The 144,179-nt window shown below is 35.7% G+C and overlaps 3 protein-coding genes across 3 annotated transcripts; all 3 read left to right on the top strand.

Annotated features, from left to right (window-relative positions):
* Nucleotides 1-251: 251 nt before the first annotated feature.
* Nucleotides 252-14,927, top strand: LOC145679554 (uncharacterized). The gene is made up of 2 exons (XM_081750130.1): nt 252-499; nt 14,700-14,927. Exons 1-2 carry the CDS (start codon nt 299-301, stop codon nt 14,925-14,927), a joined length of 429 nt encoding a protein of 142 aa, XP_081606256.1. The 5' UTR covers nt 252-298.
* A 16,984-nt stretch (nt 14,928-31,911) lies between these two features.
* Nucleotides 31,912-98,707, top strand: LOC145679555 (nose resistant to fluoxetine protein 6-like). The gene is made up of 10 exons (XM_081750131.1): nt 31,912-32,000; nt 35,345-35,541; nt 58,138-58,301; nt 59,806-59,977; nt 66,721-66,914; nt 68,723-68,855; nt 70,393-70,582; nt 85,128-85,270; nt 89,176-89,284; nt 98,325-98,707. The coding sequence occupies exons 1-10, from the start codon at nt 31,961-31,963 to the stop codon at nt 98,351-98,353; spliced, it is 1,371 nt and encodes a 456-aa protein (XP_081606257.1). The 5' UTR covers nt 31,912-31,960; the 3' UTR covers nt 98,354-98,707.
* Nucleotides 98,708-134,768: 36,061 nt separating this feature from the next.
* On the top strand, nt 134,769-135,290 carry LOC145679556 (protein GVQW3-like). The gene has a single exon (XM_081750132.1). It carries the CDS (start codon nt 134,769-134,771, stop codon nt 135,288-135,290), a length of 522 nt encoding a protein of 173 aa, XP_081606258.1.
* The last annotated feature ends 8,889 nt before the right edge of the window (nt 135,291-144,179 follow it).

Raw genomic sequence — 144,179 nt, forward strand, 5'->3', positions numbered from 1 at the left:
TTCAAATATTCCTGAAAGTAGCCACAACAAACCTATTAAATCCGTTGAACCTCACCCCTAAAATCTTCTTTCCGACAAATGCCATTACTGAAGTTGAAAGTGTTGATAAGTTCGCCATCTTCTTCAGGAAGTTGGCCTTCAATGTACTTTTTCCTGGAAAAATAAAAATGATCAGAAAGTTTTGTGATTAAACGTGTAGTGATAATTCTGATTCACCCTGTATATTGTTTTGATCACATTTCCAGTGCACCAGGCCTCAACACAAACTACACCAGTTCATTATAACTTTCGAGGATCTATGGACGGAGGAAACTTCGACCAATGCCTTAACCTGAAGGAACTAGTGAAAGAAGAACTTGGTTTTGATGGCAAATTTTGTACTGCATATATGAATTTTTCAGTTGTTCAAAATGCCACCGACTTTGTTAATGTAAATACATTCTTGGATAATGTACTGCATCGCCAAAGAATTCAGGATATTATTGATAAATATGACAAGGTATGTACTATGGTATTTTAATTTAGTAATGTTGTTTCTTAAATTTTTACTTATTTAAAATATTACGTTATCTTGAAATATTTCAAAAACAACTGTTCTTCATATTAACTTGAAATGTTTGGAAAAAAGTGCTTATTTACTTAAAATATGTTTCATTCAGGGGCGGATCCAGGACTGATTTCTGGGGGGGCGATGGGTTGTAATACTGCTATTTAGAACTTCTTTTAAGAGCTCCAAACTGTGGAATGAGTGGTATATATATATATATATATATATATATATATATATATATATATATATATATATAGCCTATATATAAGAAAGTGTCCTCTTCTGGGAGAAGAGGCGATCGCCTGGATCCGCCCCTGGTTTCATTAGGCTGGCAATGTTTCTAAAACAATGATTATTTATATAAGATACACTTCTTAGTATTATCTGGAAATGTCTCAAAAAGAATGCTTATTTATATATTTTAAAAATACGCTTCTTCAGATTAGCTTGAAATATTTCTAAATCAATGCTTGTTAATATACACATACATGCGTAGAATTCATCTTAAAAAGTGTCTAAAGAGCACTGATTTCCCATTTATTCAGTTATGATTTAGACACCTCAAATCGTTGGGTGCAGGAATTTGAAATTTCGTGCAAGTAGCGTCCATAAATCAAAAGTTTTGGATGAGTTGATGTTTTGAGTAATGTGACACCCTCAGAGGGGAGAGAGAAAATCGTTGAACGTTTTCTCGCCTTTCGTCGAATCTCCGAAATTGTTGAGCATAGAAAATTAAATTTTGTGCAAACATATTTTTGAACCCAAAGATACGAAGGCAAGAGTTTGTAAATCACCCTTCAGAGAGGAATGGGGGAAAAATTCTTTTATCATATACCCATAACCACTGGATATAGGAACTTGAAACTACAAATATTCTCTAAAGACAGTGGAGAGATGGAGTTGGCCCACGAAATGAGAACTTTATAAATGCTTCTTACACACATGTTAGATTTCAAACCTTATTTTAGTGTTGCATAATTAAAAACCATACGGATTTTTGTTACTATTAAAATTGTTGTTACTATTATTATTATTTATACTATTACACTATTACTAACTACTATCTAAAACTATTTATTCCGTAGTACAAAAACTATTAATATATCGATAATCTCATTGCAAATGGAGTGTAAGAGCATATCATTGTTTAAGGATACGCAAGTCATAGATTAAGGAACTTGAGTGATGTATCTTTTATCATTTCACTAATGCTGATTATACAACACTTATCTTATACAGCATTTACATTTCCTGTTACTAGTACTAAGTGCAATATTCTATCAATTACTACCAAAAGTCAATAACAAATTTATTAGACAAGACAAGAAAAGAAAAGCTTCTAGAAGAATCGAGACGAGACGAAACTTCCACGTAATTTACGTCTCGTCTCGTACGCAACACAAATTGGATGAGATAGTGTGAAACGCGATCTCTAAGGGGAAAAAAGGTACTATTTCGGTAAACAGTGGCGGATCCAGGATATGATCAAGAGATGGGCTAAACCATGGTTTGCCACTTTATCCAGTGTAAAGCAGGATGAAGGCCATTTTATCCAGTCTATACCTGAGCGTAAAGGGGGTTATAGCCTTGGATCTGCGCCTGTCGGTAAACCTCTTTTGGACTTCCATCATACTTACCAGGAAACATTCGGACACAGGAAATTAAAATTTTGTGCAAATACTACTCTAGATGGTATCTTGTGAAATTCAACACATGATGAAGATAACGTTAAGTTATTGAATTAACTACTATTAAATTGAACGTTTAATTTTAATAAATTAGTATATAATCTGGTCAGAAAAGTATTAATTTTTTAAATAATAGTTCCAGAGGTCAAAATGAATGAAGCTACAAGGTGCCACATATCAATTAATTTCTTATCTTTGCTTAAGCCGAACAAGAAATGCCGTTGTTAAAAGCACTTGCTGTTAAACTCTAAATACAATATTTTTGTTTTTTTCTTAGAGACCACTAAATTCAGGAAGGTTGTATTGATGCGAGTAGTTAGCTCATGACAACTATTATAAAAGATCCGGCAAAAAAAAAAAAAAAAAAAAAAAAAAATCACTGATAGAAAAGACTTTGAAATACATATACATTTACTACAGATTGATACATATGAGCATTCTGTCGACCATTGAGTTCAAGTCCTTTGAAGACACAACCTATCTTGCGGTATAGAGCCTAGAGCGTATCAATGTGGAAATTCTTTGTTGAAGCTCGTGTAGTTTCGCGATTTTGTTGCGTACACACGCAGTGCTGTGCCATGGAAAATCAGTGCCCGCGGCGAGAGTATACGGTGGCGCTCCCATACATATGAGTGAGGTTGACAGACTAGCCGCGAAGCGCCACCATGGTTGGCGCGAATCGTAAGAAAATTTTCAAAAATAAAATGCTTTTCCTTGATTTTGAGCACTTTTTATTAGTTTTCTTTTCTTTTTTCCTAACGAATTTTGCACCCTATTACTTCGGCGCCCAAGGTCGTCGTCGCCTCACTCGCCCTACCCATGACATAGCACTGTACACACGCTCTTTTAACCTATAACCCGAAATCGCACAGGCTGAGGCACCCTTGGTGTTGGACCACACTGGTCAATCCATCGTTGATTAAATGTTCTGTCCAGGTAACTATGAACATCTGCGTGATAGTTTGCGAGCGCACCGTCTTTTTGAAAGTAGTCTTGTTGCAAGAATGACTGTTAGAAGGTTGTTTTCCACGTAATAAGTTAACATATTCAAACAGCAGACTCCTGTTACCGTTGCAGTTTAAGAAAATTAAGAACCCATTAGAAACCCACACCATAGGTTTATCTTCGGGGAGTCCGGTACGTGTTTCCTCACTTCATGTGGATGTTCAGTAGCCCAAATCAGACAGTTATGTTTGTTAACACGACTACTGACATAAAACATTGCCTCATCGGAAAAGAAAAACAGTACAGATGGATCGATTTTTGTCATTTCCGCTAACACTTCTGCCATTTTTACGCTAGTTATTTTATCGACGTCAGTAAGTGCTTTTACAGTTTGGATGTGACAATGTTTTAAGCCCAAATCTTGGTGCATGATTCGTCGAAGAGATCGTTCAAGTATTCATGTTTCATATTTTAACCGAGAAAGTTGCTTTTTTTAGGCTATTAAGCATGGCTTCTTGTACCCATACGATGTTGTACTCAGTCCTGACATTTTTGAGTCGTCCATTGTTGCCTTTGTAACTATTGGCCGTAGGACCAGTTTGTTCAAATTTCACATATACTCACCGAATGGCTAACTTACTAGGAGGGAACTTTGTTATATGACATTGTAAACTTGTTTCTCACTACCGTAGGTGATAGGTACACCTTGTCTCAAAAAGGTTGAGCGCATTCTTTATTGGTGTTTTGAGGCAAAAATTTTCTAAGTCCAGCTTCGGGTATCTTCGGGAAAAAGTAAGCCAGGTTCGAACCTCCAAGCCAGCCTTTGCAATCGGGAAAAAGTTTGCAGATGTGTTTTTCTTCTTTTAAATATAATAAGACTTGTTACCAAGTGTTTAAAAAAGCAACATTGATTGAAATACTTAATGATACAATATTTCGAAACCTTTTATTAATGTGAGCACATGCTTGTTTGTCATTTAGCTTTCTATACGTAATGGAGCTTTTAAATACGTTAAAGAATCTTTCCATATGTAAAAGAATGTTCAAAGTTAAGAAATAGAACATAATTATCGCCTGAGTACTAAAATAAAAGTCAAAGTAGAACAAAAACAGCGTTTGTAATGGATATGAATGTCATAATTATCTTGAGATCCGTTATACATCGCTAGAAGCTTAGTTCTAGAAGTCCTTGTGTTAGCTCATTGGTAAGCTGTCGGATTTCAAATCATAAGGTTGTGAGTTCGAATCCCATCTGGGTCAGTACTTTTTTTGAAATTATATTTTCCGCAATGCATGAAAAATTATATAAAATAATTACATTAAAATACATAAGTTGTTTATATATAACATAATAATTGCAGAACATAGTAATTATTATGTTTAAAATATAACATCTGAGATAATTTTCACAGTAGGTCGTTATTATATATGAGAATGTTAAATACAAGTTAGGAAAATCGTTTAATAGCAATAAATAAGTTATGTAGTGTATTTATTTGCAGCTATTTGTCATACAGATTTAACTTCTCAATATTCTCATTACAGTATGTGATTTATATTCGTGAAATACAGTATATTCCTACGGATATAGAAAGTGTATAAACAGAGTATCCAAAGTCGTATCCTGCTTCAAGACACATAACTTTTCCCGATCCCCTTAACGTCACGGGAAGAAACACAAATTCTCTTTAGAACGGAATGTCGTTACTTAGAGTCTCATTCGAATACGTTGAATATGCTTTTGTGTATTCATCTCTCTCTCTCTCTCTTTCGCTTTGTTTATGTGTGTGTGTGTGTTGCGGGATATCCCAAGTTGAATACAACATTTGCAAAGTATATGAGCATCATTGTCATCGAATACCAGAAATTGAAAGTCGTGTTCTTCAGGTTAGGTTTGCGTGTTCATGTTAGCTCACTGGTAGAGTACGGACTTGCCACTGAAGAGGTCTTGAGTTCAAAGCCTACAGCTAATTATCATTCTTTTGTTAGTAGGATTGCACAGAAATCGGATACAAGGAGTGGTTTACTTCTAGAAATATTTTCAGAAGCGTTTAGGTAGCCCTGAAAAGGGCTGGTTTTCGGGAGTTAAGGCGGGGACATTAATATTGTGTCCAAGACCCTTCTGAATTTATTACACGCTCCATTCTTCTGGGCATGGAATCTATTACATGGGTGACAAATCTATCTCCTTCTCTACCTCCAGCCATGCTTCGGAAACAAGATGCCACAGGTCATCCTGAGTTCTTGGTGGATCTGCCTCAGGCCAACTTTCCCTTAGAGTACGCTTCACTTCTGCCCACATATTTTCCATGAGATTGAGGTCTGCTCCACGAGGCGGCCAGTCGATTAAATCAATCTCAGGGTGCCCTGCGAACCATTCCTGAACCACACGGGAATTATGTATTGGCGACTGGTATTGCTGGAACTGAATTACACCATCAGGCTGAAATACTCGCACAGATGGCACCATGATATTACTGATAATGTCTAAGTACTGAGCATTGTCCAGATGTCCTTCAATTCTATGAAGCTGTCCTGCTCCGCGTCTGGAAATCCAACCCCAACATAAAATAGATACATGGCCACTGCGATTGCAAGCAGCCACATATCCATGGTCATATTGGGTGCCTCTGGGACGATACACAAAACGGCGTCCCTCCTTTGATGTTGTGAATATGGATTCATCTGAGAAAACTACGTTTTCCCAATTGAGACCCACATTCGCCTGTGCAAACGCGAGACGGTAAATTTTGTGGTCGTCTGAGAGTTTTTCCTTCACGGCAGCAACACGGCCACGTAACCCAGCATGACGAAGCCTTCGCAAAGCTGTATGCTTACTACCAGGAAAGAGAGAAGCTTCCCTTAGCGGTCTAGACGTCCTTAGTGGGTCTAACCGGACTTCGTTTACTAATCTCGCATCTTGGGCTTCGGTTGACACATGCGGACGACCAGGAGATCGTAAATTACCAGTCTGATCTGTAGCACCATATTTCCGAATCCATTGCCTTCCTGTAGAGGCCGGGACACCTACTCGCCTGCTAGCTGCAGTTGCAGAATAACCTTCCAACTCCCATAAAGTAATTACTGCTGTACGTCTATCCATAGTTACCAATGTTCTGAGCTGTGAGAAGAAAGCAATAGGTAAAAGCTAGTACCTGACGTGTGATTGGTTACTTGCACAACACGCCTATTGTGGGGAACAGCGTTGCCAGATCTAGCATAATGATGCTAGATCTAGCATAATTTGCATGTCTCTAGAACCTAGCATCTTGCTTTTAGCATCCTGCCCAAATCTAGCACAATTTCAGCAAGTTATCAAAAAGCCGTAAAACCTGGAGAAGTTGGTCGTGGGAAGAAAAAGAACGGCAGAAATGTATCCTCTTCCATTGATTCATACACTCGGTAAACCATACAGGCAGTCTTATTTTCCTAAGCAAGTTCGGAACGGCTTTGGGCTTTTTTGTGTGTGTGTGGCTCCACTCAGGGTTTTCTAATCCTTTAACTCCGAGGCATGGGCGGAGCTATGGGGGCCATTCTCCCCCCAACTTTTTGATAACTTCATCATCTTTACTTCTGACTTCATGATCATATTTATTCCTGAAATGACAGCTCCGAGACCGACCAAAAATGTGCCCTTTCCCCCAGCAGACGATTCCCAACTCCGCTTATGCTGCGAAGTAATTTTCTTTCAAAATATGTAAACAAAAACTTTGCATTCATTTATACGATATATACGCCATTGAGTTTGGCAACGACTGCAGTAATTTAGTTGAGTTAAAATTTTGGTGCGTGAAGTATTGAGTTCTATCCATGCATTCTTGCTCTCTGTGTATTTTAAGTTACGTTATCGTATCTCAACTTTGTTTTTTTTTTTTTTTTAACTCCTGAATTAGTAATTATGAGGATCTAGCATAATTTGACCGAATCTAGCATAAGTTCCATCAGGTTTTGGAATAATTCCGAGCTGTGAGTCTGGCAACGCTGGTGGCGAACGACTTGGTCAACGACTCGCGAAAGAAATCTGAAAATGGTGCGCCGTAATAATAATAATAAAAACAGTTTTTATAAAGGAATATTAATACATACAAAAAGCTGTTTAAAGAATGAATTGTTATACTGACTTTACACGTATAAAAACATATACCATATACCAAACAGATTGAGCGATATGATTATAGCTGTTTTGAGACGAACACTTTCGAAGTCCAACTTCGGGTGTCTTCGGAAAACAGTAAACTAAAGCTGCTGGTTCGAACCTCCAAAGCCAACCTTAGTAATCGGGAAAAGATGTACAGATATGTTTTTCCTTCTGTTAAATATAATAAGACATGCTGAAATGGTATTAAGTGTAGAAAAAAGTAACATTGATTGAAATACTTAATGATACAATCAGTGGCGTAGCACACTTTTGCGCCCCCCCCCCGCAAAGTATAGAGAAGGGGCCCCACTTGTAAAGCCGACACAAGTAAGGTGGAAGTTCTACTTCTTTAAAACTTTATTCATCGCAAGACTTCGGGGCCCCTATACATCGGGCCCCCCCCGCACTGCGGGGGTTGCGGGGGCAGCTGCTACGCCACTGGATACAATATTTCGAGACTATGTATTCACACTCTCGTTTCGTCATTGTGATTTCCATACGGAAAAGAGCATTTACGTATGAGCTCAGTTATATTTCAGAAGCAGCTTCCGAAAAGCGGTCATGTTAGCTCAGTGGTACACCACCGAGTGTTTAAATCGTGAGTTCGATACCCGTTCAAGTGAGATTCCTTTATGATATTCTACTTTCCTCAATGCATGAAAATTATGTAAAATAGTTACATTACAATTCATCAGTTGTATATATATTTTCATATTCAGTTGTATATATGAGTTGAATATATATATTCATATCATCAGTTGTATATATCAGTTGAATATATATATTCATATCATTTCACGACATAAGTAATTCTTATCTTTAAAATATAACATCTGAGGTGTTCACAGAACGTCGGTGTGTTATGTGTGAATATTGAATACAAATTTAAAAAATCGTGTAATAGCTATAAATAAGTTATGTAATATATTTATTTGCAGCTACTTTCATCGCAGATAACTTCTCAATATTCGCATTACAGCATTTAGGTAGAGCATATCGAAAATCGGATCGTGGTCCAAGACAAAAAACTAGCTAGCCCCAAACTGTCACGTAAGAAATTCACGAATCGCAAAAGTAAAGTGAAGAGATTGAGAGCGGTAATTCCTTAATCGCTCTCTCTCAACTCTCTCTTATCTGCATTTATACATATAAAAGTGTATGTATGTATGTTCCATCATAACTCATGTATGCCTAGAGCAGGGTTTCTCAACCTGGGAGTCGCGGCCCCTAGGGGATCGCGAAGATAGGCGGGAGAGATAAATATAGTTAGAATATAATACCAGAAATTATTTTTAAATATTATTTTTGATTTTGTTCTGATAGGCATACTTTTATTTTTTATACACACTGTAAAGAATAATAAAAAATAAGTCTACTGAACATTTTCAAAGGGTGTAGAATTCGTGTTACTATTCGGTTCAAAGTCTCTTGTCGTCGCGAATTCTGTCGAGAAATTTGAAGCTTAAAATATACAAAACGATAATCATGCCTGTTGTTCTGTATGGTTGCGAAACATGGTCGCTTACTCTGAGGGAAGAACATAGACTGAAAGTATTTGAGAACAAGATCCTTAGACGAATATTCGGACCAAAGAGGAACGGGAATGGCGAATGGCGGAAACTTCATAACGAGGAACTACATAATTTATACGGTTACCCAACATTGTTAGGGTTTTAAGTCTAGGAGGCTTAGGTGGGCAGGTCAGGTAGCTAGAATGGAAGAAAGTAGAAACGCTTTGAAAGTCTTGACTGAAAGACCAAACGGAAAACGACCATTAGGAAGACCTAGGGGCAGATGGGAGGACAATATTAAGATGGATCTCGCTGAGATAAGAATACAAAGTAGAAACTGGATCCAATTGGCTAAGGATAGAAGTCAGTGTAGAGATTTTGTGAACGCGGCATTGAACCTCCGGGTTCCATAGGCCATAGAGTTAGTTAGTTAGTAGAGTTGTTTAAAAATGAATTTAAATCAAAGAGGTATGATATAAAACTAATGAGAACTGTATATAGAAATACTAGAAAAATACACATGAAACAAAACCTGCACATTGAAATACAATTAAAATTAAAACCTAATGAGATACCTAAGCATGGTGTAATGCCCGGTTCAATCTTCATGACGAATATTATCAAGCCATTTTCAACTGATAAGCGATTTCTTATCTTTGTTTTAATGTTTACCATAAAAAAACCACTTTCGCACAAGTACGATATAGCAAATGGAATTATTACTTTTAAAGCAGCAATCACCAGACCAGGATATTCTTCTCTCCTCATCAGGCAGAACTTGTCCAAGTCTTCGTTACAGAAAACCAGTTGCAAAGACTTGTCGCGTGATCATTCTATTATTTGGTCAAGAAGTTGTGGTCTTAGATCGGATACGTTAATGGCCTCTTCAATGAAGGAGTTTAACAACCATCTTGAACCAACACCTTCGTCGTTGGGAATATAGATAGTACAGTTACTGTATCCACTGTCAGTGCCGGGCGCCGAAAAGAGGGGCCACACATTTCGGAGGAAGTGTGTTACTCAAGTTAGGAAAGTGCATGTGCACATGTGTAAAATAGAAGGAAAAACGTAATAAAATGTGCTCAAAATTAAGGAAAGGTAGGGTTTATTTTGAAAATGTTATTGAGCTTCGTGCCAACCATGGTGGCGCTTCGTAGCTAGTCTGTCGACGTCACTCATATATACGGTGACATCGTAGTATACTCTCGCCCCGGGCAATGATTTTCCATGGCACTGTTCACTATAAACAAAAAAAAATGGATTCTACTATTATAGAAATAGGTATGTTAAAAATCCCACACAAGCTTATTATAAAACAAATTATAAAAGGGTCGCTGGCAAGAGCGTGTGATAACAGGGGATCGTATTGGAATTAGATTGAGAACCACTGGCCTAGAGTAATTTTAACCACATTTCTTATAGTTTCAAAAAGAGTGCTGTCGGGTTACCTATGGCGAATGGGAGGGGGATACATATAAAAGGTTGCTAGAAAATGATCGATATTAGATTCATAGTTTTCGGGGTCGCTTATATAAATAGTGAGACTTTCAATTTCGCTTAACTCCGATTAAGCTCTCATTAGTAGGGATGGGCACGAACGACTTTTCTTTGAAACTCGACTCGACTCGAAACAGACATCTTTGAGGTCTACTCTTAGACTCGGCGCGAAAAATATCTTCCAACTCGACTCGGATTAGTGTCAAGTCGAACCAAAACGAGCCAAATCCTGTGTGTAGTCCTACCTAGACAATACATAGACAATAATTATTCTATCATCAATTATACTACTGTTACTACAAATAATAATAATAATAATAATAATAATAATAATAATAATAATAATAATAATAATAATAATAATAATAATAATAATAATAATAATAATAATAATAATTATTATTATTATTATTATTATTATTATTATTATTATTATTATGACAACACCGTGTACAAACATGAACGATAGATGGTTAGTAAAGGAATACTAAAAGCTAGTTGACTGCCGACGTCGGTAGTCATGAAGTCTACAAGGCAAGGACATCGTTCATTACCCTAAGCTGTAAGCGTCGGTGGACTACAGATGGTCAACTATTAACCTCTCGCCAGAAATTGATGGCCCCGCAGCGACGATCCGTGATGGCCCAAGTTCCATTTTGAAAACTTTACTACCAGCGGCAGAGACGCGATGAAACGCCAACGAACCACAAAATTACTCTCCCAAAATATGTTAAAATGCCTATATGTGTGATTTGTTTATATTTAGGTGAAACAAAAAAACACAAAACAAATACCCCGGGGTGGACGCGAACTATCAATATTACGATTACTAGGCACGTGTTCTTCTGACTTCCCCACGGAAACGATCATAAAAAGCTTGGTTGTTAAAGGATAAATCATTGACGTCTTAATTTAGCCAATCAGACAAACCCCTACATCTCGAGTTCTAGGAGCTCATACCGTGAACCGTTTCAGATTTATTGCTTTCTGGTGGAGTACTATCCATGCGCAAAATTTGGGCATAATAGCCGACATGCATCTTCGGTGCCTCTTATCTTTAGTACAATTTTAACCAGAGATGGTGTGGGTCAATGAAAATTTGATCCACGACCCACCATGACCCACTATGACCCACCACCCAAATGACCCATTGGCCCACTCTGACCCATCAACCATCGTGATCCACTCTGACCCACCACCAACTATGAACCACTCTGAACCATTGCGACCAACTCCGACCCACCAAAACCCATCGACATCAACTCTGACCAATGACCCACGTCCTCCTTTCCATTGACTAAAGAGATTACACTTGTAATAAAACAAGACTGTGAAATTATCACTTACCGGAGTTTGAATTTCTACCGTCATTGGCTCAAGCACCGCTTTGTTACAATACTGGTGGGTCTGACCTTTACGATATATAATGGCAAAGTGTTTCTCATCTTCCGAATTAAAATGAATTTAAATTTATCATATGTAATTATTTCTTTGTTGCCTTACAGACACATTTCAATAGAAAATAGGGTGAAATTTAAAAGTTTCGAATCAAGGAAAAGTAGACCAACGTAAAAAAAAAAAAAAAAAAAAAGAGAGAGAGAGAGAAACTAATTTTCTATATAATTAAACATGCCGTACTAATTGAAAATGCCCATGTAATTAAGTTTAGAATACAAATTTTATGGCCATTTTTCTCTAACTTTATGGCTTGATTGCCTTATGCTCGGAACGCTACATATATTAAACACCAGCTTCAGCAATTATAAATAGAAAGCAGTGGGTAGAAAATTCAAAAAGAACTTTAGTTTGCATTACTCAATTTTTTTCTCAACTAATATCAATCGTTTTCGATTACTTTTACAAATCAACCCACTACCAATTTCCAATATATAGAAAATGCACCCCCGTCCCCCCGCTCATAAAAGACAATTTTAAAAAATGCCAGGGCATATTCTCTTTATTTTTAATAAAGAGTTATATGCTGAATTTCAGCTCTCAGTTGAACGGCTTGTGAGATACTAAATTTTTCGCAAAAAATCGGACTTCTACTCCCCCTCAGGATATGTATTATAATGAAAGTGACACGCGTATGATAACTTCCCAGTTGGGATTGGAGCCTGATTATATACCAAACGTCAATTCATTTGACTTTGCAATTTGACCGTGATGATTACGCAGACATAATTACTTTCAATTTTTTATGATACATATCCTTATTTCATATGTTACAGATGATTCAAAAATATTTTTTCAAGCAGTTAGCTCCTCTAGAATCTCACAGGCTGCATCCCAAAATCCAACTCCTACTATCCTATGACAATCCAAAAGTGACTGAACTTTTTTTATTAGGAACAAATGACAAAATAAAAATGGAGATCTTGAAAGTAAAATGTAGAAAAGCTCAGTGCCCCCAATAACTCCATATTTCTCCGCCTCTTCATTCCGAACTTAAAAATAAAACTTAATTCGAATATGGTTAATTAGTGAATTTATTACAGTTAAATTCCACTCACTACATGCTACAGCTACAACTATGTAAGAAAAAATAACAACTGTGAAACATGTTCTGAATTACTATTACATTTCTTACGCTATTATTAAACATATTAGAATAGTAAAAGAGGATTGTTCGTGAAATAGTATATTTGCTCATGATTTTTAACTTTTTCATACGAAAAAAAATTAAAATATTATTCAAGTTTTAAAATTTGCACTCTGCAAATATGTTACCATCTAGGCAATGGGACTAATGTGGACTAATGGGAAATGCTACACTGTTAGCGGCGCTGAAAACTTACGATTCGATTCTAATATCGGTTGATTTCGATATCTTTATGTCGCTACGTAACCACCCTGGGTGCTAATGGGAGCTTAATTGGACTTGAATTGAAAGTAGAGCTATTCACCTATGCGACCACGAAACTATGGATTCAATAATAATATCGACCCGTTTCTAGCAATTTTGATATGTATCCCGACAGTACTCTTTTTCCAGACTGTAAGAAATATAGTTAAAATTGCTCTGGATATATCAGAATTATGTTGAAACACACACATAAATCCACTTTTATATTCTGTATAAATAGAGAGTGAGCGAGCGAGCGAGCGAGAGAGGGCGACTCAAGGCATCACCAGTTCCACATTGCAAAAGCATATATCAGGAATTGAATTGAAAATCTATGTAAAGACTTTCTGTTGTGGCATGCTTCATAAGGACAATTCCAGTCTGCTCACGTGACCTTTGGGGTTCATGAATTTTTTTGCGAGCGTTCCGACTTTGGATTCTCTGTTTATACCCTCTGTTTATGCATCGAATAACTTTTCAAGAACATAAATGACATTCTATATTATGAATGTTGAGAATTACTATCTATATGACAAATAGCTGCAAATAAATACACTACATGATTTATTTATTGCTATTGAACGAGTTTCTTAACTTGTATTTACATCCTCATATATAATACCGACCTACTGTGAAAATTATCTCAGATGTTATATTTTAAACATAATAATTACTATGTTCTGCAATTATTATGTTATATATAAACAACTTATGTATTTTAATGTAATTATTTTATATAATTTTTCATGCATTGCGGAAAATATAATTTCAAAAAAAGTACTGACCCAGATGGGATTCGAACTCACAACCTTATGATTTGAAATCCGACAGCTTACCAATGAGCTAGTACAAGGACTTCTAGAACTAAGCTTCTAGCGATGTATAACGGATCTCAAGATAATTATGACATTCATATCCATTACAAACGCTGTTTCTGTTCTACTTTGACTTTTATTTTAGTACTCAGGCGATAATTATGTTCTATTTCTTAACTTTGAGCATTCTTTTACATATGGAAAGATTCTTTAACGTATTTAAAAGCTCCATTACGTATAGAAAGCTAAATGACAAACAAGCATGTGCTCACATTAATAAAAGGTTTCGAAATATTGTATCATTAAGTATTTCAATCAATGTTGCTTTTTTAAACACTTGGTAACAAGTCTTATTATATTTAAAAGAAGAAAAACACATCTGCAAACTTTTTCCCGATTGCAAAGGCTGGCTTGGAGGTTCGAACCTGGCTTACTTTTTCCCGAAGATACCCGAAGCTGGACTTAGAAAATTTTTGCCTCAAAACACCAATAAAGAATGCGCTCAACCTTTTTGAGACAAGGTGTACATTCCCATTCACGCCGCAATCTTCCTTCGTTCCTCAAAACATAGTCGCGTGACCGTCTTTTACATGAAAAGCAAAAAGCAAAAAGAAAAAAAAATCATATTAGTGGTAACATTTATTTGCTGGGCTCTGTAAATGTATTGGACAGATTTCAATAGCATTAACAAATTTTCTATTGCTTTGTAGCGAATCGAGAGAATGGATTTAACATATCTCTACCAAGATCGAGGTGTTTATTGGTCGTTTTGCATTCCATCCTCCTGCACTGCGAATAATTTACAGACAGCAGTAGGTCAAAAGTTACATTTAGCATTTAGACCACTACACATTGAAACAAATGTCCAAGTGAACGAAGTTTACTGTACGACGAAACATACGAAGGATTTAGACTCTGCTGGATGGATCACCATGTAAGTTATACTTTTTTTTTTGTTTCTACTGTGTTGTAAAAACTGGCTATGCTAATGTTTTCATTGCATGAAGAAGATGTATACTAATAAAAAGTCCAGTTTATTAAAAAGAAATACTAAAACAATTAGCCATATAAATTAATTGGCTAAGAAAGATGGTTAAGCTACCTTTTATATAAAAGTATTTTTCCTCTGCTAATTTTAAATATTTTTTTAATCTTTAAAACCCTTCTCCAAAGATTTATTAGTGCTAAGTTAGCCACTGAGAGACGGAAAAGAATGTTGACGCAACTGAATCAAATTACGTGATGTTAAAATATTTGTATTTTGTTGTACAATAAATTAAAACATACAGTGCAGTGAGACGATTGAGTTGAGTTGATTTTAGTTTAGCGTCCCTTTCAGCAGCGAGGCTATATGAGACGTGGACCTTCTGATTAACGTGGAATCCGAACCACATGAGCTCCAGCCGGGAATCGAACCCGTGCCTCCCACGCCAAAGGCGCATACGCTAACCACTTTTTTTTTGTTATTAATTCATGATGTTCTGAAATACAAAGTCCAGGTTACAACACTACATAAGAACCATGGGTGTTAAAACAGTACATAATTATGAAACTGGAATCTATACATGAGAAATATATATAAATACAAAGAGTCAAGACGTTGTACTCGTAAGTTCACACTACTAGGAAAAAAAAATCGACTAATCAAATATGACATGTAAAAAATTGGCGAAATATTTGTTTTCCTCCACCCGACGCCGTAGTTTCCACCGGGAACGTTGCAAATAATCAAAATATTCAATTGCTGTACAGTGAGGTCTATTGTGGAGCAAGTAATAAAGAGTAGTACCGAGGAGCCAGGTAACGGTTGTGTTCCGAGTTGGCGGAAACCAGTGATAGTCAGGGAAAAGAAAAATGTTCGCCATAAAATACTGTTTAGGTTTACGGCAGATGAGTGCCAGCCAAGTAATAAGTTGGTTCCAAATTGGTCTAGCATCTAAACATTCCGAAAGGCGATGGTGTAAGGTATCTCTGTCTTCACAAATAAGGCATAAGTCAGTATGACTGCGATGAATAGCGTACAAGCGTTCATTGGTGGGAATCAGATTATGAATTGCTTGGTACCACAGACTTTTCACTTCACTGGTGAGGAGATGATGATTCAAATTCTGCCAAATCGCGGACCAGTTGTGGTGTGGATGGTGCATGATTATAGAAGCAGTTTCAGAATTGTCGTGCTGTTGTTGAAGTATGGTGTATAAAATGCGTGTATTACCGGCCTGTTCTGGGGACAAGGTGGGTAGATATGCCCAGTTTAAGATGAGGTCACGTAGATAGGATGGACAAAGATTATCATGGCGTAAGTGAGGAGGGTTATTTCCATGAAGGCTGGCTGTCCAGCACGTTAACCACTGTGCAGTGTGTGAATGTGCATTTAAAGACTGTACATGTATGTTTTTTAACAGTAGTGCTTTAGCTTTCTGTCGAATATTAATCAAATTGAGACCACCGTGAGCATACGGGAGGGACAGAACCGACCGTCGTACTCGGAAAAGGCATCCTTTCCATAGAAACCACCCAATGAGGGAGTCTATTTTCTTGGCATACATTTCTGTTAAAGGAAAAATTTGTGCCACATACCAAAGTTTGGAGCAAAGGTAGGCGTTAGCATACCATACCCGTTGATACAAGGGAAGTGCGCGTGGTTTATCTGCTTGACTTTGTATACGCATTTGGGTTATGATCGGGTTCCATATATGCTGCTGTTGATTTTTGGCATCATTAGTGAATGTAATACCAAGAATTTTAAGAACGGAGACCGACTGCACGTTCCAAGGGTTCGGCGTGGAATCCGGACATTGCCAGTTATGAAACAATAATTGCTTCGATTTATGTGTATTGAGCATTTGTCCACTGAGCAAAGAATACCGCTCAATATGTTGCATTGCTTTCTGAAGATGAGAAAATTCAGTACAGAGTAGTGTAACATCATCTGCGTATGCTTGGATATTAAGCTTGTGAAAATCATGTAATAGTGGATCTTGGTCCCTCGCAATTTTTTTTTTTTTTGCAGTAGAGGGTCAAGTCCGAGACTGAATAAATATACCGAAAGTGCGCAGCCTTGTCTGATACCACGTTTAAGGTCTATAGCAGGTGACAAATGACCATTTAAATGAATTTTGGAGGATGCATTGTTATATAACGTAGTAATGAGGCTGATGAAGGATGGAGGAAATGCATATGCCTTAAGTACCGCGTAAATATATTGATGGGTCATACTGTCAAACGCTTTCCGGAAGTCAAGTGAGACTACACAGGCTGGGAGACGTTTAAACTGGTAATATGAAATAATATCTCGCAGTTTGGATAGTGCTGCTTGCATATTATACGTAGGATTGAGTGCAGCTTGATAGGGGCTGATGAGCTGGCTACAGATGGGTTTTAAGCGGCTAGCAATCATTTTGGTCAATATTTTAAGATCGGTATTCAGAAGCGTAATGGGACGAAAGTCGTCAAGAGAAAATCGTCCGGATTTTTTAGGAAGGAGTATTAAGATACCATCATTCTGTGGAATATTAGAGGCGTGCAATAATTCATTCATTATTTCAAGTACTGTCTGACCCACAATATCCCAATATTGCTTATAGAATAGGTACGGGAGTCCATCAGGCCCAGGGCTGGAGATATTATGAGATTTCTTCAAAACACTCATCATCGATCTCCTCGATCGAAAAAGGGTTCATGAGGGAATCCAAGGCGTCGGGAGGGGCATGCGGTAAAGGAAAATCTATAAAGTCTTGTATGTCCATCAACATATCCTGAGGTGTGTCATACATTTGCTGATAATAACGAACAAACTCATTTTGAATATCATCAAAATTGTAGAGGGTTTGTTCCCCACCTACATTAAGACAATCTATATATTTGGAGGTATTACGGTACACATTGCGCATATAATGATAGAAGGTGGTCTTTTCATTTTCCAGTTGTTCACCAAGATGTGTGCGGCTGTACAACTGAGAAAAAAGTTGATGTTCCACTTGACGTAATTTGGCTTTAATGTGGTTCATGAGAGTAAAATTTTCCGGTGTGCTCGGTTGTGACCATATGTCATGCAGAATTTTGTAATAATATTCCTGGGTATGGAGAAGATCGGTCTTTGTTTCGCGAGCTTGCCATTGAAAGAACGAACGAATTTTATGTTTTGCGTAAGCTACCCACCACTGATTAAGGCTGTGGTAATAGCGCTGTTGTTTACACCAATACTGCCACTTACGAAGGAACATGTTTTTAATATCAGCTCGGTTTAAAAGTCGAGATGGCAATTTCCAATATGAGCGACCAACAGATCGACTCACAGCTTGTTGGAACTTGCAGGTAATGTAGACGGCTACATGATCAGAAAAAGAGGGGATGCGCAAAGCCGCTTCTGTAATATGTAGCCGGCATACGTCTGATATATAGATCCTATCTAAACGTGATTGTACTCGGGCGGAGCGGTACGTCATTTGTCGTTCTGCATGACATAATAACCAAACGTCGCGTAGGTGAAGCTGTGAGATAAGAGTTTGCATAGCCTTACATGGTATATAATGTCCTGACGTGTCTAATGGTGATTCCACCGCATTCCAGTCTCCTGCCATGATAAGTTTGTCTGGTACTACTGGTAACAACGGCACTATGTCTTCATTATAAAACTGTTCCCTGCGTAAGCGGTTTTGCGTCCCCGATGGTGAATAAATGTTAATAATTGTGAACCCCTCTGAGCGGCAACGAATTGCCCGCCCGGAAGGTAAACATCTTACATCGTCCACTTGTATACCTTTCTTGTACAAAATAGCGGTTCCCCGTTGATGTTCACCTTGATTAATAATAGCAGTATATGCCGGTAAAAAGGAAAATGAGGAGAATGCCACTTCTTGAAACAGAAGAAAATCGGCATCAATTTGCGTTACAAATTGTTGCAGTAAGCATTGATTAGAGAAGTTTGATATAGCATTTAAATTGAGTGTACAAAATGACCGCGCATTAGGCAGAGGCATATTACTGTTGGAAACAATAATACTACAACTGCAGAAAAAAAAGATAAAGGCAGACAAATGTCTGAGGGAAAGAAAGTACAAGGCCAATCAACATATCGATGCACAATACGTAGAAATATGCTATGGAACTGACTCTGGACCCAGACTATTTTGTCGAGTAGATAGATTCAACAGACAACTGATTAGCATGTTTTTCTACTTTTTCCACTGATGATACTGTTTCTACTTGGTCATTAGATGTTATGAAGGAAGTATCTAAATCATAACTAAAAGTTTCGGTTAAAGTTTCACACACATCACTCGATTGGGGGGAATCAGCAAGATTTGGCTTTCGTTTCTTACCTAAAGGCAGCGAATCAGCTTCCTCGTCCAATATATACGTGGCACTTAATTGCTGTTCGGGGGTTTTACTATTTACTATGTTTACTCTCAGGGAAGACGACTCACACATTTCACTTGTTTCAGAAGCGCGCACTGGCGAAGGTAGTTCTTGAGTAGGCCCAGAGATGGCAGAAGGCGTCACTTCACTCGCTATCGCTGGAGAAGTTAGAGACGAATGAGATGCATCAACGGGTTTGAATAAAGCCGGAAATGCAACTTCATCATTAAGAGGAGGCACACTATTATCACTTTTCGGCAGTTCATTTGGCGGGGTTCTCATTGGCGTTAGAGTCTCAGCAACTTGCGCATTCGCATATCGCCTGGTAGATGGAAGTGTTCCTTTAAATATTTCCGTCATCCGGAGTTCCTCAGCATGTTGCGATGCGGGTGGTTTTACATTTCTCTTCTTTGGGCAAAAGGACTGGACGTGTCCGGGGGAGGCACATATCCAACACGTTGTTTGTTGCCCCTGGTACATCACCGAGGCTTTCTGGTTGGCAAAAAACACTTTGGATGGAATGGGTTTTTTCAGTTCCATGGAAATAATACGTACTCCATTATAAATAGGGTATGGGAGATATGCAGGCCATTTTTCATGAGTAACGTTATGTACAGTTCCATATTCATTTAATACATTCACTACCATCTCATCCGGCAATTCCATAGGCAAATCCAAAACGCGTACGCGAGTCAAAGCAGAGGCGGCGTCAGTAATTCGTACTTCACTTATCAGTCCATCACTGTGGCGGAAATTCACTGTTCCTGGGTTATTCGACATAAATACATTAAACTTATGCACATCACCTATTTTCACATATATACAATATTCCTCATTATGCAGTTGTATGGCCGTTGCCTCAGTTAATAAGGGTGCGAAGTTCTCACTTAGCCATTTATGTATCTCAAGTGCTAATGGCCGCCTGGATCTTGTACTCTTATCGAATTCGAATTTCACAGTATTCGTACGAATATTCTGGGACATACTGATATCAATGCAGTATATGCAGTATCAACACAGAAACAAATTTATATATATCACTTCTATTTGTCTATCTATATATATATACAGATAATGAAAGGCACTAATAGTATATCAATAACCAGTACTGCGTAGTTCAAACACTCACGCCACAAAAACCGCACCAGCGACAAAGCACGTCCTCGCGGTATGAAGACTCGTAGCTCTCTCACTCAGCTACGACATCCGACAGCATTTTTGACCACTTAGCCACGAAGGAGCTCAGTGTGACACGATTGAAAGAACCAATCTAATATCCACTTTACAATACCTAGAAATCAAGTATGTCCTAAAATCCCCATTTTACAGGAAACAAAATTCTCGCAAGGGAGATGGTCTTTGGCTGGAAACAAAAACAAAAAGACAAAAGAGGTGTTGGCTGTAAGGAAAGATATACAGGGTGGCCCAAAAGTACGTATACACCCCTCCATTGATCAAGTATAATATTCTAGCTTATAGGTTTCTTTGCTTCGGCTGTTCCGAGCTTAAAATATAAGTAAAAAGTCATTAAGAACAAATAATAAAGAAACCGTGGATAACAATTATAACGAAATACTTTAGTTTGTATAATATTTACCTGTACCGTGGGCAAAAAGTGCTCATAAATATGTAATATACTTAGTAGAATGTTCATTTTAAATTAACAGAAAAGAAGAATGTTTTTAATATATGTAAGAGATTATTATGGGATAGTTGTGACTATGTACATGTTATGTGTAGACCTAGTCAAGTGAATTTATGTATTTCACGGTTTTAAAAAGGAATATTTAAGACATATCAAGCAATAAAGGTGAGACTAATGATCTTTGAATATCTGAGTTGATTCTTGCATAAAGAAAAGTAGTTATCGCTTCGTAACTTATATTTTACAAGACGAACCAGGTTAACGACGCTTTTCTATAGAGTCGTTATAAAAATTTGTTTACCAAACCCGGGATTTTTGAAAATTCAGTTCCCGAAGAAGGAAAGTAGGGCTGAATTTACTTGGATATTACCATTTATGAATACGAACTTAACCGTATTACGAAGCGGTAAGGTCATCAAAAGAAAAATGGATAGTGAAATAGTGCAACAGGAATCTAATACCATTAATCCAGGTGAAATTAGTGCAACACCAAGTTTGTCATCTGAGGATCGACTTTTGTTAGCTGTGCAGCGACAAATTATGCAAATGACGACTGAGATAAAACAAACCATGGAACAGAAGCTCAATGAATCTAACACAAACATGGAACAGAAGTTCTATGAAGCTAACCAGACCATGGAACAGAAGATAGAATTGAAATTCAACGAAGCTAACAAGACCATGGAACAGAAGTTCTATGAAGCTAACCAGACCATGGAACAGAAGATAGAACTGAAGTTCTATGAAGCTAACCAGACCATGGAAAAGAAGATAGAACTGAAATTTAACGAAGCTAGCAAGCAGTATGAAGAATTAAGTAAACGAATAGAACGGATAGAACTGAAATCAGACGATACGAAACAAACAATCGTCCAGGTGATGAACGACATATCCTCGCAGTTTGAAGAGAAGTTAAAAAGGATAGCCGATGAGTGTCAAGAAAAGCACGATCATCAAAATCATGAAATCTGTGCTGTAAAAAAGGATTTAACGTTAATAGAATCTTCCGTTAAACATCAAAAGATCCAGTTGGCTACTATGCAGGAAGAAATTAAAACGTTACAGGCTAGAGATAACATTTATCGCAATAATCTGGGCAGTGATCGCTTCGAGTTTCCCCAATCACCGGATATAAATACGCCTTCGCCGGAATCTGAGGAGGATATTATATTAGAGGAAAATTGTCCGAAGATCACTGATGAACGAAATATAAATGATATCATGACACAGCACGCTACGGACCGGAACAATCACACCACAAGAACAAGGAGTGAGAAAAGAAAGGTAAAGTTAAGTGTCAAGATGAGCGAAATCAAAGCCATGAGTAAATTTAGTGGTAAGTGTAATGAAAATGCTAGTTCCTTCTTAGAGAAATTCCAAGATGAATGCAATATAATGTCTATCGACCGATCACAATACATGAAATTAATACCCCATGTATTACTCCCACCTTGTTCCTTATGGTTTAAGGCAATACGTGATCACATTAGTACATATGAGGAATTTAAAGCGGCATTGATCGCGAATTACGAAAATGACTTTTTGCTGGCAAACAGAGATGCCACTCTTAGAAATCAACATTTCAATCCTCGATTGCACAAATCTATTGTAGAGTTTGTTGTAAATGTCTATAATGAATTAAAGGTTGTTAATCCCTTGCAATCGGAATCAAGAATAATTGCATCGATTCGCAATTTGCTTCCATTTAAATTACAGCAGATCTTATTTTCCACTCAGTGTATGAGTTTCAGTCATTTATTAATGCTTGTACAATGCTACGAAACTCAATACCATGCTATGAATCTAACACAATCAGGAATGGGTAAAAATAAGAATAATTCAGATCATTTGGTCCCTGTTCGGAATTTGAATATCCGAAGTGTGAATAATAATGAACCGAACATAAGACGAGTATACTCTAGCAATCAAAATGAACAAAATAGACAAGGTTATGTAGGGAATCCGCCTAACCTAATCAACCGAAGTAGACACAAAAACAATAGAAATACATGTCGAAATCCTAGAGATGCTACCAATCCTATGTATAGACATAATCAGTGTTCACGAGATGGTACTTCGTATCAAAATTCAAATCACGATGAAAGACATGTACAACCTAATGTAGAACATAATCACGATTGTGCGGTACAGTGCACTTTATTAGATTCATATGCCAGTGCGAATGTAACATGATTACCGTTAACGAAATTAGGTTAAACCCATGTTGGTTATAGATTCTTGTGAATTTTCGTTTTAAAGTTTGTGTTAATATTAATAATGAAAACGATGGTTATAAATATTTGAAATGCATCTAGTTAAAGAGTTAGTAGCACCCAACATTCTTGATCAAATAAATAAGAATGAAAAATAACAATAATAATGAAAAATGTGTTTATTTAATAACAAAAAGGTGTCTTTTGTTTCTGTAAAATAAATTTATTTACTTCCATTTGATTATTCAAACGTAGGTTATGTTTAATTTTTATTCTTTCTTATTAATGTGAAGAATCATAATTCAATTTATAATTAGTTAAAGGCAAAAATTATTTTATATCAGATTGATTTGTGTTTAATTATCAAAGATTATGTTAAGAATAAGATCCATTCTATAAAATCAATTATTCAATGACTACCTTGAGTGAAATTCTTCTTTATTTTGGACATCTTAGTGCTACTATGTATACATTACAATTGCAACATCTAACTTATTTGTTATACAATGCGCCCGAAAAGAACAAATATTATTTGTCATATCACCGTTTGTAATAATGATCGAAACTAGTAATCTTGATAATTTGTGTTTCACCCTCGTTAATTATATTTATAAGCGACGATGTTTTTAATAATAAAGAATAAATAATAATGTGATAAAAGATAAATATTAATGAAATCAAAGATTTATTGTGAATGTATTTATGTGAATGATAATAAATATTTTATATATATATGAGGGTTAACCAAAAAGTAATGAAGATATATACGAGGTGTGATCAAAATATAAAGAACATATGTAATGTACGAACATTAATCTAATCAGACCAGTGGTTCTTGAATATAAAAGCCAAGCCTACTCATGACTTTTATATTCAGTCCCTTTGTCGGGCGACATTTTCTATAACGAAATACTTTAGTTTGTATAATATTTACCTGTACCGTGGGCAAAAAGTGCTCATAAATATGTAATATACTTAGTAGAATGTTCATTTTAAATTAACAGAAAAGAAGAATGTTTTTAATATATGTCAGAGATTATTATGGGATAGTTGTGACTATGTACATGTTATGTGTAGACCTAGTCAAGTGAATTTATGTATTTCACGGTTTTAAAAAGGAATATTTAAGACATATCAAGCAATAAAGGTGAGACTAATGATCTTTGAATATCTGAGTTGATTCTTGCATAAAGAAAAGTAGTTATCGCTTCGTAACTTATATTTTACAAGACGAACCAGGTTAACGACGCTTTTCTATAGAGTCGTTATACAATAAGAATTATATAAAATTTAGTGAGCTGATCAGTACGGGACTGTACTTTTGGGCTGCCCTATAGCAGCGTTAAGATAATTGGGGAGTTCAGAGCACAAGGGAATCAAGTCCAATTACAAAGTTCTCAGAGAAAGAGACATAAAGTTTGAACAGTATGCCTAGGTTCATGTGCTGTAAAAGTTATAACTTTTTTTTTTTTTAAAAAAAAGTTATGAGTTATTTACAATGTCTAGACAATCAAAGAAATTCAGATACAGATCTTAAAGATGGAATTTGTCTCCCATGGTCTAAGAGGCATAATCGTGAGACATTAAACTCAAAGATTTCATTTTTAAAAAATGAAATATGTCCAAAATGACAAAAAATGGACTTAATTTTCTTGTGCACTGAGCGGCCAATTGTAAAGAATATTTAGAAAAAGTGAGACAGTGTGAGTGCTTAACCAGGATATAGTGTCAACTTTTGTTAAATGTTTTACGAAAATTAAATACTGTGGTGCGTATAACTAATATTTATAAATCAAAATTTAAATAACGTTAAATTGATACATAAGAGAGAATGTGGGGGGGATGCCGTCCCCCCAATTCTAGATAATTATCTGTGGCGTTCCCCAATTTCTAAAAGAAAATACAATGGACAAAGATAGGTAGGGGGGACGGCTTGACGTTATGCGTCCCCTACCTTTTCAGATCCACTTTTACATCTGGATACATAGATAGCAAAGAATATTTAACTAGATTTGAAAAAGATTCGTAAATCAGTAAAATCCTACCATTAAAATCCATGATCATTAAAAAAAAAAAAAAAACTTCTTCATATAAATCAATGACCTAAAGAAACAAAGATGTCGCAAGTAATCAACCTTCTATATAAGAATGGCTCAATTATGTAGAACATGTGGATAAGAAAATATACTCCCAAGGAGGATTGATTTGATTGTTTTAGTTTAGCGTCCCTTTCAGCAGCGAGGCTATATGAGACGTGGACCTACAGTTTTAACGTGGAATCCGAACCACATGAGCTCCCGCCGGGAATCAACCCGGGTTTCCCACGGCAAAGGCTCATACGCTAACCGCTTAGCCACGAAGGAGCTCACTCCCAAGGAGGAGTAACGACAAGAGATAGATATAAGACAATAATGAAGTCTTGATAATGGTTTCGTAGTGTTTCGTCCCAGTAGCGTTTCGTCCCAAGGCAAAATCCGTAGCATTTCGTCCCGATGTAGCAATGTTTCGTCCCAGTAGAGTTACGTCTCAATGCGAATCCGTGGCAGTTCGTTTCGAGCTATTTTTATAGATTAGTGAACAGGCTAATCAGTAGAGTTTCGTCCCAGTAACACACACGTGACGACTCACACGTCGATCAATCGATAAGTCGCGAAACTTAAAACTAGGTGGCAGCACAGCCGGATAGGTCTACTAGCTAACGAACACTTGCTAACGTTATTTGTATCAGCGTTCTTCACTGGAGTTTTCTGAAACTAAGAGAGATCAACTCAGTTGATATTTAATGGATATCGATATACAAAGAAGACGGAGAGGAAGTGTGGTGAAGTTATTTGGCGTCGTGTTGCACGGCCATGTAAAGGAAAAGAGAATTTGTTACGGAGAATTTGTTAAAGAAGAGAGCCACGATTGTGTTCCTAGTGTTGTTAATATTTGCTAGTTCCAGAAATTTTAGAAGGAAGAAATATTTTCTGAGATGGAACTTTTAGGAGTGTTAGCAAGCAGTTTTCTCAGTTATATATAGTTCATGTGGATTTTAGAAGCACTAGAGAAGAGATCAATCTTACATCTGCAATGTTTGCTTTGCTTCCTGATAAGAAAAAGTTTACATACGTTCGACTATTTCCATGAAAAAAAAAATAATCCATTAAGTAACTGCGTTGGTCCATGGTGTCAATGAGTCAGTTACTATCATCTTTCGTATATGCTGAGTGCGAAGCCTATACTAGAGGCCCACCTCTGTCAGAGAGGTGCCAATAAAAGAGGACACGAAGTTCTGGCTGGGTTAACAATGGACTTATTGCACTATAACCATAATCAATGCATGTATGTGTGTGAGAGAGTGTATAACTATTGGACGAAACGCTACAAATAATGCTACAAACCTAAGCTTCGTGTCCATGGAATTGGGATGAAACACTACTGAGACGAAATACTGCTTGGGACGAAACGATACGACACGTGGTGGGATTGGGACGAAATGCTACAGGAACGAAACGCTACTTGGGAAGAAACGACACGACACGTTTATAACATCTAAAATGAGAAGAAAAACAAAGAAAATTATGTGTAAAGAAGACTGGAAGGCAGCACACAAGGTCAATGGTAGATAAGTAGTAACATGTGTCCCTAAGGGCTCCCTAGTTTGACTCCAGGTCATGTGAGTTTGTGGTCGACAATATTATGTTCGTGGTGTTTTCTTGGGGTTTTCCCATTTCCTCCCACATCATTATTCCATCAATTCTTTCAATATCTATGGGGGCGTTAAATTAAAGATATCATTTTAAAAAAATTGAAAGGGTAACGAAGGATCTTATTAAGTTAGACACCAAAGTTCATCTTGGTAGGTTGGTAAAGAGATGATCCAAATGGTACGGCATTCTCCTCAAACTTTCCATTATCCTTGTTAAAGTTTGCTGCCTACTACACAGACTTGAACATGACACTACTTGTTTATAAATGGTTACTGGAAGTAACTCTCATCTGGTAAGAATAGGGATAACGTTTCCAAGTATTTTATATGAACTTAATAATGTTATGAGAACATTTGACATTAAATTCTCACGGGGGGCGCGGTGGCTCAGTGGTAGAGCGTTCACCTCTGGTGCTTGGGGTCCCGGGTTCGATCCCAGCCTCCGCCAAGTGAACTTTGTGGTGGACAAACACCGTGCTCGTGGGTTTTCTCGGGGTTCTCCCGTTTCCTCCCACTTTCTTCATTCCACCATTTCACTCATCTCTCATCATCACCGTCTCCTTTAGCCTAACCGGCACAACCGTGGGACGTAAAACTTAAAGATTTCATTTTTTTTTAAAATTCTCACATGTTACGTAATCAATTTTACTGCTATGTCCGGAAACAATCTTACAAACTAGATTTTGTTGTTATTGTAAATTTTATATTTATTTATCTACCCTTGAAACATGTTTGAGTTCGTAATTCACTTGCATGTTTCTTTCACGTAAAAGACTTTTCAAACATATTATTTACGAAAATATATTTATTGTTAATGAACTAAAGCTTCTTCTCTTACTAGACAAAAAATTTCCTCATGACTATTATTAATTGAAAGATATAGCCTAAATTAGTGGTGGACACACGAATCTCTTTTCTGAAAATTTTCATGTAACAGATTTTTGAAAACCGATGTTCGTTTTATATATTAAAAAAAAAAAAAAAAATAGATTCCAATTTTCTATCAAAACAAGTTTCAGTTTACTATCAAATCAGTTTGGTGCTCTACCAAAACCAGTTTCGGTGGAAACCCAATCTGGTTTTGGAGAAAACCAAAATATCGGTTTTGTCTACAAACCGGTTTACGGTTTTGATAAAAAGAAAACCACTTTTTCTCATTCCTAATATAAGTCAAGCATTTCCACTTGAATGCTCTGAGACTTTATTCGTTGGTTTTCTCATTCTCAGTCGCGCAGGGAAGAAAAGGAGCAGAAAGTAATAAAGCTGGTGTTAATAAACACAATGGTAATAATGAAACAAGAACATCGGCTGCGTAGCTGATGGTTTTGCAGATACTTATATTCGTGTGCTACTAAACACTTGTTTCATTTCATTCGCATATCTCGTCATTTCTCCTCCATTGGCTTCATCTGATATCTTAAGGGAAAAAAGCGTGCCCCTACGTCATACAATGGCCACTTGAAAACGATTGGTGTAAACCCACATATTGGAAACATTCTTCTACATCAAAAGTATGACGTTTTGAAGAGACAAGTGAAAAGTGTTGATTTATTTATGCACTGTTATTATTATTATTATTATTATTATTATTATTATTATTATTATTATTATTATTATTATTATTATTATTATTATTATTATTAAATATTATGACTTTTGGCAGATCCTGGGATTAATGAGTTTTCTGTATTTTAGTTTTGGGCTTGGAAATGTTTTTTTTTTTTCATATTTCTGCATCTTTAGCCTCCTCTTTTAACCCCCAACATTTTTTGTATTTTTCAAACCGTGGATGAATTGTGTTCTTCTTCTTCCTATTCCTCGCTTTCCTTCCAGCATTCCTTCTATGGAGGCAGGAAGAAGACCATTTCTTCGCAAGATATGTATCCAAATCCAATTGGCCTTTGACTTCTGGCTAAAAGCATCTTCCTCTCTCCTATCCGTTTGGAAACAACTTTGTTTGTAACTCTGTCTCTCTCTCTCTTTATCTATTTTATTATCTTCTTCATTTTCCTCCAACACAACATTTCGAAGCTCGCTAAATATGTCTTCTCTAACTTTCTTAATATCTAAATCTCTGAACCATACAATGCAATACTCCATATATAGCACTTGATCAACCTTATATGTAATAATAATAATAATAATAATAATAATAATAATAATAATAATAATAATAATAATAATAATAATAATAATAATAATAATAATAATAATAATAATAATAATGTCACTGTTGCTAGAAGATTGTCTATGTTGTTTGTGTCCTCCTAACGAAGACGCATTTACTGCTTTAATCCTTTTCTGCTATAAGTAATCATTGTGTTATAATTAATATTTATTAGACAGGAATAATTATTTACTCCTGTTTTAGTAGACTTCCAAACTATGTTACGCATAAGTAACGGAAGTATTAATAGAGCAGTTATGTCCATCTGTCTGTCTGCCTGTCCGTCGATAGCTCAGAGCAAAAACGGTAAAGAAAGGATTTTTTTTTTTTGGAATCAATTCAACATCCCCAACTCCTTCGTTAACCTCTTATTCAAACCAGAAGTGGTTGAAATTAGCCATTTCTACACACAGAGCCCGAAGACATTAATATGGCATAAAAATATATGTCAAACCTGTCCGTAATAGGGCACACACATATGTCGTAATGATACTAAACAGTGTTAGTATCACACTGCCAACAACGTGAATAATGTCACTAAACACACTATAAGAAGACGCTAGAAATATTAATTTTAGTGGAAATAATGCTAGTTTAGTTACTAGACAACATTTAAAAGGTGCTAAATTTTTATTCTAACAATATAAATGAACCAATTGTTTTTGATAAAAATATCCTTAAATATTTCTAGATCAAGCGACAAAGTGCTACATTGGTAACACTGATAACAAGAGGCAAAAGACAACCGCCTCACGTTTCCGCGCATGTGTACAAATGTTTGACGTACAATTATATCATCTCAAACGATGATATAATTGCCCTAATGATCAAAACATAACATACTAATCCGTCAAAACTAATGAAAACAGGGCAATAGGTCATTTTACATCCTATAGTTGCTCACATTTTTTATGTTATGGCGGACATATCCGTAATGTCAAAACTCAACATATTTCCTTATGTTTACCATTAGACGGCAATTCATTTGTACACATTAAAGTATGCCCAAATTTGAACACATGCATTTTGGTGTCGTTTTGAATCGTTTCGGGCTCTGTGTGTAGTTTCAAAGTTTTTCGCCGCAGAACAAAAAATGGTAGTAGATAGCGACAAGTGTGTGTGTGTTTTTTTTTGTGCAATCTACTCAGCGTTTTAAGGCAACATCCGCCAGTAGCATACGCAAAAATTTATTTCGAGGGGTCCAAACTCAATATGAGGGTATTTTATATTAAAATTTCTAAAATTACCCTTAAAGTTAGGCTAAATTTACACAAAATCGAAATTTTGGGGGAAGGGGTCCGGACCCTCAGCGCCCATCCCCTGCTTGCATCCCTGTCATCCACAATAATCTACCAAAGCTGAAGTTGAAATTTACTATTACTTCGGTTTCAATACTGATTTCCATAGGGCAAAAACGACAAAAATATCAAGAGGTTGTTTGGAATGGATTCAGCGTCTCAAGAATAGGTTCCAAACCGGAAGTGGTAGAGATCAAACATTTCCGGTTTCAATGTTTACCTTTATACAACAAAAACGGGAACGGATTATGACAAATAATGTTTTGCAAGCAATCGGTTTAGCGTCTCAAGAGAACATATCATCACCACCTGCAATAAATCCTCTACCTAAACTGGAAATGGTTGAAATTTACTAGTACTTCCGGTTTCAATAGTGATTTCCATAGACCAAAAACAGTAAATTATATCGAAAAGCGTTTTCCTGCAATCGATTTAGCGTCCGAAGAATAGATTCCAGCTCCCCATTAAACCTCTATTCAAACCGAAAATGGTACAAATTAAATATTTTCGGTTTCAAAATTTATTGCTATAGAACAGAAACTGTAACATATAGAGTAACAACCGGTCTTTTAGCAATCGATTCAGAGTCTGAAGGGAACACTGCAACATTCTACGGACACCCGAAATGGTTGAAATTTACTAGCACTTTCGCTTTCAACGTTGATTTCTACACTGTAAAAAAAATGCTGTATTTAAATTGCTAAATATCAATGTAAAATCATTTACCCCTCATTTTGTAAGTTTTATATTTACTTAGATTAAATTACAAAATTTGTTGCTTTTTCTTTTTACAAAAAATTACAGTAAATTTATAAGAAAATACGATATTTTTATTGATAAAAACGTAATTTTACACCATTTCGTACTAGTAATTTTACAGTATAGGAGGTAAACTGATTTACATAGAGGATTGGCAAACAGATTGCCATCTTTTTGTAAATTTACCTATGAAATTTTTTTTCAGTGAAAAACTGTAAGAGATATCGAGAAACTGTTCCTTGGAATCAACTCATGTGTCCAGGAAACTCATGCGGTTCGGATTCCAAATTAAGCTGTAGTTCTCTCACGTCTCATATATCCTCGCTGCTGAAAGGAACAAATCAAAAACAAAATTATCTATCTGTTGAAACCGTAAGTGATGAAAATTCACATTTTTTTTTGGTATCAATAATGATCACATAATGGATAAAACGGAATTAGTTACAATCAGTTTTTTTTTTTTAAATATGAATTCAGTATTAATAATATATTTCAATTCTGATTTTGTTCCTTTTATTGCAACCAGAAGTGAGACATCAATTACCGCTTCCGGTTTTAATCCACATAGAAGAAAACCAGTAGGAGACATCAAATGATGGTCTTTTGATATGGATTCAGAGCCCGAGGAATAGGTTGAACTTTTAATTTTGTTCCGTTATTGCAACCATAGTTATAAATGTACTACTTCAACTTTGAATATGGAAATAACATAGTTTGGAAGTACACCAAAATTTCAAACTGTGAAATGAAACTCACTTATTTTCTTTTGTGTTTATTTCATGCAGATATTGCCTAATAGTGTATTGTTTTCTGCTCATTGTTGCAACATCGTACGAAATGCTGTTGGATCAAGGAATTGTTATGAGGAAAGAACAAGGTGAAGTTTTGTCTTGATATTTTATTTATAATACGCGTAATTTTAAAATTAGTATGATATTTACATATTTTAGATTGAATATATTGTATTATAGTCAACCAGTGTGAAGCTGTAACGCCATTTCAAGTTTTCACAGACGATGGGCAAGGACATAAGACTTTCACGTTTTTTTTATTAGTATACCATTCATATATAGGGTGTTTCAAAATTAACGTGAGAGTGTTAAATTTTATAATATTTATTACATTTAACGTACAGTTATATATATATAAAAAGTACATCAAATGAAGCAGTAATATCAAACACTTTTTGCTACAAGTGTTCAATGAGAGCATCATTTGTCACACGACACACATCGAGTCGATAGTCGAGTTGTTCCCAAACTTTGATTAATGAGTTTTGAACAATTGTTGCAACAACTGCTTCTATTCTCTTTCTTAAGTCTGGTAGGTCAGCTGGTAGAGGAGTCACACACACACGATCCTTTATGAATCCCAAAAATAAAATTTGCATTTCGTATGACCTGGTAAACGTGGAGGCCATGCGAAACAAGCTCTGTCATTCGGCCCCTTACAGGCGAGTTCAGCGGTCGGATAGAAAGTCTTTTTAACCAATCGCATACATTTTTATGCCAGTAAGGCTGCGCGCCACTTACAGCTAATGAAAGTTCTCTGTTTACTTTCTTCCAATTGAGGAAAGAGACTTAGTTGTGGCGCATCAAGATAAGAAGTACCATTTACAGTTACTTCACCTAAAAAGACAGGTCCATAAACTTTCCACCGGGATATGGCACAAAAACATTCAATTTAGGGAGTCTCGTTGCAACTGTACTATCTCGTGGAGATTTACTGACCTCCAGATGCGAACATTATGAGTATTCACATCATTACTTAGGTGAGATGTCAATTCATCACTGAAGACGACACGATCCAGAAAATCTTTATCGTCATGCAGCAACTAGTCGCCATCTTTGCTCCTAGCGCTTTCTAACGGCAGACAGAGAAAACAGTGCATATGCATGCGTGTGTACAAAACTGTTTGAGTTATTTTTCCATTTGATGTATGCCTGTTATTTATAATTCAGGGTATAGAGACAGAACCTGCTAAATCCATTTTTCAATTTTGTCAGGAGACGAAACGAAAGTGACTCCCTTATGTTTCAGAATTGTTGAACATTTTTTTTGTTTAGTGATCACTACTTAATGAAGATGAATGAAATCTATCAGTAAAGAAAAACAATTGTTCAACAATCCTGAAACATAAGGGAGTCACTTTCGTTTCGTTTCCTGACAAAATTGAAAAGTGGATTTAGCAGGTTTTGTTTCTATACCCTGAATTATAAGTATGTAGTAATAAATACTACCAAAAAAAAAAAAAAAAAAAAAAAAAAAAAACACTGATTCATTTTGAAAGACACTATATAAAGAAAAACACATGGTTCGTATATTGAGGGGAATTCTCCCCTGCCCTTCCCAAATGGTGTGAAGTCATGCAAGATAGCTTCAAAAATAATTCAAAATTTGAGAAATCCCTTGTGACTTAATATCCAACAGGAGACATGACAAGCAGCAATTTTATGGACTCAATATCGTCAAAATCACATTCAAGGAATTTTGTTAATGAATTAAGAACAGTTAAGAACAGTTTCAAACTAACAGTATCTCGTTTCTTAAAGTTTGGAGACATACACCTCCTAAATCATCTGCAATTGGACGAACACTTTTCCTAGAATCTGCTCCCATGCTGTTAGTGAAGAGCTTATCACAGATTAGTAGATGAACAGGTGGGTTATTTTTTAATGTTGTGTCTCCGGCAAGAAATATCACAAACCAACGGCGTATAGTGCGCTCATTCACCACTTCTGACCCTAATACACTCTTAATGTTTCTCACGGTTTGATGCACGGAACACCCTAGTTTGAACCGTAAAATAATATCACCTGCAACTGTTTGTTCTTCATGATGTCCTTTCACACAATCATGTCAAACAACACACTGCCTTTGAGCCCCCCAATCTGTTTTCTGAACATGTACAGGACTTACGACGTCATATGAGAACTTTGTTCTATCTATTGATTGCGTTACAGAGGGTAGTTAGCTCCTCATCAAACGTACGACGGACATTTCCACCGTACCCAATACATTAATTAGAAATGTCTTCTTTGCTCAATGAAAGCCATATACATTAAAAGTAATTTTAAATTCAACAATAATAGTAATACAGTTTATTAATGACGACTGAATGTTTTGTAAAACATTACAAACTTTAAAAATGTTAACGAGGCTAATTTTGTTGTATAACAAAGAATGTAGTGATTATAAAGTATAGCAAACATACGACATTTAACGAAGCAGGACTGACCTTACAATTAATTACTATACTTTGCTACTAATAATAACACTAGTTCATGAAAATAGTTCTAAAATCTCTATTTATTAACATGGTTATTAAAAAGTAATAGTTGTACGTTAAATTTTGCTTCATCAACTGACATCAATATGTTATGTGGTATTTCTTTAGCTGCTAAAATATACTTTCAATGTAATACAGTTTTACTAAAATTAAGAAGGGAAGAAGTAATGAGAACTGATTGCACCTGGCCAGAGATGGAGTGGGTCAGTGAGTCGTGGGTCAACAGTACGTGACCCATTGCAACTCACCACCCACCGTGACCTACTCTGACCCATCAACCCACCATGATCCACTATGACCCACCGAATCACTCTGCTCAGTGCATAGTAGACAGTATCTTCTGAACACTGATGAATTTATCTGCGGTTTACTTTCAAGGCCTCCATTTTTCTTCCGTTTTCATTTGTTTTTATTTACTTACCTGAGATGAGTATATCTAAGCGGAAAAAAAAATTCAGGCTCTTTTGGATTTGATATTTGTAATTGTAGTAATAAAAATGGGACTTACTACTTGACTTTCGAGACAGCCTGTGCATTTTTTTTTTTGTGGAAAAAATATTTTTGAATCACCTCTAATATATGATTTATTATCATCATCATGGTCAAACGTCATAGCCAAATGAAATGACTTTTGGTATATAGTTAGGCCTCAGTACCAACTGGGATGTTAATGTATCGCTTTCATTATAATACATATCCTAAGGGAGAAGTGGGGGTCTGAATTTTTGCGAAAAATTGAGGATCACGATCGGTGGTAGATCATGGTGGGTCGTGGGTCACGGTGGGTGGTGGGCCAGTGGATCATGAGACAAGTTTTTCATTGACCCACGCCATCTCTCTTTGGCAAGTTCTTAGAAATCGGATAAATATGTTCGTATATTTATTATTTGTAAATAAGTGCATGAAAATAACTACAAATCTTTATTCCTCAGGAAAGTTAGAGCAGATATTTCTCTGTTTTTCCCTTTTGAGTCACTGGAAATCATTGATAAGACCAAAGAAATCCTATGGCAATATGGAGTGTCTGAATGGAGTAAAAACTATATTTATGTGCCTCGTTTTTATAACTCATGAAGTTGCTTTTATCCTTTACTTTGTGCCAATGCTCAACCACATTCAGGTGTTGGAGGTAAGTTAAAATATTTGAATTTCGCTTATTGCATCTAGCTTAATGTTATCACGCGTCTGTGCATTTACAAAATTCAAATAAAAATTTAAAATTTAGAACAAGACAAACACAAAAATTACTAATTTCATTCCTGTTTCGGTGTTATACTCAGGGACTGGGGAATTTAACTGAACTGAAACCAGGGGCGGATCTAGGGGGTGCGATCGCCCCTCCGAAGAGGAAACGTTCTTATTTTACTATATAAATAAAACTTATCCCAAAGTTTGGACCCTTAAAAGTAACAGTATGACAATCCACCGGCTCCCCAGAAGTCGGTCCTGGATCCGCTCCTGACTGAAACATAACACGTGATTGATACAATTAAATGGCGAGGTAGTAGTGATACTGTGGTAATTAAGAAGATTCTGCATCCACAGAATCTCTTGAACCACTGACATATGTTGTGAAGTTCTGCGCTGTTGTTATTCCATACCTCTTAGCTTCTTACTAACAGAGGATTTCTGGAACTTCAACCTTCTGGGAAAGTTAACAGAAAGTTCAACTAAATAATAATAATAATAATAATAATAATAATAATAATAATAATAATAATAATAATAATAATAATAATAATAATAATAATAATAATCTCTAATTTAATATCTCAATTCAGATCTTTATGTGGTAGTTAAATGTTTCCGAACATGTTCCAAACTACATATGCGGTAGTGACATCTCATGCTTCTGACTTATATCTACATGGTACTGATCTTTTCACATGCTTCAAACCTACATCGTAGTGATCTCCCCTTCTTCGTATGCTTCCGACGTCACTACATCGTAGTGGCTTTTGCAGTGCAAAATTTGAAATGGCATGACTTCTAAATTACTTAACATATGCAAGTTGGAAGTATTTCATCTTAAAGAGGATGCCTATGGTATGCGAATTAAGGGTACAAAATTATTGTCAAGCGGTGATTTATATCCCCGTGTCTCTGAAGAATTAATTCTTACTAGGATGCATATACTCAGCATATTTATTCCGCAGGAGTTAATAGGCAGGAAACATTTCGCATAAAAATTCCTGACAACATTGAAAACACAACTCAATTCTGTAAGTAAAATGTTGATTATTCTACTTCCTGGCATTTGTTTAGTGACGAATGACAGAAAGCTGTTTCATCCATTGTGGCCATAACGTAGTGATATGGGTTGACTTGGAGGAGATTTTTATTATTAGAAACCCCAAAAGGTTCTCTCAGATTCCTACGGGGTATCACTGCATTCTGGACAAAACCAAAAGAAGATAAAAACGTATTCTTGAATATATCCTCTTGTAGCCTGATAGTTATGGTCGCCACAGCTAAAAAAGGACACCAACGAGATGAAGTAGAAAAATGAGAACCCTAAATAACTTTAAAAAGTTAAACCGGGTTTGGTATGCTTTACGGGTTTAAACTGGGAAGTAATACGTGAGAAACGAAATGAGTAATATGACAGGCATTTGGTAGGCGCATGGGAAACAAACTTTGGTACACAGTAAAAAGGATCATGCAATAGAAGTTCGGTAAATGTTAACTACGGGAGGACTTTTACTGCCATCTACCGGCGAGATGTGTAACTTCTACTACCATTTTTCCGTAGTAAGAAATAGAATATGAGTAGATACCGTTAAAGTTACCGTTACCCGTGCAGGTTGACTCCATTAACGAGCTCGGCTGAGATAATCGTTCTCCGTTCGAGATATATCATGTAGAGTGACATATGTACTAACATTACAATGTTATTCGTCCAAGTTGCGTGATACTAGTAGGCAAAACCGTAGCTTAACAAAGTTGAGATTCTCGAGAACACACTACAAATGAATCGTCTACATACCATGGACAAGGGGGCACTTAGGGCAGCTTCTGAGCTCGATAGTTGCAAAATATATGAGATATTGGAAGAGGCATTCAATTGCAATGGATAAGCTATTCGCCAACACCTTCAGTAACTTCAGAAATGGTGTAAAATGGGATGATTTTGCCCTGTTTGAGTTGATTGGAGTTCAAACCTATACTCGCAGCGACCTTATCCTGATAGCCGAGAAACGCAGCTTCAATTCGGGCGACTCCGCGCACATTACATAGTTCCTCACGTTACACACGTAAAACATTACTTAGGAGATCAATTCAAAGAGCTAATTGAGTTCAAGTATATAAAAATATCAGTACAGAAACAATATTTAAAATAAAAGATACTACATTTATTAGTAACGGGTTATGAAAATGACGTCACGACTCAGAATCGGGAAGAGAGAAGGAAAGAAAGGAGTGAAAAGCCGGCAGCTAAGATGCGAGTCTCTTGGAAGTGTTGCAAGATTACAAACTTGAAAAATCTTATATCAAAAACAGAAGACCAGTAAAATTAGTTAATTGATCAATGTTAGAAACCGTCCACAATGGATAGGAAATGGCTTAATATTTTTATATGATATATAAATTAAATAGAGTAGCTACCCCGTAAGAAACTTCTTTGCCTGCTGACAAATGAAACAAAAGAAAGAACGGAACTCACATGTAACTTCTGCAATTTTTGTGCAGAGGGTAACACTGCTCTGCCAAATATCGCCTTCGCGCGTGCGTTAGAGTGGGTACGTGCATGTACAGAAACTGAAACAATGAAGAGTGTTAAGCGCGAAGTTGAAATTATGAATGAATCCGAATTATCATCTTCTCAGTATTATCGCAAACACGAGGAAGGGAAACCTCTTTAAAGTCAAGCAAAGAAAATTGTCATCAATTTCTACGCTCGACTAAGAGTAAAATATGCAGACAAAACTATTGAAGAAATTGTTGATATGATTGTTGCCGGTTCGCTGTGGTTTACTCAGTGCGTGCTTTGAGAAAAAAAAAATGTATTTTTAATTTTTTGTGTGGGAGGGTGGCTGCTCGTATGTTTCTGTTTATGATTGACCTTTTCCAGGTAGATATATGAGAATAACTTCATTTCTTATCCTTTCTTACCTTAATCAATTGAAATGAAAAAGCAAAATAGTTTTCATGCTCTCGGGTTTTAATTGTGAGGATTGCAAATGCATGAGGTGCGAATTTCCAATACATTTATTACTATTGTCGTGTCTTCATGAATTATTAAAACAAATAAACCAAGAAACATACTTTTCGTAAGCGGCAGGGAAAGGACGAGAAATCACCGCTCCGCTTATATCAGCTGAAACCCAGAGCAGCGCCATGAAACCCTGGCGATTGAGAGCCAAACCAAAACACACACACACACACATACAAAGGCTTCCCTGTGAAAAGGTTCGCGTGCCGACATGTATTAATGCGCTTGTGATGCGGCTCTCAAGTTAACATTGCGTTTAGTATAGACAAGGTAATGCGTACCTTTCTTTGTTGCCTCTTCAGAGGAAGGATCCTTTCCTGGACAGAGTGAGGATGAGAAATAGATTCTTTGCGGTGAGTAACGGAACTATCATGTTTGGGCGTATATGAACCAAATCCATGAAGAACCAAACCACCATGCACAAACAGGTGAGCTACTTGCGGTATCGTGAATCGCGAATTGGCCACACAATATTAAGGTAACTGTGTTCTCGTAGCAATTGGAATACATCAGAACAACTTGGAAACAGTGAAATCAGTACTCATGTGAATTACAGAGATTATTCTAAGCAAAGCAACACATGCTTAGTTGGAGCTCCTTCGTGGCTAAGCGGTTAGCATATGCTCTTTGGCATGGAAGACCCGGGTTCGATTCTCGGCGAAAGCTCACGTGGTTTTGATTCTACGTTAATCAGGTGTCATCCCGTCTCATATAGCGTCGCTGCTAAAAGGGTCGTTAAATTCAAAATCAACTCAACTCAACGTTGCTTAGTATCATTATTCAATTAGGTTGGGAAATGGTAACGCATCACCACATTCCTCAGACTTAAAACTGCCAGATTAATATTAGTTCCACTCGTTAGACAACCATCTGCGAGGACGATAACCATTCCGAACCCTCGACGAGGTGATCTACGCACTTTACGACTTATTTTTGGTGTTGTTGTTGTTGTTGTTGTTGTTGTCATTCATCCGAGCACTTTCATTAAGTTACAATCAGTGTGACACACAGACTGAGACGGTTTATTAGGATAAAACGAATATGTTATTAATTTGCGGGCATTATGTATTGCTGGGAAGTACTTAGCACAGGATATTAGAGTAAAGTAAAATGCAAGGGATTTTGCTACTAGTATAGCCTTTTCGTCTGGAATTAAATACTTTTAAGATTCATAGAAATATATTATGCATGTAGCACAATCATACTTGCTACTACTAATTTTTAATTATTTCTCCCCATTCCTATTCCCGTCCTAGTTACATATCAGATACAACAGATTTTCTCAACCTATTTCATATCACGACCTTTTTTTATCATATTTTCTTGCCAGCGACTCGTATAAGTAATTTCCGGCTCGTAATAAGTTTTATAATTATTGCTAGTAGGTGTGGGATGGGGATTCTGCGCCACTTCATCATTTCCAATAACAATCTAGCACACCATCAATAATAATAGCGCACCCCTAATAACAATAGCGCATCCCCTACCTCCAAATAACTTCTAAACTACCCCTAATAATTTCTACCGCACTCTCTACTTCCCAAATAACTTCTATCACCATATCAAATAACTTCTATCTTACTCATAATAACTTCTAATACATTCTATCACTAAATCTAGTTACAAAAACAAAAAAATCACTAAATCTAGTTATAAAAATCACTAAATTTAGTAAAATAAAATTACAAAACACTTTTATGATTTTACCATAAAAGTTAACTAAATTCTACATAATTACATAATACTTACAAATTAGTATATTGATTGTTACAAGTTCGGATATTGATAATGGAATCTTCTGCTAACCTCGTTCTCAATAGGAAACAATGACTTCTTAAACTCTGTCCACTGATCATAATTCAAACTGAATAGACAGCCGTTAATATCAAAAACAACTTGAACTTCGGTTTGCACATTTTTTACAATTACATTGAAATTATTAGTAAGTATAAATTTCTTTTGAGGATCCATTCTATTCACTCCATTTTTTACTTCTGACAACATATTTTTGATCATTTTTATTATTTTTTGGATTTACATACAGAACTCAACAGTTGGATAATTATCTTTTAAACCAGTGTATTTGATTTTTATTCCATCTTTAACGATCTCATCAATCATTTTATCTGTTAAGTGTTTTGTAAATCTAGGTGGAAGAAATACCTTAAACTCCTCACATTCAACTAAAATGCTCTTTCCAAACTTAGTTTTAATCTTTTCCATTTTCACAATCTTATATTCTGTATTTAATTCTAATTCTCTTAATCCAATAACCTGTTTTTGTTCAAGACTTCCAAGTTTATTTAAAAGTTCAATATGACTCGCCATCGTATTTATTATATTAAAACTTTTTAAAAATCAGATTCTAATAGCCTCGAATTTCGTTAAGTATGTCATTGATTCTGTTAACAATATCTCTTACATTTTCATCTGTTAATTCACCATTCATGAGCTTAATTACATTAAGCTCATCTTTAAACATCCCAATTCGATTCACCATATTTTTATAATATTCTTTCTTTGAAGCTATATTAAACCGTGTTGATAGACCAGTGATAACAGCAGAAGCCGAAGCAAATGCAGTTGTAATAATTGAATACACTGTAACAGGAATAAATACATTGATGAACCCTGTAGAAGCTGATAATAGAATTGATAACGTAATAAGAGTAATATAAACACATTTTATTCTCTTAAACTTCCTTTTGTTTTTCATTAATAACTTCTCAAGATTTAATATAGTATCTTCAATTAACACAATTAAATTCTCACGTGGAATGTTATCTGGAATAGTCATTTTATTAAATAAGTTTTTATGATATTATCATAAAAACACTTACAAACTAAACTAATCTAATAAACATATAATTGATTTATATCTTCTCAATTATTTTTTCTTTCTCAACATCATACTCTAAATTTTTCTTACCAATCATAACAACATAGCAAATTGTTTTATCTGGTACATCACTTTCAAAATTAACAGTCAGTTTCAAATTAGTTCTATCACTTACAGTTACTGATTTATGCTTGCTTGTGTTAATTACGAACATCGGCCTATTTTCTAAATATTCCTTAGGATAATAAAACATCTCAGTATTTCCAATTGTAGCTCGCTTATATACCGTATACATTTCATAAACTTTCAAATATTTATGTTTTGCAAAATCTAAGTTTAAAGATTCTAATGGAAAAGATTCATTTTTAGAATTACGAAAATGGATATTCTGAACTTTACAATGATCAAAATAGCTTGAATCTCTTTCTTGATTATCATTTCTATCAGTTTGGAAAAAGGCAATCACAAAATTAGGCATATCAAATTCACTTGAGTTAAATTGTGTGGTTAAATCGAATTCTAAATATTTACCACTAACTGATTTCTGTAAACATTGATACGTGTTAAATGAAATAGGAATCTTACCTTCTTTTAACATATTTGATCTTAACAAGGTGGCATAGTTAGGTTCATAATTAACAATAGGCATTCTTAACTCCATATTTGTAATCTTAATTTTACCTGGATGTGGTTGATCATTCTCATATGTTCCATCCTGCTTTTTTGTTTTCCAAATAGCAAATGCGTTATCATCAGAACCACTTCTTTTAAATGTATATTTCAAACCTCCTTTCCACATAATATCTTTAAAATCTGAACAAAATCCTGGCAAAAGTCTTAGCAAAAACACTATTTCTTCATCTGTTCTTGCCCACGTAATTCCTTCCCATCCACATTCATCATAGTGATTTGCCTCTGGTTTTGAAATCGTACATGTATTTACAGCTGTTGAAGTTAAACCAGGATAATCTATAATATCTAATATCTGACCATGCTTACTAATTTGAATTTGAGAAAACAAATGTGAGAAGAAATTATTAATAAGTCTAATATTTTGACCAGTAGTATATTCTCCATCACCATCTCTACCTCTAATTTCAAAAGTTACATACATATCAGCATAATAAGGATGTATGAAGCCATCACCCACGTCAATATCAAATTCAATAGACCTGTTTGGCTTATTTAAATTCTCGATTGTTTTTTGATTAGGTTTAAAGGATTGTAATTCATATGATTCTATCTTATCCATATTTATTATTAAAAAAATATTTGTAATCGTTATATGAATTAAACCCATAAAAACTTAAATATAACTTCTCCAAATATCCTTATTCCTATTCAACTGACTAATAATTTCTAAAAAACTATACCCATCTGTAAACATTTTTAACACTGTAATGCATAAATGTCCACAAATTACCTCGTTAAAATGTTGTATACGGCTGCTATTGTACTCTATATTATGACCAAGATATTTTACGAGTGCTTTTGGCGGATTACCTCCAAATGAATCAAACACATACTTTATATTTCCTTTTTTCCAATAACAAATCCAATGCGTTCCTATATTTTTAGACGTATCAAAATTAACAATACCACACTCATTCTTCCTTGGTTGTTTAGGCAATTCATCACTCATAAATACACCTCTAAAGTTTCTTTTCTTAAGTTTTTTAACAAGTTGTATTAGATCTAAATTACTTAAAGGTTTAATTTCTTCTTTTTCTTTACTGTTTTGGAGTTTACGTTTTTTGAAAGCTTACCACCTTGTTTTTCTTCCATTGCTAAGTTATGTCGTTTTTGTTCTTCTAATTCCATTTTATTCTTTTTTGCATCATCTACAGTCTTAGCAATAGCAGCCGCACCTCCAGCAACAGAACCTAGAGCACCTATTAAAGCTAAAATCGTTGGAATAGTAAATATAAAACCACCATAATGAACTTTATTATCATTTGCCTTCATTTCTTTGTTTATTTTCTTAAGTTGTGGTATAGAAAGAGATAGAGACATACATTGTCCTTTACTTAGTTTTGCTTCCTTTTGTTTAAGTTGTTTGTTAGTTAAAATGTGATCTATGTTTAATTGTTTAAGTTCCTGATTAGGAATCGTAAATGTAAAACCTTTTAACTGCATATTTATTATATAAATTAAAAGCTTTTTATGAAAAAATTCCATAAAAAGTACATATAAACCTAAATCTAAAAAATACTTATAAACCTAATCTTACTTTCATTACTTATAAACCTAAACCAAATCTTACTTTTGTATTCATCATTAAAGCAGTTCCAAGAGCAGGTAGTTTTTCAGTTATTAAATTAGCATCTTTATCAAAAACTCTTTCCCAAGCTTTATTTTCTAATTCCTTATCTGCAATATGTCTTGATTCTGTATCTTTATTATCCCTATAGTATATATATCATGTTCTTTACAAGCCTCATCTAATTTGTTAATACCTTCATCACCTCTTTCTAATCTTTCTTCTAACTTAGTCCCAGGCCCGCAAAATCTAAATCCTGGAATATGCAACTCAAATGGAAGTTTATTAATCAAATCATTTACTAATCATTTTCCATACTTTTCACTATTCCAAAATGTTGGTGGCAGCGTATTCAATATCTTAATCAAATAACCTATACCTTTTGGATCATTAGGTATAAATTGTGCAAGTTTAGAATTAATCATATCCATAATACCTACTTTTTCATTATAAAAGTTATCATTTCCAGATTTTTCTTCCCCATCAATAACAATCAAACGATCAATCAGTTTTCTCACATCATCCATCCATATGTATTCTTTTGATAATTCGTTATATACCTTTATTCCTTCTCCAGATTTTGGTGTATTTTTTGAAGGTGTTGGTTTTATATATTCATCCCAAATAGGTTTGATAATTTCTTTATATTTTTTACCTTTACTTGATTTTTGTTTTCTTGTACTTGGATCATTATTATGAAATGCAACACTAGAATCAATTACTATTTGTTTATATTTTTCTAGATCATCATCATTATAATTTGTTGGATTATGTTTTGTCAATAATTCCCATAAACCTTCTGTTCCTGTATAATGTCGATTATTAATAACTAAATCATCACCATGAATTTTAACTTCCGCATTTCCTATCATATGTATAATTTTCCCATCTTCATCATATGGTTGTATTCCAAAACTTTTATCATCTCTAGTTGCATAATATCTTGAGGCAATATTACCAAAATGAGTTGTTGCTAAAGATTCTATTCCTTCTACTTTATATTTAATTTGTTTTTTCATGTGTTTTATTTCTTCTGTTATAGGCGTATCACTTTCATTTATAGAACTATCATACATAGGCGGTGTTTCTAATAAGCTTGAATCCACTCTAGCACTTTTATGTACAACTGGAACTAACTCTTGAATTAGATTTTTATTTTCTTCTGCTACTTTTGATATATCTTGCCCTAAATCTTTAATTGCATCAATAACAGGCTGATCTTGTTCTTTAAATTTTTCATTCTTACTTCGATTACTTTGTTTAATTTCCTTAAATCTTTTAATAAGTTCTTCTTTTAACTTAATATACTTCTTAGCTTTATTAACATCCATTTATTATATAAAGGAAAAAAATAAAAACATAACATAACATAACATAACATAACATAACATATACGTTCACCTACATTCATATACGTTTAGTTTACACTTTTAGAAATTCTTTAATTTTATTTCTATATTTACCATTATTCACCTTCCTAGTCATATCAATTGTTAAGAAACCATGTTCTTCACTCCAACACTTGCTACATAATAATTGTAATTTTTCAAACGACATATCAGATGCAACAAATTCATCATATATATGTTTTAAATTTACATTGTCCTGTCTAAATATACAAATAAAGTTTAAGTTGTCCCTAATTAATTGTTTTGGCACTTTAGAATATGTTTGTCCAAGATAGAAACAGTTCAAACCCTTATGACGACCTCGAGTAAAATATTCTCTAACGTGGTTTTGTTCTTCTAATATGAAATCATCAAATACTACCACAGAATAATCCTCACATTCATCTAATGGAATAATCTCTTCATTGTTTCCTTTTATTATTGCAATTGTGTTTTTAATATTACGTTCTATATCTCGAAAAAGTTGTATTAAGTGTTGGTATTTAGGTTGATTTAAACTTTTAGAATATATATAAACATTTGCATATTTTAACCATTTAGGTGCCAACAAAAAATTATCAATCATTAACGTTGTTTTACCACATCCACTAGGCCCAACTATTAAACATCTTATATCATCAGGTAACAACTCTCCATTCCTCTTACTCTTCGCCGTTTCTTCTGTTAACCTTACTTTAATATCCCAATTATCCATTTTAATTATTTATTATATAATAAATGAAAGTATTTAATTTAAATGGTTATTCATCTGTATTAAACATGTCTTTGCACTACCTATTTGAAAACGATTTAGAAGTAGCTGTTGCAGGATTTTATACAACATACTTAACACCAAACATTACAGAAAAGAACAATAAATTAACGTTTTGCACTGAAGAACCTGAAGTTACAAGACAAGCCATAGTTCAACCTGGTCAATATAGTTTAAAAGAATTAGAAGAATATATTAAATAAAACCTTCCATTCTACACTGATGAATTCAAAGATACTTTTGAAATTACAGAAGACAGGAAAAGAAATAGAGTTAAAATATTTAGTGAGGTTTGTGATATAACCTTAGATACCATTAACACTGTATTAGGTTTTAGTGATAAAAACTTGGCTAATAACATAGAACATATTGGAGATAAACCACCAAGGTTTCATCCATTTGATACTATAAATATTCATTGTGATTTAGCAGAAGGTATGATTTTAAAACACAATGACACAACACACAACGAAACAGACTTAATTGCAACATTTAGAACAAATGCAGAGTTTAGAGAACCAATTATATATGAACCTAATGAAAAGATATTTTTCCCAATACATCACAATAAATTTAATAATTTGAAAGTTTCAATTAAAGATGAAAATGGTGATTTGATTGATTTTGGTGGAGCTCGTATAACTGTTTTACTTGCTGTTAAATAATTTGAATTGTTATATAATAAATATGGATATATTTGGTAATACTAAAACGAGGACTACAAACCTCAATCATGTAAGTGAAGTTTTTACATCAAATATAACATGGGTTGATTTCAAAAACAAAAGACTTGTTAATGTAAGTGATGCAATTGACCAACAAGATGTAGTAACTTTACAACAGCTAGATTTAATAAATAGTAATGTTAATAGTCAATTGGAAGGTGATAGAAACAAATTTGAAGATGTATTAAAAACATTACAAGACACATATATAAAGAAAGATGATTTTCAAAAGATTAGGATGGATACTACTAAATTGATTATGCAGAAAGAAACTATATCCCTAATATGTCGATTGAGAGTTAAAAATGTTAAGGAACCAATCTTTAGAATATTTAATCTCTCTAATGGTTACAAATTTCTATATAATGGGAAAATAATGCACATGGAATTAAGTTTGGATAAATACTTTCTAGAGATATATTTAGGTGATACTTTGATTGAAAATTTACCTGTAAACATTAAAAAGGGTGATATAATAATGTTTCAAGCAAATAAGAATTCAGCTATGGAAGAAGGGCAACCATTGCAAGTTATTATGTATATAGAAAGAGAACTTTCATAAAACCATTTGCTATATTCAATCTATATAACAACATTCTAATTCAATCCATATATATATATAACATTTTAATTCAATCTATATAACAACATTCTAAATTGAATTATACAGATCAATTATAAATTTTTATATAGATTGAATTATTGTTTGAATTATAGACTAAGTTATAGAATGTTATATTGATTAAATTATATAGATGAACAGTGTTTGAATTGTAGAAGTTATTATATAGATTGATTATAGATTGAATTATAGATTGAAGTTCATGATCAATTATAGTATTAATCAACAAATACCAACAACAGCATTAATTATAGTATTAATCAACAACAGCATTAATTATAGTATTAATCAACAACAGCATTAATTATAGTATTAAACATCAAATATCGACACCCGTTAATTATAGTATTAATCATCAAATATCGGCAACAGCATCAAACAAACATATGCTTGAATTATAGTTTGAATTATAATTTGAATTAGGCCGATCTTTAGAATTATGTTGTTAGTTGATATAGTGTTTGAATTATAGATTGAGGTTAATAATTTTCCATATAATAAATAGTATGATGTATTGTGTTAAGTGTAAGAAATCAACAGATACAAAAATAGATAACATTAGAATAGAACAAACAAATAATAGAAGATATATTAAGAAAGGTATATGTGTTGTATGTGGTACTAATAAATCCCAATTCATTAAAAAGCCCGATTGACTATATGAAGGTGAAGGTATTAGAGAAGACATTATAGAAGAAATTCATAAACCATCTAGAAAGAATTATGCTAGGTTAAGTGTTATTGTTAAAGGTATAGATGATTTATGGCAAGCTGATCTTGTGGAAATGGATAGTGGTGTGTTAAAAGGTGTTTCAAAATTAAATAAAGGGTATAAGTATTTGCTAACGATTATAGATGTGTTTTCAAAATATGCGTTTACTGTTCCTGTTAAAGATAAGAGTGGGAAAAATGTTACAGAAGCATTTGAATCAGTGTTAAAAGTAAGAAAATCTAATAATTTACAAACTGATCAAGGTAAAGAGTTTTATAATAAAGAATTTGAAGATTTGATGGGAAAAAACAATATCAATCATTACTCAACATATAGTGGTAAAAAAGCTTCTGTTGTTGAAAGGTTTAACAAAACACTTAAACAAAATATGTGGAAAAAATTTACTGTTCAAGGTAATTATAAGTGGTTAAAAATATTGCAAGGTTTGGTTGATGAATATAATAACAAAGTACATAGAACAATTGGCATGAAACCTGTAGAAGTGAATAAGAAAAATGAGCATGTGATATTGAAAAAAGTATATAAGAAAGAATATAAGTCTGTTAAGTTAAAGTATAAGATTGGTGATTATGTTCGTATAAGTAAAATTAAAGGTTTGTTTGAAAAAGGTTATACACCAAATTGGTCAACAGAAGTGTTTGTTATTAATGAGGTTATACCATCTAATCCACCAACATATAAAATTAAAGATTTAAACAATGAAGAAGTTAAAGGAAGATTTTATGAACCAGAATTATTGAAAACTAAATATAAGGATGAGTATTTGGTTGAAAAAATATTGAGAAAGAAAGGTAATAAAGTGTTTGTTAAATGGTTAGGGTTTAATAATTTGTATAATAGTTGGATAGATAAGAGTAACGTAATATTATAAATGTTATATTTTATGATTATTTCATAAAAGGTATAAATTTTTTATTAAATGGTTAGGGTTTAATAATTTGCATAATAATTAAATAAATAAAAGTAATATAATATTATAAATTTTATCTTTTATGGTTATTTCATAAAAGGTAATAAAGTGTTTATTAAATGGTTAGGATTTAATAATTTGTATAATAATTAAATAAATAAAAGTAATATAATATTATAAATGTTATTTCATAAAATGTAATAAAGTGTTTATTAAATAATTAGGGTTTATTAAATGGTTAGGATTTAATAATTTGTATAATAATTAAATAAATAAAAGTAATATAATATTATAAATGTTATTTCATAAAATGTAATAAAGTGTTTATTAAATAATTAGGGTTTATTAAATGGTTAGGGTTTAATAATTTACATAATAATTAAATAATTAGGGTTTATTAAATGGTTAGGGTTTAATAATTTACATAATAATTAAATAATTAGGGTTTATTAAATGGTTAGGGTTTAATAATTTGCATAATATAATATTATAAATGTTGCAGTGTAATTTAATGTGTTTAACTTTTATAAATATTTTCATAAAAGGTAATAAAGTGTTTATTAAATGGTTAGGGTTTAATAATTTGCATAATAATTAAATAAATAATTTGCATTAATAATTAAATAAATAATTTGCATAATAATTAAATAAATAATTTGCATAATAATTAAATAATTAGAGTTTATTAAATGGTTAGGGTTTAATAATTTGCATAATAATTAAATAAATAATTTGCATAATAATTGAATAATTAGTTTATTAAATGGTTAGAGTTTAATAATTTGCATAATAATTAAATAAATAAAAATAATATAATATTATAAATGTTGTAATGTAATTTAATTTGTTTAAACATGAAAAATATTATGAAAATGAATTAAAAAATCTGGTGAATATAAAAAACGATACAGTGTTTTTTCATATAAGGTGTGTTATTATATGGAAAAACACTGTATCATTTTTTTATTTTTTTTATGTCGACATTAACAGCTGTATTAGAAAAATAAGTATGCTAATGTTGGTATAAAAATATTATGAAAATGAATTAAAAAATTTAGTGAATATAAAATTATGATACAGTGTTTTTCCATATAAAATGAGTATGAATAATGTTAATTTTACTGGTGAGGAGATGAAGGAGATGTCAATTACAAAACTAAAACAAATATGTAAAGTCAAGAAAATCCGCGGCTATAGTTATTTAAATAAGAGTGAATTAATCAAAAAAATCGAACAATACCAAAATGAACCAGATGAATTGAAAGTTATATACACAATGAAAGTTGATGAACTAAAAAACCATTGTAAAAGGAAGGGGATAAAAGGTTATTCTAAATTAAGAAAGGCTGAACTTATTGACCGTATTATAAAATATGAAGATGAACAAAACAGATCACAAATTAGAAACATATTTCCATTTAAACAAGATGTTTTTGAAGAATCCAAACCACAACGAATACCAACTAAAGTACAAACAAAGGAAACAGCAATACAGAAACGATTACAAACTATCACAATTGAAAACATAGGAGGATATAAAGATTCAGTGAAGTTTTTAAATATAAGTGGGAAAGTAGTTATTAATAAAATCAAGGAAGAATTAAAGCACCACCCATTAAAAGTCAACCTTGTATTCATTTGTGATTATATTAAAGATAAAGAAGTACAAGAACGCAATTTTAAAACTATGAATGAAAGAATATTACAATCAACTGACTTAGATGAATATATAACCAATGCTAAACAAAAACTATGTAGAGAGATGGAGGAATTTCAAGGAAGAGGTTCAGGTTGGTCATTACATCAAATTAAATATTTAGAAATCAGATTAAATAAATATGTACCATTACGAGCTTCTTTCTATATTGACCTTCCTAAACCAATTAAAGATAAGAAAGCAGTGATTAATGTTCAAAATAAAGATAATAAATGTTTCTTATATTCTATTGCATGTTATTTAAAACCTATAGATCATCAATCACATCCTCAACGGCCTTCAAACTATACAGAAATTGTGGATGAATTACAAGAGAAATATTGTAAGGGTATTGAATTTCCTGTACAATTAAAAGATATAGTAAAGTTTGAAAAAAGAAGTAACATATCCATTAACGTGTATACATATGATGATGAATATAATATATACCCATTTCAAATCACAAAAAATAAGCAGGATAAACACATCAATTTATTATATGTAAAAGATGAAAATAATGATCACTTTTGTTGGATAAAGGATTTATCAAGATTAATAAGAAGTCAAGTAACAAAGCATAAGGAAAAAATATACTTTTGTGATAGGTGTTTAACAAGACATTTTAGAAATGAGATACAATTACAAGAACATGAACTATATTGTAAGGAGCATGAATCTGTTAGAATAGAACTTCCAAAACCACATAACAATCAAATACAATTTCAAAATTATAATAGATCATTGAGGGTACCATTTGCGATATATGCCGATTTTGAATGCTTGTTATGTAAAATGGATGTAGACCATAATTGTTCTAAAACTGTGAAGTATCAAAAGCATTTACCAATGAGTTTCTGTTATTACATCAAATACTTAAATGGTGTGTATAAAAGGCCTGTTAGTTATATTGGTTTAGATGCTGCAAAGGTGTTTGTGGAGAAGTTAAAACAAGAAGCAATAGAAATAAAGAAAATATATAACAAAACAGTTAAAATGAATGGTCTAACTAAAGATGAAGAAAATAGATATCATAATTCCAATAGTTGTCATATATGTGAGAGAAACTTGAATGATTTACCACCAGCAATTGAAAAACAAATAAATATGTTAAATAAGAAAATAAAATTCGCTAAAAATAATGATAGCATGGTTGAAAAATTAGAAGAATGGAAACATGAATTAGGTAAATGTTTGAAAAATATAAATATAAATAAAGCAAAAGTAAGAGATCATGATCATTTAACTGGAAAGTTTAGAGGTGCAGCTCACAGTTATTGTAACTTAAGCTATCGAAATCCTAATTTTATTCCAGTATTTATTCACAATTTAAGTGGTTATGATACTCACCTGTTTGTTAAAGAACTTGCTTATGATAAGAATGAAATAAAACTAATTGCAAATAATGAGGAAAAATATATAACATACTCAAAATATGTGAAGGTTGATAAAAAGAATGGAATTAATTTACGATTTCTAGATTCATTTAGGTTTATGTCAAGGGGTTTAGCAGAACTAGCAAATAACCTTACAAAAGAACAATATAGAGAAACGTCAAAGTATTTCACTAATGATTTATTAGATTTAGTAATTAAAAAAGGTGTGTATCCATATGATTATATTGACTCAATTGAAAGATTAGAAGAAACAAAACTACCTTCAAAAGAAATGTTCTTTAATAAACTTACTAACACCCACATCAGTGATGAAGATTATGAGCATGCGAAAAATGTTTGGAAGTCATTCAATATTAAAAATCTAGGTGAATATACAGAACTTTATAACAGGACAGATGTATTAATATTAGCCGATGTATTTGAAAATTTTAGAGATGTGTGTTTAAAGGCATATGGTTTAGATCCTGCTTGGTATTTCACTGCTCCTGGTTTATCGTGGGATTCAATGTTAAAGGTGACTAAAATCGAACTAGAAATGTTAACTGACTATGACAAAATATTAATGATTGAAAAAGGTATAAGAGGTGGAATTTCACAATGTAGTAAGAGGTATGTAAAAGCAAATAATAAGTATATGAAAAGTTATAATAAAGATGAACTTTCAAAGTATTTAACTTATCTAGATGCAAATAATTTATATGGATGGGCAATGATTCAATACATGCCTTACAAAGACTTTAAATGGGTTCAACCTTACATAAACATAATGAATATTCCAGATGATTCAGAAACTGGCTACATATTAGAAGTTGATTTAGAATATCCAGAATACTTACATGATAAACATACAGATCTACCATTAGCTCCAGAAAATATGTGCCCACCAGGATCGAAACAATCAAAATTATTAACAACGCTTTACAATAAAGAAAGATATGTTATTCACTATAGAAATTTAAAATTATATATGTCACTTGGAATGATATTAAAGAAAATTCACCGAGTATTAGAGTTCAAGCAATCAAACTGGTTAAAGGAATATATTGATGTAAATACAAATATGAGAACGCAAGCTAAGAATAATTTCGAGAAAGATTTTTACAAGTTAATGAATAATAGTGTATTTGGTAAAACAATGGAAAACATTAGAAAGAGGCCATCAATTACTTTAGAATGTGATCCAATGAGGGTGGAAAAGTTAATAGCGAAACCGAACTTTGATTATAGAACAATATTTACTGAAGATTTGTGTGCAATACATATGAAAAAAGAAAAATTGATCTTTAACAAACCTATATATGTTGGTATGAGTGTGTTAGATTTATCAAAACTATTAATGTATGACTTCCATTACAACATTATGAAACCTAAATATGATATTGATATAGGCTTATGTTATATGGATACTGATAGTTTTATATATGAAATTAATACAGATGATTTCTACAAAGACTTAAAAGAAATGGTTGATTTATTTGATACAAGTGAATATGGAAAGGATAATCAATATGGAATACCATTAGTAAACAAAAAAGTATTAGGAAAGATGAAGGATGAAAACAATGGTAAAATAATGACAGAATTTATTGGGTTAAGATCAAAGATGTATGCCTTTAAAGTTGAAAATAAAGAGAAGAAAAAAGCAAAAGGAATAACAAAATGTGTAGTATCAAAAGAGTTACAATTTGATGATTATAAGCAAACCCTATTCAATGATGTGAAAACATACAAAAATATAAATCTAATTCGAAGTTGTAAGCATGATGTATATACCATAGCTGTAAATAAGTTAGCATTAGATTCGAATGATGATAAAAGATATATACTAGAGGGTGGTATAAGTACATTACCTTGGGGGCATTATAAGATATAGTTAAAATGTATTTATGTGTAGTTTAGTTTTAGGTCATATTTAATTAACTTTTATGTGTAGTTTAGTTTTAGGTCATATTTAATTAACTTTTATGTATAGTTTAGTTTAGTTTTAGGTCATATTTAATTAACTTTTATGTATAGTTTAGTTTAGTTTTAGGTCATATTTAATTAACTTTTATGTATAGTTTAGTTTATTTTTAGGTCATATTTAATTAACTTTTATGTATAGTTTAGTTTTAGGTCATACTTAATTAACTTTTATGTATAGTTTAGTTTTAGGTAAAATTTAATTAACTTTTATGTATAGTGTAGTTTAGTTTTAGGTTATATTTAATTAACTTTTATGTATAGTTTAGTTTAGTTTTAGGTCATATTTAATTAACTTTTATGTATAGTTTAGTTTAGTTTTAGGTCATATTTAATTAACTTTTATGTATAGTTTAGTTTTAGGTAAAATTTATATTTTTAAGTCATAAAAGTTGTTTTTGTAATTTTATCCTTAGACATAGGCAACCAGTAATGCATGAAAATAATTGTTTTGTAGTCTAGTATTTATGTCCTCTTTACATTTCCTTAATATATTCTTACATAGTGAAGATTTTTGATTTTTTGTAATTTTATCCTTAGACATAGGCAACCAGTAACACGTTAGAAAAAAATTATAAGAAAAATAGAAACCATTTACCGTTTGAATTTTGAAAATCGTTTAATATTTGACGGTTATAGTAAGTTCAAAATTTCGGAAATTTTTTACGGGTTTATTTTTGAGTTTTCGGGAAAATGTTATTCTTTAAAAAGTCTTAAAATTTTATTCTAATTATGGTAGTATTTTTATTTTTTCGATTTGTTGAAATTTTGTGGAGATATTGAAAAAGGGAAAAGTATCCTTTGGGTTATGCAACCAATTATGCATTTTAAAAAAATGGTTATATTATTAGTATTCATTTACCGTTTGAATTTTTGAAATCGGTTAATTAGGGACCGAGGTATAAAATAATAACGTTATTTGGGGGATAACTATCAATGTTGCCAACTCACTTTTAACAATTATCATATTTATTAGTAATGGGGTGAATTCATCCCGATATGTTTTAAAGCGATATCTTGAAAAATTAAAATTCTGGAACGTTCCGAAAAAATATATGGAGTTGGCAACCCTTATGTGACGTAATCTAACAGCTATTATACAACGTCATCGGTATACAACTCCATCTCTCACGAGTGCTAGCTAAAAAGTTCTGTTGAAGGAAGAGGCTAATGCATATATATGTATGTTGGTGTGGGAAGAAGGAAAAAGAAAGAGACTATAAATCTCATGTACATATATGATCATGCTTCTCTCAAGCAAACTGAATTGTAAATGTGTGTGTGTGTGCACAAACCTTCTGTGTTGGGTTGTATAAATACAGGCGGCAAAATGCTAAATTCGTTATTTTTTATCCGATTTTAATAATTCAAACGGTATTTAAAAGAGTATGTATCAGAGTTTAAAATGCAATTGTTTATTCTTGTTAAATGTTGTTAGATTTAGTATTTTTTTGTTTTTGTAACTAGATTTAGTGATTTTTTGTAACCAGATTTAGTGATTTTTGAAGTCAAAACCGGTTATAACCAGATTTTGTAACTAGATTTAGTGATTTTTGAAGTCAAAACCGTTTATAACTAGATTTTGTAACTAGATTTAATGATTTTTTGTAACTAGATTTAGTAATTGAATGCATTAGAAGTTATTATGAGTAAGATAGAAGTTATTTGAGATGTGATAGAAGTTATTTGGGAAGTAGAGAGTGCGGTAGAAATTATTAGGGGTAGTTTAGAAGTTATTTGGAGGTAGGGGATGCGCTATTGTTATTAGGGGTGCGCTATTATTATTGATGGTGTACTAGATTGTTATTGGAAATGATGAAGTGGCGCAGAATCCCCATCCCACACCTACTATTGCTGATTATCTCTTATGAAAGTCTACTGAACTCATACCATTTTTAAGTTTCAGATTCAAATTATCTTTCATTTTGAATTTATTTCAATAGGCGGTTTTTGTTTATTTGTGCTTCTCTTGTATTTCAATGTGGAGCTTTTGTTGTAGTTATGCTTCTCTTGTACTTCAGTGTGGAATTTTTGTTGTATTTGTGCACCTCTTATATTTCAATGTAAAGTTTTTGTTGTATTTAAGCTTCTCTTGTATCTGAATATGGATTTTTTTGTTGTATTTGTTCTTTTTTTGTATTTCAAAAAAATATAGAGTTTTTCTTGTATTTGTGCTTCTCTTATATTTTAATGAGAAGTTTTTGTTGTACTTATGCTTCTCTGGTATTTGAATGTGGAGTTTGTGTTGTATTTGTGCTTCTGTTGTATTTCAATATGGAGTGTTTGCTCTATTTGTGCATCTCTTGTCTTTCAATATGCAGTTTTTCTTGTATTTATGCTTCTCTTGTATCTCAATCTGGAGTTTTTGTTGTATTTACGCTTGTCTTGTATCTGAATATGGATTTTTGTTGTATTTGTGCTTCTTTTGTATTTCAATGTGGAGTTTTTCTTGTATTTATGCTTCTCTTATATTTTAATGAGAAGTTTTTGTTGTACTTATGCTTCTCTGGTATTTGAATGTGGAGTTTGTGTTGTATTTGTGCTTCTGTTGTATTTCAATATGGAGTGTTTGCTCTATTTGTGCATCTCTTGTCTTTCAATATGCAGTTTTTCTTGTATTTATGCTTCTCTTGTATCTCAATCTGGAGTTTTTGTTGTATTTACGCTTGTCTTGTATCTGAATATGGATTTTTGTTGTATTTGTGCTTCTTTTGTATTTCAATGTGGAGTTTTTCTTGTATTTATGCTTCTCTTATATTTTAATGAGAAGTTTTTGTTGTACTTATGCTTCTCTGGTATTTGAATGTGGAGTTTGTGTTGTATTTGTGCTTCTGTTGTATTTCAATATGGAGTGTTTGCTCTATTTGTGCATCTCTTGTCTTTCAATATGCAGTTTTTCTTGTATTTATGCTTCTCTTGTATCTCAATCTGGAGTTTTTGTTGTATTTACGCTTGTCTTGTATCTGAATATGGATTTTTGTTGTATTTGTGCTTCTTTTGTATTTCAATGTGGAGTTTTTCTTGTATTTATGCTTCTCTTATATTTTAATGAGAAGTTTTTGTTGTACTTATGCTTCTCTGGTATTTGAATGTGGAGTTTGTGTTGTATTTGTGCTTCTGTTGTATTTCAATATGGAGTGTTTGCTCTATTTGTGCATCTCTTGTCTTTCAATATGCAGTTTTTCTTGTATTTATGCTTCTCTTGTATCTCAATCTGGAGTTTTTGTTGTATTTACGCTTGTCTTGTATCTGAATATGGATTTTTGTTGTATTTGTGCTTCTTTTGTATTTCAATGTGGAGTTTTTCTTGTATTTATGCTTCTCTTATATTTTAATGAGAAGTTTTTGTTGTACTTATGCTTCTCTGGTATTTGAATGTGGAGTTTGTGTTGTATTTGTGCTTTTGTTGTATTTCAATATGGAGTGTTTGCTCTATTTGTGCATCTCTTGTCTTTCAATATGCAGTTTTTCTTGTATTTATGCTCCTATTGTGTTTCAATGTGGAGGTTTTCTTGTATGTATGCTTCTCTTGTATCTCAATGTGGATTTTTTGTTTTATTTGTGCTTCTCCTGTATTTCAATGTGGCGTTTTAGTTGTAGTTTCGTTTTTCTTGTATTTCGATGTAGAGTTTTTGTTGTATTTATGCTTCTACTGTGTTTCAATATGGAGTTCTTTTGTATCTATGCTTCTCTTGTGTTTCAATGTGGAGTTTTTGTTGTATTTGTGCTTCTCTTATATTTCAATGTGAAGTTTTTGTTGTATTTATGCTTGTCTGGTATTTCAATGTGGATTTTTTTTATTATATATGTGTTTCTGTTGTATTTCAATGTGTATTGTTTGTTGTATTTATGCTTCTCTTGTATTTGAATGTGGAGTTTAGTAAGTTTATTCCTCCTATAGTCCAATTGTCATTTTTTAAACTCTATTTGACAATAACTAAAAATATGTCTATCAAAGTAATAAATTTTAAAGTAATCTTCAAAAATATTTCTCCGTTATTATATCCTATTATACTTAACTTTTCACCTTCCTTTACAATCTCTATGTACTTTCCCAATTCTCCTAGGGACCCTGACTCCTAGGTTGAGAAGGAGGATATTTTCTCTTTATTTTTTTTTTCGATTTTACTTCTGTAAATTATGTTAACACATTTATCATTGTGTTGTAACACACGTAAATAAAAAATGCTATGTATATTCTTGTATTTCAGACCCTGAATTCGGCTGAATCAGCGTATTTGGCTGTTTCCCTGGTTGCCCTAGTTGACACCTTTTTCCTTATGAGTGGTGTGCTACTGAGCCATACGTTTTTAAAGGAAGCAAACAAATCGAATGCAGTTAGCTTTTGGAGACTTCATATAAAACGTTACTTAAGGCAAGTTGATTACTTACATCAGTGGTTCTCAACCTGATTCCTACCACGATTCCCCTTTTATTACATCCTCTTGCCAGCGATACCGTTATAATTTCTGGTCTGTAATAAACTTGTGTGGGATTTTTCATATACCTATTTCGGAGATCTCACCATATCCATCTATTTCTGTAATAGTAGAATCTATTTGTTGTATATAGTAGATACAGAAACTTCCCTAAAAGCAAATGGATTATAACCCATTTTTTTTTAGTTCATTCAAATTACATAAATCGAATCCGATCCGTCAAACTGTTTCAAAATGGAGACCATTTGAAAAATTAAGAACTTCATACTGCCGTAATTTTGGGTCATGTTATAAGAAAAGATAGTGATTTCTCATTTTGGTTAAAAAAAACTTAGATAGTTGTTAAAAACGTTATTGAGCATTTTAAATGACTTGACAATGTGTGTTACGAAGATTGAACTGGACATCGCCGCGCTAGCGAAATCACATCATGCTCAGGAATCTCATTAGCTTTCAATTTTAATTGTATTTCAATATGCAGGTTTTGTTGCATAATTGTATTTTTCTGGTATTTCAATATGCAGTTCTCATTAGTTTCATATCGTACCTCTTTCATTTAAATTGATTTTTAAACAACTCTGCATCTGTTTACAATGTTTAGTAGATCTATTTTTTGTTGTTCTTAACAGCATGTATAAAAATAAAAATATGATTATCAGAACAAAATTCAAAATAATTTTTAATAGTATTTTCCGGTATTAGATTCTACATATATTTATTTCTTCTGCTTGTCTTCGCGACCCCAGGTTGAGAAACCGTGACTTAAAAAAAATATCTTTTAGAATAGTAAGATTTTTCTGTTTAATGTCCTTTATGCGATTATGCCCTTTAGGATAAGCGAGACGAGTGATTAAAGCAAGTGAATAATGATGAAAGAATTGATAGAATGAGAATGTGGAAGGAAACGAGAAAACCCACGGCCACAATGTTGTTCAGCACAAACTTACTTGGTCAGGGACTGAACCAGGAACCCCAGGCACCAGAGGAAAGCGCTCTACCAGGGAGTCACCAAGTCCTCATTTTGGAATAGTAATATAGTTGGAACAGCATAGGCGTAATAATGTGTGTTCGCCAAATCTCTACACATGGATAGACAGACGAATGGTCAATCAATTTTTTTGAAACCTTTAATTTTGGCATAAAAAGTTGTGATGTATAAATCTTTCGAAATTCAAATTTGTCTTTTCTTTAAAAAAAAAAAAAAATCTCACTTCTATAATTTCTCGAAACTTGTGCCTATCTACATAGCAATTTAAATGAATAATATAACCAAATTTACTATTTCATTCTATGTGTACTGTATCTAACACGTAAACTAAATTATGCTAAGGTTTATTATTATTATTATTATTATTATTATTATTATTATTATTATTATTATTATTATTATTATTATTATTATTATTATTATTATTATTATTATTACTATTATTATTATAGGCTAATGCCATGTCTGGCTGTTGTCGTTCTTGTAATAGCTACATTACCCTACGTGTCACTCGGACCATTTGGACTTCAGCTGAATCATGACGTAGCTACCGCTTGCAGAAGGAATTGGTGGAAAAATATTCTGTTTGTAAACAACTATGTTTATGGGAATGAATTTAAAAAGGTGATGAACTTTTTTAATTTTTTTTTTAAATAGAAGAACATAGACTATAATATCTCCAGTTAAGAGCCTGCCTTACTAAAAATAATACGAAATTTACCATTTTCTTTTGCTTGATTATTCATCAGTGAAAGGAGATAATGAAATGCAAGTTACCACAATCATAGATAATTCTATTCTGCAACAGAAAATATGAACCTGAAGAATGTTCAGTGTTGCAATCCATAGAAATTACAGTGTTGCCAGAAAAACAGTTTCCCTAAAATCTAAGTTAAGGCAGCGAGTAGAGGAATGAACTCAACTGCATTTGATTACGTATCATGTTGTTTTGGTTTCTTGTGAACTACTTTTTAATTAATATTATTATTATTTAGTTTTATATGTATGTTAAAACTATTTTGTTTATTACAAACTAAATACAACTATTATTTAAAAAGTAGTTCACACGAAACCAAAACAATATGATACGTAACTAAATGCAGTTGAGTTTGTTCCTCTACTCGCTGCCTTAACTTAGATTTTAGGGAAACTGTTTTTCTGGCAACACTGTAATTTCTATGGATTGCAACACTAAACATTCTTCAGGTTCATATTTTATGTTGTAGAATAGCATTATCTATGATTGTGGTGACTTGCATTTCATTATCTCTTTTCACTGATGAATAAACAAGCAAAAGAAAAATGGTAAATTTTGTATTATTTCTAGTAAGGCAGGCTCTTAAGCTATTCATTAGACCATGCATGCTTTGCTCACACAGGTATGATTCTGGGAGTTTTTATTCTTGTCAGTTTGTTTGTAAGTTCTTTACGTGCCAGTAATGTATTTCATCAGCTGTTTCAATAGAGTAGTGTTTCCTAACCTGTGGAACGCTCCCTACCGTGGTGAAAAGTAAGGGGCACGTGAGATAAGGATAGAACTAAACTATAAAATTATGAATAAAGCACAGTATGTAATGACTATTTAAAATCTTTTTAGCAGACTTTACAGACACCTCACGTTTGTCAATTTATCTTTCTCATAATTAGAAGAAAGGGAAGGAGCTAAAGTATACAGGGTTTACGAAGGGGGACGTTAGGTAAACAAAGTTGGGAATCACTGTAATAAAGTCTTTAAGTGGAAGTTATGGCTTTTTTTTTTTTGTTCAAATGTTCCAGATTGAGTAGCTTTCAAAATGACTACTGTGGGTAATGGGTCATAATACACATTAAGTAAGCATTTCCTGGGTTCGATTTTTGGTTTTGATCTAACATTGTGAGCCAATTGGAGAACTGCCTGAACTAAGAGCTGCTGTCTGGATAATAAGAAATAACTTTGACGAAAGCCGATGCCTAATCATAATCCTACAAATACCAGAACTCTCCAATCAAAATTCTTAATGAAATTTCCCAGAACTATGTTGAACACCAGTTTCGACAAAAGATCGAGATAGCTATCTCTGATTTGCTACTATTTTACGATATTTCGTATTAAAAAAAATAAAAAATAACATATCAAAGGGATATTACTAGTAAAGGCGGTTGGGTTTATTGGTCGTACCTTTCATCTAGGGGGAGACACGGTTGCTCAATGATAGAGCGCTTCCGTGTTCATTGCCGTCAAGTCTTACCATTTCCAAATTTACAACTTTGGACCCACTTCCAAGTCAGAGCTTGGTAGAGCGTTTACCTCTGGTGAATAGGCTCCCTGGTTCGATAACCACCAAAGTAAGTTTGTGGTCTACAATATCGTGTCCATGGTTTTCTCGGAGCACTCCCGTTTCCTCCCACTTTCTCTTTCCATTAATTCTTCCGTCATCATTCACTTGCCTTAACCATTGTCTCCCTTAGCTTAAAGGACATAATTGTGGGACGTCATTCATTTGTTTCATTTCGTTTCTTTCTTTTTTTTTTTTTTTTGCCCTCTAGTTAACGAGTAAGTTAGGAGATTTAATATAATATGATGGGCGTGCTGGACCCAATATTCCTAGAAATTGAAAATTCTATTAGTTAAGTTTTTGAAAATTCAAACACATACCCCCTACGTCATTTCCAAAGAAGTGATTATTTAACTATCATAAACAATTTATACAATCATGAAATCGAAATATCACTTATTCTGTCAATTAAATATCGGTTCTCTTTCTCCTCAAAGCGCTGTCCATTCGATGTACTTTCATCTTGCTTAACGATTTATCAGCCACTTATTTCTACAAGATAAAAAACTCTGCCATTTTAAACGAAATGGGAATTTTTATCTTGCCTAATAGCGTCTCTTCTAAAGTGATAACGAGGGAATTTCTGTATAGGTCTTAATACGTTTCTACCTGATTATAATTATTAATCACCAGCACTACGAAATTGTTTAATCATAAAGCGAAGTCATAATCATTCGTCATCCTTTCGCTACCAGTGTTGAAATATTGGATACAAAATCATATTTAAATACCGCGAATATAGGGTGTAACCCTTTGAAGATCAAGCCTCCGTGGCAGTATTAATTAAATAACAAGTGGATATCCTATATTCACAACCTACATAATGCAACATGATGCTGTAGTCAAATCAAAATTCAAGCTTAATTACAGTTACAGGGACTGATTACAGTTGGACATATTAATAAAATCTCTTAATTGTATAGTAACAACTTACTCTATTAGAAGCTCATTGGTTGCGGTTGAAATCGGTAAAGGATTAGCGGGTGGGACGTCACACCTTTCTTATGCTTTTATGTACACGTATATATAATATAACTTATCAAATTACAGATGAATTAAGTAATTTACAAATAAAAAAGTAGGAAATATACTCTAGATCAAAATGAACTTTTATTGTATCAAAAGATCATTTATTTTTCAATCAAAAATGTTCTTGTACGCCTATAACTGGAGAAATCAGGTAACTCAGTGTGATGCGTTTATTCTGTAAAAAATACGAAAACTCGATTTCGGGGCATTTCAAAAATTTTGTGGCCCCTGGTCCAAAAACTAATTATTGGCCCAAAAGATCCAATATATTTCCCCCCAAAATTCTTGAAGGCCTTATATCGAGAGAACTACATATTATGTAGCCAAACCTAAACTATCAGTTAACTCAGTATGATGTGTAGAAAATACGAAAACATGATTTAGGGGAAGTTTAAATATTTTGTCGCCCCTCATCCAAAAACTAATTATTGGCCCCAAATATCCAATATATTTCCCGAAAAATTCTTGTAGGCCTTATGTCTGGAGAACTACATATTATGTAGCCAAATCCAAATTATCAGTTAACTCAGTATGATGTATAGAAAATACGAAAACTTGATTTAGGGGAAGTTCAAATATTTTGTCGCTCCTGATCCAAAAACTAATTATTGGGCCAAAAGATCCAATATATTTCCCCCCAAAATTCTTGTAGGCCTTATATCTGGAGAACTACTTTTTATGTAGCCAAACCCAAACTATCAGTTAACTCAGTATGATGTGTAGAAAATACGAAAACTTGATTTAGGGGTCGTTCAAATATTTTGTCGCCCCTGACCCAAAAACTAATTATTGGCCCAAAAGATATATTTCCCGAAAAATTCTTGTAGGCCTTATATCTGGAGAACTACATATTATGTAGCCAAATCCAAATTATCATTTAACTCAGTATGATGTGTAGAAAATACGAAAACTTGATTTAGGGGAAGTTCAAATATTTTGTCGCTCCTGATCCAAAAACTAATTATTGGCCCAAAAGATCCAATATATTTCCCCCCAAAATTCTTGTAGGCCTTATATCTGGAGAACTACTTTTTATGTAGCCAAACCCAAACTATCAGTTGACTCAGTATGATGTGTAGAAAATACGAAAACTTGATTTAGGAGTCGTTCAAATATTTTGCCGCCCCTGACCCAAAAACTAATTATTGGCCCTAAAGATATAACATATTTCCCGAAAAATTCTTGTAGGCCTTATATCTGGAGAACTACATATTATGTAGCCAATTTCAAATTATCAGTTAACTCAGTATGATGTGTAGAAAATACGAAAACTTGATTTAGGGGAAGTTCAAATATTTTGTCGCCCCTGATCCAAAAACTAATTATTGGCCCGAAAGATCTAATATATTTCAACAAAAATTTTCTTGTAGGCTTTATATCTGGAGAACTACATATTATGTAGCCAAATCCAAACTATCAGTTAACTCAGTATGATGTGTAGAAAATACGAAAACCTGATTTAGGGGAAGTTTAAATATTTTGTCGCCCCTCATCCAAAAACTAATTATTGGCCCCAAATATCCAATATATTTCCCGAAAAATTCTTATAGGCCTTATATCTGGAGAACTACATATTATGTAGCCAAATCCAAATTATCAGTTAACTCAGTATGATGTGTAGAAAATACGAAAACTTGATTTATGAGAACTTCAAATATTTTTTCGCCCTTGATCCAAAAACTAATTATTTTCCGAAAAGATCCAATATATTTCCCCCCAAAATTCTTGTAGGCCTTATATCTGGAGAACTACATATTATGTAGCCAAACCCAAACTATCAGTTAACTCAGTATGATGTGTAGAAAATACGAAAACCTGATTTAGGGGAAGTTTAAATATTTTGTCGCCCCTCATCCAAAAACTAATTATTGGCCCCAAATATCCAATATATTTCCCGAAAAATTCTTATAGGCCTTATATCTGGAGAACTACATATTATGTAGCCAAACCCAAACTATCAGTTAACTCAGTATGATGTGTATTGATGTGTATAAAAATACGAAAACTTGATTTAGGGGCCGTTCAAATATTTTGTCGTCCCGGATCCTAAAACTAATTATCGCAATCTTTTGATGCATTTTTGAGCATTCCTAAAATTCTTGTTAGATATATTGTATATAAGTATATCATAATTTATCAAATTACAGATGCATTAAGTAATTTACAAAGGAAAATAGGAAATATACCGTACATCAAAATGAATTTTGATTTCAAGTATCTGATAAGTTTAATTACATACTGGATTGCAAGGGTAAAAGTGAGGGGAACGCGGGAGGACGGCGTGCCCACACCTCCCGAAAAATATGTACGGCGTCTCTCCAGTTCCTAAAAAAGTTACAATGGGCAAAGATAGGAAGGGGAACGGCTTGACGTCATGCCGCTATCCACCGTCCTCCTACCTTTTTAGATCAAATTTTACCCGTGCTTGATTATTAATATGACAGAAAGACATCATTAATTAAATTTCAGTGTATAATATTTGAAGCTAGCCTGTCAGGGAGACTGTCCATGGTATTGGACATAACCAACATTGTTCCCTGGAACAATTATGGGTAGATTTTTTTACTTACAAAGATTCTTCCATATTTCAGAATCTGCGTTTATTCATTAATACAAAGTTAACAACTTAAGTAGTGTAGCGCAGTATCTAGCTGTTGCACACCAAAACGTAGTGACCAGCAAGACCAAAAGAGATCCAAGAAAATGATCCGTTATGACTTGCAAGATTTGTTAGATCTCACTCAATATATACAAATAGTGCAAACTTCGCATTTGCTTCTTCTAAACGAAAATAGGAGAAGTTAAACCACTTAGGCAAAGAAAATTAAATTCCATATTTTGAGCGATTTTTGTTTAAGTTATGCTGAAAAGTTACCTTTCATGTCTTTCTGACCGTTTGTCAGTTGTCTGTTTTTCATTTTGTCCATTGATATGTAAACATGCCTATATACCCAATTTTAAGGTCTTCATGATATTCTATAGAATGGTTATTTTCGGCTATCAGTTGTTCATACAAGAATAAGAGTAATATATTGTAAAGTGAAAATCAAAACTCGATTTACCCGAAATTTATTCGTATTTTAGAAATCATTCTTTCATATTGATAATATACCTAACAGCAATTGCCAATATTGAAATCAGGTTATTAATTTTCATATGTACGATCTCTGATAGAGATTAATAACTATTATAGATTTTTCAAATGTGTTTGACTTAATAATTGGGTAGTGCTGATGGTTAATAATCTGGTAATGAAATCTCATTAGTGCATCAATTTAGGCGAAATGGGATTAGACAGGATGGTAATTCCTGTTGTTCCTAAAATGGTGGAGATTCTTATCTTAGAGAAATCAGTGCCTGATAAGCCGTTAGGCCAGACGGGGTTGAAACGTCCGTCCCACTACTACTTGCTCATGCACCATCTGTCCTGTCGCGTAATCTCTCCAAGTTTTACCTTATTGGTTATGTTATATATATTCTGAAATCAAAGAGTTCGAGAATTTCTTCGTGCTATATGGTTAACGTAACGCGTCTTTGGTGCGGGAGACCTGGGTTCGATTTCCAGTGGGAGTTCGCATCCTACGTTAAGATGTAAGTTCACGTCTCATATAGCCTCGATGCTGAACGGGACGCTAAATCTCTGATTAACCAGTAAACTAGTGAAAAGTTCGTACCAGATGTAAGATGTGCTCTAAATTTCGTTACGTTTAGGCACTAGAAACTACCTACAATAAACCTACACTTTAATAATGATAATAAAATAAGCACCAACTCTGTAGTGTCAATATCCCATAAGAAATTATAGCCAGCAAAGCGGCTTTTAGGTATGTAAATATATGATTAAATGCAATAATTTCTTGTTTTGCGAGTAGGGCATTCACTACTTGTTAAATGAACTTGTTTACCAATTGCGTCAGGATATTGGGTGAAAACCGGAAACTATTCACCAGCACTGTCAATTGGACCCCTCAACGTTCATAACAGAATGTGTATGTAATTTTATTTTATTTTATTTTATTCTAGTGTATTGGCTTCACATATTACGTGGCTGTGGACACGCAACTGTTTTGGTTTGGTCATATCATTCTGTATCCTCTGTGGAAATATCCGAAGATCGCATTTCTTCAAATCATAATATCTACATTTTTAAGCAGCCTAATTACATTTTACGTTACATATACACAAAATCTACCATCGATATTGACTCCAATGCTCAGGTAAATAATAATATTATAATTTACGAGGCCTGTCTAAAAAGTATCCGACCTTAATTTTTTCCACGCAAAGTAGTGATTCTCAGGCGGCGCCACCGTGCACGGTGGAAGGAGGAACCTTAATGCGCATGCTTGAATTTTTTCACCGCGTTCGCGTGTGCCAGTCGTGAGCTGGTGGTCGCGAAGTGAGGTGCTGTTGGTAGTGTTCGTCGGATTTAGTGTTTCTCGCAAGATGACTGAACGAATTGAGCAAAGATACTGCATCAAATTCTGTCAAAGGCTGGGTGATTCTCAAAGCCAAACAATTCGTAAGATTCAGCAGGTGTTTGGAGAAGATGCGATGGGTGTAACACAAATTAAACAATGGTTCAACCGATTCAAAGATGGCCGCACATCAGTCGAGAGTGAGCAGCGTAGCGGCAGGCCCCAAACTGCTCGGAATGCAGCTGTTGTTGAGCGGGTGCGAAATTTGGTGATGGCAGATCGCCGTTTGACAGTGCGGGAGATTGCAGAAGATGTTGGAGTGAGTAAAGATTCTTCACATGCAATTTTGCGTGACGATTTGAACATGAAACGAGTGGCTGCTAAATTTGTACCCAAGTTGTTGTCTCAGGAACAAAAAGACATCCGTTTTGACGTTGCACAGGACCTTCTGGACACCACCAACACTGATCCTGGGTTTCTGAATACCGTGATAACTGGAGATGAGTCATGGGTGTACGGGTACGACCCAGAAACAAAACAACAATCGTCTCAATGGAAGCATCCCGATTCTCCAAGGCCGAAGAAAGCGCGGCAGGTGCGAAGCAAAATCAAGGTGTTGCTGACTGTTTTCTTCGATGCCCGTGGAATTGTGCATCACGAGTACGCACCGGAAGGACAAACAGTGACAAAGGAGTACTATCAAGATGTTCTCAGGCGACTCCGTGACGCAGTCCGGCGCAAAAGACCAGACATGTGGACAGCGAAGAACTGGCACGTCCATCATGACAACGCCCCAGCACATTCATCCCAATTGATCCACACGTTCTTAGCCAAACATGGAATTACAACCGTTCGCCAACCTCCCTACTCTCCAGACCTGGCTCCTTGTGACTTCTGGTTGTTTCCAAAATTGAAGACGCCTCTGAAGGGATCCCGTTTTGAGAGTAGAGAAGACATAATGCGGAACACGACGACGGAGCTGAACAACATTCCAAAAGAAGACTTCCAGCGGTGTTTCCAGCAGTGGTAGGATCGGTGGGCTAAGTGTGTGGAAGCACAAGGGGCCTACTTTGAAGGGGATTAGAGTCCCAAATCTGTCAGGTATTCGCAACTATTTTTCTGGCCAAAGGTCGGATACTTTTTAGACAGCCCTTGTATATTTGTATTTAAGTGAAGCAAGCGTTTTCCCTTGTGTACGAAAGTTTGAAAGAAAGTCACAATAGATTGAATCTGTAAGATTGGATATGCAAACCTGCTGAACGTGGGGATTTATTTTGTTGAAAGATAGTACTGTGGTTATATGAAGCAGATTTGTATAGATCCTGAGAATATTTTTTAAATTGGTTATTCATTTATTTAGCGACAAGTTAAAATTACAGTGGTGTAAGTTAGTTTTTCATAAACAAAGAGGCACTAAAACCAGATCCACAGAACTTCACTTAACAATCAACATATGGCAGTGGATGACCTACTGAAGGAAACAGCTGTTTTGTTCCCGAATTTGTGAACAATACCTTTTACTTTAATTTCTGGAAAACAAAGAAAATGTTTACACAATTGTAATTTCAACCTGTCTATGTATAAACCGTATATATATTTTTTTACAGTGAGGAGACAAGAGAGAAATATTTATTCAATATATACGGACAAACATACACAAGAGTTGCTCCATATGTCTTTGGAATGGGGCTGGGATACATCTTGCATAAAAACGAAGTCAAACCTTTCCAGTTATCGAAGGTTAGTTATTATTATCGATCAATTGCCTGTGCAATGCTATACTCTGTAATACACAACTTAAGTTAAATTTTGGGGAGCACGTGAACTCAGTGGTAGAACGCTGTTGGGCCTGAAATTTTGCAGTTTTTATGGTACTATTTTCCAGAGCATTTAGATGACACAACAGTGGGTCCTCAAAAATTCTCGGGAACTATATGAAAAAGTCTAACCAATTGCGAGGATTCACCAATCGTTAATTTTCAAGCGATTGAAGCAAGTTTCCGAGCCATGAAGGAAAAAGACGCCAGAAACCTTAGCACGTTTCAAATACGAGTGGGATATTTGCAACGCAATCTATGCTGTTGAGTGTTTACCGAATCTTGCATCAAGAAGTCCTGGAAAATTATCTCATGCAAGATAGATCACTACTGACAACAGAGTTCTTAGAGTGTACGTAAGCACTACTGGCCTATCTTTGAATTTGAAGAAGCTGGTTACACTCATCTAGAAAGAGTATTCTCCGATGTGGTTTTACATTAAATATAACCCTATTATCGAGGATGCTCCTGTGAACTTATATCGTACTATAGCCTTTTCACGATGCTTAAGCAACGAACGGAAACTCATTGTAGATAGCACAATTTGGCGCAATGGTTTCTTTGCGCATCTGGAGAATTTACTGGTATCTATGCTCGTTCCAGAACTAGCTATGCGTAGAATCCTTGACGCAAGGCCAAAAAGCTCAAACCAAACACCTCCTGTATGCAATTTCAGTATTCCAGCAATACACATTACTGCCCAGGGTAACATTGACTTAATTAACTGGTAGGAACGCGAAGTAATCGAGCTACCACTGACGAGTCATTTGTCGAAGCAAGATCTACAGAAATGTATCAGAAGGTTCATCTGTCCTTCCGTATATTTTCAACTTACCATATGATACCTAAGCAGTCAAGAGGTGCGTCAAAACTGTTACCGAAGCTTCGTCTGAAGCGTGTGGTATCTTAGCTCGAGATAGATATACCAGAGCAAGACTTTTGGATAGGTCATGGTGTCCACATTCGAAACGAAATCTGAATACAAAACCAACAGGTTAAAGAGATAATTTCCAAAGGTACGGTGGATGGGATGGGAGGAACTCTACATGTAGCCACCTCCACGTGGTGAGTTCTGAGTGGTTCTGGGAACCAGCAAAGAGCCGCATATCAAAAATAATTTCAATACAAAATTATTAAATTTACATAAAGTATCTTAATATTATGAACTATATATTTTTAGATATTACTCTGAAACTGAATTTTAAAACTTGTTGGAGGTAACGAAGATGAAAGAAAAATCATCCTATAATCTTGTAGCACTTTCTGCACGTACCTGTAAATTGATTTTGTTTATACCGATATTGGATAATGTGAAATATACATAGATAATGAATAAGCATGCGAAAATATCAGTCAATTCCATTTTCCTTAGAAGTATTCATTAGAAGAAATAAAATAAAAGTTACATACAGTAATTTGATATTTATTAAAACTGCTGTTTTATCTTCTAACAAATCAAGGCCTTCGTTTGGAGTGGATGGATTTGTTCAACACTTGCGTGGGCGTGGATTCTAATACATGCTACATTGGAGTTTCTGCCTATTTACAAATACAATGCTTTAGAAGCAAGTCTATACGCAAGTATTCACAGACCAATCTGGTCACTTGCGATAGGATGGATTTTATTTACATGTGTCACAGGTCGTTGTGGTGAGTATAATTTCTTAAAATGTTTACTGTTGAAAGTACCTATTCTAAAGATTTTCTTAATTTGGCAGCGATTAAACTTTAATCGTATTTGTTTCAAAAGTAATCTGACCGACTTACACGGCTAGGCAAGTCGAAGTTACAGAGGAAACTATCTTTACAGATTTCACTATATTTAAGTAAGTACTTATATTTTTGAGTAAATAAAGTTCTTGTTTGTTTTTCATGTCAAGCTACTGGGGGACATATTAAATAAATGTTTTTTGCAAATCCAGGAAGTGTGCTTAGAACCCAGAAGCATTCAAATAACGTAAAATTATAATTAAGCTGGCTTTGTGCGAAACATGTGATTATACAAGTTCTTAACCCTAAAGATATAACGTAACTCATTATACACAGGTCCTCAGTCATAATTATAGCTAGATTATATTACTAAAATAATTTAAAACAGTCTATTTTGCGTTTAGCTTTCCTGGCTTTTATTGTGGCACACACTTATTGAAATAAATACACACCTTTTTGATTATGCGTAATCCCTTTATATGATGGTTCCTGAATTTTATATATATATATATATATATATATATATATATATATATATATATATATATATATATATATATATATATATATATATATATATATATATTTACAAAGCGTTGTTATGGCAACGTAAAGACAAAAACTCATCAAAAAAGTCATCATATTGTCTTGTCTTTTCTTCACTCTTAATAGTGTTGAAAAAGAAGGGCACCAGGAAATAACCAGTTTGTGCCATAAATACTACAAAGAATATTGTAGTGAGTTAGTTAGTTTCTTCAGTAAAAATTGCAGTAATCATTATTCTTGAATATATCTACACTTTTTTTTTTTAAAAAATTGAAATTCCGGTTTTTTTAAGAAATTGTATTAAAGCCTTGATAGGTATTCATTGATTTGTTGCTAAGATATATTTATATGAAAAAGGAGCACATCCTAAATGATTGTAAAGTTGATTTAAAAATTGAGTTCTAAACGATTCAAAAAGTTCACATTCGAAGAGAATATGATTCATAGTTCCAATGCCTCTGTCACACCAGCAATGATAGGTTGGTTTTTTCTTAATTTGGAATAATTTTAAAGGAGTTAAAGCAGTTCCTAAAAGAAGTCGATAATAAAAGATGATATCTTGACGGGTCCAAGATTTTATGTGAGTCTTAAGTTGTTCTTGTAATGATGAAGATATAGACCAATAAAATATTCCTGGTAGAGTTTTTTCAGCATCATACCATTTACGTAGTTCTTTATCATGAAATTCTTTAACTTTGAGAAAAAGGTTACATGGTGGAATTTTGATATTTGTTGGAGTTCCTGTTATACATGATTGTTTAGCCAAATTATCAATCATATTACTGTTTTCTTCTATATTTACATGTGCCTTTAAAAAAGAGAAATGGACCGATAATTATTTTCAGTCAAATTTAGATATAGATATTTAATATTTAAAAGTATCCATGTCATTGTTTTATCCCAATTGATATATTGTAACTTCATAAGCACACTCAAAGTATCAGAGCATACCACAGATTTTTTTTCATGTTTTTTTAATATATAGTAAGGCCTGTCTGATAGCGAATGCTTCTCCTTCAAAAATAGAGACTTCTTTAGGTAGTTTATATTGAAGGGAGACTTTTTTCTTAGGGATGTAAACTGCAGCTCCAACATTAATATCTTTATACTTCGAAGCGTCTGTATAGATAAAAACTGTTTCTTCATCAAAACGTTGTTTGAAATCTTTCCAAATATTTTGGTATATTTTGGCATATTTCAAAAAATGATATCCTACATATCTTAGTTGCTTATAGAAAAATAAAACATAGTAATTTCACGATGTAAAAAAGCTTTATATTTTTAAAACAACGAGGAAGAGAACATAGTCAAAATTTGCAACAATGCTTTCATTGTTATTCTAAAATTGTAATTGTTGAAATATTCAATTTTTCTCCGTTTCTATGTAGTCAAAATAACACTAATTTAAAATGCACTGTTCTTATAGATGCACTAAGAACAGAAAATACAGTAAAAACGGAGAAAAACATGGAATTTTAGCTTTTTAAAACTCACAGTAAAGTAATGTTATAGTTGTACTCTTACATTTTTTTTTGCAGTGAAAAGATAATGAGTAAAACTTATTTTTAGTTGTTATATGATGGAGAAAGTAAAGAAGATACGTTTTCCCGGTAAAGAAAGTACCGCACTAACTTTTGTGAGAGCATACACTTTCTTCAGGTAGGCGCTTATATCTTTTTTATTCTGCACTGTAAGGAAATCGGTACCCCACACCGCTGACACGAATAAATATCTTTGCTTTCCGCTTACAATTCAGTTGACAGAAGACTATGTTTTCCTTTTCAACTCCTTGTGCGCGATGGTGGGAAACTCACTTTCAAGCTGTAGTATGCTCTTGATTGAAAAACTCAGCCCACGTGGCAGATGTCTGATAAACAATCTACGTTCTATGTGAGGCCTAAGAAGTCCATTTGCCAGCGTTTTCATGAAATCAAGTCTTTTCATCACTGCGTACTTAGCGTAGACTTGATGCAACACATACGCATTGACACCACGCGCAACATCCACCAGCATAAAGAAAATTGTCAATGGCTATCGTCTTATTCGACGACTTGATGTGTAATCTGTACATTTTTTGTCTAGAGTATCCACTCCGCCTTTACTCATGTTACAATATATGATTATTTCAGGTTTTCCAGTTTTTCGGTCAATTATTTGATGTGTGGTGCAAGACGTGCCACACAGTAAGACTCAAAACTGCTAATAATAATCAGTAGATAACGAAAGACAACTGAACAGGAAAATACTCACGTAACTACTATAGTACGTCTGTGAGACCGCTTGACCTCTCCAGCGCCGCGCACAGGGGATCAATTATAGCACGGACTTCACAATACGTAACCATTTGCTAGACAGGGAGGTAGACGAAAGGATCCACTTGTAGTAGTGAGACTTTGGAAAATATGATATGAAAAGTCGTAGCGGTCTGAGAGACGGTCCATAGTACTTACGGGTTAATGCATCATACGTAGAGAAGTTCTTTCTGAAACCTGTAATTTGAGGAGAAAAAAATTGTGCATATTCTAGGAACCAATTCAATCTATTAAGAATTAAGGATTGAGTATAGCCCGCTCCCCCCAGTGATTTTTAACGAATCATAGTGATTCTAACGATTCATACTTGTTCATAATGAATCGGAATCGCATGTTATAAAGATTTAAGATGTAAATCTTGTGGTAAGGAAGTTTTAGTATGAGTAGTAGTAGTAGTAGTAGTAGTAGTAGTAGTAGTAGTAGTAGTAGTAGTAGTAGCAGTAGCAGTAGTAGTAGTAGTGGTAGTTAGTAGCAATAGTAGTAGTAGTAGTAGTAATAGGAATGGGTTAGAAGCCCCGCAGGGGTTGGTTGGGTTCTGTTCTCGATATAAGTAGTAGTAGTGACTCTTCCAGTTCCGGTGACAAAGAACTGGGGGGAGCGGGCTATACACAAGCCAGAATTAAGTTCTCAAAAATTTTATAAGCGCACGATAGTAGTGCAATTGGTCGACTTGAAGGGATATATCATATTAGTCATCATATTAGAATCAATTTTTGATTCTCTTTCTTTTTCGTATTTTTTCTTCTTCTTCAAACTGGCTAGTGCATATTTTAAAATCATACATTGCCCGGAAATATAAGAAAAGGTATTTAAGTTTACACTGAAAATACAAGATGTCGTTGTAAAGAACTGAATTCAAAGGAAGACTAGCATTTGCAAATGCTGTATGTCTTTCTTTTTGTTAGCGTTACCAATGAGACGAAAATTTCTAGTTTCGTCTCGATTCTTGTCTTTCGAGACAAGAAGTTCAGTTTTAAACTCAAGACGAGATAAGGAAAGATGACGATTCTAATTTCATTTTCGAGACGAGGCAAGAAATTTCACTAGGTAATCTGGTGGGCAACACTAGTTGACTCGTCTTTTTCAACATTGTTTTAGTGTTACTTAATCCAACGAAGTTTTTTAAAGATATGCAAGTCATTATATAATATATTTCAGTTATAAATTTGGTTTAAATATACATCTTGTAACTTAATACATTACGGGGTATGTTCACAAAAAGACCGAACTTTTTGAAATAGCGCGTCAACCGTCACAGGTATTGAGCGCACCTAGCGGCACTTTCAGACAACAAACTGCCATTTGTCTCGTTTCGCTATGATCGTTAGACACTGAGCTACGGTCGCTGAAGTGAGTACGTGCACAAGTAGTTCGTCGGATTAGTGACAAAGGGACGATGAGAGAGCTTGAAGAACATCGTGTGTATGTGAAATTGTTCTACAAACTTTGCAAAACTCTTACAGTGAAGAAGAACTCTTGCTTGCTTTTAAATTATTTAGGATCTTCTCGTCCGAGAAAAGCACCCATGAGTCAATCAAACATCAAGGTGATGTTGCTTATGGTTTTAGATTTTAAAGGCATTGTCCATCATACATTTCTACCACGTACCGTAGTCAGATGATAAATAGTTGTACCAGGACATTTTAGCGCGTTTAAGGGATGCTGGGGGCAGGAAGTGGTCTGAATTGTGGGTAAACCAGACTTGGGTGCACTATACCAATGAGCCGACTTACGCGCCGCTCCGTAGCCACAGTTCTCTGGAAAACATCGAATTCACGTTGTATCCCATCCACCCTACTCTCCACATCTAGCCCCAGCAGACTTTTTTCTGTTTCCTAAACTTAAAAAAAAACTTCGAAAGGACGTTGTTTCCAAAACACAGAGGAGATTTAGCACAATGTGACAAGAGACCTGCGCGCCATCCCAGAAAGTAGGCCTACTTTCTAGAAGGTTTTCCAAAAAAAGGAAAAAACATTAGAAACGGTGTATTGCCAGTAGAGGGAACCACTTTGCAGGAGGCAGTGCTTAAAATGTTGTAATATGAGCAATACAGATTTTATAGCAAAAGCTCGATCTTTATTTAAACAGACCTCGTATAATCATGCCCTGTCTCTTATATAATTTAAGATAATAGGAATTTACAATGTATTTCAATATTTAATTCCTTCCTAAAAATAAACAGGTTAGGTATAGATAATTAGGGATAATTGAGGTTTGTTGCATCTCATTACATGATTAAATCATAGCGAATTTTAACAATTTAGTTTATTTATGCAATACTATCTAACTATAAACTGTTTACACTATCTATGTAATATTCAGTTTTTTTTTGTTATTAAGGATATTATTTTCTTGTTAAAAAATAAAAGGGTTTATTTTCTACAAGAGTTAAATTTCAATGGAATACTCTTGTCTAATATATAATTAATTATAGATCTCTCTATTCGTGGCTAATCGGTTGGCATTCGCGTCGTTGGCGTGAGAGAACCGAGTTCCCAGCTTCCGGTGGGAGCTCATGTGGTTCAGATTTCACGTTAAACTGTAGGACCACGTCTCGTATAGTCTTGTTGTTGAAAGGGGTGCTAAACTCAAAATCAAGACAAATTAAATAATTAATTATATAGCTACTGTTATTTGTTGCATTACTTACACCTATAAGAGGTCAGAAATATTGTCAGTATCTTTGAATTTCACATCAGTGATGTGCCGTGGAAAATCAGCGCCCAGGACGAGCGTATATGACGGCACCCCCGTACATATGAGAGGTCGACAGACCAGCCGCGAAGTGCCACCATGGTTGGTCCGAAACCAAGAAAATTCTCAAAAATAAACCCTGCTTTTCCTTGATTTTGAGCACTTTTTATTACTTTTTTCCTCCTTTTATCTTTTCTTTCTCTCGAATTTTACGCTCCCTTACTTCGGCGCCCGGGGCCGTCGCCCCGTTCGCCCCACTCACGGCACGATACTGTTTTACATGTACTCACTCCTTCCTTATCTCCGTTATTTATAGTACTGGGGTCGTGAATAGAGACGCTCTCGTTAGATACAATTCCTTTAAGTCTTTTCATTCTCATTATTTCTACTCTTTTTACCCTATGAATTCCTAGTTTTTCTCAGAACTTTTGTAGCAACGTAAGTACTAGAAAACGAAACCAACAGCAGTTAGTTCCTCGAAATCCCGATAGATTGCGGAAGCTTACAATAGAAGAAGCGGTGGAATTTTTTCTTATAGGTAGACTAACATTGCCATAAAATCAAGCAATGTCTGGTCTTCTTGATTCTCCGTTATATCAAGATTTCGTATACAACTCTTGGATATTTATTTTGATTTTTACACGTTCATATTATGTTATGCATTGTATAAGTATGGGGATTTTGAAAGAATGATTTAAAAGTCAGTCAATCCGTCTGATTAGTGACGAACAACAGGCCAATAAAGGTGAAACTTATCGAGTATGATAGGGATTCAGTATCTGGGAAGCAGATTCCATCTCGGCCATTATTTTTAGATTGAAACCGGAAGTAGTAGATATCCATTAGCTCTAGATTCAATTTTATTTTCCCATAGAGCAATTGCGATAAGAGATATAAAGATACTATTTTTCAAAGACTTTGGTTTACGAACCAATAACTCCTGTGTATATTTACCCTCTCTGTCTGTTCGGGAAGCGAAACCATGTCTGTCCGTTTGTCCGATCGGGAGGCAAAACTATGTATGTCCGAATTGTCCGTCGGAGAGGGAAAACCATATATGTTCATTCGGGACGCAAAATCATGTCATGTCTGTCCATTTGTCCGTTCGGGACACACAAAATTTCAAGAGCTACTTTGATGGATATAGAGCTCTGTTATAGTGAGGATATGGACTATCAAATGAAAAATGAAATCTTTGAGTTTTACGTCCCACGGTTGTGCCGGTTAGGCTAAAGGAGACGGTGATGATGAGTAATGAATGAAATGGTGGAATGAAGAAAGTGGGAGGAAACGGGAGAACCCCGAGAAAACCCACGCACACGGTGTTTGTCCACCACAAAATTCACATGGCGGGGGCTGGGATCGGACCCGCGACCCCTAGCACCAGAGGTGAACGCTCTACCACTGAGCCATGGACTATCAACGTTAGGATACGAGTTTGTTGATGGAAATAATCCATTCCGCCTGAATTGATAGAAATGAACAATTTCCGGTTTCAACTTGTTTAGTGTAGACCAAAATTGGTACCGTAATAAATAGGGAGAAGTGGTTTCCTGGAATCGTTTAAGAGTCTAAGAAATACATTTAATCTTCATTTTAACTCTCTGTTAAAATTGAAGGTGATAGAAATTTACTACAACTTCTGGTTTCAGTATTGATTTACTTAGTGCAGAACGATAAGAGACAGCAGGTAGCGTTTTTTCAATTAAATTAGTGCAGTGTAAAAGTAGGTAATATGTTCTCTCCTAACCCATCTATTCATACTGAAAGTGGCACAAATGAACCACTTCCGGTTTTAATATTAATAGTTATAGGGTAGAAATGGTAATAGAAGGGAGAAACAGTTTTCTGCGCTTAATTAAATGTTCTAAGAATATATCAATATTCTCTCAAATCTCTCTACTAAAACCGGAAGTGGTTGATCCGATTTCAATAATAATTGGGAAAATATCACGTCATACAGATCAAACTCATTCATGTTTTATGCACTTGACCATACCATTTGTTTAAATAAAACCGGAAGTGATACATTTATCCACTTCCGGCTTCTATATTGGATAATTATACTTTAGATAAAAAAAAACAAACGATAAAGCAGTGAGAAATGATTTTTGCCGCTTCCTCCTAAAATGTGAATTTAACGTCTCAAGAGTAGTTTGTTTCTCTGTCCTTGTCCCTCTATTGACAGCGAAAAGCACTTCTGCTTTCATGGCGCGGGAGATCCGAGTTCGATTTTCGGCGCGAGATCATCTGGTACGGATCCTATCTTAAGCTGTCAGTCTATGTCTCATATAGCCTCGCTGCTGAAAGGAATGCTAATTTCAAATAGAACCTAAAACCAAAATTTACGCTTTTCTTATTGAGTTCCTATATAATGTGTTAAGAATGGTAAGTAATTGTGCCAAGTTTTACCTTTATGTAGATTCAACGTCCTGAGAGTAGTGTTAAATCTATCACTTTTAAATTTCCGGTTTCTATGATACATTGGATCCTCATAAAGAACCTATGACATAGACACGTTCCGTTTCTTTCTTATTTATTCTTATGGATTAAATGTGGCAAACGTAAGTTTGATTACTTTTATCCGCCTATTGAAACTTTGCCTATTATTTACAGTGTCAATATTAGATTCCGGTAGTTTGTAAGTCTGCGGGTAGTTTCACAGTGTGAAGTGAAACTCACTTGCTTATTTCCTTTCACACTAGAAAACACGACCAGAGAAACATATTAATTATTAATGATTTATGTAGCCCAGGTTCCCAATCGCCTTAAAGTTACGAATCCCCTTTTAAACCTTCAAACCATGTAGAGGTCTGCACGGGCCGAAATTTCTAGCCCGAGTCCGGCCCGGCTCGTGAATTTACGTATAATTTGAAGCCCGACGCAAGTCCAAAATATGTTTAGGCCCGAGCCCGGCCTGAGCTCATGAGATACTCAAATGAGCCCGAAATAAGCCCGAATTACAGAAACAATAATTAACGCAAAATTGTATTTTTATTTACAGCAATTAGAGATTTAACTTTGCAGTTGTGTCTTAAAAAGTCTATAGAAAGAACCGTCCAATTAACATCGTTGTACAGTATATTTCCAAAGTTAGGCCCGAAAAGGCCCGATAAATATGGCTGTATATTTAAAAGTTTACAGCCCGAGTCCGGCCCGGGCCCGAAGTGATATATGCTTTGTAGGGCCGAGTCCGGCCTGCAGGTCGGGTCGGGCTTAAATCCGTGGGCTCAGCCCGAGCCCGTGCAGACCTCTAAAACCACGGTATTGTTGGATAGAAAGGTTTCGTCCGCCCATCTATCTGTCGACAAGTATCAGAGCATATACGGTAAGAGATATTGAGAAGCGGATTTAGAGTCCCAAGAATAGATTGTATCTTCCCTGTTAACCCCATATTTAAACCGGAAGTGGTTCAAACTAACCATTTCGAGTTTTAACCCTTATCACAATAAAACAAAAATGGTATTAGATAGCAATAAGCGGTTTTAAGAATCGATTCAACGTCCCATGGGAACATATTATCACCGGAAGTGGTTGTAATTACCATTACTTCCGGTTTCAATACTTATTTCAGTGGAGAAAGACAGTAAGAGATATCGAGAAGCGGATTTTAGAAACCGACTCAGCGTCCCAAAAATATCCCTCTATGCAAACGACAAGTGGTTTAATTAGTCATTTCCAGTTTCAACGTTTGTTGCCATAGAACAAAAACGGTAACAGCGAAAAGCATTTTCTTTTTGTAAACGATTCAGTGTCTCAAGGCAAATATGCCATTACTATCCGCATCACTCTACCAAAACCGGAAGCAGTTGAAATTTAGTACTACTTTTTTGTTTCAATACTGAATGATTTCCACAGAGCAGAAACTGTCAAATATATGAAGATGCTGTTTTTTTTTCTTTGCAAACCGATTCAGCTTCCCAAAAATAGATTCTATCTTCTCCGTTAAACCTCTATTCAAACCAGAAGTGTTTCAAATTAAAAAATTCCGGTTTCAACGTTTATCGCTACAAAACAAAAATATTACATAGCGACAAGCGGTTTTATGCAATCGATCAAACGGTCTCAAGGGAACATATTATCAGAACCCACAACACCCTACCGAAACCGGTAGTGGTTAGAATTACTATTACTTCCGGTGTCAATACTTATTTCAGAAGAGAAAAACGGTAAGAATTATCGAAATGCGGTTTTTTGCAATCGACTTAGCGTCCTAAAAATAAGCTTCCACATTCACCGTTAACTCAAAGAGGGTACCAGAAGAGGTTCAAATTAACGTTTTTCGGTTTCAACATTTATTACTATAGAACAGAAGGGCTGACTGACTGACTGACTTTTTAGTTTAACGTCCCGTTCAGCAGCGAGGCTATATGAGACGTGGACCTACTGATTAACGTGGAATCCGAACCACATGAGCTCCCGCCGGGAATCGAACCCGGGTCTCCCACGCCAAAGGCGCGTACGCTAACCGCTTAGCCACGAAGGAGCTCAGAACAGAAGGGGTAAGATATAGCGACATATAGTTTTCTGCAATGATACGGTGTTTCAAAAGTACATAAACCATTGCTACCCTCAGCGCTTTATAGAAGCAGGAAATTTTTGAAATTTACTAATACTTTCGACGTTTCAAATCTAATTTTCATGGAGCAAAAGCCACAAGAAATATGGATTTTTTTTTTTTTTGGCAATCGATTTAGCATCTTAAGAGTGGATTCTGCCTTTTCCCTTAACTCTATATTCAATCCGGCAGCGATTGAAATGAACCCAATTTTTGGTTTCAACCTTTATCGCCATAATAAGAAATATCTAATAAACCTAATGGCTTTATGTATGGATTCATCGTCCGCGGGACAAGGTCTATCTTTGATCTTATTACTCTATTACAATCAGTAACAATCATATGGATAATATGCTGGAAATTAGCATAATTGTATATGAAACAAATCAGCGAGTGGATACTTTTGCTAGAATTTACATATGGGGCGTTCAGAACACAAGGGAATCAAATCCAATTATCAAAGTTGAAAGTGAAAGGGACTCGAATTTTGTACGGTGCATTTACATATACATGGAAAAGTAAGCATTGTTTCCTACATTATAGAATCATTTACGATATCTGGACCTGAATCTTTAAAGCTATGAAAGAATCTTTAGATAGAGATCTTAGAGATAAAATGAGGAAAAGAAGACTTGATTCCGTTATGCACTGAACGAACCATAAAAACAATTTTTTTTTGGATTAATTTTTAACGTTCTTGACAATCTACGCCATCTTTTGTACTTTTTTTAGTCCATTGATTTATATAAGAATTATTTTATGCTTTCTTTAGAATGAAATGAATTTTAGGTGATTTTACTGATTTCTCCTAGTCTAGTTAAATGCTCTTTGCGTTTCCAAAATAAAATTATATATATAAATATATATATACAGGATGCGGCACGTAAAACCGGCCCGTAAAGTGAACACATATAATGAAATGTAATGTATTGAATATGACTACTCACCTTCACAGCAGGTGCTAAAAGTATCCTCCGCCCACTTCAACACACATGTGAGCACGATTGAGGAGATTCATATATACCCTTGTCAGTTCTTGTGTTGTAATGCTATTGGTGACATCCTGGATCCTGGTCTTGAGTTCTTCAATTGTGTGTGGATTTGTTTCGTATACTCTTCCCTTTAACAGTCCCCATAAGTAAAAGTCACACGTGGATAAGTCTGGTGACCGAGGAGGCCACAAGCCTTTGCTGATTGTCCTCTCTGGTGTAAACATCTCATGCACAAGGGACAATGATGCAGCTGATGTGTGGCATGTTGCACCGTTCTGCTGAAAGTAACATAACTGACGCTCCTCTTCGGTCAAGTGTGTATAAAATTCCTCCAGGATTCCCATATGCACGTCACTGTTCACTGTCGTCTCAAAAACACAATATACCAGAATATTACGACGGGCCGGTTTTACGTGCCGCACCCTGTATATATATATATATATATATATATATATATATATATATATAATTTAATATTGTTAAGGACAAGGCGAACATGTAAATATTTTTGTTGAAGGGGTCCAAAGTTCGGATGGCGGTGCGGTGGTCCCCCAGAGTGGGTGTACCCTTGCTTAGGATTAATTTGATTAGTAAATATTAAAGAGTTACGTACGCAGTCTGTCCAGTAGGAAAGGTGATTTGTTTCTTTATTGCCATAGAATTATTAGTGGCATTTACTTAAAAGTATAAATACTACGTAGCGACACATTTCGACTATCTTCCCTCAAAGTTACAAATCTGTCAGTTTAATATTCCACGATTGTATTCTTTGCGAAACTATGATTAAAGCAAGCGAATGATGATGGAAGAATTGGTGGAATGAGGAAGTGGGAGGAAACGGGAGAAAACCCACGGACAAGATGTTGTCCACCACAAACTTACTTGGCCGGGGATCCAACAAGAGGTAAGGGCTCTACCAGTGATCCACTGTGCCCTTCCCTCAAAGTTACTAAGCGCCAGCAGGGACGGTCGATGTGTACGAATCCTGTTGCTTGGAGAGTCTTGACCCTTTCATTTCGAGCTATAACCCTTCTTTGTAAGAGGTTCATACAGAAAGCACAATGTTTCATCACTTGTTCCAATGTTTGACATAAATTCTGGATGCACAGCAGCTGCTTGGTTTATGTCCCTGTAATGCAAGGTTCCTCCTCGTCACTGCGTATCTGTGGCACAAACCGCGCCTAGATCTTTCATTTGTCCAAAATTTTCTGTTACAGTGAGATTGGCAATGGACTTTTTAAATTCGAATGAGAGTGTCGTTAAGCTCTGCAGATGCACAACGAACCTTGCGTACAATCTTCACAACTATTTAGATATTTTCGTCAGTACGCATACTCACTGCTGATCGTGGTAATGGATCGTCTTCAATTCTGCCCCGACCATCACGAAATTTTGCATACCACGTAAACACGTTTTTACTAGAGATGGCCAGAACCGGTTCCTGGTGGAACCGGTTTTCGGGTCTGAACGGATCCGGTTCTTGAAGATCCGGTTCCGGAACCGGTTTTTCGGATCCAGGCCTGGAACCGGTTCTTCGGATCCAGGTCTAGAACCGGTTCTTCGGATCCAGGTCTAGAACCGGTTCTTCGGATCCAGGTCTGGAACCGGTTCTGAAAACAGAACCGGTTCCTGGCGGAAACGGTTCCGCTGGAACCGAAACTTTGTTACCATCCCTACGCAAAACGAGAGCTGCTGGCAAGCTGTGAACAGTATGCTAGATGAAATGGTGGAAGCGACAGGCAGGCGCCCAGGCGGCGGCAGCTTGTCTCATTTGGCTAAATAAAGTGGGTAACTGGCAAACTCATTGGCTAAACAGGCAAACTGGCCAACTGATTTGGCTAAACACCTACTGGTGGACCAAATTTTTTTTTCTGGGGGCACAAGCGGGTCTGGGCGGGGAAGGCACAAGTGCATGGTCCTCTTTGCATTATTTTTGAAGGTGAACTTTGTGTTTCCTTTACAGATCTTTGAGGGCTTTCAGATCCAGGTCTGGAACCGGTTCCTAAGATCCGGTTCTGGAACCGGGTTTTCAGATCCAGATCTGGAACCGGTTCCTAAGATCCGGTTCTGGAACCGGGTTTTCAGATCCAGATCTGGAACCGGTTCTTAAGATCCGGTTCTGGAACCGGGTTTTCGGATTCAGTTCTGGAACCGGTTCCTAAGATCCGGTTCTGGAACCGGGTTTTCGGATTCAGGTCCGGAACCGGTTATAAAAACCGGATCTCAGAGAACCGGTTCCTTGCGGAACCGGTTCCGCCGGAACCGGAACTTTGTGGCCATCCCTAGTTTTTACGGCTCAACGCCTCACTACCTTTTGTATCATTTCAAACGTCTCTGTTGTACTTTTACCCAATTTAAAACAAAATTTAATGTTGGCACGTTGCTCCATTACCCCCTTTCTGATCGACGTTCAGCAGGCACTGTTAGTCGCAAGATCCGTACATGAGCACCCACAGCGGAGGATAAAAGGGGCAATTACCCCCTGGAATTTCGAAAAGGATTCGCTATTCGAAATACATGTCGAAACATAAAATTTGCTTACGTATCCACTACAGACAGTACTTAATATATAAAGGGTATCCCATTAAGAACGCAACTTTTGAAATTCTCGCCGTTTATGTTGTAGTAAGTTGGCAGCACTGAACATTACACGATTTGTAATTACTAAAGGCAAACCATTACGATTTGTTATGCAACGATTACTAATCTGTTGCCTTTGTGATTAGTAATAATGGAGCACTGAATAGCGCATGATCGTAATCTATTTTCTGGATAGGTAGGAATGGAGTTTCAAGACAGAACAACGTCTTGTCATAGTGAAAACTACTTGCACAGAGTCATCATACGCTATTCGTCGCTCCGTGTCTACTAACCACAAAGACAACAAGTGAAAATCGTGTAACGTTCAGTGCTGCCATCTTACTACAACGCAAATGGCGGGCACTTCAAAACATGCGTTCTTTATCTGACACCTTTCATTTACTTCGCTTGTGTCTGTCTTTTCTCTCTCCTGTAGAAAAATTCCCGCGGGCGTTTGTGAATCTGTAAGCATCAACCTATTTTGTTACTTTGACGGAAGATAGGCGAAATGTGTCAGTATATAGTACATATAGATCTCTATAGATGTCACTAGTGGTTCCGTGGCAAAAGTGACAAAACAGCCATCTTTTCTGCTGGACAGAATGTGTATAAGAAAATATAATTTTCACAAAATAAAAAAAAACATTTAAATAGATTTTAAGAAGACATCTATAAAATCAAACTATTAAAATTCCAGTTAATTTCAAAGGAAACAGAAAATAATTTCCTGTATAAATCAATGTGCTAAAACAAAGATGGTGCAGGCATTCCTATTTAATTTATACATGTTTCTAAATCTACAGGTTGGCTGAATAGTTTACTTTCACTACCAGTACTGACATCTTTGAGTCGTTTGTCGTATTGCTTCTTTCTGGTCAGTTTTTTGGTCTTGGTTCAAAGAGTGCAGTGGTTTCGTTTTCCATATCATTATTCCTTTGGCAATCTGGTAAGTAATCAGGGAGAAATATAGTCATTATAAAAGATAAAATGTTAACAGTTAAAGAGAAAAACTAGTCATTAGAAAACAAATTTCTGAGTTTGTAGCATTTTATATTTGAACTTCTTGATTCGTTACTTGCTTTGGATTGTTAAGTATAGAATTTAAAGGTACTACTGTCTGGCTCAAACCTTTTTTCTTTTCACAATACCTAATGAAAATTATGCGAGGTTGCCTAATACCCGATGGTTGAGAAAAATATTATTCATACTCAAAAATGTCTTTGTTAATAGAATGTTAGTGCATAATTAGGAAAAGAGAAATAGTTTCTAAATAATTAGGAGAGAAAAGCATTATTCTACGTACAGTGATTCACTATTTTGTTGTACGATTGTTTCTTCATATACAAGTCAATCTAAACCAGCGTTTATTATTTCACCTTCATGGTTTGAAGTGTTTACTTTGTTCTCCCATCCATGTTTCACGAAAGAAACGTTTTGCGTTATACTTCTACACGAAGGGAAATTAAATCCGACAACGTCGCTCTTACGCGCCATTTAATTGGCTTTCGCCAAGCGTCAAGAGGTTTGAGCTGGACAGTAGCTGAAATATATATATATAAACGGGTCAAATTGAGAACCTACTTTCTTTTTTGAAGTTGGTTAACAATATGTATATTGTAGGCTATCTCGGTTCACATGCGGTCACTCTATCTACATTAAGGGATTCAGAGTAATGGAATTCAACTAATTTCAGAGTTAAGAAACTAACCAGAAATTATAGCACAACATACCTTGATACTCTTGTAACCAATTATTCTATATTGTTGTGTTGCAAGATCACTAAATTCCAAATATTCTTATTTCTTCAAAGTTGCCCTTATTACCGAGAATGACTACCTCCTTTCCTTGACATTATAAAATTTTACAATAATATTCTTGATATTAACGAACTTTTCGATAATTTTCCTGATTTCCTCTGACGAAAATCAATTTCGCTGATATTCCCTGATTTTCAAGGTCTGTGGGAACCCTGTTGCTATTACGAATATTATAAATAGACGTATTGAATTGACAAGCGATACTTTGTAGTGTTAAATCAGTTCTTCCACTGTTAGTTATAGTAAACCTAGATAATGCAGGACAGAAATTCCAATGCAATATGTCTGAAAAACTGTATATAAATGCCATAAATTTAACAATTCTATTGCAGAAAATAAAATGAAGTAGGAGAGATATGGCATGTATTGAAACGGACTAGCATTGGTCTCAAGAACCTTTGCATGGCCAGGGGAAAGGCCAACGTTAAGAAAAGATAGCTATTTCGGCCACACTGCAAAATAAGGAGCAATTAGATAGCTCCCTAATTAGAAATACTTGTTGGGATGTTTTCCTTATCTGAGTATTTTAGCCGGAAGTTGACTGGCTGATTTAGAATTTAATAAACTTACATGTAACACTTCGTAAGTGTAACACTCCGATTTTGTTAACACTCCGATTTTCGACAGGTAGGTACCATATATGAAATAAACGAATACGTGTTTTCATTTTCTGCAGAAAAACGGTTTTATGGGGTAAAAGCCCTCACCCAAAATTTTGAAAGTCTACGCCCGAAAGGCAAGAAGAAATAAGCCGAAGTGAATGAAATTGTGCACAGATATTGTAGACGTGTAAAATAAAGCAGTACGTGTGTCGCCAGTAGCTATAGTGCGCAATGTCCAGTCTGAACTTGAACTTTTGAGGGTAGAAGCGCGACACACACTCGAAATTCACTGTATTGATTTCTACTTTTAGGTCATCTATCCAAAAGTTCTCTATTTTCACGCTAGTTGTTTCCTACCTATAGCGTATTTCATAGTATTTCGAGGGCGCCTGTAACCCTTACAAAATTTTTCTGCATAAACAAAAACAAGTGTCGATTTATTTTCTGTTTACTGTGGAAATGCCAAATTTGAAGCAAATCGGTTAGAAACACTTGGCAAACACGAATTGCCTTATTTTACATATACAATATCTACACACAACTTCATTCGCTTCGGTCCACTTCTTCCTGCACTTCTGCGGTAATATTTACTTTTTTCGGAGTTGCTTTGGCCCCACCACTGTTTTTTGGCAAAATACGTGATTTTTTTTTTTTTTGCGTATTGTCCCTAAACAAAGTTTCGTTGCAATTCTCCATATCCTTTAGGCACTTCTGATGTATACTTATTCGCACTTTAGATATTTCGTAATCAAAGATTTGGAAGGGGCTGTGTCCCATCCACTTTTTTTCCAGAAAAATACGTAACACGTATTTCTCGTTTTAAGTCTACAATATCTGTGCACAATTTCATTCAGTTCGGTAAACTTCTTCTTGCCTCTCGGGCGTCAACTTTCGAAATTTTGGGTGAATTCTTTTGCCCCCTAAAACCGTTTCTCTGCAGAAAATAAAAGACACATTCGTTTATTTTTTGCGCATTGTCCTTACACAAAGTTTTGATGCAATTGTTTATGTCCTTTAACACTTCTGATATACTGCTATTAGCACTTTAGATATTTTATGATCAAAGGTTTAGAATGGTTTGTACCCACCCAACCGTTATTTCAGGAAAATACGAAACATATTCTCTCATTTTACTTCTACAATATTTGTGCACAATTTCATTCCTTTGGTCTACTTCTTCTTGGATTTCCGGCATCAATTTTCAAATTTTTGAGTTTGGTCTTTTGCCCCTTAAAATCGTTTTTCCGCAGTAAATAAACAACACGTATTCGTTTATTTCATGTGTCGTATTTAGCTGCCAAATTTGATCAAAATCAGAGCTTTCTACTGGAGAAGTATGACATGTTTCAAATTTTTCGAATTTACTGGCACCGAGACTATATGAAACGTGGACTTACTGCTTCATGTGTAACACGAACTACATTATCCTATTATCCCAAAAGTTTCATATAAAGTTCCAAAATTTTGAAATTGGAGTGGAGGGATAAATTATTTTTTTTTTACAGTATATCGATAAAATTCGAATCCTGACCAATGTAAATTTTCGTTAATATTTGTAGAACTTTCAGTTCAGGGTAACATCTGTGATCAATTGTTAACGATAATCATTAGAAGGTAGATACTTTTCTTCATGATCAGCGCATTTCTAATTTTTTAAATCAGGGCCAATATCTGACATATTCTGTCCAGAATCGAATTTGAGCCTCACTATTTTAGTTGAAGTCATATAATAAAGTATTCAACAAACTCGGAGAGCGCTTTTTACTAGTTTTCAATGTCTTGTATTGTATTTTCAATGTCTTACTTGTATTTTAATACAGTAATTTTTAAACGATCCAGTACTGTACTGACATAAAAAAAAAATGCTTACAATGTTTGTCATGTTGGGTGCTACACAGTGGTGATAAATGTATTCATTTTATATTTAGTTATTGTGTATTTTTTATGGATAAAATAGTAAAATAGTTGTATTTTACAGTTCGTTGTTTATTTTGTTTTTGAAACTAAAACTATTACTTTTACTTTACTTCTCAGCAAAAGAAATTTCAATATTTTAATTACATCTAATTTGAGCATATTTCTACAGTTTATAATCAAGGGAAAAAATGACAAGTTTTTATTCATTTTCTGCAATAAATTATTTTGTTTGTTAAAAAACTGATTCGTCAGTGTACTCCTTTTTCTTTTCTTCCTTCTGCCTAGCCCCTTCACCAAACCATTCATCCCCATAAAACTCACTGTTACATATTTTGCATTTTGTTTTGTTAAAACAAATACACACACACACACACACTTCTCGAACATTTCTTTAAATTTTGTAGTAGCAATGATTTCATATTTGTTTCAATAAATGAACTAAAAAGTATTGATTTTCCATATTTAATATTGATGTATGTATGTATTTGAATAAATATTCTTGTCGTTTCTCGTAGATAGAGCTGGTGATACTTGATGTTCTTCGTACAGTCGTTGGAGCGACGATTTTGCATCTCACTGTTGAAGCTCCTTTCATTCAAATGTCACAAATTATAACTAGCAAAGGTAAAAAGAAAACTCTTTACATTGGTGATATGTTAAGCTATATACCTATAAAATAAAATTTAAAAAATTACTAACTGCAAAATCTTTCATACAGTAACATGAAAAAATAATGATGGAATAATCTTTTCGAGTCTCGAGCAAACTAACGAGTATTATAAATTACTAGTAACTAGAGACCTGAACGGGCCGGGCCCGGCCCAGCCCGCGGGCCGACTCTGTTATTTCTTTGGGCCGGGCCGGGCTTGGGCTTTAATAATTATTGACTTTCGTTAAACGATAATTGGAATAAAGCCAAACGTTGAAGAAGTGTGTCCGTGAAAAATGTTACAAAGAATGCAATAGTTTGTGTTGCTTAGCGGCTCCACTTTCACTATAGAGGATTGCAGGCATTATGCGGTAAATTGAGCTCTGACCTTGACCTTCACTGAACTCAAAATATAAAAAGAACGGGTGGGAATGTTTTGCCGGTCGCTAAACAATATTGCGATCTTCACTTTATGCTAAAAATTAATTAGTTAGATTTTTGTTACAGGGAATGGAGTTTTTGTTCTCTCGATGACAGGAAAAGTTCTAGGGGGTAATGGTACCATTCAGGAGGCAAGCGTCAGGTTGTGAACCAGAGTTTAGAAAATGTTTCCGAGGGTTAGGTCAAATTTAGTACTAAATTTTGAGAAAGATTCGGGCTCGAGCTAATTTTTTAAAATATCGGGCCGTGGTCGGGCCAAAATTTTTAAAATTTATTGGGCCTGGCCCGGACTTGGGCCTAGAATTTTGAAAAACTTATCGGGCCGGGCCGGACCCGGGCCGAAAATCTCCAAAACTTTCCGGGCTGGGCCGGACCTAGGTACGTTCGGGCTGGATTGGGCTTGGGCCGAAAAATTCGGCCCGTGCAGGTCTCTCCTAGTAACTACCTGTGTAAGTTCCGAAGTACGGATTACGGTACACGCGAATTAGTTGAAAAGTTGGCCGGTAGATGGGTTTATAACCTTATACATATATTCTGTTTCGCAACTTGAAAATAGTCTGTTTTTTTTTCTGAGAAATAGTTAATGATATTAAAATATATACTATACTAAGATGTTAATTTCTCTGTGTATGTTACAAGAAACAGAAACACATGAATACTAGCAAGTTACCGAATCCCAGTAGTAAGAGAAAACTACAGAAGTTTAGATGCATCATTTGTACTTATATTCAAGAAGTACAATAAGCTGACATTGAATTAAACTATGGATCATGAAATATTACCAGGCCCCCCAGGTTTTTGAATGACAAAAATAATTTAAGCTATTATTTATATAATTTTGAAAATTTATAGTAAACTCATGCAGGGCCGTGCTGGGTCACTAATGAGGGCGGTGGACAAGTCTACCAAAAGGGCGCCCATACAAACGTGAATATATATATATATATATATATATATATATATATATATAGTGTAACTTAATATAGGGTCTACTAAACGTCGGGAGGTGAATCCTGACACCGGAGATAAAACGAAAAGTATAGACCAACCTGGGTGCAGGAATGCCTCTGAGCTATGACCACCCGAAAATTTTCGAGAAAATGCAACAGCAGCCATACTCGAGACAAAATGTCGGATCGAAATCGTGCAAAAGGGAATGTCCATTATTTTTAGTCGTAGATTCCATTAATGTACAATCGGATGTAGAGCAGTGGCGGTGCAATGGTGACTCCTAAAGAAACTGGAGTAATATTCCTTGGAGTATTTTATCAAAGGTATGTGTACACGAAACAGCTGTGAAGAATAACAGTTCACAGTCTGATAATGTCAACTTTTGACCGCATTGCAAAGATGACATTGCCGAAGCAAATTTTTCCGCGTGCGGTCAAACACACCTGAAATTTCGGAAGTGATTGCCGCAGCTATGTTAACTCGAGCAACAAATTCTTCGGCTGTTGTGGCTAGTGCTGCATACAAAACGCGTTTCATAACGCCCCAAATAAGAAATCAAGGGGCGTGAGTTAGGGTGAAAGAGGTGGTCATAACACAGGTCAATCTCTCCCAATCCAACTATCTGGGAATGTTTTAATTAAGTAGGTCTGCATATATATCTGTCAAAATATGCTGGTGGACTGTCATGCTGTAATCACATCGGCTGTCTTATGTTCAAGGTTACATGTTCTAACGATTTTGGGAGAACATTACGTAAAAATAAATTATACGTACTCCCACACAGGTAAGAAATAAGGTCCTACCACAAAATTATCCACCATACTGCACCGCGCGCTCACACTAAATCTCTGCTGATCGTTCACTAGAGTTGCATGTGGATTTTTAGGCCCTACACATGGCTACTGTCAATACAACGTATTTTTATCAGGAGTCCTTCGTGAGTGAGTCGGCAATCACATTTGTGACCAATTAGTCCCGGTTTCGTGTCGAAATGGACAATTTTTCTTGGATGAAACCGAGAAGCGATTTGGATTCCGCTTTAAGCTTATGTGACCCCTTCCAGCATAACCTTGTTGTTGTATAATAACACCAAGGCGAAAAAAACTAATTTCTGTCCATATCTAATATAAATACATAGAGTAAATTATTTAAACCAAAAAAAAAAAAACGAGTTTAAACCAAAAAACCTGGTTTTTTGGGTTTTTTTAAAAATAAAAACCATGGTTTTTGCCAACCCTGATTAAAAGCCTATATTAAAAACCCTTATGTTCTTGTTTAAAAGAAAATAAATCCACTTGAAATTACTTTTTGTATTCAATTTTCTTCTACCGCAACATTATCCATCTTAAACAGCAATAATTTACAATGTATAATATTGATACTTTAAATGGAATAAAGTGATTTAAGCAAAGAATAAATGGGAAGAAGGTAAAGTTATCGAAAACATAACTGAAGATTTAGTAAAGAATTTACGTTTCGAGAGATAGAGGTATATGAAAGCAACATAAACTTATATTTAAATACTCTCATAATTAGAACTCATTTTTAAAAAGGTTGTTCATTTCTTCTCGAAATATATTTTTCAACGGTTTCTTTGCGATGAACTCTGTCAAGTACGCAAAAAGAAAGCTACATCTAGGCTGTTGTAGACTTGAAACTGTTATGAAAATATAAGAAGGCCAAAAAAAAGAAAGAAAAGAAAAAGAAAGAAAAAAGAAAGAAAAAAAATGTATTGCTGAAGTTTGTGGTTTTGCTGTCGAACAAAATAGAAATGTTCTTTTTGAAAAGCTTCTTACTTAGAAAGTATTACTTGTTTAGCATACACTTTACAAAATATATTTTCATCTCGAATTGTTAACGTTTCTCAACTTCAATCCATTGCTTCAGAAGATAACTTCTAGAAAATTTTTCCTGCCGATTTAGTTGCAGTGCGACACCTTTGTTCAATTTTTGTCAATTTTTGTCCACCCAAGAAAAAAAAATATACCATTCAAATTATTAAAGGAGGGCCATTTACAAATTTCGATCACTGGTACTGCGACATAATCAAATTTGAATTTTAACTAGCTCAGAAATTTTGTCCACCCAAGAAAACAATTGTACCATTTAAATTAACAAAGGAAGGCCATTTAAAAGTTTCGATCACCTGTAGTGAGACATCTTCAAAATTGAATTTTAACTAGCTAACAAGGAACGGACATGAACGTGCCATCCGGATATCCGAATCAAACCTAGTCTATTCTATAAACATAAAGATATGTTCATGCACAAAAAATTAGGTGCCATGGACAACGGAGTAAGTCCCTGTGGCCCATTAACACTGTTGGTATAAAGAAAATCGCAGTGAAATAGGTATTGCATCAACACTGTTCATTGGAAAACCATGGTTTATAGTTCATTCTCTTCAGCATGAAACAAGCTTTCCAGAGGTGTTATGTATTGGGGCCCATAATGCATTTGAACATGTGAGAGAATGTTAGGAAAATTCCCTCCAGAAATCCATCCCATCAACTTTGGACCTCTGGAGTGGCCCCGGTAAAAGTAGACAATCGACATGTATCTCGAAAAATAGTATAGGGGATAAGAAATGTATGTACAAAGTTTTGTATTGATAGACTGAATAGATATGAAGAAGAAGTGTGTATTGTTATACCTGTATACTTCGATCACATGAAGTGCGACATTTTCAAATTTGAACTTTAACTAGCTCAGAAATTTTTCCATGTTTGTCCACCCAAGAAAAAAAAATAGTACCATTGAAATAAACGAGGGAGGGCCATTTCAAAATTTCAGCTACTTCGATCACCCGTAGTGCGACATTTTCAAATTTTAATGTTAATTACCTCAGAATTTTGCCCAATTTCCTTACATTTTTGTACCATAAAAAAAGTACCATTCAAATTAACAAAAGAGGACCATTTCAAAACTTTGGCTACTTCAATTACCAGTAGTGTGATCTTTAAATTCGAATTCTAACTAGTTTAGACTTTTTCCTATTTTTTGTAGATTTTTGTACCATCAAGATTCCATCGATACCATCAAGATTCGAATTTGAAAATGTCTCACTACAGGTAATTTCAGTGGCCAAATTTTAAATGACCGGTCCTGGTTTATTTCAATGGTGCAGAATTTATTCTTGGTGGTACAAAAATGTTTAAAAATTCGACATAATTCTGAGCTAATAATAATTCGAATTTTAAGATGTCTCACTACAGGTGATTGAAGTGGCCGAAATTTTGAAATGGTCCTCCCTCGTTTATTTGAATGGTACAATTATTTTTCTTGGATGGATAAAAAATTGGACAAAATTCTGAGGTAGTTAAAATTCAAGTTTTAAGATGCCGCACTACAGGTGATCGATGAGGACAAATTTTGAAATGGCAATCCCTCGTTTATTTGAATGGTACAAATTTCTTTCGTGGGTGAACAAAAATTGGACAAAATTCTGAGCTAGTTAAAATTCGAATTTGAAGATGTCGCACTACAACTAAATGGACCCAGATTTTTCTTTCGGCATTCTTATACTGCCATAAGACCACACAATTTCAAATCCACACACACACACAACAATAGCAACTTTAACTTCTGAGATGGATGATGACGTTTAAATTTTGTTGTAGGTGATTTGACACTGTTATTTATATCTTCGTCCAAAAAGGTGACAGTCACGCATCAATGCTCACCCTTTTGTTATTCTCCATTCACACGATCTTGAAAGATATTCTAAACCGACAACAATCAACCATTTTAAGATCTTAGGCCTTATGCAGAGTCGTTCTGACGCGTGATTAGTGCCATACTAAAGAGTTGTACTAACATATGCTTCCTGCAGTAGTCAGGCCTTTAGTATGACGCTAATCATATATCAGAACGACTCTGCATAAGGGCCCTTGAGTCTAATTTATATTAGAAACTTGAAATTTCATTTATGAGGAAAGTTGTTGGACGTTAAAAATTATCAATTTGACCGTTCCTTTAGATATGCATTTATATGCAGTAACGACATAAACATGCACTAACCTCCGAAATATGCAAATATATGCACTATAAAACTCTGCTATTTTACCCGAAAACACCTGAAACGGATTTCTGTGTAAAGACATATCAATATCACGTCAGGAAAAAAACATGCAAATATGCAAAAATCCGAAGTCTAGTAATAACTCTCCACTGCGGCTGTGTTCAGTGTTGGGACGGATCACAAACTTCATGATCCGTGACCCGAAAGACTCGAAGGCAGTCAGACTTATGGTCGATCATCGGACATCGGTTACGACCTGAAGTATCTCAGACTGACTCACGATCCAGAGTGACTCTGTGTGACCAAGAGACAACGGAACATCGTCATATATAATATGTAGGGAGTAAGTGTGAGACTGCTAATGTACTAATTCTAACATTGTATCTTCTCTCATTCTCTCTCTTCTCCATAAATCTATAACTTTCTTCTACGGTTGTTGTTTACGTCGTTATGTGTGAAAGCATTGCACTGAAAGATAACTATAAGATGTAACAGAGTATAAATCTGTCAAAATCATATAAATCTTACGTTTTTTGTAAGATCATCAAAATTTAATCGAGTCAACCTTTAAAACTTGTCGTTCATTTATGAATGAATTTATGAATTTAACAATCACCAGATACAGCTCAGATGCCATTTTATACTGAATATCTAACAACAACAATGGAAAGGGTTTTTGGGAAGGTATCGGCCAGGGCCTGTTTAGGACTGAGGGAAACCCTGTAAAGCCCCATTCAGGGTGGTCGGTAGGAGGAATCGAACCCACGACCTCCCGAATACGAAGCCAACGCTCTACCACTTAAGCTACTTCGCTCGGCTATGCATATAAAAGGCTAAACAATGTTTTCTTAAATACTTTTTGTATAATCTATGTTCATAAAACCAGTATATTGTTTTTTTTTTTCAGTAAGGGAAGACGATTAAACATAAAATTACAGGTAATCAAGAAAGTTCGTGCGGTTTTCGTTACTCTAAACCCCGGTCCACAAACAACTTAAACATCCATTTTATTCTTCGAAATAATCACCACTGGCTTCAATGACGTGTTCCCAACGAAACACAAGCTTATACATTCCCTTTTCGACAAAAATCCTTTTGTTTTCTGGAGTCCAAAAATTGTGATGCAACCTTTGTAACATCGTCGCGTTTTCGGAACTACTGTTCCCGCAGGTAGTTAGTTATCCATTGTCAAAAACAGGCAATAGACTGATGGAGTGACGTCCGGAGATTGGAGCAGTGTAGCTGAAACGAGTTGATCTCGGCTGTTATGGTTTTTCTGCTTGCTAGGTATTCATAGTGGACTGTGCCAGCGTTGATCCACCAAGCACACAGCTTTTGATAAATGTCTGGTTTAGCACTCAATGAGACCGAACCACAATTCGACCAATGATGTTTTCATCTTTCGGTTATTATACATGATCGATTTTTCGTCACACGTCAAGATTTGGCCCAGAAACGAAGCTTTATTATGGCGCGACAGGAATGGCAAGCAGATGATCAACCGTTGGAGCTTGTTTCTCTCGGACAGATCATGAGGAACCCACTTGCTTAGCTCCCATGTCATCCCAAGGTTATGAAAATGTGATTGAATTGTTCCGTCAGATACTCTGTGCGCAAGATCCTGGCAAGATCCTGGCAGGATTCCAAGATTCTGCCTTATTTCTTCCTCCAGCTGGACTTTGTAGAGCACAGATGGACAACACGAGGCTTGTCTTTAAGGCTCTCGTCTCCGGAAGAAAAGCGGCTGAACCACAGATTGCGCTTCCTACAAAACCGATAGTCAATCGTCACTGAACAACTTTCTACTGAATAAGATTTGAAAGAAATGTAAAAATATGACACCATCAGAATCAATTTGACCATACTAATGCGACAAAAGTAACTATTCTCAAAAACCATACGAACTTTATTGGTTGCCTGTCCCCAGGTATATACGAAAATTACCTGAATATATATTCAATTACAACGATATTGTATATCTATTCGGTGAATTACCTCCAATTTTGTCTTGTAGCTATTTTGGGCAACGGTGCTTAAAAGGGCACAATCTGTTGTGAAGAAGAAGAAGAAAAAGATATATGTTGATTTTAAATATAGAATGAAAGATTAATCTCAGTGGCATGGAATATATGTTGATTTTATATAGTTAATCTGTAATCTAAAGAGTAATACTTAAAAAAAATTACAAAATACATGGTATTTTGATTACCAAGTGCAACATCGGGAATCAAGCAAATGAATGTCCAAACTCGAGTAGTGGACAACATAATTCACTATGTAATTCTGAAATAATGCTGCAGAGCTCATATCTTGTCAGTTTCCGGGTCACCAGTTCAGCGGATACGTCTGGGTTACCGTGTCAAATCGGATCTGACCCGTGAGAAGCAACACCTAAGCCTTGGTCATCCGGTCGAAAGTTAAGACCCAATTGACCCAAGTAATCAGCTGACTCATTCCCTCACTGGTGTCCATGAATATTTCGTACGAAGGTACACAGAATATATTAAAACAAAAAGGAAAGTTCAACAGAGGAAATCAAGCATTGTTGGAAGGCAATAATTCCGAACATTGAATTAGTTTTCTTGTAAATCTCATTTCACAGTCACATTTTATTTCTGGACAAATTTATTGTGCTAGTGTCACAGTAGCTCAGTGAGCTCATCTCTTTTACAAGGGACTGGTTTGGTCTCATGTATCATGAGCTTTGATAAACATCATGTACGTAAATTCTCGGAGTCACAGTGACTCAGAGTTTAGGTCAGGTATAAGGGTCTCTTGTTTGATCTTAGACCTCATGATGTCTTATGAACTTCATGTACGTGGATTCTCGGAGTCATGGTGACTCAGGGAATTTACATCAGGTAAAGGTCCCTTGTTTGATCTTAGACCTCATGATCTCTCATGAACATTATATACATGGGATCTCGGAGTCACGGTGACTCAGAGTTAGAGTTTATCTCAGATATAAGAGTTTCTGGTTCGATCTTATATCTCATGAGCTTTAATGAACTTCATGTACGTCTGTTCTCAGAGTCATGTTGAGTCAGAGAGTTTACGCCAGGTATAAGAGTCTCTGGTTCAATATTAGGCCCCATGAAGTTCGAAGGACAATGTCATGTATGTGCATTGTCGGAAATACAGGGGCAGGTGTTTCAGAGATCATCTTTGATAGAAGAAACACCGGCTCGACATTACGTCTTATGAGTTTTGATAGACATAATTCATATTGGTTGATGGGGTTTTCTCGCTGCCTTTCACGTTCACATTTCTCCAATCGTTCCGAAGTGGTTCCTCCACTTTAGCCTATAATCTGGAACATTAATTTTAAGATTTCATTTATATTAGAAATTTAGTTGCTGATCAGTTTTCATAAGTTCAATAAAACTTCGTTTAAATTCTAACATACAAACGTAGAAAACTCAATACAATGCTTGCTTTATACAGGTTCGTAGGGTTCATAGACTAGCAGTTCATTGATTTCGCTGCGTCTCACTGAGACTCCACAATATTCTGAGAATCATTAGGAAACGTGGGTGTAGCAAATAGTTGTAATCGTTGCTTTGGAAAATACTGGCTAATTTATTTTTATATTTCAATTTCAGGGAATGTGAAGAAGACTAGGGTTGATTGATGTCCTAAGGATGAAACTGAGTGTATGGAAGTTCCTTTCGAAAATTTTTATTTTCAAACATTTGTATCAATGATAAATAAATTTCCTTGTTTTATAAAAAAACAATTATTATCGAAATATATGATAGAATATCCTATGCTCTTAGGTATACCTTTATCAATAGCTATAGATGGATTGATAGTGTGAATAAATTTCTTCAAACAGAGGGAACATGCAACAATCGTTTTCTAACAGCACGATTTGAACTGCTGGGGATAAAAAGGCCCATATGACACAATGTAAATAAGAACGTCCCCACCGCAGAGAATCGTAACTACTAGTTGTCGGAGTTTCAGATCACGGCACAGAGTGGGGCCAAACCAGGATCGTGCTGGGATACTAATGAGGGCGGTGGACAAGTCTACTAAAAGGGCGCCCATACAAACAGGAATATATATATAAAGAGAGAGAGACTTTGAAAGAAAGTATGGGCGCCATTTTATATCAAAATCACCACAAAATTTGTTTTAGTATTAACGTAAATAGCTAACCTCGAATCGAAATCTTCTTTACTATAGAAAAACTTTTTAGTTCCTGTAATAACATTTCTGTCAAATAAAAGGAAGCTAAATGTATCAACAACTTAATATAGCACACCAATGGACGCAGAAGGTTCATTGCCGCGTTTACAAAAGCTCTCCATTGATTTCTGTCCTTAGCCAACTGAACCCAGCTTCTACTTTATATTTCAATCTCTGCGAGAACCATTTTAATATTGTCCTCCCATCTGCGAATAGGTCTTCCTAATGGTCGTTTTCCGATTGGTCTTCCAGTCAAGACTTTGAAAGCGTTTCTAATTTCTTCCATTCTGGCTACATAACCTGACCATTTGAGCCTCCTAAACTTGATGACCCTAACAATGTTTGGTATACGGTATAAAATTATGCAGTTCCTCCTTATGAAGTTCCCGCCTTTCCCCATTCCCGTTCCTTTTGGAATTCGAATATTAGTTTAAGAATCTTGTTTTCAAATACTTTCAGTCTGCGATTTTCCCTCAGAGTCAGTGGCCATGTTGCGCAACCATACAGCACAACAGGCATGATTATCGTTTTATATTTTGTGCTACAAACTCCTCAACAGAATTAGCGACAACAAAAGATTTTTAACTGAATAATAGCACGAAATCCCCGCTTTCAGTTGACATCAAATCTTTTAGTGATTATGATTTTGGTCTGTTAATAATGATCCTAGATATTTAAAAGTATCCACTTTGTCGCAAGAAAATATAAGTTGGTATTTTAACGCATCCATAAAATGAAGTATTACGATCCCCACAAACTTCGTTAATTTAGTTTTCTCTGCATTAACTTTTAAGCCCATATCTCTGCAAGCGTTAATTAAGATTTCTGCGTTCCTTTCTATTATTCTATCATTCCCTATTAAATTTACATCATCAGCATACGCCATAACCTGGCAAATACAATTCACCTCTAGAACCTGATTGCTATTTTTGATTTTCCTTATAGTGTTCTCCAGAACAAAGTTAAATAATAATGACGACATCGCATCTCCTTGTTTCAGGTCATTCTCAACGTGAAAGTTCATGAACAAGAATTTCCCTACTCGAACCTTACTTTGGGATTCATTTAAACATATCTTAATTAATCTACCTTTTTCGGTATTGCAAATTCTGTAAGCATGTTGTACAATGTTTCCCTCCTACCAGAGTCTAATTCAATAATTGATGTGCCAGGATGTTGTATTCTCTCATTCCTTTTCAAGTATTAGTCGAATGGTAAATATCTGTTCGATAGTTGATCGATTTTACCTAAATCCGGGCTGATAATCTCCAATAATTTCATCTGCGTATGGAGTCAATCTTGCTAATACAATGTTTAAGAGGATTTATTGAATGTTGACAGAAGAAAAATGCCTCGATAATTATTAAATCTGTTTTGTTGCTTTTCTTCTGAACTGGAACAATGATTGATTCTCTTTACTTTTGTTGTAATTCCTCATTGTTCCAGATAAGGAGAATTAGTTTGTGTATCTTGCTCTACAATTTTTCCCCTCCAGCTAAAATTAAGTCAACCAGAATTTCGTCTACACCCGGAGATGTGTGTTTAATTTTTTTTAAATAGCGATTTCTATTTCTGTCTGGCTAGGTTCTGGAATATACGGTTATGCTGCATGCATTTCACTTTCTCCACGCCCATTAGTTTTTGGCTATATGTTAAGCAAATCGTCAAAGAAATCTGTCCATCTATTTAAGATGCTATCTGTATCAGTGCGAACTGCTCCTTTAGGTTTCTTTAATATAAAAGCACGAAGTTGATAGCCTTTCTTAACATATGCCGTTCGTTGATGCATTTATACATGTCCCGAATGTTTTTGTTTTCACTATTATCTTCAAGTTAATTAATTTTAACTTTCAAAAGTCGCGTTTCTTTGTTCTAAAAGTTTTAGAAGTTTTCTGCCAGATGACAATGAAATTTTATGTAGTTATTTCGTTCGGATTTTGTAGCCAACGCTGTTTCTTCTGTTTTCTCTTATCTGGTACTTTCCTGGTTGAACCATGGTTTGTTCCTACGTATTTCTGCGTAACCCAATATTTCTTTTGCTGAAATTTTAATGTTATCTCTCATTTCAACCAAGTTTCTTGAACACTATTGCACTCCGAACCATCTAAAACCGAGAATCTATTCGACACTTCAATCTGGCTCCCCTCTCACCTGACTCTCCGCTATTAAAAAAAATAAAATAAACCGCTCGGTTTTCAGATATTGAATATTTCCTTTATTCAACGATAGTCTCCCTCTTATTATTACAATCAACTCCTCTGATCGACCGAACATCAGTTGTGCTAGACTGTTCTTTTCTGTCTACTAAAACATGATCAGTTTGAATATGTGTTTTTCCATCTAATGAAGTCCAAGTATATTTATGAATTTCGCGATGTTGGAATTTTGTAATCTTCACGATATGGTTTCTGGATATTGCACAGTTCACGAGTCTAACGCCGTTGTCATAACCTTCCTTATGTAAACATTTATTCCCTATAATTGGTTTGAAAATACCCTCTCGTCCTACCTCGCATTGAAACCGCCTAACAGAATTTTCATATGATATTGCAGGAGATGATCAAATACAAATTCTGTTCTTTCGTAAAAACTGTATTTTATTTATCGCCATCCTTATTTTCTGTTGGAGCATGTGCATTTAAAACAATAATATTACACCACCGACCCTTAAGAGAAGTAAAAGAAAATATATCATTAACGAATTCAACCTATGTAATTGCCTATTGTGAACGGAAAGCCCTGTTTCTAGTTGGTAATTTTTAATTCGTTCTCCGTGAAAGCACGTAAAATTTCCCGACTTGACTCCTCCATTTCCTTCTCATCTAACTTCCTGATATCCCATTAGGTCCAACCTCTATTTCTAAACTCATTTTTTACAAATTTTAATTGGCCTGTCCTATAGGAACTTCTTATATTTCATGTTCCAGATCTCATGTCGATTTTACTTTGCTGAGTTCGTGCCAAGTTATCAGTTTTGATCAGAGGATTCTGCGAACTTATCTGAACAATCCTTTATTTACAGGATGAGGTTGTTAGCCTCACACCAAATTCTCAAGCTGGATTATCACCCCTTGTCTGTCCGCGACTGCTTACTCAGTATATTCGCAGCTAACCTCTATATCCCAGAGGCCTTCTCCTCGATCCACAACCTGAGGACGCGCCGTGCCGTGGTGTCAGGAAGATCACATTTTACGGAAATTAATACAGCTATATTTCAGAAATACGAAAGGTACTGATTATTCGAACACTGCTTTAAAACACAAAGGAACAATCAATATGCTCTGATACATGGATGCATATTAAGACTGTGAAAGCTTCGATGCCGTAAAAATCGTAAATTAGAGACTAGTGTCAGTGTACTATTTCATGAATGCATCGTACGTTTGACTATGAGAACTATTCTTGATGTATTACATTTTTTCGTTTTATAGCTACATAACTTTATAATATTTTTGTAAATGATTATACTCTTTACCTGTTCTGCCAATAGCAACTGTATGAATTTATAATACAAAACTGAAATACAGAAGAATATATATTTTTTAATGCGATATTTCGCATGGCATCTCATGGAAAGGGCGCCTTGTATTCTTCACAGCTTCTTTATTAACAATCACTATTCGTATTTATTATACAAAGCTGGCACACAGGATAACTAAAACCACATATCTATAATGTGATGTTTCGTAGGGCGCCTTATGTAGAAGGCGCACTGTATATTTCACGGATTCTTTACCAATAGTAACTGTATGTATTTATTGTACAGAACTGTGGTATACAGAAGAGTAAATAAATTCGTTCATCTTTGATGTGGACTCATAAGGGCGCCTAATATAAAAGGCGCACTGCACCTTTCACGGGTCCTTTACCAATAAAACTGTAAGAATTAATTACTAAATCTTTACCTTTATTTATACTGTGATGTTTCGGAGGGCGCACCGGGACACGTCCTGGTGTCCCGGTGGGCCAGCACGGGCCTGGGCCAAACACTTGAATTTCTGGCGCAAACTCAAAAAATAAATTTTGCAAATTTATTGAAGTAATACGTAGAATGCCTTGTTGATTGTCCAGAGAAGGCAGCTCTACTTAGTTGAAAGCAGACGTGAAATGTCTCACATAAGACGTGTGAACGTTTTAGTTCTCACAGCCATCGCTCACTACTACGTTCAAGCTCGGCTTCCAGGACGGACTTCGAGTGCATATTTGTCTTTAGTGCTTTTAGTGATTAAATTGAGCTTAAAAATTTCGTTAATACCATCTTTAATTGTCGTCTTTCTACCTTTAGTTACGTTGTAATATTCTTCCACGTGTTTCACTCTTGTAACTGAAACAGAACATTAAAACAATATTATTTACATGTTTTTGTTTTGTAGAATTTCCTTCATATAGAGTACGTTTGCTTTATCTTGGCACACTTCCCGCCTACAGGATGGATCTGTCTGCAACGCATTCTTGCAACGCCACGGTTAAATTGTAAGTTACAATACTTTAGGGATCAGAAAACACCACACCATTCACAAATCATTGTAACACACTTGTTAGCGCGTGGCAACGAAGCACTTCAAATACCCGCCAAATAGCAGTGACCTAATTTGATGGGCTGGCTGAAAACTAACGTCACTTACGCGACAAACTCAATAAGGCGTCTATTGGATTAAAACGTTCACGTGAATGCTAGCAGAAAATATTTAAAAGCCAACCAAGTGCCCTGGCGAGAAGTGTGCCAAGATAAAACAATCGTACTCTGTCATATCGTGTCTGAAAATAAAAAGTACTGCCGTTTTGAAGGGCCAAAAGAAGCTGCGCATATTTGCGCCTTTTCGATAAATTGCTTTTAATTCCATTGGCATGGTCTAACACAAAGAAACGACACTGAAAGTTCTAGGTATAGAAATACTGGATACCTCAGCACTGGATCTTGGACTGCCTGTGTTTCAAGCAGTATCACATTCTTCGAGTGTCTTTTACACCTTAACGGGATGATCTACCTTTTCTCGGCACAAAAATTTTTATATTGGACCTTATGGGGAGAACATGGCTACCGAAATTTCTCAGTTTCTAAGGAACTAGGTATCTCTAATAGCAAAGAAATATTTGCAGCATTCTACAGAAGTTTATTAACGGGTTGAAATACTTAAATTGTATATTTGTCTGCTAGTTTAGCAGAAATAAATTATTAAAAAATAAATAAATTAGTTTCTTTTTACGCAAATTATAATATGTCTAACTTTGGAACCAATTATGGTAGAAAGATCAACTTTTTTTTTTTGTTTTATTCCTTGAGAAGAAACGACTCTAATAGTTTTAATCACAACCATATCTGATACGTCAATTAAAAAATAGTATTTTAATATAAGTATTAAAGTACACATGTCAAAGTTTGACGAGGGTAAGTCACGCCCACTCTAAGCTTGGCCGCGGAAAGGGCGGGGGTTGGTGAAATGGAGGGGGAAGGGGTGGATGTCTGAATGAAACAGGTTCTCGACCAGATTCTGAGATTACCTGTCAGCTGCCAAATAATGTTAGCTTTATAGAGTTTGTCTCCCTCAATGGTTCCATACTAAGAGACTGGACGATGTGGTGTGACCTATCCTCTTTTCCCCGTTACCTCTGGAAGTTCATCAAGATGCATTCTAGAGTGCGCGGGAAGAACAATATATATCAGAAAACGCTGTTATTTTGGGATTTTTTTCCCTTCCGGACAAATATTATAGCATACAGTAGTAGCGAAGAGAAGGGGGGCAGAGGGGTGCCCCCACAGGATTAAGACAATGTAAAGTCCTGGCCCCCATATATAGGTGTCCGTAAAAAAATGTCCCCTAAGTTCTTTTTAAAATAATGTCTTGGGAATATATTTCAAATTTGAGGTGTTTTCCTGGTAGCCGTCATTTTCTAATATGGCCGCCGCCCTACGTAAATCTCTCTCTTTCTTTCTCTCTCTCTCTCTCTCTCTCTCTCTCTCTCTCTCTCTCTATATATATATATATATATATATATATATATATATATATATATATATATATATATATATATATATATATATAAAGAGAGAGATCGTAAACCAAGACACTTAGAAAGATAATTTTGGTATCAACCTATAGGTTTCTGAGGCCGATGAATTTAAATATGGCATTGTTTATTGCCACTTAGAAACCTTACAACCTGGCAACACTGTTGTCTAACGATTAACTGTACAAAGTTACAAATGCGTATATGCACGCATTACTCTAGGATGTAGCGTACTTCCCTAGGACTAAACGAAACCTACTTTTTCTGGTAGCTTTCATCACGACAAGACATATTTTACATGGTAACATGAGAGAACATTTGTCTAAATCCAATATGGCAGCTAATATGATGGCTAATTACTAGGCAACCAAGCAATGGACTTATTCAAATGCCTGTCAGTCCTAATTGGCCTAGAGCCTAGAGAATGGGAGAAAGAGGCAGGATACGGTTTCATTGAAGAAGCGTCTCCTGAGGGGGCGAGGGAAATTTAAAATACTCCATTTTTTAATGAAAAACACGGTTTTGCCTCCTTGTCCGCAGACAACACTGCACACCAAATGCTCTATAAGACGTTCTCTAAATAGCCCTGTTAGATCCAACCTGTATTGTGTGTAAACCGTGCATTTCCACGGGGGAACAGCGGAGCAAAAGCCCTGTTTTTTGTGATATTTCTGGTTTCTCGTGCTTACTTCGCTAAGGCTAAGCACTGTAAGCCAATCTCCAATTATCCTATAGCAGTGTTAATTTCAGATCATTTCCTCCGGAGGCACCACGCACAGGGGCGAAAGCGACTAAAAATTGCGTGCTCCACAGAAATTTCTGCAACGATCTCAAGCACCCGAGGGTGAATTTCGTAGCTCTTGGGAGAATTCCCCCCCAGAATCACCCCTGAAATCATCACTGTCCTAAGGAGTTGAAACAAGAAGCAGGATACGCAAAAAAGAACAAACTTTCAAAGCATTTAAAGTTTAGGCTCGTTGTGCTAAGCGCCTTCTTAGGACGAGGATATGGGAATTGAAAAATGCACGTTTTCTTTTATTTATTTATTGAAAAACATGTTTGCCCTTTTTTGTCCCCAGACAACCATGCAGACGACACACACCAATTGTCTTATACAAAAATGTTGCCGTGATAGCTCCTATAAGACCCATTTGGAACGGTGTCCATACTGTACATTGTTATATGGGGACAAGGGAGCAAAGCCCTGTTTTCTTTGACTTTTTCGTTTTCCGCGCTTACCCCGCTAAGACTACGCACTGTCAGTTAGTCTCGATTTATCCTAAAGAGTTGAAACAAGAAGCAGGATACGCAGAAAAGAACATACTTTCAGAATGATGTCGTCCTATGGGTGGGACCTACAGCTCGCGAGGGGCGCATTGTTATAGCATGTTTTCTAACGCACAAAGGGATGTTCTGAATGGGGGCAGCTATGTGTATGTTTAGCCAATGGAGCCATTTGTATCTTCGTGGCTTTGCACTCTAACTCCAAATAATAATAATAATAATAATAATAATAATATAACTTTTGCCTCCTGAAAATAACCAGATGGTAAAGTTATGGTCGATACATTTTTGGAATTCGAAGGCATTTTAGAATGCTTGTCTATCATCTGGCTATCAGAAATAATTGATCACTATTTTCTCTACATATCTATAATTTTCTTACAGGGTAGAAACACCTCCACGGAAGAGAGAGAAAAAAAGAGAGAGAGAAAGTGGCCGAACTTGGGTTATTGAACGTGAGGACAGGATGTTTACATTCGCATTGACACCTGCTGTGAAAACGGTCCCTTCATATCTCTCGGGACGAAAACAGAAGAAAAGGGTGGGCGCGGATGCCTTACCCTCGTCCAACTTCTTGACAGGTGGACTTTAATACTTATATTAAAATACTATTTTTTAATTGGCGTATCAGATATGGTTGTGATTAAAACTATTAGAGTCGTTTCTTCTCAAGGAATAAAACAAAAAAAAAGTTGATCTTTCTACCATAATTGGTTCGAAAGTTAGACATTATAATTTGTATAAAAAGAAACTAATTTATTTATTTTTTAATAATTTATTTCTGCTAAACTAGCAGACAAATATACAATTTAAGTATTTCAACCTGTTAATAAACTTCTGTAGAATGCTGCAAAATTTTTCTTTTCCATTAGAGATACCTAGTTCCTTAGAAACTGAGGAAATTGGGTAGCCATGTTCTCCCCATAAGGTCCAATATAAAAATTTTTGTGCCGAGAAAAGATAGATCATCCCGTTAAGTATAAAGTATTTTATAGAAAGTGCCAAGTTCATGGCGAAGGAAATAAAAGGGAATGTGGCCGAAAGAAAAATTCAGGAAATCAGGACAAATTCAAGAAGAGATTGGGCTTACTAGTTCACAAATCAAAGAATTTGGAAGCACCAATGGTGGTAATATTTACTGAATCTCTTTTGCAAATCAAGAAATGGAATTTAACGTCCCTTTCAGCAGCAAAGCTACTGGTGTGTGGGGTCCCTGGTTCGATCCCAGCTCTCGCTAAATGGAATTTTGGCGGACAAACACTGTGTGCATGGGTTTTCACGGGGTTCTCCCGTTTCTTCCCACTTTCTTCAACCCATCATTTCATTCATTTCTCATCCTCACCGCCTCCTTTAGCCTACCCGGCATAACCGTGGGACGTAAAACTCCAAGATTCCATTTCGTTCTATTTCAATCTGGAGTTCCTTTCAGAGTTTCAGAGATTTATGTCTAGATATTGTAAATAACTAATGTGAAAAGCAGTATTAACTTTCCCACGTGCTGAAACGTACCGTATAAACTTTGTCCTTTTTCATTAGAAGTTTGGTAATTGAATTTGATTACATTGTGCTCTGGACTTGATTATGTTATTTGTGGCATTGATAACAATCAGAAGATTTAAAATTATATTACAAGCTATTTATAGTGTTATGAAATAGCTGCAAAAAAGTTTCTCACTTACGCTCTAGACACAGCAAATTTTATTGTGGAGAAGTATCCTTGGTAACGTATACTCCCAACTGTGCACGAGGTACTCATGCAGTTCCGGATCTAGAAATTTCGGCCTCCCTCCGCAAGACTATTTTAAAGGGCCCCTTCTGTATTCAATACTTTTTTAATAGTACATTATAATGAAATATTCCTAGTGCTCTATTTGCTACGGAACAAAGATTCAATACTTACGTTTTACAAGAAATCCTTCTTCTTTGACTTTATTTCCGCAAACTCCCGTATAAGATCTCTCTATAATCGAAGCCCTCTCATGGTTGATTGTCAGCATTCCCAAGTCGCTCATTCTCTCTTGTGTCATTGAAAACCTTAAATAGCTCTTGGTCCTCTTTAAGATTGAGAATGACCTTTCAGTGGAAGCCACAGTCAGGGGGAAAGTCTGGCATAAAGCAACAGTGGTCAAAACTTTAGAATAACTTGGAGCAATAGTATTAAACTCGTCGTATATAAATACCACAAATTCAAAAACGATCTTGATCCTTGAAATATGTTTGTTAAGTCCAGTGCGAAGGGAAATTAATTCCAATGGTACCAACGGGCCAATGTTTTACTTGTATTCTTTTTAAAAGTTTTTCAGCCTTAAATAAAATTTATTCCTCTGAAAGGTTCACAAGTAGTTTCGGGAATATGATTGAAAATTCATCAATCACCGATAAAACCGATAATCACCGAAAATTCACCGATAACAACGTAAAACGGTTCTCTATTTCATTCTACGCGATATCTGGAAGTCAATTGTAGTATATATATTTTAAGATTATATATACTGCTTTGGTCAGTTGGAGTTTTATTAGTAATCTTGAATTTTTCAAAGCTACAATGAATAATTTACAAGTGTATCGTAAACATTAACGCTGAAGGAAGCCTCTGTGTCCGAAAACCGATCATCTACCAGTTCATCGAAGTATTTGTTTTCCACTTTGGATTGCCTTTTTTCTAATAACACAGGGTTAATTTTCCACTTCGCAGCAACAACTGTGGCCTCTTGTTTTATTTGATGGTATTCTTTAATTTTCTTCAATTCCTCTCGAGAGTGGGTAAAGCTTTTTCAAGGACAATTTGTTTAGTTTGGAGAAGTTGCGATGCCATGTCCAGTTGTGAAAATATTTTTGACACTATCACAGCCAGAAACACAAAATCGAAGGAACCCATGACTTTCGCCAATTGCTTTGCTTTTGATACCTCGTTAGCCTTCTTACTTGTCAGCGAAAGTTTTGGAAGAGTTTTCATTACATCAACATACCTAAACCTGATAGCTACAATAGACTAATACCATGACGCCCATCTGATTGAACTCAGTATTTTCAAAATGACATCTGATTCTCCTGTCAATTATGACAGAATATCCCAACTATTTATACTTTGGCCAAAGAAATTATATACAAATCCTGGAGCGTTGTGAAATAATTGGCAACTTCTTTTACACCTTTGACGGCATCATTAACGACAAGGTTTACGTTATGTACCGTGCAGTGAATATATATAGCTCGTTCCTCAATTTCTTGAAGTCTCTTCTAAAGACCTGAGTAAGCACAGCAGCGCCATCATGTCCCTGCCCTCTGCATTTTTTCACGGACAATCCCAATTTCTCCAAATGACTTAACACTAGAATTGCAAGACTGGATGCAGTTGAATTTCTTACATGTAAGAATCCTTAAAAAATTTCTTCAATTTCGACCCGTCTAGAAACTTCGTCTTCTAACAAGGGAACCTTCCGAAAATGATAGTTGCAGTGAAAGATGTGGCCTATGCCAATTGAAAGAGCTGTAACAGAAATGAGCATTCCCAAAAAATTAGCTGCCCATAGCAATAGGTTCAAGAAATATAAGGGGTCGAAGTTCGGGAAACAGCAATGTTGGACAAGGGGGAAAAGTGCAAATTCCGCAAAAAAAGGGGGCACGGCAAAATACAGTGCTGACAAGTGATGTATAGAAAGAGACTTGCCACAATAGGGAACAAATGGAGGCCACCAGTAGGGTTAACAGTGTTGCCAACTGCAATAAAAAAGTACATGTTTTGCAAACAGCACTATATGTAGTGAGTGCAATATTCAGTGTCATGTAGAACATAAGATATGGCGTGTATAATCAGTGGTACAATCTAACAAAAGAAAATAGAAAAAACAAAAGTACGAAAAATACGGAAAAGACGAAGTTGGCCATAATGCGCCGCATTTGATCACGAGCTGTGCATATTAGAATGAACAAAACAAGAAGCACCAACTATGCAGGAAACCGACATACCTAGAGTCGAAAACAAAAACGAGTTCCAAAGTTGGCAGCACTGGCCATGAAAATCCAGACAATTCTAATATAGTTAGGCCACTCGCTTCACAAAAAGAAAATTCCAGCAAGAGGCATTAGCCTTCACGTCATTTGTACATGCTCGTCCACATTGTACGTGCAATTGTTCGATGAGACAATGGTCCAAACAGAAGATACATTTGCAATGAGCACAGCGGAATACTGCCAATCCGTCATACATGGTACAATGATCGTCTGTGAATGTCTCGAAACAGTACTCTAGAGGCGTCGGAACCTTTGGTGGTCTTTCTATCACATATCCACACCAGTAGAAAGCAAACATAATCAAAGGATTGATCTGCTGTGTGTTGCTGTCTGCAGTACTATCACCGCCTATATGGTGTATCCAGAGTGTCCCACCTAACTCTGCGACTGAAATAGTTTCAAAGTGAAAAAAAAAAAAAAAATGTGATACATCCAGTTGTGCAGGAATGTATCCATGTCAGCGGGCGAGAAACTTCTGTGAGACGCAAGTGCCCCCAAGTCCCCCATCATAGGGTCCCAGGGGCCAACTTCAAACTTTCAAGTAGCACCATCGGTCGAGTTATATTTCTTTCGATAAATCATGGAATATGCAACAACGCATATCAGAAATATTTACTATATGGGATTTCAAAATGGCCGCCAAAAATATCTACTCGGTGACAAGAACAACGTGCATTTTTGACGGCCATTTTGAAACCCGTGCTTCATATGGCAAATGTTTCTTATAGGCGGTGTTGTATCTATCCAGAGAAATATCATCCGCCCCCTGTTCCCATTTGAAATGTTGCGGTTAACCCCTCGAGCCTTACGATGGGGACCCTGGGAACTTGCTTCTTGGCCCTCGACATGAGTACATTCCTGTACAATTGGATTTGCAACATCTGTTTTCGCTTCGCAGCAATTTGAGATCACAATGTTCGATGCCATGTTAAGACACAACATATATTTGTGGCGGCCATTTTGAAAAACATGCTTCATATAGCAAATGTTTCCTATATGTGTTGTTGCACATTCCATGATCTATCGAGAGAGGTACCACTCGGTCCCTGTTGCCATTTGAAAGTTTGAAGTTGGCTCCTGGGGCCCTATGATGGGGATCCTGGGGGCACTTGCTTCTCACAGACCTTTATCATCCTCTAACCTTCTTACATTCCTGCACAACTGGATCCGTCACATTTTTGTTCGTTTCTCAAATCTTTCAGGTCACAAAGTTTGGTGGGACACCCTGTATATTCCCACATACGATCCAACCATGACATAATGTTTACTTCTATTATAGGTTGTTGGCTCAACCCAACCATTTTATGTTCCCCGACTTGGCATTGCCTCAATCACTCTAGCATTGATGCATTCCGAGTGATGCCTGTTGCCGGAATTTCCTTTTTGTGAAGCTAGTGGCCTAACTATATTAGACTTGTCTGGATGTTCATGGCCAGTGCTACCAACTTTGGAACTCGTTTTTCTTTTCGACTCTAGGTACGTCGGTTTCCTGCATAGTCGGTGCTTCTTGTTTTGTTCATTCTAATATGCACAGCTCGTGATCAAATGCGGTGCATTATGGCCAACTTCGTCTTTTCCGTATTTTTCGTACTTTTGTTTTTTCTATTTTCTTTTGTTAGATTGTACCACTGATTATACACGCCATATCTTATGTTCTACATGACACTGAATATTGCACTCACTACATATAGTGCTGTTTGCAAAACATGTACTTTTTATTGCAGTTGGCAACACTGTTAACCCTACTGGTGGCCTCCATTTGTTCCCTATTGTGGCAAGTCTCTTTCTATACATCACTTGCCAGCACTGTATTTTGCTGTGCCCCCCCTTTTTTTGCGGAATTTGCACTTTTCCCCCTTGTCCAAGATTGCTGTTTCCCGAACTTCCACCCCTTATATTTCTTGAACCTATTGCTATGGGCAGCTAATTTTTTGGGAATACTCATCTCTGTTACAGCTCTTTCAATTGGCATATGCCATATCTTTCACTGCAACTATCATATTCGGAAGGTTCCCTTGTAAGCTATCGTACTTCTGTAAAATTTGCATAGCGAATATTGAAACTCATTTGATCTTTCTTCGATAAATCTTGAGTCGTATCAATGATTAATGAGAAAAATGGCAATCTTTTAATTTCCTTTAACAAACTAGCTTCTTAGTTTGAAGACAGGCAATGGATGATTGATTTTAAATATCATGGCTGATATACTTAATGTGGCCTTTGGGTATACTGATTAGTGAAAGTAAGAGACACGTCGTGTGTCGTTGTCAGTTCTGGTAGCTCATTTTCTTGGTTCAAGTAATTAAACTACTGTGAAAGTGTCATTCTTTTTTAAATGCTTTAAAAATTAGTATTTACAGGCAAGATGCAGGGGACGTTGGAAAGCTCTTGGGCCCCTTAGGGTCCTGCCCCCCCCCCCGCACTGCGGGGTCTTGCGGGTTATAGATCCGGCACTGTACTCATGCATGGTTCGGCTGTGATTGAACACATGCTGATTCTAATGGAGCAATTGATTGAAGAAACGTAGCAAGCAGGGAGTAGAGTTCAAAGTGTACAAAGAGTGATTTTCCAGTCCCAGAAAAAAATTCAGAAGCAAAACCAATGAAGATTTCTTGAATTCATTTTCTTGAATTCATTTCATTTTCTTCAAACCTTTTGTGTTCAAACTTGCGGAAAACCCCGAAGAAACCACCTTTAACATTTGAAAGATAAAGTAATTGAGGTGTTTTTGCCACTAACAATGGATTCTTTTTAAGATGGCAGCAGTAAGTCGGAGAGTAACTCCAAAACTGAAACTTCACTTTAACAAGCGTTCAAAATTTATAAAGGTTTATGTCTTGTAAAATTATGTCGAAATCGTTAAAAATGTGATTAAAAATGTTTTCCAATGCATATACGTGTTTTCAATACCATTTAAAGAGAAACGAATCTCAAAAATAATGTTTTGCCAGAAGTTCGATCATTGGGCCCCACTGGGCTGCGGTTGGAGACTTACACTTCCCTGGATAAAAACACTCATTTTACTCAATGTAGTTGGAGAGCCCGAGGGTTGTGCAACCATTACTTAAACCGTGTGAATAAAACCGGAATGATATTTGATAGCGCACTTTTATGAGCAAAAGTCTTATTGGCTAGCGTCTGTCACGAGATATAGGCAAAAGTCCAAGTTAGATTCTTATTCTCTGCAAATTCCAAAGACTTTGATATTCATTTCCATAACTCACAAGGAATCCGAATGTTACCTACACTGCTAGTGTTAGAACTATATTCTTTGTTGAAATATTTGGAAGTTTTATACTGGATGTTTAAAGAAGAAAATAAGCGAAGTAACTCCCCTCAAAAAGTACACAATAAAACAATATTAATGCCAATACAACAATATTGCATAAGCGTATGGAGACAGATAATTTTTAAGAACATAAAAGAACGAGGAGAACTAATAAGATTCACTTTAATAAGAAGACATAATATAATAATTAAAAAAAAACTATTCCTGAGGAAGTTATGCAGATACCTTATGAGCCAGTACATCTACAATTATTGATAAAATGTATTCAAACTTTGCAGAGAAATTAAGAACATACGAAAATAAAGGGTGTTCTCTAAAGAACGTGATTTTTTGAAATGTCCGCCATTTCTGTTCTCATAAGTTGGCAGCATTGAACGTTACATGATTTTGATCTGTTCTCTTTGTGGCTAGTATTCACCGAATGCCGAATAGCACATGATCATCATCTATTTTATGTACGGGTAGGAATGGAGCACTTCATGACATTTGAAGTAAGTTTTCACTCTAAAAACACGCTCTGTTCCGTTGTGAAGCGCTCCATTCCTACCAGGACACAAAACAGATGACGATCATGCGCTATTCGGTGCTCCTTTACTACTAACCACAGAAACAACAGATGAAAATAGTGTAACGTTCAGTGCTGCCAACTTATTACAACAGAAATGGCGGGCATTTCAAAAATCGCGTTTTTTTTAATGGAACATCCTTTGTTAGAAACAAAATTATTATTTTATTTAGAAACAAAATTATTTATTAGAACTTCCACTTACCGAGCACGACATAGATATAATAATAAAAGGAAAATAGAGTGAAGAATGGACAACATTAAATAAAGGGTAAGGAACAATTGAAATAATACCAAATATAGGGAGAAGGCAGAAGTAATACAAGCGACGAAATTATGGAGTATATATCAGGGGACAGACCATTCAAGATCCATTTAAAAAGAATGAATACAATGAAAACAGACAAATGTCCATGTCAACAGGAAGAAACTTCGTCACATATTTTTTTGGCAATGTAGCAGATAAATGTGGCCGAAAATGCAGAGATAAATGTAGCAATGTAGCAGATAAATGTGGCAGATTAGTCCCTAGATATAGGAAGTAAACGGAAGAAAACAGAATAAAAACAATACTAGAGGACACTATTGAAATGATAAACCTACAAATACTTGCAGGATATATAACGATAAACATATAGGAAGAAAGAAGGGTACACTAAAATAGTAGGACTAAAATCATCAATAAAAATACGATAAATTTTGAAAAATCAAAAGTAAGTTCTGATGATTATTAAGATCTAGGACTATTATTCACTTTTATATTAAGTTTAGCGTTTTGTTAAAATTTTATTTTTTTAATTTCTCTGTTCAAAAACGCAAGAGAGAGAGCTAGCAGTGGGACGTGCTAAAGTAGACTTCGTCGAAGCAAGTATTGTGAAGCCACAGTTATTACTATTCCAGACCCATCTACTGCCCCTATATCCCCACTCAGTTAAGTTTCTTGTAACATTAACTCAATCACTTACACACACCATGTGTAGAACCCACTCCAGCCGTTTCATCTTTCTCACCAGTCTATATAGCGCAAGTTAAACCATTTGATGCTGGACTCCGGATTGCAATCATCATCCCTAATAGGAAATTTCTCCAAGATAATGTCACCACTGGAAACATCATCCGGGACAGGCTCCTCGAGGAGTGTGTGATCTTAGGAGGTATCACCCGAAATAAGAAATATCTTATTTTAAAATTTCCTGACGCAACCACAAAAGACACATTCTTTAATCACTATCAAGATACTGATTTTGGCCCTCGTGCTAAAATCGTTATCCTCCGGTCTCAGGAACAAGCAGACCAAATCCATTCCTGGATTGACGATACGCACGTAGAAGAAAACAAGGAAGGATTACAACAGGATGAAGACCCTCCCGCTAACCTCTGCAATACGTCTGTACCATACGTGTACCATGAAGAATGCATGCAGACTAGCTCTTCAGTTAATAGAACCACTAAGAAGAACATGGACACTACTAACAAAGAACCGTTAACTGTATCACTAAAGAAAAACACCGAACCAACCACACCAATATGACGGCAGCCCACAAAGAAGAATACTCACATAGATCAGTCACAGAAGACACAAAAATCTACCAAGAAGAATTCTGACGCTTCTTTACTAACCAATAAAACTCATCTACCAAAGAAGAACTGTAAACGCACCACTATACATGTGTCATTAATAGCGTCGACCCCCAGATGCCACTCCAAAGCATCAAAAATGAACTCACCAAACAGGCAGTGGATTTCGTGAACATCACACGAATCCAAGGCAAGAATGGTCCTGTAACTCTAGTCCGTCTCTTCTCTACAAATTCTGCACAAATCAATACCCTCATCAAGAGTAGAATCCAGCTATTCCAGACTCACCTCAAGATTGAAGCATCGAAGGCAATAGCAAAACCACGACCATGTTGGAATTTTTATAGTGTATGTACGATCATCCTACTTAGTTCTGTGTTAATAAGATTTGCTACGGCTGTAGAGAGAGAGAGAGAGAGAGCCATGACGAGGAGTGCGTCATGCCTATCAATCCAAAGTTCTGTGCTACATGCAAGGTCATCGACCCTAGAACCGGCCGTAGCAGGTCCCCAGAAGACCTACTCGATCAGTATACAAACGCATACCTGACATTATTACCACAAATCCGACACCAGACCATATTGACAACCTCTCCGGTTCGTTTCTAAACTTGGGGATGTTTGCTTGAACCCAGAGAAGTCACCCTCCACTCACTATCTGAAATGAGTGGGAACGTAATATACTACTGTGCGAGAGGTAATGGTTTGGTTCATGATATTACGGGGATTTCAACATCTGAATAACAACTCAAGATTTTAATAATTAAATGTCTGCTGTATTTTCATTATTTGGTGTAAGTAAGTGTAAAGTGTGGTGTGCTAATTCGGGTAATTAGAAGATTGCCAGATCTAACATTGCATACCAAACATTGAGCTGTCGACAAATGTTTAGAAAGGAGCACATACCTTATGGTGTTCTGCTCTGCTACTCCTGCTGTTGCCGGTCCAATGGTTTCTCTCTATCGTCAGGTCACAGGCTGGGCGGTGTCTCGCTGATAGTCTCTTCACTGGAAGGTACGGAGGTTCAAACTCCGAACAAGCTGCGATCTATTGTGAATGCATCGAAGTTCTGCCAACGGCTAGCATATTAATTATACTTCAAAACGTTTAATGAACTTTCGGAGTTCGTCTAGTAAAACGTTGAAGCCCGTGACTTAAGAAAAGCTGTTACTAGACATTATATTAGATAGAATCTTTTAACTTCAATCTCCGACTTTCTATCTCCGATTATCACGACTGACTCGGTCTCTCCACTCTCTGTCGAACTCTCTCGGTCAAACTCTCCGGTGTCAACTCTCCCGGTGACCTCTGGTCCTCTCGGTTTTGTGGAACTTCCTCTGATTTGGAATCCGCCGTTTCTGCATGACGTCAGAGGCGTGTGCTCTTTCTTCTCTAGGAAACGCAGTCGTTTCCTCATTGTGGTCGACGACTGGCAATCCTTGGAATGCTTCGACTCACGATTCCTGGCAATTCTAACATACCCGAGAAAGTGTCTGGTGTTCACAAACATTTTACAAATTCACTTACAATGAAGTCTGACCATTCTTTTCGATCAGACATTAATTGGATTTTATCTTTAATTTCCTGTCATGAAAACAATTTGCTAAATAACGCGTGCTACATACCATCGTTACATAAGTTTTAAAAGCAATGACTACACCGTTTATGTAATTTGTTTTTCCATTGATTATTGTTTCACTATTACTTTCTGTTTTTATAAATCTTAAAACTCAAAATTTAAATCTTTAATAAAATATGATTAACTAAAATATACTTGAAATAAATAAGATATACGGGCTCTGCCACAATATTGTATCCGTCTCTTATCAGGGTCAGTTTGTAACATGCTTGGCTTCTAGTAAATTTTGCAAATTTGACGAAAGCCAGCACAGGTCATATAGTATATATCGTGTGAAGTATAATACGAATTTGAAAAATCAACAAGTTTATTAACAAGTAAGAATGATTTTTTTACACGTTGAATAACAAATTGTGAGTTCGTGCTTATCAACAACAAATAATATATATTTGTGAAGTTCCGAAAGAGTAATTTAGATAATGTATTACTCGAATAATTCTTAACCATAAATTTCTTTAATACTCAATACTAGAAACAACACTTCGAATAAAAATAGAAGGTGAGCACAAATGATTCATATGCAAATGGCCTCGTGACAGGTTCACAATTTGGAAGGTTAATAACTCTAAATATCTATATTTAAATGAGGACTTTTTATGCCGAAACGGTACCATGGAACTTCCTTTCCCATTTACATACTATTATGAAAGTAATTCAGTTATAACATATTAAATTATGACCTATTTAGTAGACGCAAGTAATTCCTAACCCTACGTCTTATCTGCTAAATTCAAAGTGAGTGCTAATCGGTACGGCACGGTTTAGCTCCGGCCCTAGTACCGTAATCGCCCACCAGATGGTAGCACACTTCAGGCCAGCATATATTAGGTTATCTCTCTCTCTATGCAGAATTTAATCTTTGCGCTCTTACAGTATATTTTCTTATACAATTAAATACAGAAAACATTTATTGGGACTATTACGTTACAACTTCCAGTCAGCTGCTTCTCCAATTGCACTCAACCAGAGGAAAGTGACCGTCCTATCAGAGAAGAGCAAGCGTTCAAAACTCAACCAATAGAAACTATCATTCAAGAAGCTATTCAAACTGCTACACAGAAGATTATGAAATGAGTGGCTCCAATCTTAGCCATGACTATTGCTCCCGCTCAACATCCTTTGTTGAATGAGGCCGTTCAACGAGCTTCAAAACAAGTCCTCGCTATTCTAACGTCTATGCGTGGTGACATACATCACACAATCACAATTTACCAGGATCGCACCGCCCTACAGGGGTACGAAATGCTAAAAAACGTGGCCAAAATTCAAAATCTCTTTCAAACTGCACAAAAATGGGCTTGTTTTTTTTGACCTCACTGATCACCAACTTGATATCAAAATTGAAAACTTCAAAATGAGGGATCCAATATGGCGGATCAAATTTTTTAAAAATAGAATAAGTTAACAAAAAATAGTATACTAGGGGTTTTCACATCACTGAATACAAATTTGATATCAAAATGGAAAAATTGAATATGGTGGATCCAATATGGGGAATCAAAGTAATACATTGAAGTATATGGATACAATTTAGAACCTTTAGCCAGTGCCATGTTTCTCAACGTTTGGTATTTTCTTCTTGATGTTCCCATATCAAGAAAAAGAGCTAGCACTTCATCATTGGTATACATGTCTGTGTGTGAAGACATTCATGTCTCAGCTTTCATATACTTCTCTGCTCTCGATTGACTTGAAGATAAAACGTCTTTGACAACTTTCGAAGCACTCAATTTTCCGGAAGAGCGAAGACTCATTTGTTTAGCGTATACCAATGTATTAACGTCATCATTATTGTGAATTTCTTCAGTTCTTTTTCGCTTCGAAGGTTCGGTTAAAGATAAAATTTCCGAGGAAGGTGGTCGATCTTTTTGTTTCCTTGATGTCTTCGCAGTATTACGAGGTACGCGAAACGATAACATAAAACTTAGCTATTCATTATTCTTGTAAACAAAACTCAGTCATCCTTTCTACTGGACTATTGATATTTGTTCTTCATTCTATAAAATAAAGATGCGATGTCTGTCTTCATATTGTCACATATTTTAATACAACGACCACTCGTCGAAGAGGTGATTTTCCAAATTTTCAATTAGGATTCGTAGATTGCTTCTCAAATGGTCTTTCATCAAAACAAATATTTCTTTTTTTTTACAATTAGATGATTTCATCTTTTGAACCTAAAGGTAATTTCTATATTTTTCGCAATATATATAAAAAATATTTCAAACTAATTAATCTGAATTAGTGTAAATCAGTAGTTCTCAACCTATTCCTATCACGACCGCCATTTTATCACATCCTCTTGCCAGCGATCCCCTTATAATTTCTGGTTTGTAATAAGCTTGTGTGGGATTTTTAACATACCTATTGCGGAGATCTCATCATATACATCTATTTCTACCTAAGTATAATAGTAGAATCCATTGCGTCTATATAGGGTGGTTCTAGTAACTACCCTAAAACCGAATGGATTAAAACCAAATTTGGTTCATTCATATTACAAATACCGAATTCGATCCGTTATTTTTTTCAAATTGGAGGTAATTTGAAAATTTTAAAACTGCATAACTCCGTCAATTTTGGGTCATATGATTATAAAAATAATTTCTAAGTTTGGTTTAAAAACTCGGACTTTGCTACATCGTACCTGTGCGAAAGTCGTTTTTTCTATGGTAAGCATTAAAACAAAAACAAGAAATCGCTTACCAGTTGAAAATAACTTGATAATGTGCGTCACTAAGATTGAAGCAGACATTGCCGCACTAGTGAAATCACATCATACTCAGGTATGTCATTAGCTTCCATTTTTAATTTTATTTCAATATGCAGTTTTCAATATGCCTTTGGCGTGGAAGACCTGGATTCGATTCCCGGCGGGAGCTCATGGGGTTCGGATTCCACGTTAATCAATAGGTCCCGTCTCATATAGCCTCGCTGCTGAAAGGGACGTTAAGCTCCAACTCAACTCTGCAGCTGTTGAAAGCGTTCAGTAGACCTATTTTTTGTTGTTGCTAACAGTATGTATAAAAATAAAAATATGTCTATCAGAACTAAATTCAAAATAATATTTAAAAATATTTTTCGGTATTAGATTCTAATTATACTCATGTCTTCCGCTTATCTTCGTGACCCCCCCGAAACCCTCTTGAGAAACCTTGGTCTAAGTAATGGTTGTCTGATCTCCGACTGACTGCCTTATCAGTTCTATCTTCTACCGAATTCCTTCACAGTCAGGTGGTACAACAAGATAACTATATCTCAAATCTCTTCCCCGATCTTTCACCTCGAAGTACGACTTCCAACTGAAATAAATTTCTACAAGATATTTGTGTGTTAGCGATACTCTTACTTTGATACATTTTCACTCTACTCAGTTTCAGAAGTAGAATTATAATGTAATAAATTTATCTATGTGAGAATTATCTTGTTTTCCAGAGAATTCCATTTCTCTGGAAATGTCCATTTCTCGAAGTGTGACATTCCAATTCCGTAGATATCTGCAGAGCTTCTTTCTCACCCAGGTTAAGAGAGAATTTCAAAGACGTTTGTAGTCTGGGTATCGTGTTCTCTGCCAGTTTTCTGGCCATGTTTTTAGATATTTAAGTGCCGTATTTTAGGATTCTCCTCGGTCCGCCGGCTGCTGTGGGTATGGTTGTCTGCTGGATGCCACTCGCAGTGCGATTAGGATATTTGCTTTTAAGGTGGCTACAGCTTTATTTATGTCTTTGGTGAATGTAGAGGGAGCTTAGGATTCACCAGTTTTGCCAGCAGTTCTGTGTATTGAGTCTAATCTGTCTGGCAGAGATGTGGTAGTTGCAGTGTAGGAACGTACGTGCGGAGTGCCACTGTGAACACGATTGGTATGTAGTACGATTATGGTTCTTGGATGACCATTGGACCTTCTGTTATGGCGGTGTTCACACTAAAAATAATACCTAAAACATCAGAGAGGACCCCTTTCCTCGGAAAATGTGTTGGTTCTGTTTGGACGGAAGGCAGATTTTCTATTCCTCATAGTGTATTGTCGAGGATGATTCCATTTCGGTTGGTGACTCGGAACTGCAAGTTGGGGTATATACTCTTCAGATCCCTTCCCACTTGGACTCTGTGTTCCAATCTATGAAGTACAGTGATATGTGGTGGACGCAGAGTCCGTAGTGAGGCTTATATGTTGTGATCTGTTATAAGGGTGCGTCCGGGAAATGAACAGTGACTTCCAGAGAGACCAGTGGCATCGGTATGGGATCATGTGCTATGTACAATTTATGATGACCGCCGTTCTGCCCATGGACCCTTGACGCTCTGTGTGGTGTATGATATAGTTCCTGATGTGAAAGTTTTCAATGGTTTAAGCTGTGTCTCAGTGATTAGTGTCACGTCGACGTTTTCTCTCGTGAGAAAATTCGTGGGTTCACTTGATCTAGATCTGGCTGCATTCCAGCACGCCACTATAAGGTTACAGGTGAATTTAATGCGTGCCATTTTTCATTAAATCAGCTGCTATCTCTAGAACTGTAGTCATTTTAATGATGGGATCAGTTGCAGCGACGATCCGTCGGATTCAATTTTTCAATTATGGTTTTGATGCCCAGGCCTTCGAATTGGTCTAGGATTTCTCTGATAAGAAGCTGCTATTGAGGATTCGTGTGTGGCATGGGCGGCCGAAGAAAATTTTCTAGGGCGCAGCTCCCTGGTTGCTATATTACGTATACATTTTCATGAGCCAAAGGACGGGCCCACTTCGGGAGCCCATGGAGTGTGGTAGTGGCGATATATTCTGCTATAGCGGTATCTTCTTGACGTGTTCGGGTATTCTTCTTTGCTTGTGGTTCAGCGGGTTTCATAGAGGAGGCGGGGTAGTGAGATTGGATGGCTTTTTGCACTCTGTATCGTCTCCAAGATTGACTCTACATGTGAGTGGTACACTGTATAGTTATCAAGTTCCAGTACAGACTAGGATAAACATTTTCCGTTTCGGACTTTTTCCCTTCTTAAATCCTGACGATTCAGATGAAATGAAGTTTTTCTTCAGCTTACAAAAGTAAAAACAATCTTATTAATTAGTTGAAATGACACAATTCATATTTTAAACTGTAGACAATATTTGATTAGTAAGCACCTACAAATAATAGACGTAACATTGAATGTATTTGTATTATCTACATCTTTCTATGAGTACGGTAAGCAAGTTTTTATCATCAAATCACAGGTATATAAGGATATGCCAAATTATATTACAGTCAATACAAAAGTTTTACTGTGTTTGAGTAGCATTCCTTATGGTGATTAATTAAATGAAAACTTATTGTAAAATGAATTATTATTATTGATCTAGTTTCAGGGTATCATCTTGTGGACATAATATAATGTACAGTTAATTTTGTACTGCACGTACCGCACGTTTAGAAATGTCTACGATGTGTTATCCAGAATTTTCGGGACTGGTGCTGCCATCTGGAAGGTAGTAGTAGTAGAGCTTTGCACCGATAGGTGGAAAGACTAGCATATCTGATGAGTGGGAGTGCACAGTTTCATGCAGCTGCGTTGATGTGTTGAGTTTCCACAGTCCTTTTCATAATACTCTGTGTGTAGTGTGTAGCGATTTTACGATAGATCCGAGAATAGAACAGCGCGTGTGTATCAAATTCTGTGTTAATCTCGGGAAAAGTGCCACGGAGACCTTTGCAATGATTCAACAAGTGTTTGGGGAACACAGCATGAGCTGTACACGTGTGTCTGAGTGGCATGCTCGGTTCAGGGCCGGCCGTATAGACATCGAAGACAATGCCCACACTGGAAGGCCCGTTAGAAGCACAACGCCAGACATTGTTGTCAAACTTCAACAATTGGTTCGTGAGGATCGACATCGAACCATTCACGACCTTGCTGGTGAAGTGGGAATTGGTTACGGGACATGCCAACGAATTTTGACTGTTGAACTGGGCATGCATCGTATAGCCGCAAAATTTGTGCCAACCGTCAAAATACGCCGCTTAAATAGATTTCCTAATCTAAGATTTATATTTATAAAGATAACCAAGAAACTTCTGTTCTTTTTCGCCCACCACCTTCCACTATCGATATGTCACCTGAGACATACCTGGAAGATCAAAAAGTAGTCTCCATCAGCATCGATGATCTTCTGCCAACGTTCTGGAAGGCCAAGGATTCAAGCAAGGTGGAACTTGGTGGGAAGGTATCAAGAGGCTGTGAAGTGAGGAAGGTATCAAGTGCATTTTGCACCTCTACTAGGGATTTGAACTGACGTCCTCAAAGGTGATTGTGCAAGGAATGGAACAGGTGATAAATGGACGGTGTGATATTCGGGAAGTATGGTGGATGCAATATTGTTTCCCATCCAAGGCGATGAATGGTATCCCGTGTCATATTAGACACGTGGTGCTTAGCGTTGTCCTGTAACAGGAGGACCCCTTTCCGATTCAGAAGTGCTGGTTCCAGAGTTTTTGTTTTTTCTTGAACTCGGCTTAACTGCTGACAGTACACAGGTGCATTGATGCTTTGACCAGCTCGTAGCAGTTCACGATGCACGATGCCACGAGCAGTTCACCAAATACACAGGAGGACATTCTTCTGGTGCAGTGCTGGTTTCGACTGTTTTGGAACCGGTTCGTGGGGTGCTAAATAATGACGACGACGACGTGGAACTTCGTACACGACTCACGTATCACATGTCAACACTCTGTCCAGAAATAGCTCAGATGAGACAGCAAAGAAACACAGGTGTCTGCTCGCGTTCCCTTCTGGCCCGAAGTCAAATCCTGAGGGACCTATCGACCAAACTTGTAGCGCTTCCCGAGTTGATGGAGGTGTAACAGAATGGTTTCTCTACTCACACTGAATTGTAGTCTCAGTTCCTCACATGTCTGGCCACTATTCGCCTCCATTGCAGCCTGATCTTAATTATGTGCATATATTGTTCTTTCGGCACACGGCGCATCTTCGAGTGCGTGCCAGTGGTGCGTCACCGTCCTTAAACTTGTTAAACCTCCACTGCACTGTCCGCGTAGTCACGACACTCTCACCAAAAGCATGATATATCTTCCGCCCCGCTGTAACGGCGTTTGACCCCAGTTTGAACGCACACAGCATACACGCCTTATCACGCTCTGTGGAGGTCCCATGTTCACTCTGTCCTTACGCAAGTTCACGGTGCAATTGAACTGCCACAACCAGGTAGTATGTTAGATATGCCCATACCTACAAAGAGACCTCCACAAAAAGCGACATAACTTTCCTGGTTACCGTTATAGTATCTAAATATAGATCTAAGACTTAGCTTTATTACAACCATCTCAAATTTAACAGAAGGGTAATTTTCGTTCTTCCCTGAAAAAAATATTAGTCATTATACTTTCTGTATAGATGTAAATAAGTGATTTTGGCTTGTGGTTCTTGCAAACTCTGTATAAGCAACGTGGCAATCTGTTTCTTACTAACGAATCCACGCATTAGAGTTGATGACGTTACATATAGTTTCTCTCATTGTAGTACTAAGAGCCTAGACGCCATAACGATTTTTCGAAGTTAGACTTGTAAAGTTCTGAAATAGTTATCATTTCTTCGTTTCGTCCAGTGATAACAAAATGTTGAGTAACGGGCAGTGTTACAGAAACATTGATACAAAACTCGGCTAAACGAGAGATGAGAAGACTCATATTTTGAGTAAAAAATCGCTAAAAATATATTAACTAGGATTGCAATGTATATACCCGATTGCAATGAAATGAGCTGAGCGAGCTTAAACTACGTAATCAGGAAGCGTTTTTCGGTGATTATTCCTCGATGGTACATCGGATTTTTTATTTCGACCTGTGTTGTCAGTCAGCACGACATACTCTATCAGCGTGCTAAGTTTGGTTGAGATCGGCCAAACGGTCTAGGAGGAGTTCGCGGACAACCAAACGGCTAACCCGAGTATAAGAGCTTCGCTTCGCTCAGCTCAATTAAATTTTTTGTCTATGTGACTGTTTTAAACGTCCACATACAATTTACAAGATCTGTTCGAAAAGTAATGTCACCAAGTCAACAAGTATGAAAGAAAACATTTATTTACATAATAATATGAATAATAATATCTGCACACTAAAATACGTGGTGTGATTGGAAAATTTTTAAGACAGTTGGCAACACTGCTCAGGAGGAGGAGTAAATATAATCGTCCGTTAGCATGGATGCAGTGGCTTGGTGTGTCCTTGAGACACTTTGAAACATGCATCGAGATATCTTTATTCAGTACGGCGTAATGCGGACGTATGTGTGTGTCTTGGTGGATTTTTAAGTCCGCGAAATGGATGGAAAATTTAATAATGCGTTTGTGTGAAATTTTGTTTTAAAACTGGGAAATCTGCTTCGGAGACTTACGAACTCTCAGAAACAGCTCTTGGAGACAAATATCTGAGCCGGTCAAACGTGTTTATCTGGTTTCACAGATTCAAAGATGGCCGCGAATCAGTAAAAGGATGACCCCCTGTCTGGCCGGCCTTCAACATCAAAACCTAACGAAAACATTGCGAAAGTTGGCGATTTAGTGCTCTCGAACCGTAGACTTACAATTAGGGAGAGGGCTGAAGATCTGAATTTTAAGTTTCTATGTGGTTCAGTAAATTTTAACTGATAATTTGAACATGCGTCAAGTGTCCGCGAAATTCATTCCGAAAGTGTTGTCACACGAGCAGAAACAACACTGACTTGAAGTGTCCCAAGAACTGTTTAATCGAGCCGAAATGGACTCAGATTTCTTGAATAGGGTAATAACAGGTGATGAATCATGGGTTTATGGGTATGACCCAGAAACAAATACCCAATTATGTCAGTGGAAGAGCCCAGATTCACCAAGACGAAAGAAAGCGCGACAAAGTCGGTCGAATGTGAAGACAATTTTCGTGTTTTTTTCGATTCTAAGGGTATCGTGCATCATGAATTTGCCCCTAGGGAGGAGACAGTCAACCAGGAATACCACAAAAGTGTCCTTCAGCGTCTGCGCGAAAATGTGCGACCGAAAAGGCCTGCCCTCTGGAAAGGAAAGAATTAAATTCTCCACCACGACAATGCACCCGCGCATTGGGCGTTTTCGATCCAGGAATTTTGGGCCAAATTCAACATTCCTGTGCTTCCGCAACCCCCGTATTTCCCAGATTTGGCCCCAGGCGACTTCTACCTCTTTCCTAAATTAAAATTGTCATTGAAAGTGAAGAGATTTGACTCAATTGAAGACATTCAAGCAAATACGAAGAGAGTGCTTCTCACCATCACGGAAAATAATTTTCAGTAATGCTTCCAGAAGTGGAAACACCGTTGGAATCGTTGTGTTCATTCAACAGGGGACTACTTTGAAGGAGATCGATCACAATAGCCTCTAAGTACTGCCATTTTTAAATTACAAGCCCAGTCTTAAAACTCTCCAATCACACCTCGTATTGTCCTCCTGCGTCGGTACATCTTTGCTAGCGAGATTTCCAATTTGTAATATGATCCTGGAAAGCCTATTTAAGAAGTGCGTTTGAAGCCATTTCACTAGCTGCTTTCACGTCGTCAATTGTTCTGTAACGATATCCTGACAAAGGAATCCCTGCAGGCTAAGGGGCAGGCATCAAACTCAAATTGTGACTGAACGCATACCATTGGTTCCGGGATGAGATACGGGTAAAGTGTTGCTGGTTGTAGTGGTATGTATCCTTGACAGCTTGAACTAATAGAATAAAACCACTTGCCGCTATATAATACCATTTTTTTTGTTTTATGACAATAAATTCAAAACCTGGAAACAGTTAATTGGAGCAACTTCCAGTTTGAATAGAAAATAAACAGAGAAGATGAAATCTATTCTTGAGACCTGAATCAATTAAAAATAAAAAAAGCTAATCTGGATATCTCTCACCTGTTTTGCTGTACGGAATTCACTACTAAAAGTGGAAGTAGTAGTAAGTTTCAAACACTCCCTGTTTGGAACAGTGTTGCGAATTGTGCACTGAGAAAAATGCGTTATCTGGACAAAGGTATATTCTAGAAATATACGGAATATGTATATTAGATACGGAAATCTGTACTGAGCATATGTTGCACATATGCTACATACGTACTGCCTTTTTTCCGTTTAAATGTTGCACCATGCCGCTGCAGGATATCTCACATCCAACAGTCATCCGTAAATTACATACATCAGCTATATTACATACATCAGGTATAGATATGTTACATACATAAGCTATATGTTATATAAGGGATGCAAATAAGCAAAAAATGTTTACTAGCCCAAGAAAAAGCTACTAGCCCACATCCCACAACAGAAATTTACTTACCCTCGGTATGATATTAAATACTCGCTCGCACCGATGAACCACTCACCCCAGGCGAGTGGGCGAGTGGTTATTTGCATCCCTGTGTTATATACTTCATCTGTATGTGAGACCTTACCGCCTATATACAGACATTTGTTTCATATGGGAAATATGGAATATATACGAAAAGTACACCCTGTTTCAAAAAGAATATACATATTTCGAATGTACATATTTATTAAACTTTAAGACATACGAATATGAAATTTTACACACATATTTACGAACCTCTCAAGTTCAAATTACAGTTCAAAGTTCAAATTACAGATGTTCAATATGTACTCCATCAGCGACACAAACAATATCACATCGATACTCAAATTCCTTCCATACTCGGGCAAGCATGTCCTGCGTCACTGATGTTATGGCAGTACGGATCGGGTTCTTCAACTCTTCCAGGTTCTGTGGGAGTGGTGGTACATAAACGCTCTCTTTAACGAAACCCCACAGGAAGAAGTTACAGGGGGCACATCCGGTGACCGTGGAGACCAGCTGAGACATGCTAAGTTGCCAGCTCCTTGACGACCAATTCAACGGTTTGGTAGAGTTTACTTCAGATATTCACACACTTAGCGACTCCAGTGAGGGGGTGCCCCGTCTTGTTAAAAAATGAAGTTGTCTTCGTGCAGCCTCGGAAACAACCACTTTTGTAACGTAGCGAGATACTGCTGACTGTTAACCTAAGTTTCCATTAAAGAAGAATGGGCCGTAAACAGATGATCGGGGTATCGCACAAAACATATTGACTTTACATACACATCCTATATCTACAAACTGTCGATACCATCTGCGAATATTCCACCCATTCGGAGGATCAATTTGGTACCTTAACCTGAAACATCTTTGCACTGTAATCACGGAATTGCACTTCGCAAACTCGAGAACACAAAATGATTTCTGCTGCGGAGTAGCCATTCTAAAACATATGACGGTTACCAAGCAAAACAGAAGACAATTGACATCTAGCTGCTATTAATATAAACTAGATTATGTATTCGTTTCTCCAATAGCCGAGCCGAGGCGCAGCGATCGATAGTTTGGACAAAATAATTCTTCGTAATACGTACCGTATATTCTTTTTGAAACAGGGTGTATTATAAAATATACGTTTTCACTTATTCGTCTGCTACATTATCTTATATATAGTCTTACGTTAAGTCTAAAAACTACATGATTTATGCATGTAACCTACGTTTTAATATACACCACATACGTTTTTCTCTGTGTGTGATTATGGGTTCTCTTGAGATCCTTAATCAATCTGCAGAAAACCACTTTTGTGATATAATGCGATCTAATACCATTTTTGTTCTAAGATGATACGTTATGAATCCATATACAGCTACTTAGAAACTCTTATGGGTTGAATAAATGATTAACGGAGGAGATGAGCCTGCTGTAGGAACGATGAATTGATTGCAAAAAACTGTATTTTGATATCTCTTACCGTTTTTACTCTGTGAAAATTAGCATTGAAACAGGAAGAAATAGTAAATTTGAAGAACTTCCTATTTTGATAGAGTGTTGCGAATAGTTATGTCATGTTACCTTGAAACACTGAATCGTTTACAAGAATCCACAAGTCCCTATCTGTTACCATTTTGTTAAATGTCATAGCTTATTTCTTAGTTGCTATAGACGATATAGGTTGCTTCTTAGTCGACATAGGTTGAAAACTGACTTAGCTTATTTCTTGAACCACTTTTGGTCTGAATAGGGAGCTAACAGAGGAGATGAAACATATTCTTGCAACTTTTGAATCGATTGCAAATTGGCGTCTCGATATATCTGACCATTTCTGATCTAGGGAAATCCGAAATGATTTTTGTTTTAGTTTAACGTCTCACGATTATGCACTGTAAGGTAAGGGGGGCGATGATTAAAGCAAGTAAATGATGATAGAAGAATTGGTGTAAAGAGACAGTCAGTGGAAAATATGTACCACAAGAAAACCCAACGACACGACGTTGTCATCACAAACTTACTTAGTTGGGGACCGAACCAGAGACTTCATTCACGTTACAGACTTAAGCGTTCTACCACTGAGCCACCGTGCCCCTTTGAGGAAATCAGTATTGGTACCAGAAGTAGTAGTAAATTCCATCCACTTCCGATTTTGATAGGATGCTGCCGGTTATGATGGTGTGTACTCTTGAGACCTTGAATCAATCACAGAAAATATCATGTCCCTATCTATTATCATTTTTGTGCTATGGCAAAGTGTTGAAACTGGAAATGTTAATTTTAACTATCTCCGGATTCGATAAAGGCATAGAGGAGAACATAGAACCTACTCTAGGGAAATTGAATTTAGTTGTAAAAACTGCACCTCGATATCTCTGGCCGTTTTTGATCTACGAGAATCAGTATTGACACTGGAAGTAGTGATAAATAACATGTTGTTATTGTATGTTCTATTGACTGTGAATAGATTGCAAAAAAAGAAAAAAACGGCCTGTCGCTAGATATTACAATCTTTCTAAAGGAATAAATGTTGAACAGGAAGTAGTTAGATTTATCCACTTCCGGTTTGAATAGACTTTTAACGGAGAAGATAGAACTTATTATTGGGACGCTGAATCAATTGCAAGAAACTACTTAATATATTTTACCGTTCCTGCTGCATGGAAATCAGCATTGAAACCGGAAGTATTGGTAAGTAACGGGTTGTTCTGGTATGTTCTCTTGAATAGAGAGGAAACCTATTCTAGGGACAGTGAATTGATTGCGAAAAAACACATCTCGATATCTCTTACCATTTTACTCTGATATCTGTACGGCTGTATCGTACAGACGTACGGCCAAAGTCATTTAATAATACTTCCGACACTTATGCATAGCATACTTTGGAAGTAAGTACAAAAAGGTCTGCAGAAGTTTAGTTTTCCGTATTGCTTCCACAACAGGGGGTTATTTTAAATACTGGACTATCTATTACTGGATTATCTATTACTATTAATATGTACCTTTAGTAATTGTTCATTTACACAGTAATGAATAGAAAGAAGTTAATCATAGTAGATTAATTATGTAACATACAATGTGTAAATCGATTATGTAAGCCGTTACAATGCCCACTTTCTGTTGAAAAACGCAGCATCTCTATGATCAACCTTGAGCCTCAATAGCTTAATTAGTGAGGCGTCTCTCCACCAATAAGACAGTCTGCTTTCTATTCTGGATGGGGAGAATTTTATCCTCTAGTTTTATTCTTGTCCAAATCTAGCTTAAAATTCCACTCAGCCATCGTTATTTAGATATTTTAATGTTGTACACGAGATGAGAAATAATCTCGTCTTCTCTCGTCTCCTTTTGTTATATTTCTACTCAACTTACGCTTTGGTATTTTCTAGAAGTTATCAGAATTCTTCAGCGACGAGAAGTCTACGAAAAGGATGAGAAAATTGTATATTAACTTGTGTCCGTTTAAGCGTCCATAAACGATCTTCATTCTGTTGATATAATCATTACCAGTCAGGGGTAAAAATGGATATGAAAAGATAAGGGGACGCTATGACATCACACCGTTTCCCGTGTCTATCATTGCCTATTGTAACTTTTTTTTTAGGAAGTGGAGATATGCCATATATATTTTTGGAAGTAGGGAACGACGTCCCCGCGTTTCCCGTCACTTTTTACCCTTGACCCATATACTTGTGAAAATTTCACTTCTCACCTCGAAAACGAAACCAGAATTTGTATGTTTCTCGTCTCGTCTCGAATTTAAAAGGTACTTCTCCCTTCGAATCTCGTCTCGTTTTCGAAATAAGATGACAAGTTTTTCACCTGGGAATATTTAGGGATAAATGCGGCGTGTGCGAGGGGCTGACTACATCACTTCCTCTCAATACCATGGTCATGGATACACAAAGCCGCCCGTGAGTAGATTGCCTCACTCGATGGGATAGCGTACTTATACGTAACTTCTACTTTCATAGTAGTGATCTTTCTCCGTGTGTTCTATATATGTTTTCAGCTAAAACTACTGAAATAAAGATAGACATGAAGGATATTCCAGAGTAAGCATTAGAAGTACTTTTCTTTGCTCTAAGAAATAGGAAAATTATTTTAAGAGTGAAGTAATACTAATTCTGCTTATTTTTTATAGGTCTATATTTAAATTGACAGAAGTTAAGTTCTTTGTTAAGATTCCACAATAATGAAAATACATTCGCACTCATACGGAAAATTTGGCATCTAACTTGAAAATGTTACACAACAGGGCTGCTAGGAAACAGGAAGCCCCAATATTTTAACTACAGCATTTTAAAGGACCCTGCACAATAAATGGAAAGAAATTGGATTTCGGTGGAATTGCTTGAAACCGTGATATGTTGTAGATATTGTGATCCTGAGAAAAAGTCTCAATGGGCACAACCACCAATCACTGATCGTGTGGCCACTACAGTGCCAGTTTTTTGAAACAGCAGAAGATAATGATATTCTTTATTTCGGTTGAATTGTTCCAAATCGTGATTTGTGGCAGATATTGTGATCCTGAGAAAAAATCTCAATGGGAACAATCACCAATCACTGACTGTTTGGCCTCTACAGAGCTACTTTTCAAAACGCTCGAAGATAATGATATTCTGGATTTGGGTGGAATTTCTTGAAAGCGTGTTATGTTATAGATATTGTGATCCTGAGGAAAAGTCACAATGGGTACAGCTACCAATCACTAATTGTTTAGCCACTACAGTGCAACTTTTTGAGAACAGCCGAAGATAACTATATTGCTGATTTTGGTGAAAATGACTGAAACCGTGATATGTTGAAGATATTGTGATCCTAAGAAAACGTATCAATGGGCACAACCACCAATCACTTACCGTTTAGCCATTACAGGGCCACTTTTTGAAAACAGCCCAAGATAATGATATTCTGGATTTCGGCGGAATCACTTGAAACCGTGATATGTTGTACATATTGGGATCCTGAGCAAAAGTCTCAATTCACATAATCACCAATCACAAACTGGCTACTACAGGGCCAGTTTGAAAACAGCCGAAGATAACGATATTCAGAATTTTGGTGGAAATGACTAAACTTGTGATATGTTATATATATTGTGGTCCTGAGAAGAAGTCTCAATGTGCACAATCATCAATCACTGACCGTTTGGCAATGACAGGGTCATTTGTTTGATGGGCTTGCCGTTCAAGTACTATTAGGCATTCGTTTGTGAAAAAAACTGGAAAACTTAGTGAGAACGTTTGTAGACGGAATTGTACCCAACTGTCTTCAGAGTGCCAATTTAGTGACCCTGTAGTACACCAACCAGTAGAGAGCCGCGGCAACTAAGATATTAGCAAGAACTGATATTTACATATTCTTGGACAGATTTGCAACTTTCACCTAAACCCACCCGTAAGAAGGATGACGTATCTAAGCGATTACACAATTCGGAAAATGGATGTGGAAAGTAGTAGCTAATACCATTTTTTGCGTAAGTAACATCCCGATATTCGCCTTGCGGAAGAAAGGAAAACCCCAGATAGGATGGCCGGCTAGAGAAGAACCTCCTGAATGAGAACAAATGCTTTACCAATTGACCTTATACCACAACTTAACACTTTTTCTCAGGATAGCAAAACCCAAAACATACCACAGTTTCATTAATTTTTACCGAAATTCAGAAGATCATTTTCTTCGGCAGTTTTCAAAAATGTGGTCCTGTAGTGGCCAAACGGTCAGTGTTTGTACCCATTCAGACATTTTCTCAAGATCACAATATTTACAACATCACGGTTTTAAGCAATTCCACCGAAATTCAGAATATCATCTTCGGCTGTTTCAAAATTGTTTACAGCAATTTTTTCTTGGCCGGGGGGAGAAGGCAGTAAATATTCTAGAGAAGACCAGGGCTTGGCTCCGTCTTCTCTAATTACAAGTGTCTGTATCGGTCTCATCGCGAATAAGTCTCGAATATTGAGCCTCAGAGAGAGATAGTAACGGTCTTCTTTATCTTTATCTCACTTTAAAAGTCATTTCTTAAAAACTTAGCCTACTGTATTAATAAAACCAATTCAATAGAATTTTATCAAGCAGAATATACAAGCATAAATTAGGGCCCCAATGGCTGAGTCGAAGAGCGCTCACTTCTGGTGCATGGGGTCTCTGCTTCGATCCCAACTCGTACCAAGAACTCGTACTTTTTCGTTTACTACTTACGCGCTTTTCTTGGTGTATGGTTAAGCGCAATTTGCGGCCATGGAGAAAATTCTTGTTCAAGTGCGTCAAATGTGGCTATTTATGGTTATGTCCAAAAGTTCTTTAGATAGACTTGTTATTTGCAACCTTGTGGAAGTGTTAGGTTTGTTTCGATTAATTCTGAATTACACAAGTTAAATGTACTTTTTTGTAATAAGGATGGTATTTGAAGAAATTCGCTTGTCTCGACCCACCATAATGTGTATAGTGGCTTAAGTTTCGTGGAGGGGCCGTGTATAGTGGCTCAGTGGTAGAGCGTTCACCTCTGGTGCTTGAGGTCCTGGTTCGATCCCAGCCTCCGCCAAGTGAACTTTGTGGTGGACAAACACCGTGTGCGTGGGTTTTCTCGGGGTTCTTCCGTTTCCTCCCACTATCTTCATTCCAGCATTTCATTCATTACTCATCATCACCGTCTCCTTTAGCCTAACCGGCATAACCATGGGACGCAAAACTCAAAGATTTCATTTGATTTTTAAGTTTCGTGGAGAACCACTCGCTAAACTGTTCGTTGTAATATTAACTTTCAAGTGAAAGCAATTGTAAGGAGTCGTACATTATGATGCAGTACCTACAATGGGCTATAAATATTTTTCTTACGTTGCTAACACCAAAGATAGTAAATTTTATTGAGAGTTAATATGATGTACGAGGGGGGACCCAAAAAAAACGGGAATTGTGCTGCAGTGGGGAGGGAGAGTGGGGGAACCCATTCTTGTACCAATTGTCCGTTACGATCACGTCACCTGCGTCAGTGTGCGAAGTTGTGTCGCTGTGAGTGCATCGGTTCGCTCTTGAGAGTTTATTTAGTAAACCAACTTTTTCCAGTTCGGCGAAAACGTGATGGCAGATTATCGAGGCGGCTGTGAAATTTGGTTTCCTGTTGGGGAAATCGGCCGCGGAAACTACTGTAATGCTGAAGACTGCTTATGGGGATGCTGCCCTAAGTAAAACCAGAGTATACGAGTGGTTTGCACGTTTTAAAAATGGAGAACTGTCAATTGAAGACCAACCCCGTTCAGAACGCTCCTCAACGGCAAGAACTGACGAAAACGTCGAAAAAATCAATGCCTTCGTTCGTGAAGACCGTCGCCGAACCATTAATCAACTCTGTGAGATGTCTGAAATATCGTGGAGTTCAATTCAGAGGATTTTATCAGAAGATTTGCACATGAGAAGGGTTGCAGCCAAATTTGTCCCTCGCCTTCTCACAGACGAGCAAAAGGAGCGTCGACTTGAGGCATGTGTTGAACTTCAAAATCAGCTCAAAGAGGACCCTGACTTTTTTGCCAAGGTGATTACTGATGATGAATCGTGGTGCTATTGCTATGACCCCGAATCAAAGCAGCAATCAAGCCAGTGGAGGAGGTTTTACCACTGTGGAGGAGGTAAAACAAAAATCGCTGGAGGTCATAAAGAAGATCCCGATAAGTGATTTTCAAAACTGTTTTGAACAATGGAAGGATCGTTTCCAGAAATGCGTTGCGGTCCATGGACAATACTTTGAAGGTGATGAAAATTTGGTGTAAAAATATTGAGAAATAAAGAAGTTACGACGAATTTCCCGTTTTTTTTGGGTCCCCCCTCGTATATGTCTTAGTGGATAGCCATCAGAGAATTCTACGTAATTTATAGAACAGTTCTAATTTAAAACGTGGAGGAATATCTGGCCTATTTACAAGCAAGAATTCGTTGACCTTCAGTTTGCTCACCTCCAAACGGCAACAAATACTTGCTTCTGATTGGTCGAAATTGATGTCAATTACTTCGTGATTGTAGTTGCCCAACCATTTTTCCGTATTGAAACCTAACTTGCTCATTTCAAAAAAGAAGACATTGCAGGTCTTAGATTCAGTTGTTCTTACTAGCTGTCAAAAGCTACGTAAATTGAATTATTTATACTATATTATTTAATCGAAGCGGTTTTATAAATATGATTAAGCAATACTTTTTAAATGTCTTTTCACTAATAAAGTACATACAAATTTAGTTTAAATTTCAAATAGAATTTACCTTTTAGTTGGTAGAGTCATAGTAGTAGGGGTCCCCGTACATCTCGCCGAGTCAGCAAAAATTTTTGTGACGTCATAGGTCAAAGGTCAATGACCTTGGCCCGGGGTCAATGACCTAGGGGTACCTAGGACCACCCCCTCTAAATTTTGGCAGGGGTACCATGGCCCACCCCCTAAATTTTGGCAGGGGTACATAGGACCACCCCCCTTAAATTTTGGAAATTGCCAAATCTAAAAATTTGGTGTGGTAGCCTAGGACCATAGTATGTACCTCTATCAGTATTGGGTGCCTATGTCGTTCCCTTTCATGGGTAAAAAATTGCCAAAAAGTCAAATTTCGGGGGTTTTTGACCTAATTTATCCCCTTTGATGAGGTGTTATTACCCTATATGGTTATATGGGCGTATACAGGGGTCCATTCCCCTTTCATAAGACATGGGTATATTAATGCACCCCTTGAAAATTTTGGGAGGGGTACTTTCGCCCACCACCTAAATTTTGGAAATTGCCCAATTTAAACATTTGGTATTATAGTATAGGACCCTAATATGTATTATGATAAATTTGGGTGGTCCACCTCGTTCCCTTCTAGGGGTACAAAATTGCCAAAAATATAAACGTAAGCAATACGTTGTACAATCCGCGGCAAAAAATCTGCAACATGAGCATATAAGTTTATTGTGAAATGACGAAGTCTTTTGCTCCAAAATAAGTGTGCTGAGAGGAGACCGTGGTTTATCCTGGCGTGATTCGTTCCACTTAGACGTTATGTTCATTCCCTGTGCTGTTAGGCGTAGTTTCGCAATAAACTTACATCTTCATGTTGCAGGTTTTTTTGCCGCGGATTGTACCACGTGTTTGGTTTTTGGTCCATTTTATCCCCCTTTGATGAGGTGTTATTACCTTATATGTTTACATGAGCGTATACAGGAGTCTATTACCTTTCATAAGACATGGGTATATTGATGCACCCCTTGAAAAATTTGGGAGGGGTACCTTGGCCCAACCCTTAAATTTTGGAAATTACCCAATTTAAACATTTGGTATTATAGTACAGGACCTCAATATGTATCATGATAAATTTGGATGGTCCACCTCGTTCCCTTTTAGGGGTACAAAATTGCCAAAAATATAAATGTAAGAAATATGTTGTACCACGTATTTGGTTTTTTGGTCCATTTTATCCCCTTGGATGAGATCCTATTACCTTATATGGTTACAGGGATGTATTTCCTATCATAAGACATGGGTATATTGTTGCACCCTTCTTAAAATTTGGCAAGGGGTACACTGAAATTGTCCAATTTAAGCATAGTGCAGGACTTCAATATGTTTCGGTGGTCCTATTGCCAATTTTTTTTAGTACAACCACGTGTTTGGTTATTGACTCAATGTATCCTATTTGATAAGGTATGGACGGGTATCCCCTTTCAATTTGGTATAACCCCTCGGGTGTAGTACGGTCACGTGATCGATGATTTGGTTTTGATGCGCGACGAGGTCCCTGGTCAATGTTCTCTAGGAATTAGGTGGAAACTTTGCACAGGGTTCTCGTCTTATATTGCACAGTTCTTTAGGAGAATCTGATAACGTTGTATGTGGAATGAACAATAAAAACACATAGATCAGCATAAATTGTATTTTATTCATATTTCTGGTTTCTTCTTTTTCTTTCTTGTTACACTAAGGTATTGACAATGTTTGTATATTGAGCTGGGTTTCTTCATTAGACCGCCTCCTCTTCTTGATTGTGATGATTTGTTTCCATGTTTTGCAGCATAGCACCCGTTTGCAAAACTTCGTATTGTGAATTCTGTAAAAAGAACGAGGAAAAAGATGATTAGTATAGAAATAGATGATGATTAAACAAATACACTTTCAATGATAAATATGATAAAATTACCTGGAAGGTATATTGCAGCAGTCTACGATCATTAACCGTGGGTACTGTTGTGAACGAATATTGAATTTCACGCAGAGATTTTCCTTGGGCTTTACAGCATAATAGCCACATACGGATGAACCAAGACTTTGCATTTGGCTATTATTATATTTATAGTATATACAATGAAGTTTTAAGAATGCAACATGTTGTGGTACATAAGGAGGAAGGCCATAGCTGTCAAAATATTCTCCAACACCGCGATGATCAATATAAATTGCAATCCAATGGCTTCCTAGTTTTGTAGATGGATCTGTATTTACAATGATTGCCAGAGGAAGAGAAAACCGTGAGGGTAACTCATCGCTTGCAAATACCCCGGTAAAATGATTTCTGAATAATGGACTACCGTTTAAAGCACTAGCTAATTGTAATGTATTCAACATCGTGAATGGAAATGATACATAACGTATACGTACCTTGTAATTTAAAAGTCCAGGATAATGTTGCGCTGGTGGTCGATCTCTAGGAGTGAGGAAAACTCTCCATACACAATACAGTTTGCAGATGCTGCTAATTTCTCTTGGAAATGAACTTCCAATCGGATGGCTCCATGTCGTTGTAAATTCCAATAGTGACAATCTCCAGCAGAAGAATCGGGAGTTAGGTCAAATACAAACAGTGTATATCCATTCTTGTAGTCGGCTCTTGAAATTGTATTTCCGGTATTGGTAAAATGTATGCCAGAACCTGAGAACAATGTGTGGTACGATGAAATGTAGAGATTTTCTTCAAAGTTGGGTTGCAACGGTTTTGAAGGTACAGCTTTTCCATCCACATACAATGTAAAGAAATTAATGTTTAGATGTTGAAATTCAAATGGATTGCTGGTAATAGTTCCACTGGATGCTTCATTCGATGTAAATCCTACAATAATACGATTTGGCAATGTTCCCATAAACAGGTTATCAATAGTTTTGGATTGTATATCCTTCGGGATGGTAAATGATTTCATTTGAACCCTTGTCAGAGGATACTTTGCCGGTGTAGATTGTAAAATTTTATTGTGTGCCAATTTGATACTAGGGTATAATGTTGACTTTTTTCACCTGCAACGATGCATCTAGAATATTGATTTTTGCACTGACACCACTTTCACCGGCCATGAGTCAAAAGTTTGGTTTTGCAGGAATAAGTTTCACACGTAATTCCACTCCATGAATTAAAAATTTATCTTGATTAAAAATGTCACAATGAAGATGTCCAATCATATCGAATTTCATACTTTGTTTTGTCAGTTCATAGCGTTGTTGAAGTCCTTTGTTCTCCCTGGTGGTTGCGTTCATATGACCAGCCGTATCTTGAAACCACATTGCTGTTTGTAAATGTGTATTTTTAGCTCCATCACTATAATTGAGCAGTTTTTCCAGGTACGAACGATATGGATGATTATGTGACGGAAATGAGATCAGTTTATTGTTCAAGTAGATTTGTACTTCACTAAACATAGCATTTAGAAAATCATTGACAGGTGCAATTATTGCTTTATCCGTTTCGGTGAAGGACGAACCATCTGGTTTCACAATTTGTGCTTGGATGTACAATAAGGTTTGTGGCAAATCAATATATTCATCACTGCTACCACTCACTACAAATTCTATTGGTGAATTTTCAGCTATTGAACTAATTGGTTTGTAGCCAATAATACGATTGTCCAGAACACTGGTTTGCGTGGGTAATGTTGAAAAAATGTCCAATTCACTTTTTACACATTCACAGGATTGATGATGTAAGAAAGCCATCGTTGAATTAATCAAAAATATCTGGTGACGATGCCAATGATCTCTTCTTCTTCTTCTTATGTGATAATTTACGTCTCTTCGTAGGATTGATGGTGTTGTTGATCGTTGGAAGGTCAACCTCAAACTGAGAGCAGTCATCCCATTTTCGTTTATGATATCCACTTCCCAGCATAGTTTTCAACTTATTTTTAGCTTTTTCTTGTAAATTTGATTTTGCCTCTTGCATACGTTGATGAAACGATTCTTCCAGCGGTTGATTCGAGATCACAACGTCATTAATCATATTGGCACCTGATTTTCCCACAGTTTTAGCTCCTTGCTTCACAAGTGGTAACACTGAACGAAATAAGCCACCAAGGAAACTTCCAATGCCATGTCCTGCTTGATAGGGACTTCCCACATAGACGTTGCCGATACCGGATAACGCTTGTTTTTGGTAGTATTGCAAATACGGATCAGTCATGACGACGACGACGGAAATGTAGTTTTGTACACACCGTTCCAAAGGTGAATGGCATACGATGACCTGTGCTATCCCTTATATCGATTTGTATTTGCTCAAAATTCATTTTTTCCACCGGAACATAATGTGCAGGATTAAAGATTTGTACTGCATGACTTCCAAAAGTATGATTCACAGGATCCATGTTGACAATTCGTAGCAAGGGTACCATTGTATCTCCAACAATGACAGATTCAATAATGTCACAATAGACGTACATTTGTGATGGTAAACCTAATCGTACATCCGGTGTATATTGTCCCTTTTGCATATCTTTTAAATCACTTTTTGGTTCAAATCCAAGCATTAAACTAACACTTGGTGAGATTTGTACAGAAGTATGGATTTCCTTATTGGGATGTCTTATGAGGCATATATTATTAGTTGCATCATGGGATATAAATAAATTGGTTTCTTTATGATGTATATTAATTGCATGAATAAGATCCCGTATATTGTTATAATAGCGAACAGGGATCGTTACAACCTTCCACGATTCCTGATCATTACTACTTGATGATTTGTAATATATTTTATTGTTTTCACTGTTAATGTTCAGCAAAGAATGTGGATAATGAATCTCTACAATTGCCACATCCCATTTCTGGCGAAACTCTACACGTCGTTGTAATTTCGTAATATATGAAGTCAATGTATTTTCTGGAAAATAATCCATGGAACTATTACTGGGAAGTGTAACGTAAAAATCTTGATCAGGTTCCATTCTTCTTCTTCTTCAATGAAGTTGCAGGGATCCACGAATTGAATGAGGAAGGATATCCTTTCCACTGGACGAGATACTCCTTTCTGCGACCTTTTGTTCTTGTACGTAATATTTTATCGATGAGGAACGTCGAAGGGAGCGGCACTGGTTGTAATTCTTCTCTGTAGAAAACACCATCGATGAGTTGATGATTTAAATCCTCTAGTCGATACACTGGTGGGTTTCTTGGTACAATGGCTTTTACTCTGAATATTTCCCAAGTCCAGTTCTCGAGGTAACCCTTGTCAAAGATACGTTTTGTTTTACTTATACGAACAGTATCACCAACAGATAAATCCGTATCTTGTTTTGAACGTTGTAGCTTTTTGTCGTATAAGTTATGCCACACCTCCAGTAAATTGTCCTGAGAAACGTTTGCAGGTGCCATTTTAATACTGGAATGCCGACTTTCATTGTATGCTTTTACAAGTAAAGGCAATACTTTGATGTAATTGTATGTTTGATATTTGGTAAAGTATTTCCACATACGATGTCTCAATGTCTGATTAAATCTTTCTGAGATGCTGGCTTTAATATCTGGATCCTTTGTTGTAACATGTTGCACGTTGTGTTTCCTGAAAAACTTTTGTACTGTCTTGTTGGTAAATTAAGTTCCTTGATCACTACGTAGCACAATTGGTTTCCTTTCCTGGAATATCATTTCAAATGCATTCACTATATCCTCGGCACTTTTTGATTTTAGTGGTACAGCCCACCCGTACCGACTAAACACATCAATCACTGTAAGAATATAGCGGTAATTGTCATTATAGTTTTGAAGTGATTGTAAATCATTTAAATCACATTCCCATTGATCATCAATATTGTTGACAAGATAAAAATCTCTACGGAAACGACGACGTACAGGACGATGTAACGTGTAGGTAGGTTGTTTGTTTAACCAAAGTTTTATTTTGGCTAGAGGTATAGATTTTCCTGTGGCTTGCCATAATTTCTTTGCAGTAGAAAATGATGCAGGGTGTGCTGGATTGTAATAAATGGATTTCAACTTTTTGTTCATGGTTTGTACGTTGACCATTGTGGAATGATACGTTTTCTTTTTGGTCGGACTTCTAAAACATCATCATCTTCTTCTTCTTCTTCTTCTTCTTCTCCGGAAGAAAATAATTCAGGTGCCGGTTTTGGTGGTGCAGATCCTTCAGATGCTGTTGTACTATTATGCTTGACAATATAGTTTAATCTTCGTGGATTACCAATCAATTCTTGAGGTGTGTTTGACGATGCAAGGTAGTTTAGATGCTGGGTAAAACAATTCCCAGCCTTGAGGATTAGAATGTTTCCTCGGTCGAGTCACATCACACATTAAATCTACAATATTGGATCCATGTAGTTTATTGTCGTTGATGTACACTGTTCCTTTATGATCCCATGTAATTGCGTCATCTTGTTTTAAACGACGGAATAGTAGTTCGGCTTTCTTACGATACATTTGTGGTATTGCAGCTAAAATTTCTTGTTTCGTGCTATCGTCAACATTCGGAACGTCACCATCAGGTTTCATTGATGTAATTGTAAGTGGTATTGGTTCTTCTTGTTTACGTATCACATAAAGATATTTCTGTAATATTCTATTGTACTGATTCCATTTTTCTTCATCACTTGGATACGATGTGTTCAATATAGATTGCATTTCATGATCGAAATTAGATTCTCGATTTTCACTCACATGGGATGATGATGCATGCATTCGTTGAAGCATTTCTGGTGGCACTAAAACCATCTTCTTGCTATGCTCCATGATGTTTATTGTTTAAACAAAATACTGGATAACACACTTCCTACAATAGGTGCAAGTAATGCAGGTAAGAATCCTCCTTGTTGTACGGCTAAATGTTTCTTCTTTTTATCCAATGATTTTGTATTGTCTACGAGATAACGGAGCGTGTTCTTGTAACGCTTTAATCTTGACTTCTGCGCACTTGTCAGTGGAACATTGCCTTTTAAGACATTATAACAACATTCACAAATACTATGAATTAATGAAGCGTCTGCATTGGCAATAATAGCTTTACGCAATCTTGGTTTAGCTTTGTGCAGAGCACGTAGCAAATCAGCGTGTTTCACTGTAGGAGACATCGTGACAGACTAAGTCATTCTTTTCACATGCACAATAATTTAAAATGTTTTGTTGGTACGTAAACATAATGATGCAAATCGTCGGGAAAAATATTTGTACGAAATCGCATTTCATCGGGTGTATCTTGTTTAAGATCCATCAGTAAATAGCCATGTGGATTTCTTGTTGCGTCTGCATAACTTTCTTGTAGAAACAGTGGATGCTCAGGCATGATTTGATAACTCATATGCTTGATTTGTGACTTGTCACGTGGATTTTTAAACAACACCAAATACGAACAATTTAAACTCATATTTCTATTTGCTTTACTTTGATGAAATACATTTTGTGTTATAAAAATCACACTAATATTTCGATGATGTGATCCTTTTGTGAACATATCAACAGTATCACTATTCACTTCTCGCATATGGTCATCAATAATAATCAAATGTGGTCCATCTTGAGGCTGAAAATCTTTCATTCGTGGAAGTCCTTCGTGAAATTCTACTGGAACCGGCATTGTTGCATACACGTCTTGCCATTCTGCATAATACCAGTATATCTTACGAAATTTTGCATTGATCATGGTTGGGAGATGTGAAAGTAATCGCTTCACAAAATACGTTTTTCCACACCCACTAGGCCCTGCGAGAATACAGGTAAATGGATGTTTCCACTGTGTATCCATGATGAACACTAACACCTTGTTTCAAAAATGATGCGTATTTAAAGCGAGTACAACAATTCTTACACTCACTGGTGTGAAAAGGAAAAATCCGTTCATCTGTTTATTGAATAGTTGAAAACCGTTTATTTGTTAATCGAATAGTTGAAAACCGTTTATTTGTTAATCGAATAGTTAAAAACCGGATAAAGTTTAACGGTTAACCGTGAAAGTTGATCATTGTTTGATTTAAATTCTAATTGAAAATTTTTCGTTTGAAATTTGTTTTGAAATTTTCGTTTCAAAAATTTTGTTTGAAAATTTTTTGTTTCAAAATTTTTGTTTCAAATTTTTAGTTTGAAAATTTTTTCGTTTCAAAAAAAATATTGCTTCAAACTTTTTTTGTTTTCAAAATTCTTTAGTTTGAAAAAAAAATTTTCGTTTCAAAATTTTTGGTTGAAAATTTTTCGTTTCAAAATTTTTGTTTGAAAAGTTTGTTTGAAATTTTTTTCTTTGAAAATTTTTGAAAATTTTTCCTTTCAAATTTTTGTTTTGAAAATTTTTTAGTTTCAAGATTTTCGTTTAAAAATTTTCGTTTCAATTTTTGTTTTGAAAAACT

This window comes from Thermobia domestica, chromosome 2 (assembly GCF_964235325.1).
Source record: "Thermobia domestica chromosome 2, izTheDome1.hap1.1, whole genome shotgun sequence".
Taxonomy (NCBI): Eukaryota; Metazoa; Arthropoda; class Insecta; order Zygentoma; family Lepismatidae; genus Thermobia; species Thermobia domestica.

Bases quoted from the DNA above. Each gene is read 5' to 3' on its own strand.
- LOC145679555 (XM_081750131.1), top strand. From the start codon at position 31,961: ATGCTGTTGGATCAAGGAATTGTTATGAGGAAAGAACAAG. The intron at 32,001-35,344 runs GTGAAGTTTTGT...TTTATTCCTCAG, and splicing joins TGTTATGAGGAAAGAACAAG to GAAAGTTAGAGCAGATATTT. The intron at 58,302-59,805 runs GCAAGTTGATTA...TTATTATTATAG, and splicing joins CATATAAAACGTTACTTAAG to GCTAATGCCATGTCTGGCTG.
- LOC145679556 (XM_081750132.1), top strand. From the start codon at position 134,769: ATGCTGAAGACTGCTTATGGGGATGCTGCCCTAAGTAAAACCAGAGTA.
- LOC145679554 (XM_081750130.1), top strand. From the start codon at position 299: ATGGACGGAGGAAACTTCGACCAATGCCTTAACCTGAAGGAACTAGTG. The intron at 500-14,699 runs GTATGTACTATG...ATTGCTTTGTAG, and splicing joins TTATTGATAAATATGACAAG to CGAATCGAGAGAATGGATTT.